Source organism: Delphinapterus leucas, chromosome 5 (genome assembly GCF_059928025.1).
Source record: "Delphinapterus leucas isolate spDelLeu-1000000601 "Yukka" chromosome 5, BTC_Dleu_Yukka2, whole genome shotgun sequence".
NCBI lineage: Eukaryota > Metazoa > Chordata > Mammalia > Artiodactyla > Monodontidae > Delphinapterus > Delphinapterus leucas.
In genome coordinates, this window is record NC_143133.1 from 52,025,729 (window position 1) to 52,151,667 (window position 125,939).

Consider the following 125,939-nt stretch of genomic DNA (forward strand, 5'->3'; position numbering starts at 1 on the left):
CACAATACCCAAATAAAATTAAATTTTAAATAAACAACAAGTGGGCTTCCCTGGTGATGCAATGATTAAGAATCCACCTGCCAGTTCAGGGGACATGGGTTCGAGCCCTGCTCCAGGAAGATCCCATAAGCCGCGGAGCAACTAAGTCCGTGTGTCACAACTACTGAGCCTGCGCACCACAACTACTGGAGCCCGAGCGCGTAAAGCCCGTGCTCTGCAACAAGAGAAGCCACTGCAATGAGAAGCCCGCACACCGCAAGGAAGAGTAGCCCCCACTCGCCGCAACTAGAGAAAGCCTGTGCGCAGCAACAAAGACCTAATACTGTCAAAAATAAAATAAATAAGTAAAAAAATTTTTTAAAGCCATATAAATATATACTTAAAAAAAAGATGAACAACAAGTAATTTTTTTAGTATACATATGTCCCATGTGATATTTAGGACATACTTATATTAAAATACCTATATTTCACCGTTTACGTGAAATTCAAATTTAACTTGGTGTCTTTTATTTTATCTGGCAACACTAAATTAGGAAGTGTACTACTAACTTTTTAAGGAACTCCCAAGCTTTGTTTCTGAAGTGATTGTATCATTTTACATTCCCATGAGCAGTAAATGAGAGTTTCATTTGCTTCATGTCCTTGTCAACACTTAGGATAATCAGTCTTTTGAATTTTAGCCATTCTAGTGAATATGCAGTCATATTACAATGTGGTTTTAATTTGCCTTTCTATAATGACTAATGATGTTGAGTATATTTTCAGTGTGCTTATTTGCCATCCCTATAGCCAGCTTGATGAGGAGGTTATTTTGTTCAGTTTGTTTCCCCTTTTTTTGTATTGTGTTTCTGGTCTTCTATTATTGAGTTACAAGAGTTCATTACATACGCTATATTAAAGTCCTCTGTCATTACATTTTTTGCAGATATAGTCTCCCAGTTTGTGGCTTGCCTTTTCATTTTTGTAACAGTGTCTTTTGAAGAGCAAGAGTTTCTCACTTTGATCAAGTCCAATTTACTGATATTTTTATTTATAATTCATGTTTTTTGTGTCCTACATAAAAAAATCTTTGCCAAATTCAAGGATATTGGTATTTTCTTCTACAAGTCTTATAATTTTAGTCTGTACATTTGGACCTAGGACCCATTTTGAACTAATTTTTATATATGGTGTGAGGGAAGGATTAGGTTAATTTTTTATTTTTTTGCTTTTGGCTATCAAGTTGTTTTATGAAAAGATCTTTTTTTCTCTAAGGCAGATACATTTTTTGGCAAATTTGTTGAAAATCAATTGACCATATACATGTGGGAATTTCTGGAATCTCTATTCTTTCCCATTATTTGTCTATTTTTATGGCAATACCACACTCACTGTCTTAATAACTGTAGCTTTATAATAAGCCTTAAAATCAAGTAGTGTAATTCCTCCAGTTTTGTTCCTTTTTTTAAAACACTGCTTTAGCTATTCTAGGTCCTTTGCATTTCCATATAAATTTTAGAATCAGCTTGGCAATTTCTACCAAAATATCCTGCTGAGATTTTGATTGTTATTGCATTAAATCTGTAAGTCAATTTGAAGAGGATCAACATTTTGAAAATATTGTCTTTTGATCCATGAACATGGTATATATCTCCATTTTATTTAGGCTTTGCTTAATTTTTCTCAGTAATGCTCTTAGTTTTCAGAATACAGATCTCATAATTTTTTTGTTAAATTCACCCCTGGGTATTTTATATTATCTGAGACTGTGTGTTGTTTTTCACTCCATCCATCCACCATATCCATTCTCCAACTGATGGACATTCAGGCTGCTCCATCTCCTTGCTGTCTCAAATAATGCTGTGAGAAATATCCTCCCTCATATTAGACCTGTGCAGTTTGTGGAGCCCATACTCAGGAGGGCTTGCTGAGTCATAGATAATTTCACCATTACTGCCATATTACTCACCAGTTCGCCCTGCCAGTGGCTAGGCATGGGAGTAACTATTTCCCCATATCCTCAGGGTATTACGTGTCTTTCTCATTTTTACAAAAATGATGGATATGAAGTTATAACTTTTGATTTTAATTCATATTTCTTTGACTTCAAGCCAGGTTGAGCAGCTCTTTATCTATTTGTAAGTCATTAAATTTTCTCCATTCATGAATTACCTGATCACAGGTTTTGAATATTTTTTCTACTGGGTTTTCTGTTTGTTGTCATGGTTGATTAGCATGCATTCCTAGTACATTTTGGATATTGATCCTTTGTGGTGTTGGATGTTGCAAATGCCTTCTTCCAGTCTGTCACCAATCCACCAAATTTGACTGTGGTAGATTTTTTTTGAATAAAAATCCTTCATTTTTGAAGAGGGGAAACCTATATATTGTTTTAAAAAGCCTTTTCTCATTCAAAATGTGTAAAATATTCTCCTACTATTTCCCCTACCAGCCTTGCAGTTCTACTTTTCACAGTTAAATCTTTAATTTCTTTGGGATTTTAAAAATAAAGGACATGAGGTACAGTTTCAGTCTTATTTTTCTGCATATGATTGGCCAATTTCCTAACTCTACTTATTTTTTTTTTTAATTTACTTATTTATTTTTGGCTGCATTGGGTCTTTGTTGCTGCACATGGGCTTTCTCTAGTTGAGGAGAATGGGGGCTAGTCCCCGTTGCAGTGCATGGGCTTCTCATTGTGGTGGCTTCTCTGGTTGTGGAGCGTGGGCTCTAAGTGCACGGGCTTCAGTAGTTGTGGCACGCAGGCTCAGTAGTTGTGGCTCACGGGCTTTAGAGTGCAGGCTCAGTAGTTGTGGCACACGGGCTTAGTTGCTCCGTGACATGTGGAATCTTCCCAGACCAGGGCTCGAACCCGTGTCCTCTGCATTGGCAGGCGGATTTTTAACCATTGCGCCACCAGGGAAGTCCTCTACATACTTTAAATTAAAATTTTTTCATGGTAAAATCAAGTGAATTCATTGTTAGGTTAATTACTAGACTTTTTATAACTGTATTACTATTGGAAATGAAATAATTTAATTTACAATATTTACTATTTTATTAAATATTTGTTTTTAACAAATATAATTCTTTAATATTTTATCTTTTAGTTACTGTTGGTGTAGGAAAATACTATTTTTTTCCCCTTTTTTTTTTGGCTGTGCCACGTGGCTTGCAGGATCCTAGTTCCCTGAACAGGGATCAATCCCGCGCCCTTGGCAGTGAAAGCACGGAGTCCTAACCACTAAACCACCAGGGAATTCCCGAAAATACTATTTTTTAATTGACATTTTTGGGCACTTTATTGGGACTTCAAATGACTCACAACTTGGCATTTTCCTCTATCAGAGAGTGGAAAGAAAGACCATTTCCCCAGTTCCCTGGGGCTTTACAGTGACTAAGCAGTAGATGAATCTGGGGGTCTCTCTCAAACTTGCCAAAATAAAGTCATTATGAATGAAGAGAAGCAAGTCCAAAGCATGGATACTAAATTCAAATACCTACGTGGGCTAAGTTTAAACAGCAGGGAATAGTGGAGACTGGGGCAAAGCAGAAAGCACAAGTTCTGTCTAAAAGGAGCCGACCTACTTAGCTTCAGCTAATTCTTACCATGCAGCAATGAAAGCCCAGTTTTTTCACATCTGTAGATTTTTCTAGGAAAAGCCTCAAATCATTGATTTTAAGATAACAACTTAATCAAAGTTTTAAAAATCTTGGCTGGACCAAAGCGATCACATCTGTGTGCTAGCTCTGTTTCACATCTACAGGGCTGCACCCTCTGGTCTAAGAATGTCCCAAGGGCAGGGGACAATAGGGAAGTAACTGAATATCATCTCTGGACCCCATCCTCCCATTCCTTTTTTCCTCCCCCACCCCTACCCCATTGTCTTCACTGTGCAGGGTTCTATTCCAGCTAGCTTGGACATCAGCCTTGTGGGAACTGAGTTTAGAACTTGAGGAGAGAAGATGGAGGTTGAGGCTGGGCCCACATCATACTGCCTGAGAACTCCCAAGAGAACAGGAGCCTAAGCTGGGACAGGACTTGATAGGTGACCTACCGGCTTCACCTGAAGTGGTTTGGCACTGAAACCACACGGCTCTTTCCAGCATCAGCTGGGGTGAGAATGTTTGGGCAATTGTCTCAGATCAAAATGGCTCCCACAAGTCCACATTCTGGACCTGAACCAGCCTTCCCTGGTGTTTTAGGTTGGTATTATGGGCTGAATTGTGTCCTCCCAAAATGCATATACTTAAGTCCTAACCCCCAGTACCACAGAATGCAGAATGTGACTGTATTTGGAGGCAGGGCCTTTAAAGAGATCATTAAGGTAAAATGAGGTCACTAGGATGGGCCCTGATCCAACAGGACTGGTGTCACAAGAGGAGGAGATTAGGACCCAGACACACACACAAGGGAAGACTGTATAAAGATACTGGGAGAAGACAGACATCTACAAGCCAAGGGAGAGGCCTCAGAAGAAACCAGCCTGCTGACACCTTGATCTTGGACTTCCATTCTCCATACTGCGGGGAAATGAATTCTGTTGTTTAAGCCACCCAGTCTGTGCTCTTCTGATATGACAGCTCTAGCAGACTAATATAGTTGTTCTTGTAAACAGATTCTAAGTGCAGGGCTGTGTGTGAAGGTTTACAGGAGCAATGTCAGGAAATCCCGTGTGAAAACAAGGGAGGCGGAATTGGGCAGAGGGAGAAATTGAGCTATAATGAACGTGCCACCAAGGTGGTGTCCTGGAGCTGGGATGGCCCTTCAAGGACTGTTCCAAATCGAGGAAAGGGGCCTTTGTTTTCCTACATCAGTCATTGTCAAGGTGAAGGAGGGGTGGTTATTTTGCCCCCCCAAAGAACATTGGGTAATGTCTGGAGACAGTTTTGGCTAACACACCAGGGGATTGGGTGTGTGCATGGACACTGGGGGAGCGGGTGCATGCACTACTGGCGTCTAGTGGGTAGAGACCAATGATGTTGCTGCCATACAACCTAATGCCCAAGACAGCGCCCACCCCCCACCCCCGTCACCCCGCAACAAAGAGCCACCTGGCCCTGAATGTCAATAGTGCTGAGATTGAAAAAGCCTCCTGACACCAGCAAGTGCTGAGCTGCTCTGGCCAGGATTTAACCTTGGGCAGACCCCCTGCTGCTGACGGCAGTTCCCAGTGAGGGGTGCAGCTGTGAACTTGCAGCAGCCTCTGCTCCCAGCAGCTGGGGAATGGGTGTGTTTGCCATGAAGAGGATCTAGGCAGACCAAAGGGCACTTGATCTGGCCCCTCAACTTCTCTCTCTAATAACGGTAACAACCAACCACGTTCAGGGCACTGGCCTGTGAGTTTTACATATGTTATCCTCTTAAGCCTCACGAAAAGCCCAAGAGGTGGATTTTATGGCCCCTGTTTTGTAAAACAGTAATCCAAGACTCAGAGAGGTTAATCACTCACCCAAGATTACTGAGCTAGTAAGCTACCGAACCAGAATTTGAATCCGGGGCTGTCCGACTCCAAAGTCTGGCTCTTTCGCAAGTAGGAAGGACAACCTTTCCTAAAACAAGAGCAGTACACATAGCATACAGAGGAGAAAGAGGATGGAGAGAAAGAGACTTAACCCAGAACTGATAGAAATCCAGCCTTACAACAGCCAGAACCCTGAAACGAAGGCTGATACTGTGCAAACATTTCAGGGGCCAGACCCTGAGCTCGGGCTTCTGGGAGAGAGGCCTCCTGCCACCTCTCTATCCAGAAACGTTAATGGTTACCAGAATTAATCCCTCTGATGAGGGGACATTTTTTGCCTCCTTCAAGAAAATGCATGGACCTTAGGACTTTGTGTGATGACAAAAGTAACTATGAAAAAGGAAACAGTAATTATGAAAAAGGAAATAAAGACACTTCCCAGGAGACAATGGTATAAAAATAATTTTTATTTGCTACTGTAAATAAAGTAGTGCAAAGAGTAGTTTGGACCCACAGTATTGCAATTTATTTACTACCTTAGCAGCAGACAGCGTAGACAGTCTGCTCTTCCCTTTCCTCCCTCTCTGTCCGTCCCCCCCCCCGACACACACACACACACACACACACACACACACACACACACACACACACACACGCCCCTATGCAGACGCAGGCAGGCATAAAGGGCGGGGAATGAGACTATAAGCTAAAGGCTTGTTTCCTGCGTATTCCACTGCTGCCAGTCTATTCTAATGGGCAATTCATGGAAAAGACTAGACCTAAATACTAAGAATTTTCTAAATGTTATTTCACGGATTGCAATTGAAAGGTAAACGATATCCAACAGTGTCATTAAATGATTCGGAAGCACTACAGCCCTAGAAAAATTCAAGGAGAAAAATGTAAACCCAATTTACAAAGCCATCACCTTCCCTGTATTTCCAGCGTTAACCCATTTATTTCAAGGTGCCTTAGAAGTGCTGGGTCTTGGATGTCACATGGAAATCTGTCCATGGGACTGCGAGGGGTAGGGCAGTGGCAAACACACACACCAAATATTATCTAACTGGTAGAGAAGTCACAATCTTCTGTTTTTTAATAATAGGGGATGAACAAGGGGCTAAGATTCTTAAAATCCATCTCAGTGTATAAGGATTCGGATACGCCACAAGGCACACTCTGACTCCCCCATACACACAGTCATTAGAAATGGACATCCGCAGTGACCCACTTAACCTCCCCGACATGTCCCTGTGATCAGGATGCTCCTTGTATTTGTTTGATAACCTTTGGTATAACCACTGTCTGCTCTGGGTATTTCTTTGATTTAAAAAAAAAAAAGACACCAAGTGCAAAATTCACATCCAGTTGACAAGACATTTAAGGTGTATAATGCCCCAGCCCCAGCTATCCAATACCAGCTGTTGAAAGGATTCTCTCTCATCTGGAGAGACATGGAGTGCACAGTTCACCCACATGGCTCCGGGTTATTGGTGACGGTGGGCTGGTCCTGAGCAGAGGCGTCTGCAGCTGGAGTCACAGCTGGACTTGCAGCAGGGGCAGTAGGGTCTCGGGGGGCCCGGGCTGGTGTCGGATGGGAACCGCTGGCTGCAGAGACACATGCACAACAAGTGCTGAATATTCAAAGCAGTACGTGCAGGACACACAACCACACCTAGACCCTTGCAAGCCAGGAGAGATGCTTCTAGACCAGTGGTCCTGGCACTAACTGGATGAGCAACTTTGGACCCATTATATAGGTTCTTTGGACTTTGGTGTCCCCTCCTATAAAATGGCAGGTTGAAACAGATGTGCAAAGATCTCTGGGATTCTAAGTCCTGAATTTATTCTGTGACTTTACAGGGGTGTGTAAATATTAAGAAAGAGAGAAAGAAAGAAAGAAAGGAAAGAAAGAAAGGAAGGAAGGAAGGAAGGAAGGAAAGAAAGAAAGAAAGAGAAAGAAAGAAAGAAAGAAAGAAAGAAAGAAAGAAAGAAAGAAAAGAAAGGCGGGGGAGAGGAAGGGAGGGAGGGAGGAAGGAAGGAAAGAAGAAGGAACTCCTTGGTCTATGTTTCCTATGGTCATATCTTTTTTTCACCTAGTATTGATGCAATGCAAGCTCTGGATTACACCAATCAATCAGAAAGAGTGTTGGTTTTATTCACATTTTGATTCCATTTGGATGATATGCCAAATTTGATTTAAATTGAATTCTTTAAGTAAATGTGTATACATTTTGGAAAACATAATTACTAGGTTTAATTGTTTTCCAACCTACCTTTAGTAAGGAGGTTGAACCACAATAAAGGTTAGGGAAGCTTATAAAGTTTTATACTTTATGGCACTAGCTTTCAAGTGGGGGTAATTTCGACTCCCGGGGACAGTTGGCAATGTCGGTAGACATTTTTGGTTGTCACAGCCGGAGGATGGGGTGCTACTGGCATTTAGTGGGTAGAAGCCAGGGATGCTGCTAAGCATCCTAAAATGCCTGGGCCAGCCCCCCTCCCGAACAAAGAATGATCCAGCTCCAAATATCACTAGTGCTGAGGCCCGCACACCTGCTTTATGTACTAAGGCTGTAAAGTATCCTGTCCATAAGATTGTGGGCTCTGGGACCCGGCTGTTCTGCCCTTTATCCGTTATGTGACCTTGGACAAGTTACTTACTCTCCTTCTGCCTCTAAAAAATGGAGAAAATAAGAATATCTGTACCTTATTTTGCTCTTATAAGGATTAGATGAGTTAACGTATATAGGGTTTTTAGAACAGTGTCTGGCTCGCCTAGGTACTCAACAGATGTTAGCTCTTACTACTAGTGACCTGGTTTACCACGGAAATGTGTTGATTTATCAATTTCTGGGGCTGCGCTTGCAGGACTGATGAAAAAGTTGGAGTGTTTGTTTCTGGGATGCTTTATAGTCCACTTTTAGACCCCAGTAGCCTATGAAAATAGCCAAAACTTTGAAGCCAGAAAGCCCAGAGTCACATGGTCCTTACAGTTACCAGCTGAGTGAACTTGAGCAAGTTACTTAACCTCTCTGAGCGTCAGTTTCTCTGTCTGTAAAGTGGTGGAACCAGCTTGCAGGGGTGTGTGACATACAGCTAGCACAGTGGCCATGGTTTGTGCGGACAATTGCCTTTAAGCAGTGCTCTTAAGCCCAGCAGTCCTTGAGTCTCATACAATTTTCAGTAGGTGGGACTATTCTTAAAGGTTCCCAAATGTCCATCCTGAAATGTATCGACTTATAGAAGATGCCATCACTTGTTGACCATCTGACTTCTAGATAAGCTCTTCAAGATTTCCACCTGCAAGAGGCTATACCAGGAAATTCCGGAACGGGCTCCAAAGCCTCCGACCTTTTTGAATATGTAAAGGAATTCTCCAAGGAACCCCTTCCAATAGCTACAGAAAACCTTGTGAATCCAGAGACTGTTCTGAAAGAACAGGATAGTGGTGGCGGTGCGGAGGGGGCCCAGGTGTTGCATAATGATGTGACGCTTCTAGGTCAAAGCCATCACTCTGGCAGGTGATCTAACCGCGGCAGGGACCATGAGACCCAGTGATGCGGCACAAAGACCATTTGCTGGAGTCAGGAGACCTGTTCTGGGCAAGTCTCATTTATCTACCACTAATAGGTGACTTAGGGGTAGATACAGAATGGCAGACATTTCAGTCCTAAAATGCTTGAATCTCATAGGCTTTGGTTTCCTCATCTGTGAATCGAGGGGCTTGGATTAAATGGTGTCCAAGATTTCTTGGGTCCTAACAGTTATCTTTCTGATGATTCTCTGAGGAAGTTAATGAAGTACTAAGGCACGTATTTTTCCTTTTCAAGCTCAGGGACATGTTTAAATCACCATGGTAACAAGATAAATCAGCAATCAGTTTTCTGATTAAAACAAAAAAAGTGCCACTGTGTAAATGTAGAAGGAATGCATAATTAGCATCTCCACCACTGAAATCTTCTTGTCAGAGCATAACAAAAATGCTCGATGTTTCGGCAGTAAGTTTGTTATTATCCACGTGAGAACGCTCCCATTTCCAGCAGCAGTTTGCAATCACTGGACAAACCCCCCAACAGCCCGTCATAATTTTAAAGTGGCCTCTTTGTCTCCGATCACCTGGAATCTGTCCTAATTTGATTACCGGATTAGAATCAAGGTAATGAGGAAAATCAGTGTGCTGCTTCAAAAATTACGGAGTCTATTCCTGAGTCAAAAGCGATTTTTGGATTATTCGCTGCTTGAGGGACCATTTCCTGTACATTAGTGAGAATAATAAAGAGCTGGCCCTGAGCTGGCAGACTGCAGCCCATGGGCCTCAGGTGGCTCGCTGCCTGTTTCTGTATGGCTTGCAATCTAAGCATGGTTTTTGCATTTTGAAATGGTTGAATAAAAATCAAGAGAAGAGTACTATTTCGTGACATGTGAGAAACACGTGAGATTCACATCTTCGTGTCCACGGTAACGTTTTATTGGAGACCAGCCATATCATTTGTTTTCCTGCATTGTCAATGGCTGTTTTTGCACTCTAATGAGAGTTGACTAGTTGTGACAGAGATGGCCCTCAAAGCCCCAAATGTCTATTATCTGGCCCTTTACAGAAAAAAATTGGCCAACCTCTGCTGTGGACCACTGCAGGAGAAATATCCGCTTACCAGTTGACCAGATGGGAGCATAAAAGAAAGACGAATAGGAGAGAATATATTGGGTGAACCCAGAGATAGTAGACTATTTACAAAGATGAAGCGGGGGGGAGGGGGTGGGTAAGGAGGTGAGGGGGGAAGCTCTGGAAATCATATACTATGAATAAGATCTAATCTACTTCATTTGGGCCTCCGGATCCAGCAGGGACCAGTCCACGTATAAGATCCATGTCATTTAAACATTTCTTATGAGTAAAGATACCGGGAGGGCAGCAAGGGTAATGAGATAGGAGAAAAGTAAAATCTCACCATTAAATCACTCTGACTTTAAGGCTGCTGCTTTTTGCATGAGTACCACTTTGTGACATTTTACTGTAATCTTAGTACCTCATTAACTGGAAATGTAGAGGACAGGAAAAGAGTAGGAAAAGGTTTAATTGATCTTGTTCGTATCATCTTACTCTTTTTAAAAGACCACTTGGCTAACCACTTAGGCAAAAAGGATGAGTTGGCTTAAATTATGAATGTTTTGAATAGGCTGACATTGGTTTAAAAGGTGAGCACGTCATGCCCAGAGCTGGTAGTTCTGCAGATCTTGCTCTATACTGTGTATTCTATTTAGACACAAAGTTTACAATAACACGAGGAAGGCAGGACTCTCTCTGAAGCGGTCTTTTACATTTTCTCCCTCTATTCTTCCCTTTACCTTCCGCCAGGCAGCCAGCCACGCTCCATGTCTTTTCAGTCTCAGGGGAGATTTGTGGCAGGGACAGAAATGGAGATGGTTCTAGACATACTTTACTTTGGGATTTTTTGTTTTTCCCAAAGCCTGGGTCCATTAAAGCAATTATGCTTGGCATCCTTGACAGGGAGGGGGAGAGGGAAAGTGCTTTAGAGATGCAATGAGGCAGGGAAAGGAGGTGTCTAGAGTGTGGGAAAGTGGCTGAGACTGGCTGTGGGTGTACCTCAGCGGAGCCCTCACCTTGCCCTTCAGCAATCTGAGAAAGGAAGACCTGGCAGAAAAAAAAAGGCTAAGGTGCTCAGCTTTGGCAAAGACAATGGGACTTGTAGGTGACCCAGAAGCTGCGAAGCCGACGGACCTGGAAGGATGGCGTAGGCCCAGGGCAATGTGTATTCTGCTATCAGACTGGTGACCATCTGAGTAGTTAGTGCTACCAAAAACCCAGGGACCTTTGCACGTCCCTGGGAGGCATCAGCTTCAAGAAAGACTGAGCTGCTTGGTAGTATGCAAGCTAAGAATCAAAATCAAGTTCCCTCAAAGGAAATAAAAGATTTTTTTGCATACGTAATATTTTTTGTGGACTTGTTTTGGTACGCTAGCTAGACTAGTCAGTATTTTTGTTTAGCTGTTTTTTAAAAAAGAGCTTTATGTTTTAGAAAGAGTCTAATAGCATAGAAAAGCATGCTAGTCTCTGGTAGGGGGGTCTGCTACTTACTGAGGTAAACCAAGCTCTTTAAGTGTAGGCGCTACCTGGTGTCAGCGTACTTTAATTGCAAGTAAAATGCCCTAGAGGGCATTACTCCTTAGGAGATGCCGGGCTAACATGTCTTGAGTTCTAAATACTTTGCTCAGCGTTCTCTCACTGGGTTCTCTCAACTACAATACGACATGGGTGTACTACGAATTCTGCTGTTTCAGAGAACAGGAAACTAAGGCACAGAGAAGGTCCCTCCCTTGCCCAAGGTCACACAGCTAGTGACAGGCCAGCATCTTAGCAGTCTGTGCTGTTAGCTACTGTCCCACACCGCTAGCCTTCTGAACGCAGGACAGTTTACTGTGGCAAGTGTGGGGAAGTGCTGACTATATATCACAAAGCGTATAAACTCAGGAGGAAAATGAAGGTAGTTGGAGCTGAACGCAAAATGGATGGACAGCTCAATTTAAAGGTTTGGCCATAAATCATTAGTTTTTAGAAACAACTGACTGGAAAAGGTGCAAATCACAAAATGACAGAGATCCCTAACTTAGAGCACACTCCTCCTACCCAGCACCTTAAGGGAGGCTCTTAACTCTCAAATCCTGTCCCTCTCCGCTCTGGCAGTCAGCACCTAGGCTGCGTTCCTGTGCCGGCTTAACCACGGCCAGGGTTACCACCAACATCTACTACATCCGTCACCTTCCCACGGGGTGGCTCATGGACCTCAGGCATCAGCTCCTCGGAGAGATGCCCGCAGTAGAAACTCTGCCCGCTGAGGGACCCCTGCAGTGCTTCTCTGCTGCTTTTCTATGCTTCCATCCCCCTTGCCCCATTGTCCAGCCACTGATGGAGTACCCTCTTATTTCAAAGTCATTGACAAATTTGCACTTATATGGAGGACTTTAAAAATAGGAAAATAATTTACTACATATTTTAATTCAACACTAGTCCTAACAGGGCTGGTATGTACCACTGTAGGGGCACATTTTGGAAATATGTGGAGACTCCTTTTTTTTAAACTTCTATGCCCTTACGACTCTAAGTGTGTGGAACAGCATCGTGAATGTAACCTGAAACCTTGTGAGAAATGCAGGATCTCAGAGGCCACCCACAGACCGACTGACTTAGAATCTGCATTTAACCAGATCCCTGTGTGATTCCTGTGCACACTGAAATTAAGAAGTGCGGGGCTAGAATTTACATATTGAAATACATATTATTTTATTATAATTACTTTCTTTTTATTTCTCCTTTATATTGCTGTTTAGGGCATTATTTTTAAAACTAAGTGTGTAGGCAGATTACTTGTCATTCATTTCAAGGTACCAAAAAAATGTCTTAAAAAATACATCTTATGTAAGGGGACAGTGGGTCAGAGGCAGATGGTAGCCACTGTTTTAGAGTATCATAAGTGTGAAAAAGTTCAGAAGCCTGCTGCCCTACATCCTTTCATGGACTCTATTTTGTGATTTTGGGCAGAACACGGCATTCCTTTAGCCCCATTTCTTCATCTGTAAGATGAAGGACATAGAATTAAATTATTTTTAAGATCCTTCCAGACTTCTCCAATGCTCACTGAAGGGAAGAGGTATGTACAGGAAGAAACAAGTGAAAGAGTTTGAAAAAAATGAAAAACAAATGAGTGAAAGAGCAAAGGATACACAGGAAGGGGAAAGTATATCAAAAGGCAGGAGGGACAGGGAGATGGGAATGTGGAAGGACTGATAATGAAGCTATGGAAAAAGGAAAAAACAACGACTTCTGATAAACGCCATTCCACCAGCCCATGAATTTTCATGGCTACCAGCTGGCATAAAATGAGAAAGACAATTTTCAGCTCCTCTAACGGAATTGCATTTGTAATAATCATAACAATATTTCTACAGAGTAAAAAAGACAGAAAACACTGACAAGATGCAAAATAAATGCATTATACCTGGGAACAAATTTAGGGATGGGACAGAATTTGCATGAGGAAAACTTATCAGCTGGCGTGCTACAGGGCATCAAACCTGGAAGGGCTTTTTAAATTTTATTAATTATTTATTTATTTATTTTGCGGTACGGGGGCCTCTCACTGTTGTGGCCTCTCCCATTGCGGAGCACAGGCTCCGGATGCGCAGGCTCAGTGGCCATGGCACACGGCATGTGGGATCTTCCCGGACCAGGGCACAAATCCGTGTCCCCTGCATCGGCAGGCGGACTCTCAACCACTGCGCCACCAGGGAAGCCCTGGAAGGGCTTTTGGTGGTTCCTTGTTAACCTCCTCAGATAAATGGGGGAAAATGACTCCGTATTAGCCTCTCGGAACGGTGGCTTCTGTCTCACCATCAAATCTGTGCTGAAATGAACTTCTTTTGCTTTTCATTATCTGCTACACAAATAATGGCTATGCCGATGCTCAAATGCCACGTCCAGCCCTAATGTATCCATCTGTAAATGTCCCTGTTGGTCTTTGTGAGTGATTCTGTCCTTCTGTAGCTTCCAAGATGGTTGGGAATTGGAATTCTCCCCTGAGAGATGTTTGCAAATTTCAGTACCTACTAAGTGTGAGATCATAAATGATGGGACCAAGGCCTTCCTCTGACTCAGCTTATGGTCTCATAGGGAAGATAAACATGACGGTTAACATTATTGAGAGGGTTTTATATGCCAAATAAATACAACAGCTAACATTTTGGTGTCGTGTGTATTTTTTTCACTGAACTCTCCTAACAACCCTGAGAAGTAGCTACTATTATAACTTCATTTTATTGATGATAAATTGGGGGATCAGGAAAGTGAAATAACTGGCCATAAGTCACACAGCTAATGAAGAGCTAAGCCTGGACTCTAAGCCTAGCTAGAAAGGACTGGGGTGCCTATCTCCTTAACTACTGCCCTACACTAGCTCAGAAAAGAAACAGTGACTGGTAGAATCCACACTAGACTAAGGGCTGGCTCTATTGTCCCCCTCGGCCCCTCCCTCTGAATCTAAGTGGCTGGGTATTTTTACTCATCACAAGTGCTTGTTTATTATCTTACACATTTGATTCCTCGACTGGGATAAATAGGAAGACTTCGTGCTAGAGGGGGCCTCAGAACTGGGTTTTAAGACACACAAGGTATAGTTTTGATAGCAGGTGTACTTTGAATTGGAGAAGACATTTTTGTTCAATTTCTTAAGCACCTTATTTTAAAAAATCCTTGCTTACTTTGAAAAATGTAACAATAATTGGAGCCTTCCATCAGCCAGAGATTACGAGACAGCCCTAGGGGTAACCACCATGTGAATGATCCTCCTAACGAAAGGAAGTAGAATGGCTAAGGAGGGAGAGTGTCATTTTTCTAGTAAGGAAAAAGAATCCCTATATATTTTTTTAAAGATTTTTTAAAATTAGTTAATTAATTTATTTAGTTCTGGCTGCACTGGGTGTTTGTTGCTGCGTGCGGGCTTTCTGTAGTTATGAAGAGCAGGGGCTACTCTTTTTTGCGGTGTGTAGGCTTCTCATTGCGGTGGCTTCTCTTGCTACAGAGCACGGGCTCTAGGCGCATGGGCTTCAGCACTTGCAGCACGCGGGCTCAGTAGTTGTGGTGCACGGGCTTAGTTGCTCCTCAGCATGTAGGATCTTCCCGGACCAGGGCTCGAACCCATATCCCCTGCATTGGCAGGAGGATTCTTAACCACTACGTCACCAGGGAAGTCCCTCCTACATTTTTTATATTGCCCTGGCTTTTTATAAATCTTTACCTGAGACAGACTGGCAATACTGCACGGTCCAGGCGATCAATGCAGACAGCAGGAAGGTTCCCAGAAAGTAAATCTGCAAACATCCAAAGCACATGTCAGATGACTGACAAAGGGTGGGGACCATGAGGACAGAGCTGAGGGGAGACAGTTCCTACCAGGGCAGAGTGCAGGGTGGCACCCCAGATAAGCCGGAGGTTAAGGTAAAGCCAGGCCAGGGAGCAGGGGCTGAAGGACTCCTCGCTGCTGTGGCTCCAGCACCTGCAGACAAAAAGCACAGTGTTGCCAAACGTTGGTAGCATTACTTACGACCGATATTTGCAGATCCTCAAACCCACATCCTTCTGCTTTGGGTCAAATGAGCACATGTAAAATGAGAGAAAAAAGAAATAAAACCAGTTCTGAGGGGTGTGAGCCTGTGCTGAAATTCTAGGACCCTGGCAAAAATCTCAGAAAAAGGTCAGTCTTGTCCTTCATAAAAAGGTCAAGGAGGCCCTTGTAGCACAGGAGCTGCCAAGGAACACTTTTATGTGAGTGTCTGTGTCCAAAGTCCAGACACTGGGATGCCTCCCTATCTTGCAGAAAAGCATCATCTTATTGGACACTTTATTTTTTCCACTCTCGTGGAAAAACTTCGTCAGCATTTTAACTTCAAATCAAGCACATTCTATATCTTAATCCTCAGATACTAGAAAAGGGAATTAAGTTTGGGTCCAGCTGAGTGTTCTCTAATCAGAACAAATCCTGAGCCCTTTATAACCACTGACATTAGAAAATAAGACTAAGGAGCTTCCCTGGTGGCGCAGTGGTTGAGAGGCCGCCTGCCGATGCAGGGGACACGGGTTCGTGCCCCAGTCTGGGAGGATCCCACGTGCCGCGGAGCGGCTGGGCCCGTGAGCCATGGCCGCTGAGCCTGCGCGTCCGGAGCCTGTGCTCCGCAACGGGAGAGGCCACAACAGCGAGAGGCCTGCGTATCGGGGAAAAATAATAATAAGAAGAAAATAAGACCAAGGCTAACTTTAACCGAGAAGCAAACACCACCCACTTGGGTTCCTCCAGCTGCTACAGTATTAAAGAGGCTCTGAACTCACCTTTCGTACAGTTCTTGGAGGATGGAGATGTTATTAGAATGGATGGTTGGGTCAATTTCCAAGAAATCCAAAATATGATGTGGGATGATAGCACCTTCCTCAATTAGCAGGGCCAGGTTAAAAAATCCCTGAAAACAAGCCACAAACCAAACTCATTCACTCCTTATAATAAAGCCTAGATGGACACTTCATCAGAATGTAAACTTTTACAACCTCTAGATTTTTTTTTTTTCAGTCCCTAGAGCCAGATGGTTTTGTCATCTTCACTGATGAATTGTTTCCCTAAATATATGCATCGGAGGAACTTATTTGCAGAAGAACCAGGAGGCTTTCAGAGGACGCTGTGTCCCATCTGCTCAGAAGCCAGCCACCAGGGGAATCTGTCCTTTCCTGTTCATTCTCTCAAAACAGAACTCGCTGGAAAACGTGCCCTTGTATCATCAACAAACCCAGAATATCGACTCAAAGGCAGTGTCCGTCGCTTACAGACTATACCCTGGGTCACCATCGGTATGTCAGAATTCTAACAAATGTGGCTGTGGGTGCGCTCGGGGCTGACATTCTAAGAGGAGAGGACCTCTGATGCGCACGGTAATGTGCAGGTGTTTGTCCGATCTTTCCTAAGGCAGCGAGGAAAACCTCCTCACCTGATTCCTCTTGGTACAGACCCTCCACTCTGGTACGCTTCCCCACCTCCCTCTCATTATATATCTTGTTCTTGACCCACAGAGGTAGGACCTGTCTCACTGGGCTGTGCAGGTCCAGTAAAATAACACAGTTAAGAGCCTGATGGTCGAAGTGCTTCATAGAGGATGGAAACTATTATAGGACCTGGAGGAGATGCACTGTCCATCATGAGCTGAGCACGTGGCCAGACCAAGAAATAAACAAAACGTGATGTGTCACTTATTATTACGGCTTTACAAATTCCACTGAATTGTTGCCCTTCAAAGAATTCATAGTCATGCTTTAATGACTTATATCCTCCCTTTCCTTTCATTTAGTGGATTCTAAATAAAAATCACCATCCCCCAGGTTGTAAAATTGCAGGAGTCTCACAAGCAGGCTATGTGATGATCATGAGAAAAATAACAGCAGCTGGAATTTTCTGAGTGATGCTATATATGAGGCTTTCTTCTGTTTTATATATATATTCACTTAATCCTCACAACAACAAATTGAGATAGATTCTGTTATCCTCTATACTATTATTACTAGGAAGCTGAGGCACAGAGAAGTTAAGGAATTTGCCCTAGGTCATACAGTTGGAAAGGGGATTCAAATGTAAACAGACGGGATTCAGAGCCTCAAATCTTAAGTTCCACCTTGCTGCTAAATAACCTCTAAATAGATACAAGTGTTAGGTGTCTTAAAATTTCACACACACACAAGCAGAAAATAGACTGTTTCTCCACTTTTTGAAAGAAAGGCACTCTTAAAACTCGAGGTATTAGAAGAAAAGAAGAAAATGACTTTATAAAATTTTAAAGTCTCTGAACAATGGAAAAATAACAAGATTAAAATAAATTGGAAAATGGACTAGGGGGATATTTGTATGCATTGTAATAGCTTAAGGTTCATTATCTACTGGGCAAATGTATAAAGAACTAATTATAATTTAAATTAAAAAATATCAAAACTCCAATAGATAAGCAGACAAAGAGTAAGAATAGAGAATTCACGTAAGAAAATATAAAGGGTAAATTATCATAGATGAGTATATGTAAAAGTGTCCATCCCCAGTAGTAGTCAAATACATACAATTTGAAACAATAAGGAAGGATCAACTTATAATCATTCAATTACCAAATTAGGTCACGAAAACATCCAGTGCTGACAAGATTTCAGTGATCCTTTTATACTAAGCACTGCTTGGTGATACATTAATTGGGAAACAGTTTCAGAAAGTAAATCGGCAATATACTATTATTATGTAACCATGAAACCATTTAGACTGTTTGACTTAGCAATGCCATCCCTCAGATTATAAAGAGATTATTCAAACGGAGGTAAAAGATGGAAATATGAGAATGTTCATTGTAGCACTTGCTATAATTCCAACACAATAGGAAATGACCTTCACGTCTTCCTTAACGGACTATAAATCCCATGAAGGCAAAAATATTGTCTATCTTTTAATCTTGTGTCCCCACCACTAAGCAGTGTCTAAGACATGGCAGGACTACATAAACATGTGTCAAATCAATCAATAAATTAGCAAACAAGACAATAAATGTCCATTAAAAGATAAAACTTAATAAATTACAGTCTATCAGCTCAGCAGGATATGGCGCAGCAGTTAAGAGTAGTAATTACAGAGACCATGCAATAGAATGCACCCATTCCTACAATACGTGAGAAGAAGCAGATTTTTCAAGTGGCCCGTGTGCTCTAGTTACCATTAAAGAGACCCACTGGCCTGTGGCTGGGACTAGAAAGGGACATGAAGACTGAAGGAATTTTAAAAAAAAGAAAGAAAATCCAAAGTAATAAAGCCCCTGACATGGAACTGTGGGTGCATTCTTTGATTTGTTTTCTCTTTAAAAATTATTCTTGGGCTTCCCTGGTGGCGCAGTGGTTAGGAATCCGCCTGCCAATGCAGGGGACATGGGTTCGAGCCCTGGTCCGGGAAGATCCCACATGCCGCGGAGCAACTAAGCCTGTGCGTCACAACTACTGAGCCTGTGCTCTAGAGCCCACGAGCCACAGCTACTGAGCCTGCGTGCTGCAACTATTGAAGCCCGCGTGCCTAGAGCCTGTGCTCCGCAACAAGAGAAGCCACCACAATGAGAAGCCCACACACCACAACGAAGAGTAGCCCCCGCTCGCCTCAATTAGAGAAAGCTTGTGCGCAGCAACAAAGACCCAACACAGTCAAAAATAAATAAATAAAATAAATAAGTTTATTTTAAAAAAATTATTCTTTAACGTTTTTATAACATCTTGTGAAAAAATTAAAAATCAGAACTGAAAAAAAAAAAAATTAGGTCCAGGCCTAATTTTGAGTAACAACATAAATCATCTAGGGGAGTTTGGCTCACCAAAAAATCCTTTTAGTACCAACTCCTATTTCATTCCAGAAGAAATAATAATAAAAAGATAGATCATATCCACTAAGCATACTCAGTGCTGGCCTTGGCACTTTACGTCCAACATCTCATTTAATCCTTGTAACCTATGAGGTGGATGTTATTATTATCCCCAGTTCACAAATGAGAAAACAAAGAGTCAGTGATTGAGTGGCTTGCCATATACAAATAGCTGTGAAGACACAAAGATGTGGAGTAAGAGCAAAAGTAGTACCTCCTTTAAAAAAAAAGACTAAGATAGGGATGAGTTTCCAACTTTGGCTTTGTGATCAGATCACAAATCACACAAGAAACCTGTGGCATAAGAGGGTAACAACTATTCCAGCTTCCATCACGAAACAGCCCTGAGATCCTCACAAGAGAAGTCCAATTAGCAAATGTAGGAGGAAGGAGAGAAACAGAAAATCATCATTGGCACACTACAGTTAGCTGTTGCAGGCAAGATTTACTGAAGGATACTGAAATCAGTGGGCAGAAGTTGGAGGAGAAATCAAATATTTGCATCATTGCAAGTTATCTCCCCAAGATATCTACAAATTAGAAAGAGAAAAATATTAACTTTACATGGGAGAAACCTAGTAGAAACCACCTTCACCGAGTGATTGAGATCAGCCTCACCAATGATAAGACATACTGACACTATGTACGCCACATATGATACGCTGAGAAGGACATATAACATCTGGGCTATCCTTGCCCCAAATGCATAATCTCAGTCTATTCACGAGAAAACCGAAGACAGGTCCAAATCAAGGGACATTCTACAAAATATCTGACCGGTATTCTTCAAAGGTATCAACGTCATGAAAGACAAGCAAAGACAGAAACCGTCCCAGATTGAAGAGGACTCAAGAAATATGACAACTAAATGCCATGTGGGATCCTGGAACAGAAAAATAATGTTAGTGGAAAAACTAGTGAAATACAAATAAAGTCTGAAATGTAGTTAATGGTACTGAACCAACACTGATTTCTCAGTTTGATAATGATATTGTGGCTATGCAACTTTTCTATAACTCTACAAATATTCCAAAATAAGAAGTCTCCCCCACCCAAAAAAAAAAGATCACTGAGAGCAAAGTCCTATCACTAAAGTATTGGCTCAGCTATGCAAGCAAACTACTTCCCATTTTGACCACTTCCAATTTCTTGAGTTCCTTCCTACCTGGTGAGCTAGTTTGATGGAATCTGGTAGAAAGACTCCTGGGTTTGGAGCCAGGAGACCTGGCTTTAGGCTCTGACTGCTTCACCTACTACCTGCTTGTCTGGCCTTGAGCAACTTATCACCTTGTCACAATCTTGATGTTCTTTACTACACTATAAAATAGGCCTAATTATCCCCACTCCCACGAGGTTGCTGTGAGAATGGCAGGGGAAACATAGTAAGTGCTCAATAAAGGTTCGCCATTCTGGCTAGTGTTCTCAGAGAGGTTTTGTGAGGGGCTCGCGAACACGGATGAGAAGTGACTTTGCAATCTCACAAAGAAGCATCACCAGGGGCTCATTTCTGTTGCCGTTTACCTGTGAGTCTCCATCCAGCGCTGCTTGGGCATACATCTGCACAGACAACTCAAGGTCTTGTGATTGGTTTTGGTGACCATAGTAGTAAAGGTCTCCCATTTTCAAATATGCTGCAGGACAAAAAGGACAAGTAGTTTTATTTCAGACCGACCTTTTAAATGATTGGCCCATTTGCATGACTGCGAGTTTTTCCCACCAGAATCTGGATACGGGTACATCTTGAGGCTTCCTTGACGTGGGGAGGGAAAAAAAGATTATTGCACTGAGCACTCCCATTTCTAGACACATTTTCTTGCTTCACTGGGTAGCTCTCCTAAATGGGTCTGTTTGTGAGAATCATAGTCTGCAACATCACAGCCTCAACAGCCAAGGTTGTTTGGGGCACCGAGATTTTGCTGCCTGGGTTTGATGACTGATGTGTATTTCTTTACTCTGTTTAAGCCATATATGTTATCTTTCCTCTGAGGAAAAAGTTTTGTGTGAGTGTATGTATCACCCAACGTCCAATCAGAATAGAATCTTCTTCAGGTAGTTCAAAAAAGGGATTTTAACACTGGGAACTGGTTACCAGGGTGTTGGAAGAGTTGAAAGGGCAAATGCGGAACAGTGGGCAAATGAGGAACAGTAGGCAACCCAGAGATTAGCAATGTAGGAAGCCACTACCTTCCTAGGCCTGGGGGCCAGCTGAGACCACAGAGGATGGACGGCCAGACAGGAGTTGGAACCATGGAAATGCAGCCATTGCCAGAGACACAGCCCAAAGCAGAGAGAAGGGGAGAAATACTTGGGCTTCTCACCTCCTCCCACCCTGCAATTTCCTGCCAGCGCCTCCCATTGGCTGAAAATAATCAGATGTCACTGGGCAAAGGAGTCTGGGAACTGTAGTTACTGAAGGTCAGCCCTCTATCACACAGGGCAGAGCCAGGAAGACAGGGAATCCATCTGAGGGCAAAAAGGCAAAAGGCTGGTGCAGAGAATCTCTCCCGAATAGCTTTTTCTTTTGAATTCTCGCTGATTCCTTAGAAATGATGGGTCCAAGCATTCGATAGACAATGGATGAAGAGAAATGTATTGCTTGAGATTGAGAGCAGAGTTTAGGGAAGATCTTAATAGCCGAGATTTTTCACTCTGTTTCTTAATTGTTTAGAAATATTACACCACACAAAGCTGTTAGATGTTCCCTGTTACTAAAGATTAAAAGCCTCCAATGCTTCAAGTTAGCACCCATTTCTCTATACATACCAAATGAAGGAGCATCGATTTGAAAAACAGAGAAATTATAGTATCTCCAAACACAATTAACATCCAAGTACCTCTTGGCCAGGTCCTAAGGGGATGAAGGGGGAGAAAAAGTTAACTCATTAATATTTCTGCCAAGTGATTAATTTTGCCTCCATAAAACCCAATTCATTATCCTTAACCTTAGAGCTTCTAGTCTGAGGAGAATACATTTACTTACTGGCCTCTCCTCACAGATGTGAGCTAAATTTGTCTGTGACACTTCAATTCCAGTTTCTGCTGCTAAAACATAATACAGCAAAGCTTCGTGCCTAAAAATAGATGATTAATAATAAATTTCATAGAGTGGCTCTTACTAATACTCACAGAGAGCTTTATATTCACACGTAAGAGGGCACAAAATAAGCAGTTTTTTTAAAACCACAAAATCATGAGGTTTTTTTTTTTTTTTTTTAAATAAATACTGTTGTTAAAAATACTGCATGCACTGATTTATTTTCTGTCTTAAAAGGCTGAACTCACAGATAAGGTTGGGGAGCTAGTTGATACAACAGCTACCTCTACTGGCCGAATGGTACGTCGCGTGCTGGCTGGGGAGCTGTCTATTAGCTTTGGGTCCTTGAAATCCTTCCATCTTCCATCCTCGCTTAGAGGAGGTAAGTGGTATTAAGAAAAAGCTCTGCACTTTTGGGTCCTGTTTTGCGAAGGGCTTTATGGGGCTTACGACTCTGAACAAGCTTAATTAAAGCTGAGCTTCTGTGGTACATTAGAAGTTTGGCAAAGGAGAGGAAGTTTGCAAGGGGCTTGATACCAATGGCCAAAAACACATCTGAAAAAAGTAAATATTCGACACCACTGGTAATTGAATAATTGCGAGACAATGAGACCACTTTTCATTTGTTGAGACTGGCAACTGATTCATAATACAGATAACGGCAAGAGCTTGGGGAAAACTGGACCTATTCCTACAACCACTGTTAGTGGGAAGCCAATTAACGTGATAGCTAAATGTGAGGACTCTTACGAATGTACATACCACCTGGCCCAACAGTTCTGCCTCATGAGGGTTTATTCTAAGAAACAATCAGAAACATGTGCAAAGATTCTGTGGCAACAGAGGTCATGGCAGAGCTGTTTCTATGAATTGGGGGAAAAAAAAGAAACAAATATCTGAAAACCAGTGACTAGTTCAATTAACCCATGGTACAGCCCACTTTCAGACGAGGCCATTAAAAATGATGTTGAAGAAGAGTATTCAAAGACGTAGAAAAATGTCTATGCCAAAGTTTCCACTGTGTAAAAAAAACCAAAAAAAAAACCAGGATAAAAAACAGTGCAATTTCATTTTCGTAAAACAAAAATAAAACTGAATCCACACATGTACACACACACGCGAATACATACATGCAGGAAAAAAAAATCTACCAAAATGCTAACGGTACTTATCTCTAGGTGGTGAGAAGGCAAGTGATTTTTATTTTCTTTTTACTTCTCTGATTTCCTCCATTTTAACCATAAATTGTTGTTTCTAAAGCTTATTTTCATTTTCCGTAGCTAATATTAAGAGCTATTTCTTAATTTTAGCTCCATCTAGGAGATGGTTTAAGAAAGGGTGGGGGGAGGTTGGGTTGGGGGAATAAGTAAGCAGATACAAACGTCATCTTTTCTACAAGGCTAAAGCATCTCCTGGCAGGCCGTCCCGTGGGGACAGAGGGAGGTGACTGGGGGGGTCACATCAGGGCAGGCAGACCTTCAATCAGACATACTGCAGGTCACGGCCATGTGGCTGCTGAGTGTGCTGTTTCCTGGCCTCCGAGATACCCAAGGCAGCCGACCGATTAGGCATGACTCATGCTAAAGAGACAAGGCTGGCTAAGCAGCTTCCCCTGCGAGGACAAGTCACATCAGAGAACCACAACTGCAACGGCAACAACACAAAAGACCCCCAGACATTTTCTTACATAGCTTGCAAGTATCGTGTTTGGTGACAAGAATCCTCGGAGCGGACCCCAAATGGGGGAACTAAATTTGAGGGAAGTTCGGCAGAAAGACTCCATCATTCTACAATTAGGTCCCGTTCCAAAGGTCTTATAATCTCAAACACTCAGGTTTGCCCCAGTGCCTCAGTTTCCCCCACTGGATGGATGAGGGAAGGAGATGGTGTAGACTTGCCGGCCCAAGGTCAAATATCAGGTCGGCTCTCTCTGCTGCCATAACTGGATGAAATGGGGTTCATATAACTGCAATGTAATCAAATGAGGTTTTCTTAGATAGCAGTTGGGCAGACTGTTAGAATTTTGGAGTGGAGGACACAAGGTTGACACTTCCTGTAAGAACAGTCACTACGATAAATTTTATAAAGACAATACCTTGCCTCTAAAGTTACTTGGAAGATGGGGGAGAGAAGGGAGGAACACATTTTATAGGAAGACTTCAATTGACCAATTATTGTACAAGCCGGGAGGAAATCTCACAGAATTCTCAAGTATTTCCTTTGAGGAAGCACTGAAATCACCAAAGAGATGTCTAAAAATATTGATGTCAATAGAAACACTGAACAGAAATCCACCTCTGTCTTCCATCTTGCAGAAGCCATCAGCAGAGGCCGTAGACTCCAAAACCACCACCATCTGTTTTCATATATTTAAGTGTGAACTCTAGGCAAGGGTCAGAACACTGAGGAACAGACTTTCTCACCATAAGACTTCGGAGACATGACACTTCTGCAGAAACCCTATCTGCACTTAGCCTCCTAGCACTTTGCTCTTACTTGTGTCTCAACTGAGTCTGCCTGAAAATATTAATTACAGATATTTCTATCCTTATATTCATGGAATAAACATTTGCTCAGTATGTGCTCTGTGCAGGAGGACCAAAGCCACAAAACGGTACTGTTCTTCTGTGAATTTCCTCAAGGTTTAGGAAGCTACCAGAGGTCAGCTTTATTTCCGATGCACTGAAGTGAAATAGTCCCCAGTCAGTCATTCTGATGTGGGGTGGGGGGCTGGGCAGGGATGCAGAGAGGAGGGGATTTAGAGTAAAGGATGTGTGTAGGGGCACACTTGCTACCCTCCCACTTCAGACTCGGCACATCCAATTTATAGAACTTTTATAATGATACTTCTTAATAATCAATCCTTTGGCTGCTTTCTGTGAATTGTGAATTTGAGTAACTCTGAGCAGTTTCTCAAACAATTCTATTGTTTTCTCTGGGTTCTTTTCTGCCAATGTCTAAAGCAGCCCAAACTGGAAGGATAAAAAAAGAATCCTGGGGTCTCAGTGGAATTTAGGACCCTGCTCTAAGGCAAAAAGATGAATCTCTTTCAAGTGGAATCTTGCATGCCTGCTTGCCTCAAGCTTACTAGAATCTGGCTAACCTCCGGGGTTAATTAAGTATTTGGGGTATATTTAAGACAAAGGACAGTAAAACACTTAGCTCACAGATGAAACACAAAGAGGGGTAAGACAGAGAGAAATGAAACACGACAGGCGACCTCTCCTTATCGGACTTCTCCTGGTGTCAGAGGATAGCCTCGGGCATGATAACATTATCTTCAGTATTTTGCCTAAACAGCAAAATGCCCTTTTTTTTCATTCACGCTCCTCTTTCAAACTATCCCGCATAAATCTTGGAACAACACCAAGCTCATCAAACTGACACATGTAATTTGAAAATAACATCCAGAATAAATTCACTCACAGAAAATGAAAAAAGGGGATGGACTTGGGACATTGATGGATGACTTAGTTCTATTATAACAAAATAGATGGGACCCAAAAAATTCCACGTTGTGGTGTGGGGAAATCAACGCTCATATATTTCCAATTTAACCCCTGAGGCATCTGAAGGCACCGAGAGAAGGAAGAGAGAAAAGCACTTTGTCTCAAATGTATTTTGACAAAGATAGTCCCACTATAATGGATACTAAGTGTTTCTTCCTGTTGATAGGAAATGGTCTCAAGTCCAGATTAAGACATATCTTTAACAATACTTAGCATCAGCATCAAAATTGGCAAGGATATGAAGAAACATATTTATATGCGGTTGATAGGACCGTACATTGGTAAAATATTTTGGAAAACAGTTGGAATTATCTTGTAAAGTTGAACATATGGTTAGCCTGTGACCCCACTCCTAAGTTCATATTTTAGAGAAACTTTTCCTATTTGTGGCAGGATATGCATAAAAAATGTTCATGGCCACATTGTCCTTAAAAAAAGATGGGAAACAATCCAAATGCAAGTTATTATGAGAATTGGTAAATAAATTGTGGTATATGACAGCAGTGAAAATGAATGACCTACAGGTACATGTATCAAAAGATACGAATCTCAGAAACATCAGGTGAAGTAAACAATAACAAAAGAAAGCAGTGAAGAATTATATATAATATGATTCTAATGATATGAAGCTCAGAAACAAGTCCAATCTATTGCTTAGGAATATATTTATATATAGCAAAACTATAAGGAAAGCAAGGGGCGGAGCAACCGTAAGATTCAGGACAATGGTTAGTTCTGGATATTGGTGCCACGGGTGGGTTTAATATGGGAGGAACATGCAGGGGGCTTCGACAGTTCATTTTCTTAAATAGGCTGGTAGGGCTATAGGTGTTCATTTTATTGTTCATTTATGCTCTGGAACTTACATACATATCACCCACTATTTGGTATGTATAAATTACCGTGTGATAAAAGAAGGGAAAACAACTTACCTGGCTCAGGCCACAGCTCCAGCTCAAAAGCTCAGCTCCTTTAACCTGGATTCTGAACTAGCTCCCCCTTTGAGGTTCTCCCTTCTCTTCACCATCATTCACAGAGGTTTGGTTAGGAGTCTCAGAACCCAGCTCTGTCATGTCACTACCCTCTCCCAAAGCCATCAGGGGCTCCCCACTGCTCCAGAAGCTAAGTAAAAAGTATATGACCTGCTATTTAAAGTTCCATAATGCAGCACCTCTTTCGTCTTGTCATATAGCACTCCCTTTTACAAATTTTACCCTCAAGGTAAACTGGTGACTTAAAAATTTCTAGACATACCCTGAATTTTCCTATTTCTTTGTTTTTGTTCCTGCGATTCCCTTCACTAGAAGTGCTGTTCTCTACATGACTAAGTGGAAATTCCACCCACCCCCAAGGCCATATCATCTGTTACCTCCATTATAAAGGCTGACATAAGTCCCCCAAACCAGGTAGCATCTCTCCTTCCTCCAAATCCCTGATGCTCTTTATATACTGCTCATGGCTCTTGAGTTACAGTTCTGTCTATTTGCCTTAATTCATTCTCTCAGTAGTTTTTGAGTACTTCCCAGTTGCCATTAAGTGCTGGGCACTGGGATACACATCACAGGGCAATCAACAAGTAAACAGCCATCATGACCCATCCAAGGACAAAAGAGAGTAAGGAGTTAAGCAGAATTTCTGGGCAGAGGGAACAGCAAGTGCAAAGGCCCAGAGGTCAGAGAGAATATGAGCCATCTGAGAAACTGCAGGTAGTTTAGTACCAGGAAGAGATGAGGCAGCAGGCTTCCCCAGCCCTACTTGTGGCATCCCCTGCAGCTATGGCAAGGCACCCTGCATTTAAATGTACCCACTAAAATCTGCTGAACTCAACCCAAACTCACCAACAGTGTAGAACACATGTAATCCTTAGCTCCCCCTCCCCCCAAATCAATCATGTGATGTGGCTGAATATTCTAAGAAAGACAGCAGGCCATGAAATCTTAATTCCTCTTGACCTTCACAGCAAATTTTTAAATGTACTCCCTGAAGTGCTTTGTGATTTTAAATTCAAAAGTCGGCAAGAAAGATAAGCTATTAGCAGATACTCTCTTTGTGGGAAAGTGTCAGACATCTTGGTGTGTGTGTGTGTGTGTGTGTGTGTGTGTGTGTGTGTTGGGGGGTGTTTACAGATATGCTCTCCCTTTGGGAAAACCCCACATATAAACATTTTGATATTTGAATGCTTAGTTTCCCCTAAGAAGTTGTGGGGAGTAAAGGGTGGGAAATTTGGAGGATGAGAAGTAGAAATGGGCAAAAGTCAAATTTGGGAAAAGTTCAAATTTCATGAACTGAAGCTTACTTGGGAAACAAATAAAACAGCCCACAAATTGTAAGGTGTATCAATTGGAAAATGATCATTTCCTTAAAAAAGTTCTTTCTGATTATGCAAAGCAAGGCCACAGATGATAAACTGTTAAAGGATGATGATAATAAACATTGTTATTCAGTGCTGTTTTCCCTGGGCTCATTTTCCCTGAATTCCCTAATTTGAGATTCTCATTCACTGAGGTGCTATCTGTTGATTACGTGGGCACCCATGGACCAGAGAAGAAAATGGCACTCTCTTGGACTTATATTTTAATTTTTAATTGAGGTTCGGATCCGAGTAGGATCAGTGATAGGTGTGCTCTAATGTCTTTGAGGCAGTGGACCGATGGGATATGTGCTGATTTGCATATCCTTTTTAGTTATTATGGAAATACCCAGATCATTTAGGCAATAAACGAGCCAAGAAAATATGGCCCAAGGAAAAGTAAGACAGAATTCGAGGGCTTACAGAAGAAAACAGAAAGACGGACTCAGGTAGAGCTTGGAGAAGTGCGCCCTTATTTGTAAAATCAAGTAACTGCAAATAGGGGGCATTTACAAGTCCTCATGTGCGGGGTCTCATCCCATTCAGCACAGGATGAAATCTGCTAACTCCATCAGAAGAAGCTTAGAAAGAGTGAGTCTGTTTGGCTGTGACACTGGAGGTCTGGTGAGTGACTTCCAGAAATCCTAGGGAAGATGTGATAAAATATCTACCGGAAGATGTAGCCTGAGCCCTAAACACGCTGCTTTCGCTCCTTCCCACAAACAAGGTGGAAATCCTGGACTTTCTGTGGCCTGCCAGTGAGAGGCAGAGGGTCAGCTAGGATCCCCTGTGCTGTCTCCAGACTCTGAAAGCAAGAAGAGCAAGCTTGAAGGGAAGAGGAGTCAACGTATTCATGTGTCTCTCAATGTGATGAATGCGTATGCTCCCTCTAGAGGACTAATTTTTGTGTGTAATTAAACATGGAAATGCTATGTTTTCTAATCAACAGCCAATCAGTCGGTGATACTCTGAATATCATTACCGGGAGGCTGTGATTTCCCTGCAAATTGCTTTTTCGGTTTCATTTTAAGACTCCATCTCATAAGACTACACTGACAGATTGAAAGGTAAGGACTGAGAAAGTTCAATCTAACTTACCACAAGCCCTCCAGGTAGGCGTTGAGGCCTTTGCGAATGACGTGGCCCAAGTAGCCATTTTTCTCGGCTACATGCTTTGTCCATCTGAAAAGGAAACAGAAGACAACATATCCAAACTATGGCAAATTAAATAATTGCTTTTTACTTTGTATGACTTCAATAAATCCCACTTGGGGAATATTTTGCTTCTTAGAATTTTTATGGAGCAACAAACCAGGACTGAATGTTAAGAAGATAAAGAAAGATACATTTTGAGAGCCTTGCATTCAGTGCCGTTTGTAATGAATGCTTAGGAGTTGTCATTTTGGGGAAAAAAAGATGTGAAAAGTACCTAATGAAAAATGTCTACTAACATGGAAAAAGATAATCTTTATTAAGAGTTCTAGCAAGTTGATTTCAGAAGGACAGCTCTTCCTAAACAAAGACTCCAAAGAGAGACATTGCCAAAAAGATTAAATCAATAGAGTACCTGATGGGTGTAGACATACCGAGAGGAGATTTAGACGATGGAAGGAGAATGTGGAGATCGAGTACATAGAAATGATAAATACACAGAGAGAGCTAAGCAGATAAATAACAATAAAAAATAATTATTATTCCATAGAAAACAAAAAGTTATGCAAGAAAGAAAGAGTAGTCACAGTATACTACATGGCTCAGCTATGAATAGCGTTAAATTGTCATAATAATGTAAACACTGATACCAATCCAACCAAACCAGTGATATATTTATGGGGAAGATGGGAGAGGGCAGGAAGCATGGGCATGCAGGGTAGCAATAGGTGGCAGAGTGAAAAAACTATATCTCTTTATCTTTCCCAGTGAGACATCATTAGACAATGCCTATAATGAGTATAACAAGAAATAGTAGTTTAAGCATGTTATTTAGACATAGAGGCAAATAAAAAAATAGTTAAAGGACGAAAAGTGATTTATTCCAGGGAGCAGGAAATGGAGTGTGTGGAAGGGAGGCAGAGATTCCCTGTTTTTTCTTGTCAAATTATTACTTTTTTAAATTAAATTTTTGTCTTTTCAAACGACTTGGCTTTTCATGTGCATGAGTAACTGATAAAAATAAAGATGAATTTTTTAAAATGCAAGAAAGGGCTTCCCTGCTGGCGCAGTGGTTAAGAATCCGCCTGCCAATGCAGGGGACACAGGTTCGAGCCCTGGTCAAGGAAGATCCCACATGCCGCGGAGCAACTAAGCCCGTGTGCCACAACTGCTGAGCCCACGTGCCACAACTACTGAAGCTCACCCGCTCTAGGGCCTGCATGCTGCAACTACTGAGCCCGCATGCCACAACTACTGAGCCCGCATGCCACAACTACTCAGCCCACGTGCCGCAACTACTAAAGCCCGCACACCTAGAGCCCGTGCTCCGCAACAAGAGAAGCCACCGCAATGAGAAGCCCGTGCACCGCAACGAAGAGTAGCCCCCGCTTGCCGCAAATAGAGAAAGCCCGCGCGCAGCAATGAAAACACAGCACAGCCTAAAATAAAAAAAAAATTTTTTTAATGTGGAAAAAAAGAATAAAAGAAAACTCTATTTTCTCAGGCATGGTGAATATAGTAATGAATATATGGCTTTCCCTTCATATGCAATATCTGGCAGGTTCTTACACAACAGCCTTCTCGGGATCTCGAGGGAACGTCTCCAGGTTGCCTGTGATATAGTAGAGAGAACACCACAAGGTTCCTTCTATGTGTCCGCCTTGTGCAGCCTTATGGAAATATTCACCAGCTAACGTCTGTAAAGAGATGAGCAAACATCGGTCTCATTAGTGAGAAGTCCTCCTGGGCCGGTTTCATCAGAACTAAGGTCCTGAGGCACTTAACGCCTGATATCATCACAGGTTTATAACTTCTAACATCTTTAAGAAAACAAAGTCAAGTTCCGGGAAGGCAGCCAATCACAGAAGCTGGCCTCTCTACATGATAACCTTGACTGCAGCTATTCTGTTAAGTTTACCCAATAAATAAGATAACAAGACACTATGAATATCATTATCACCTTATCAGATCCTCACATAACCCCTGCCAGCCAGCCAGAAGACAGCATCAAAAGTCGCACCAGGTGAAACTTCAGGCATTTGCTTCCCTAACCTTGCTTAATACCTTTTTTCAAACTCAGACACAAAAACTTCATTTCCAGTAGGAAGGTGAGAATTAGAATATGACAATAAAAAATCCATTCTGGCAGATGTGTGGGAGGACTAAAAGACATTTGCAATGCATAAAATATACAGCTTCCTAGTAGTCAGAGAGAGGAGGAGGGAAAAAAGAAAACAAACACTTAGACGGGTATACATTCCACTGATTACTATTATTTTTCCCAGGCAGTTAACTGCCATTTTTAAGTATGGGCTTTGGAGTCAGACAGGCCTGGGTTCAAATCCCAGCTCTGCTCCTTACTAGCTGCGTGACCTTGGGCATGTTAGTTAATCTCTCCAACTAAAAGAATAACTCAATTTCTGCAACTGAAAAATGTGGCTTCTGACAGTAGCTAGCATGAAAGTATGGTGTGAGGATTAAATGAGATAACGTGTGTTCAAGGCTTGGCATGGTGCGTCACAAAAAATAATTTTTTTCTGATTCCCGACCCCCAACTCTGACGCTAGAGCTTGCCCATCCCATTAAATGCTACCTTTTCTTCCAATCTCAATAAATGCCGAACACTCAGGGGTCATCCTGACTCCTCTCCCTGCCTCACACCTCACGTCCAATCATTGTCAAATCCTAATGCCTTGACCTTCAAAATATACCCAGAATCTAGTCACATCTCAGTGCCTCTTCTGATACTGCCCATCCTTTCTCACTTGGATTCAATGCATTAACCCCCTTGCTCTTGCTCTTGTCTCCTCCAAGCCCAGTCTCCACCAGGATCCAAGAGGAACCTGTTAAAACACAGCGTCTCCCCGCCCTGTTCAGAGCTATCCCATCTTGCTCAGCGTAGCTGCCTCCTTGACGTGATTTTCCACCTCTTCGCACCTTCCTTGCTCTCTGGTCCTGCCAGTTCAGCCTCCCTGCTATTCCTCAAGCACACCAAACCTGCTTTCTTCTCTGGGCTTTTGCCCTGGCTGTTCCCTCTTTCTGGGTTGTTCTCCCAGACATTCACAAGACTCCTTTAGGAGTTTTTACACTGTCACATTACCAGAGAGACCTTCTCTGATCTCCCTTATAAAATAGCATCCCCCAATCTCTAGCCTCTCGGTCCTCCTTATCCTGCTTTATTTCTCCCTATAACGCTTATCCCACCTGCCCTCATACTATATATTTGTTTGTTTATTATCTTTCTGCTCCACTGGAATGTAAACTTCCCCAAAGGAGGGACTGTTTTGTCTGCTGCTGTATCCCCACTGCCTGGAAGAGTGCCTGGCATAGGGTGGGCAATTCAATTAATTTGTTGAATGTAATGGTACTCAGATTATTATTACCATCATCAATATTATTATTAATAACAAGGGGTTTCCATTTCACATGGGGACCAGGTCTTGACTCCACTTAAGTGTATGACTCTAAGTTATGAAACCTTTCAGAGCCTCGGTTGCTTACTCTGTTAAATGGATGTAGTAACAGTAACTATCCCAGAGGGCAGTTAGGATGACATGGGATGGCACACAGGAAGTGTCTGTGAGTGTCTGACCTAGAGGAAGTGTTCGGCAAACATTGAAGATTGTAATTGTTATTTACGTTATTATTAAATCTGGTCTCATACCAGGCAACCCTATTTGGACCCAGCTTTCTTTGCTTCCAGTAAGATCAGTCATCAATCTCCGCACCATCTCTCTCATTGTCACCTTGCATCATCTCCCTCTCCTCTCCCCAGCTTAGGCTTCCTCCTCCATGAAGCCTTCCTGACTGCTTTGGCCTTCACTATTTCCCCTTTCCAGAACTGTTTGGGTCACAGCAATTAGCACACACTTGGCGTTGGGCTAATGCCAGCCTTTGCTCTTCACCATCTTGTCTTCCTAACTGGGCACTTGAGTTCCTCAAGATCACGGTCTGCGTCTTGGGTGGTGTCTGCACCACCCATGGGGCCTTGTCTGGGCTGGGCATACAGCACACCTGCTTCATGGCTAAGTGACTGACCAGCTGCACAGCTGGTCTCAAGTCTTACTCACTTGATTCCTTCCAGGAACTCCTGGGAAAATGCCATCCAAGTACAGGACTCCAAGATTGTATGATGCATCTGGGTTCCCCATTTCTTCTGCTTTTAACCAGTACTTAGCCGCTTTGGCATAATTTTTCTTGAATTTGTGGTAATACCATCCCAGGCCATTGACTGCCTGATGCAATCCCTGGATTTTAGAACAAGAAGAAAGGAATTCCTTTTTTTTTAAAACAAAAACAAAAAAACCCCAAACCCAGAGAGAATCAACTGTTATGAAAGCATTCTGCCTGAGTCTGAGAAAAACCTTTCCTGCCTCTTTTCTGGGGGCAGATGGCATTAAAGAAAAGCTAAGTGTTGGAAAACATGAGGCTGCCTCAGCGCCTTCCCAGGAGGATTTCACCCGGCTGCTGCTGGGATTTCTGCCTTCCAGCTCAGCAGTGATGCTGGCCCCCAAATCATCTCTCAGCCCCTATGGGCTCCTACGCAATTCCCTCGTCTACAGAAGGCCTCTTACTGTCCTGCAGTATCAACAATGCCCTTGAAATTCATGACCACTCAACTGTGACAGGAGGCCGGAAACCTGCCCTGGCTGGGATGATTTCTAGGTGACCTGCCTGCCTATCTTTTGATTACTCTGCCCTGAACACCAACAAACCCTCTGTGGGAAGCAGCCGCAATGGCCTACTTGTAAAGCACAGGTGCTGTGGGACTGCTTGGCATCCCAGCTCCGACAGGTAGGGTCTGGTTGGGGCTGAGGCAGATGGGAGGGGGGTGGTCTCAGAACTGTGTCTAAATTGGGACGGTACCACAGAAGGCCTGGTTCATGTGAGTCTAGTCTTAAGCCTCCTTGTTCTTGCTGATTCATGCTCTCAGGGCCCTGCCTCTGCTCTTCCCAGATGCTCCCACCCGCTCCAGCCTGGTTGTTGAAGGCTCAGGAGCCCTGCAGGGGTGTAAGTGTGCAAACCTGGGCATTCGGTGCTCTCACTCCTCCTTTCCTGCCTGATCCACAAGACCATGGACAAGCAGGGGAGAAAAGGACTGGAGAAGCAAACAGTGAGTGCCCTTGCATCTGTCAGACAGGTTAAGTTAGGGTCCAAGTGTGGAACCAAATCTCTTTTGCCTGCCCTTTCAGAAGTGAAGGACAGGTATCCCTCAGTAATGGATGCCAAGATACCAGCCTGCAGCCTTTTCAGTCTGCAACGACTCCTAAAATGCTCTACCTCCTACTTCTCACGTTGGACTCCAGGTGCCAGGAAGACCAGGAGAAAGAAACTGACAAGGCCCATTAGAACAGATGCTCCATGAGGGCAGGGATCTTTGTTTTGTATTCCAAGCACCTATGTTAGTACTTGGCGTAGAGTAAGTGCTCAATAAATACTTGACAAACGAATGAAAGCCATCCTTTGAATGCTGATGACACACAAAACAGAATCCAAATCCTACACCCTGAGGATCAAGAGTAGGGTTCAGGGCTTCCCTGGTGGCGCAGTGGTTGGGAGTCCCCCTGCCGACGCAGGGAACGCGGGTTCGTGCCCCGTTCCCAGAGGATCCCACATGCCGCGGAGCGGCTGGGCCCATGAGCCATGGTCGCTGGGCCTGCACGTCCGGAGCCTGTGCTCCGCAGCGGGAGAGGCCGCAACAGTGAGAGGCCCGCGTACCACAGAAAAAAAAAAAAAGAGTAGGGTTCAGATTCGTAGGCCCTCAAGATAGTCAACACTTGGGATGGTGTCAGTGCCAAGGATCAGTTATAGAGGCATTCTTCTTGAGCTTTGCACGGTACCAGATGCAAGGCAGCCTCCTGAGAATTTGCAGGATGAGTGCATTTCCATGAAGTAATAGACCACATCATATATAGTGGCAAGAACCAGCTTTGGGATAAGCTTATGGAATGCATATCAAAGTGACTTGTGCAATGCTCACCTCCAGACACACAGGTTTATTCAAAGGTACCTGTCATCACTCAAAACATTCCCAGAATGTCCTTTAGACATTGTATTTGGACCCAGATCAGGAGCCCCACAAGAAATCTTGTTTTATTTCTTAATGCTCACACCTTATTCTGGACATTTCCAGCTGTACCCATGTGACTTTTAGCTAATTCCAAAAATCAAACTCTGTGCTTCACCACAGTCCCTGACAAAGAGGAAGGGCTTAGTAACTCCCTGCAGAATGAATGGGTGAGAATCATGTAACACTTTTAAGAATGCGAGTACTCCAGGCCGTAAAACTGCATTTCCTCCAATATTCATCTCAGCTCTGCCAAAACTACATTCAGAATAAAGCACCTTAGACAACAATTCAGCACTAGCATGCTAAAGAGATGCAAATTTCACACCTGCCAGGAAGCCCCATTACTTCCCCATTTTAGGATGCTCTGGAACCATGCCCTCAATGACCACCATTAAGCTGCTTTTCTATTTCTGCCCTATAGTCTGTGTCAGGGTCAGGAGCTGGCGTGCGCTTCAGTGGTTCCCTTCTCCTGGGTCATGTGTCCTCTAGAAACCACACAGGTGGAGAAAAAGCCTCTTGGCATTCTTACTCCATGCTCCAACTTCCTGTTCTACAGAAAAAAAGACACTCCAAGCTCCCTAAAGAAAGGGAATTGAGGAAGAAAAATCGGCATGGTTACTTCAGGAGTCTTTGTTGATAGGGCAAATATTATCAGTCTCGGGGAGGGAGGCACATTCAGGAGCCTGAAGGGCTATAAAGGGCCCTGTCAAGGTTGTAAAATTACAAGGTTGTAAAATTACAACGGTTTCTACCAATCCGTTTATTTGCAAATCTGTATGCAAGCACATGTGAGTGTGCACGTGTGGATGTGCATGCATTGGGGGTTTGCACACAGGGATACGTATGCATGCATGCCTGTGTGCATGCGTGTGCGTGCGTGTGTGTGTGTGTCCCCTCACAGGTGATATCATAACCTCCATTCTGTAGTGCAATATTTAAACTAGTTGGCTTGAAGATAACTTTGCAGAGTAAATAGTGACAAAAGGAAAATAATTCCTAAACTCGGCAATAAACTTGATAAACAGCCCCTTTGTTAAAGCACGGAGAAGCAAATGAGCATTGGACACAACAGGGTTAACCTTAGAGGATTCAGGCTTTAGGTTTTCCTAATTCAATGGCATTTATACCCATTCAATTGCAAAGAGCCCCCCTGCTGCTGCCTGTTATTAGGGCAGCCCTTGATTATAATTTTAGCCTTCAAACAAAATCAGTCTGAATTCTGACTGGAAAGTGAGTTCAGCTTTCGAATTTTGCCGTCCTCATTGTGCAGGTTTCTGTATATGTTGTAGCTCAAAAATGACTAATCACTGCAATGTCAGCGACCCCTCCCTCCCCACTGCATTTCTACCTTCTTCAGAAGGCTGGCCATTCACTCTCCTCGACTTGTAAGAGCATGGGTGTGTGTGGCGGAAATGTTTCCCTCTGACAATATGCACAAGTGTTACCTTGGAAGCTGCCTTCTTCATCAGCTCTAAGGCAAGCCGTCTGTTCTTTTTTACTCCTTGACCCTAAACAACGATAAACAGCAATGATCACGAAGAAAATAAACGCAGAGCTGCATGCAAAACCATCACACCAATCTGTCAGTGTTCAATAGAAGATACTAAAGCCCAAGCCTTCTCAATTAAAAATCTAATCTTGAAGATTTCTATGTACAGAGCTGTTACATCACCATCATCATCATTATTTTGCATATATGTGTAGAAGAGAGGCTATAAACCTCACCCTCCCAGCTTAGCATCCATAAGAATTCCCCATTGATGGTCCAGTGAATCACATTCCCGTCAATCCACAGGTGCTGTTGGGAGAAGCCATGAATAAGGTTAAATGAGTCTGGTCATCCTGGTTGTGTTTCTCTGGGGATTGCCTAATATGCGAGCAGACAGAGCACTTTATCTATGTCGGACAGTCAAGAGTTATTAGGCTGTCATTTGCAACCTTCCAGCGTCCTCGTGGGAGTCCCCAAGGTGAAGCACTGTGGCTTCAGAAACAGCTTGAGAGCCAGTGGTGAGGGAGACAGGACCCCTTAGAATCTGTTCCCTCAGACGCTGCCAAACTGACAAGCTTCCTCCAGCAAAATCAAGTTTTTCCAGCAGAGGTGGTTTGTGCATCACAGAGAGAGAGAGATGTGGCTTTGGAGTCCTTGTTATAAGAGCAGAACTCCGTGGGACCATGCTGGGGTGTGTCTGCAGGACAATGTGGGAAAATGGTGGGTCTGAGGGTGGAGCGGGGGCGGGGGGGCGGTCCCTGAGGGCTCTCTCAACATAGCCCTGACCATGCACATGGCAGGTGAGAGGAGCCGGATGAAAACCCTGATGCTTCCAAGCTCACTTAGAGTCTGTTATTGACCTACACAGCCCATGCAGTCCTCCCGGTCTCAGACTCAGGGATTGACAGGGTCACATGTGATATAATGTTAGAGGCTTTGCAATGAATACAGCTATTAACTCTATTTAAATTCTTAGCTCTACAGTAAATGAAGAGAGCGCTAGCAAACATTCCTGTGTTAATTAACGTGGGCCAAGAACTCTCCTGCCATATCAAATCCTCCCAACCCCAGCCGGGGTGCTGCTATCATTCTCACCAGAGAAACTTGCCCAGAAGCACACAGTGAGCAAGGAGTAGAGGCAGGATTTGAACCCAGGCTCCAGAGTCCAAGTTTATAACGGCCATGCTGTATTTTCTCCTATGTATTTTAATTCCCATGCTGAGAAAGTATAATGATCCGTAACCTCCTTACAGGATACAGAAAACATGCTGCAGAATCTGTCTTTGTAGTTTTCCAGGACCCAAAATAAAACTGTGAACCCAAATAAAGGTTAAATTACATACAATGAGTTTCTACTCGATTTTAATGTACCTATTTCATAAAACCGATGAGCTGAAGCAAAGTGGAAGATGAAAATATTTTTCAGAAGTGCACCATTACTCCGTTTAATTAGAGAGGGGGAGGAAAGACAAAAGGACATGAAGGCTGTTTGTAGTAACTGGATGGAAGCAATAAGACAAGCTTTTTGGATTTTGGGGAAAGCAACAGAACGACCAGGATGACGAAATGTCAGAACCTGGTTGCACTCAAAGTTTTTCTCCAACTTCTTTGTTTTCAAGGAGTAAAACTGGGGCCCAGAGGGGTTGACTTACCCCAAACCTCACAGTTAGATCTGCAACCAGAACTCAGATACTCTGAGTTCTAGGCCAGGGATTTTCCAGTGTAATTATATAATCAGAAGTGGGGTGAGTTCTTGCACAAAGACTATATACTATGCACAAGTCTGAGTAGTACTGGAAGTTGGAAAGTGAGAGAAGTGTAAAGTCGTGATGCATAGCAAGTGCTCAATAACTTCATCCACTGAATGAATCCATGGAGGACAGTTGCTGCAGTGAAAGCCCAAGCTCCATCCTCATGTGGATGTGAAATGGGATGTATCTGACCGTCTTGGACAAGCTATAGCTGTCATCATGGCGCCATCTTTGAATACAATAAGCCGAATGTCCACACGAGACAACAAGCCGAGAGCACATTGCCGTTCTTCATGTTTGGAAAGTTCATTTTTTTGTATGGGTTTTTTTTACATTGAAAGTACTTAAAGACACCTTTGGCCAGAGGTAAAAATCTGCCTTGAGATGTAGATAAAGGGCTTCCTTCCTCCCACTCAGAGATAACTTAGAATGCAGGAAAACCAAAAAAGCTTTAAGGTTTGGGAAATCAGACCCTGAAGAAACATCCCGTCACCTCCCGTATCATTTATTTATGTCTTTCGCTTTCCCTCTAGATTTCAAGCTCCTGGTGGGCAGAAGTAATGTCTGAGTCGTGCCTTTTCTTCTCTGTACTTTGGGCCGTGGCCAGCCCCAACTCTGGTGGACTGGTGCCTCTCCTCCGTGCCTGTCTCAGTCTTCTGTCTTGCCCACAAGTATCTGAGACCCCTGAGGTCAGGGATGAGGTTCATGCAACCATAAGTCCCTCCATCTAGCACAGAGTCTGGCATTTTGTCAGCCCAGAGTGGGTGTTTATTATATAAATATACGAATGCATTGGCATATAGCTAAGAGTCAAACCATTTCTATGTTGATTTAACGACTACAAAGAAAAAGTCTGGGCTCTAAACTTGGAAACCGTAACAACCAATAGGTTTTAAGACTTGGAGGGCCAGAAAGGTAGCAAGAGTCATGGTTGTTAATCAGTGAGCGGACACAGCTGTGGTTCTGGAGATGAGCCCAGCCACGTGCATCCACATCCTTGCTTGAAGACACTCGCTCTTTGTGGGCAGCTGCCTCCTTTGGGTCTGGACATAGGGACCAAGGGTTTCCTTACTAGAGCCAACAGCTCTTCCAAGATTGGTGAATTGATGTCTCTGCATTCAGGGGTGAAGAGGATCCCAGTCCCAGGTCTGAAACACACCAGTTGTTCAACCTTGGGCAAGTTACAAACCCTTTCTGAGCCTCTGTCACCACACATATAAACAGCTATCATAATACACTGTGATACCTACCTTGCAAAGTTGTCTCGAGGATTGAATGTGTTAATACATGTACATCAGATAATAAGCACTGCATCAATCAATGTGAAATAGTATTATTCCGTAAAGCATTTTACAGTTCTTGGAGCCCCTTCCTTAGGTTATTTCACTCCATCTGTGGTCATTGCCAGTGTCTCATGAGATCGGATAAGTCCAAGGATGCAGCTAATCGTTGCAGAGGAGAGATTTGAACTCCATCCTCTATCTCCTGGGCTAATGCTCTTCCCATCCGTCCCACTGCTCTCCTGTTGGCTTAAAACCAAGGTCTTTGTATCGATCAACGGGACTGTTGGGATCCAGCCCAAACACGCACTTGGTCTTAGCTATAATTCAATGATAACTCTGCCTGATAGAGAACTTGCAGCACCTTTGGGGTTGCTGGCCGTGTACCAATCTGGAAAATATGGGTGCCTCCTCCAGAATGCCAGTTCTTGCAAAAGCAGAGAGAATCCAGGCGTCAAACCTAAGACAAATGATTAAAAACGAGACCAGGGAACTGCGTGTGACTTTGCCTTTTCAGCAAATACCCCTTTCCATCCAGACTGACAGAAGCATGTCCGAAGGTTCTTTAGTTACAGGCTCCCTGATTGCACGCCTCCAGGAAACCACTTGGGAAGTCTGATAGAAATTGTGCAATTTCAGCACAAATTGAGTGATCCTTACCTTAAATAACACGATGGCATAGTCGTATATTAACGCGGGGTCCTCAGTCTCCAGGGCACCCTTGGCGTACCACTGAATAGCCGCTTCCGGGTTCTTGGCCACGCCTTGCTGGCCCCAGAACAGCATCTGGGCCAACCGTTGCTTCAAGACAATAGCAATTTAGAATAATGACTTTCCTGTGTTATGCTTAATAAACAAGACTTTAAAAAGGGGGGAAGGCAAACCTAGTTTAAAAGGTTTTTATATTGAGAACCAAGATTTAAGTAGACACATGTTATCTTCCTCCTGGGGACAAGAGCCCTGAAGATGAGCTGGGGTAAATACAAGTCATTAACGCAAGTTGGAAATTGTGTCTGTGTGTGTGTGTGTGTGTGTGTGTGTGTGTGTGTGTGTGTGTGGACAGGGTGTGTGTGTGTGTGTGGACAGGGTGTGTGTATGTGTGTGTGTGTGTGGACAGGGTGTGTGTGTGGGGGGGTGTGTGTGTGGGGGGGGTGTGTGTGTGGGGTGTGTGTGTGTGTGTGTGGTGTGTGGACAGGGTGTGTGTGTGTGTGTGTGTGTGGACAGGGTGTGTGTGTGTGTGGACAGGGTGTGTGTATGTGGACAGGGTGTGTGTGTGTGTGGGGTGTGTGTGTGTGTGTGTGTATGTGGACAGGGTGTGTGTGTGTGTGTGTGGACAGGGTGTGTGTGTGTGTGTGGTGTGTGTGTGGGGTGTGTGTGTGTGTGGGGTGTGTGTGTGTGTGTGGGGTGTGTGTGTGGACAGGGTGTGTGTATGTGTGTGTGTGGTGTGTGTGTGTGTGTGGACAGGGTGTGTGTGTGTGTGTGTGGACAGGGTGTGTGTGTGGACAGGGTGTGTGTGTGTGTGTGGACAGGGTGTGTGTGTGTGTGTGTGGACAGGGTGTGTGTGTGTGTGGACAGGGTGTGTGTGTATGTGGACAGGGTGTGTGTGTGGACAGGGTGTGTGTGTGTGTGTGTGGACAGGGTGTGTGTGTGTGTGTGTGTGGACAGGGTGTGTGTGTGTATGTGGACAGGGTGTGTGTGTGTGTGGACAGGGTGTGTGTGTATGTGGACAGGGTGTGTGTGTGTATGTGTGGGGGGGTATGTGTGTGTGGGGTGTGTGTGTGTGGTGTATGTGGGTGGTGTGTGTGTGTGTATGTGGGTGGGGTGGGGTGGGTGTGTGAGTGTATGTGTGTGGGGTGTGTGTGTGTGTGTATGTGGGTGGGGTGTTTGTAAGTGTATATGGGTGGGTGTGTGAGTGGGGTGTGTGTGTGTATGTGTGTGTGTGGGGTGTGTGTGTGTATGTGGGTGGGGTGTTTGTAAGTGTATATGGGTGGGGTGTGTGTGTGGGGTGGCGGTGGGGCTGTGTGGGGTGTGTATGTGTGTGTGTGGGGTGTGTGTGTGTTTATGTGGGTGGGATGTGTGTGTGTATATGTGTGTGGGGTGTACATGTGTGTGTGTGTGTATGTGGGTGGTGTGTGTGTGTGTGTGTGTGTATGTGAAAGAATCTATTGCGCCCAGGCCAGAGCTGATGGATCAACAACCACAGTTTCCTCTCGTGAAATGCCCTCTCCTTGGGAGGTACTGTGCGTCCTCTTGGCCCAGTGAACAGCATGGAGGCCTGTGCACATCCATATCAGGGCATCTCCCTACAGCACTATCCCAGCATCTGTCTACATGGCTGGCTCCACCATTAGACTCAATCGAGGCTGGGGGTCTTTGGTGGTAGGGATCTCAAGACGTTATTTGTCTGCCCTTGTGCCCCCAGCTCCCACCCAGCAGAACTCAACAGAAACTCAAAGAAGCAACGCAACAAAGATTTGCTGAATGAAGGAGGGAAGAAGCGTCTTTGTTAGGAATGTTCACGCAAGCTCTGGAGCACCCTTGAAATCTGGCAGCAGCATTTCCTGAACTATGCACTGGAATTCCTTCCTGGACTAGAAAGACTGCAGGCTGGGACAGAGCCCAAGACAGAGCCACAGGCAACACTGTTATTCTGGTCACTTGGGGGCCTTGATTTTCTTTCCTTCTTTCTACTTCTCCTCTCATCTCCTTCTCTTCCATCCTCCACCCCCCAAAAGAAAACCTTATCTCGGAATGCATCTTCTGAGATGCTAGGAAGACCTCTAAGGAGGGGTGGGAGACCCGTTACTACAGGGTCTCTGAAGTGTTTGTCAATGCGTTCTTTGGTTTTCTTTCTCTTTCCCATCTCTGGTCTTCTGCCTGCTTAGCAGACCCAGAGCAGAGGCTCTTCCTGACACTGTGCTCACTGGGAACACAAAGCAAAAGCTAAATCCATCCTTAGGGAAGGAGGTTTCCTTCCTCCAGTGCAATCAGCCTTAGCTGGCTCCCATAAGGACTTTTCTTCATAGTGAAATCAGGGCAAGAAGTAGATGGGGTGGGGGGGTCCTCCCAGCCCTCTGCCCTTTCTTGTACCTCTTACAGGTCTATCCAAAAGACAAAACATGTTCAAGAGACAAGGTCGATCCTTTTGGTCTTACACGCAACACAGATTTTCTATTATTCTCCTAGCTGATTTTGTGGCCTTCTTCTCGATGCCCACCTAATCTCTCCTGCACTCCAAGATGCTTCTTTTTCTTTCTATCTGATGCACTAAAATGTCTGATGGTAGTCTTAGGACTGATCATAAATACTGTGGCTCTCTCTCCTCTGGGTCTGGTTGGACTACATTTCTGGCTCACTCAGGTCAAGAGTGACCAGCTGACTTCCTTTGGCCGACGAAATGTGAGAAATGACTCGTGCCCCTTCTGAGCAGAAGCGATAGGACTCAGCCTGTGATGTGTCGCGGCGTCATCCTGCGGCAGTGGCTTTGGAAGCATGTTTTGGTGAAGCCTCTGTTAGCTTGGGCTCCTAGGGGACTATAAGAGCACAGCCCACGCCACCCCCACTGGACATGTAGTGAGGACAGAGAACAACAATACACTGGTGTCGTCTTAAGCCACTAGGTTTGGGAAACTTTATTATCATGGTGTAGCCTGGTCTGTCGTGGCTGAGGCACTTTCCAAAACGGTGGAACGCATTTTTACCTGAGCTGCCGCATTGCCTCGAGTAGCTTCATGCTTCAGCCACATGAAGACGTCTCCGTCTTCTTTGGTTTGTACCTTGAGAATTTCATCATCTTTTAGTCTAATTGTCTCAACGTATGCCTAAAAGGGAAGGAAGGAAGAAAAGAAGGAGGGAAGGAAGGGAGGGAGGGAGGAAAGGAGAGGAGAAGAAGGGAGAATGAAAATATCCAAATTGTACGGGCATGCAAAAGACGTGACATTATTCCTAACGCAGCAACTGCTCAAGTAAAAACGATATGACTAATTGAGATATGAGGTGTGTCCACAGAGCCATGAGATCAAATTCTTTTTTAAATGAACGGATCACACGTCCTATATCTAAATGGGTACTTTTGTTCCTATCTAAGTGTTTTCCTTGGGAGGACAAAATTTATTCCACTTCCTCTTCCATCGCTCAAGCTAGTTCAGAAGTCCACCTCTGTGCTGCTGATTGCAGAGCCAGAATACACGGCATCCCAAAAAGTAAATCAATATTTTCTAAGTATAACCTTATTATTTTTTTATTCCAAAGTGTCATTATCCTGCATGACTCAACCCTTTTTATTTAGCAGGCTCAGCCTCCGATATCTTTCGGCTATTTCAAAATGAAATCTACACTGAAAAGAAGAGGGTATATTAACTCCGAGGATGTGGACAAGAATGTGCCAGAGGCTCTAAAGAGGAACCCAAGGGAAAGTTCACAAAATGCTTTGAATTTGCACACAGCCTCCCAGGTATCTGCCTCCTTTGAAGAAAATAAGACTCATTTTTATATATAAATTTTGGCTGTTTATCCAAAAACTGGGCTTGTTGTTTGACAGTCTCCCCTTCTATATGATGAACGCTATCTAACGGTACCAGGAGCGCCTGGGAAGGGCTTCAAGGCCACAAGCAGATGGTGAAAAAAATGGATCTGGATGAGTTGGGGAAGAAGCCTTAGAGAACAAGGAACCAGGCCTGATTTCCCTTCTGACCCTTTCTGTTTGTCAGTGAAGAAAATGACTTAGATTCACGAGCACTAGCCTGTAGCCCATTCCTGAGAGGGTCACCCAGCTTTGGCCATGTGGAGCCAAAGGTCCCTCTCCGGGGCAATAGCGGGCAGGCTTGGGGACAGAGCTAGGAACCCAGTGGTATCAATTCCTGCTGGATGTCTAACCTTGAGACGCCTCCCAGCAAACAGCAACAATTGGAATAAGGATGCCCACCACCTTTGACTGAAACCAAGTATGTGCGGGGTGTTTAACAAATGTTTTTCTCACTTAATCCTCACAGCAGGGCTGTGGCCCAAATATCAGTGTCTTCAATTTATTTGTAAAGAAACTGAAGCTCACAAGGTGAAACCATGAACTCAAGGTCACACTGTAGAGCTAGCCCTGGAAGCCAGGTTGGTCTGACTCCAAAGACAGGCTCTGATGGGCTCCCCCATGATGTCGCCCTCTAGCGGGAAGGCCCTGGAATCCTGGGCTGAAGCTCAGGCTACTAGAACAATAGAGTTCTCAGCTAGAAGTTTTTCGTTCAACTGGAGAGTTTGAGTGTTTTGATTTGGGGTTAATTTCCTTCTTTTCCTTATTTTGTTTCTTCCTCCTTAACTTTGTCATGGGACTTGAATGAAACACAGAACACATGAAGCCAGAGTTTCTATCCTGCAAGGATTTATACTCTTTGGTGTTTCTGCTACTCTCTGGCCGTGGTAATATCATAATCACCAGCAAGAACTGTGTGCGGCGACCAATTGTTGGCCAGAATGACTCACTGAATCTTTGCAACCTTACAAGACAGATAACATCAATATCCCCATTTCACAGATGTGGAAACTGAGGCCCAGAAAGGTTAAGTAACTTACCTACGTTCTTCAAACTTTGGAATCAAACCCAGGCTGGCTGGCTGTGGGGGCCCATAGTCCTCACCTAGCTGCACCACCCTGTGAATGACTCATGCATCTGGGAGATGGGGGCTGTTTCATTGCCTCCCCTTATACATAATGAACTCCATCTAACAGTGTCGTGAGAGGGGTCTTGGCAAAGGCCACGTTTGCAGGTGACCTGGGCAACCATGCATCACTCTGAAGAAGGAACTCTTTTGTCTTTTATATCATTGTCTCCTGACCTAGCCCCTTGCTGCTTCCCTGGGTAGTACCGCTGAGCTTTGCAGTAGGGCCGGGCCATTAAGAGCACAACTTTTCACATCAGATCCAGTGGACATGAATTCTAACTCACCACTAACTACCTGGGGGCCTTGGGCCCCTGACTTTATTTATTTGAGCCTTAGTTTCTATATCCATAAAAATGAAGCTTAGAGTGGTATCTGCTACATCAAAAGCACTCCACCTATTAGCCATTATTTTTTATAGTGTGAAGAGTTAGTAACATCCAGGTTCAAATCTAGGCTCCACTACTCATTTGCTGTGTGACTTTGGGCAAGTTCTTTGGCTTCCCTGAGTCTCAGTTGCCCCATCTGTATAATGGGAACAATACTTGTACTGACCTCATAGAGTTGCATGAGGATTAAATGAGATTGTTTGCGAAGATCTTAGCAGAGCATCTGGCATATGGGAAGCTCTCAGGAATGGTAACTCGTCATTTTTTAGGTCTTTAGTTCATTCTATCACGTAAAGAGCTGATAGCAGTTTAGAATGTTAGCCCTCCTATTGGTATTTGCAGTTTTGTACAGCTCAAAGCCTTACATTGGGGGGATGAAGATCTATCTAAGAGAATTCGGTGCTTTTGAAGATGGAAGGGACAGATTTGAGGAGGGAGTGCTGGGGAAAAAGCTGTGCAGAGACAGACGAGTGAGTGGGATTATCCAAGATTTTATACCCGGTGAATGCAGACCTGGGACCTGAACCAGGCAAACTGGCCCTGGAGCCACACCACAGCTGCCTGCCACACCTGGGCCGGTGGTTGTGTCTTCACAGCTCCGGGGTCCCCAGAGTGGCATCCAGCACCGGTCAGAGCCACACGTCCCAGGCCTTCCGTGAAAGCCAACCATCTACAAAGACATCTGATGCAGGAACAACCCCTAAAAGGGAGCGGTGTTGGGTTGTTCATCATCAAACATTTTGAGACTAGGGAATGATGCCTCACATGGGAAAGTGACCAATCCCAGAAGAAGCTTTGGTGTGGAGAAGGAATGGTGGGGACCATGGTGGGGGGCAGAGCTGGGGAGAAGCTGACAGGGACTCAAGAGTCCCAGACTGACCAGTTCTGGAATCTTCTGTGCCTTCCCGGGGAGCTGGATTGTTTTTGTTGCTGTGTTGTAAAATCAACGTCTCTAGAATGAGCAGTTCATAGCCTATACGGTAGGGTTAAAACCAGCTGACCAGGTTAGAGGAGGTCCAATGTCCAGAGACTCTACAGTCCTCAGATGCCCCTGGACCCAGTGTCAGAGAAGGCATCACACTGTCCTACAGACACTGACTCTTCATACGCTTTACTTCCTTTCTCTCTGCTCAGCCTATAGGCTGCAAGGGCAGAGTTCACATCATATCAGCTGTCTGCAATCAATCACAGGAAAGGCAGGATGGAGCGCAGAGCAGGGAGGGAGTAGGGAGGGCGAAGGATGTGGCGGAATTTGGACCTGGAGAGAAAAGGCTGTCAGCAGCCCCCCATTTTCTGGAGCGTCTGCATTCTCTGAAGTCGTGAACTATAACACTCCAGCCAGTGTTCCTGGGAACTCAGGAGCAGGGCAGTTTCAGAGCCTACACTTAAACCGCTCCTTCCTTCAGGGCCTGTAGACACCACCATGTGGAACCTGCCTCTTAGGGTGTTTAAAATCAGCTATAGGGCTTCCCTGGTGGCGCAGTGGTTGAGAGTCCGCCTGCCGATGCAGGGGACACGGGTTCGTGCCCCGGTCCGGGAAGATCCCACATGCCGCGGAGCATCTGGGCCCGTGAGCCATGGCCGCTGAGCCTGCGCGTCCAGAGCCTGTGCTCAGCAATGGGAGAGGCCACAACAGTGAGAGGCCCGCGTACCGCAAAAAAAAAAAAAAAAAATCAGCTATAATGTTTGGCTCCCAGTGGGGGGTTGTAAGTTTTCTTTGTTGAAATTTAACATTTTAGGTATTTTAAAGTAAGAATGGAGGAATATCAGGTGTAATGATGGAGAGACAGGGAAGCAAGTACCCAAGATTCCCCAAACGGGGTGTTCCTCACACAAAGGCGGTGCTGAATGCAAGAGGGGCAGAGTTGAATGCACTGGTTGCATCAAAAGGCACCAGAGAATCAACGGGACGTGATCGCTTTGTGTTCATCACTGGATACACGGCCCTCTCGTGCTGTCCACCATCCCATCAGTAAACAGCGAGTGCCAACTACATGTCAAGCACACGGCTGGGCACTGGGGTCACCAACGTGAACAGACAAGGTGCCTGTCTCGGGGAGCTCACAGTCTACTGGGAGAGCTGGCTCCGAGACCTGTACACAGCACCCGTCATAGAGCAATGGCGGGGATGTGCCCGGGTGCCATGGCGGCGCAGCAAAGGGAAGATCCAAGCAGGTGGTGGTGTCTGAGCCCAGCATCCTAGTTGCGGGGGGGGGGCGGTCAGGAGGCAGGAAAAGGGGGGTGGGAGTGGATAAAGCAAACCAGACAGAGGAGATTGCGCAGGGCCAGGAATTGTGGACAGCATGGTGTGACCAAAAGCTTGGCATTGCCAGGGTGGGCAGGCCAAACGAGGAATCGCTGAGAGCTGAGGTTGCGGAAGCAGAGAGAAACCAGATCAAGGAACATCTCCTATGCCAAGTGATGAGCTGGACTTAGTGCTTCCGGGTCAGTACATCTCAACACTGACTGCACGTTACGCCCATCTGAGGAGCTATTTAAATATACGCATGCACATAGACATATATACGCCTATTATATGCCTGGACCCTCCCTCTGTCACTTCAATAAGACTGTGGGTGGAGCCTGTGCAGAGGTATTTTCTGAGTGCCCACGTGATTCTGATGCGCAGTCAGGTTGAGAACCTCCACTGGAGGCCTTCTTTGGCCTCCGTGGGAAGAAAATGGGAAGGGACAAGACTGACAACAGAAAGGCCAGTTAGGAGGTGAATTCATTTGCCAGGACTCTGCCGTAACAAAACGCCACGGACTGCGGGGCTTAAACCACAGAAGTTAATTTTCTCACACTTCTGGAGGCTGGAAGTCCAAGATCAAGATGCTTGCAGGTTTAGTTTCTTCTGAGGCCCCTCTCCTTAGCTTGCGTCCTCACATGGCTGTCTCCCTGTTTCATCTACGTCCCAATCTCCTCTTCTTGTAAGAACACCAGTCATACTGGAGTAGGGCCACTAATGACCGCATTTAACTTAATCCTCTCTTCAAAGGTCCTAGCTCCAAATGCAGTGTCCCATTCTGAGGTACTGGGGGTGAGGGCTTCAACATATGAATGTAGGGGTCAATTCATTCCATAACTCAGAGTAGAACAGGAGGCTGTCAGAGTCACTCAGGGGAGAAATGATGGAGAGCTGCATGTAACGCTGTTGGGGATTAGAGCTGGTAGGATGATGGGCAGATCAAAGGTGACTCCCCCGTTGCTGGCATGGACAACAGTGCCATTGGTTGAGGTGTCTGTGGGGAACAGAGAGGAGGAGGTGGTGTGTTCCCTTTGTGGTATGTTACGATTGCAGATGGGGGTTTTAAGAAAGACCTCAGCCTGAGAATAAGATGTGCATGTCATCCGTATGTGGAGGGCAGTTGAAACCAGGGATGTTGATGAGACCCCCTGCCCTCTAGAAGGTGTAGACAGAGAAGGCTGAGGACCAAACCTTTCAGAAGAGCAAACTCTGAGATGTGAAGAGAATGAAAGGAATCCACTTGTGATTAAGCCACAAAAACAAAACAAAAATAAAAAAAAAACCCCTATCATCTTCTTTCTCTTGAACCCGAAGCAGAGTCCCCCTAAATCATAAAGAAGTGACATGAAGCAAGATTATGAATAAAGAAGATAAAGTTGATGGGAACCACGAGTTACATAAAAGAGAAAATGAAACAAGAATCAAGAAAGAAGTTACTGACGGATCCTTGGTTTGTTAATTAGGGATCTGGCTTTCCACATCTCCTCATTTGTTATGTGCTGCTGGTGAATTAATGGATCTCTCAACAAAAGGACATTTCAATCAATGTATGACACCTGCTTACATTCTCAAGAAACCATTAATTACACATTCTTAAGAAAATGAGCTATGATACAACTCTTCTAACTGTATAATTCCTATCTATGATTCTTAATCACACGACTTTCCAGCTGCAGGACGGATCTTCTCTATTCATCTTCTCTGGTTCTGACCAATTAAACATTTTCTTTCATAATCATAACACTTCATGGGCCAAATCTTCAAAAGAAAAGGAGCTTGTTAGCAACATACCATCTCCCCTTGCTAAATTATGCTGAATTAGAATTCCTAAAAGTATAATATATACATACAGGGCTTTATTAACACATTCAGGTTTAGCAGAACAATGGCAATACTATTTTGTGGCTTGATTTTGTTCGAATGTGTTTTCAGAAGAGTTCTTTAAAAAAAAAAAACCTTTATCAATTAATAAATAAATTCCTGTCAGACTGAGGTCAGATTTTGCACACAGCCTATATATGCTGAGAGAATACAGATGACAATGATAAGAGTGTGTAAGTTTATTCAGAAGAAATCATTATTTTCTAAAAGAATTAGAATGTCTATACAGACAGCCTTTGGGCATTTTATAGCTTGATTCATGTTTAATGTTCACTGACAACATGTATCTTTGAGTCGTTTATTTCATAACTGTACAGTGGCCACTGTAGGTTTCTTTTCCAGAAACCATTCATTTCCAATGATCAAAGCACAAGTTTCCTCCACTGGGGGTTTCTGACTGCAATACAGGAGCAGCACAGGGAAGAGTGAACGGTCTGGTTCCCAGTTAGCTGCTCTGCCTAAAATTCCACCATCCTGCTATCCATCCAGACTCACCGAGCATAAGGGAGAAAATTAAGGGTTTATGGCCTAAACCAGGGCCAAATCTGACCATGCAGTAACCTCCTGTCTATGGCGGCACAAACCCAGGCACCCCATCGCTTTATATATTGTCTTCGGCAGAGTTGAGTGGTTGCAATAGTGACTGTAAAAGCAGAGCCTAAGATACTTACTATCTGGTCTTTTGCGGAAAAAAATTGCCACCTCCTGGTACAGACTACTTGCACTCAACTACCTCAACTGCCGTGACCATCAAAACATCTTAAAACCATTCTGAAGAAAGAGATACAGAAAAATACATGCCAAGAAGCCAACCACGTCATAATCTACTCCTGCTGGATGCAAATCTACGTCATCTAAAGGCAGCTTTCTTTTTATTCTTACACTATCACCTTTATACACCCTTCTATTCATGATCCCCCAAACAAACCATCAGTTGGTCCAATGTAACATGTTGTTTTTTGGGCAGATGTGAACCACTGATTTCTTTGCCTAATGAGTCAATAAGACGTGGGAACCTGCAAAATTAGGGGCTGGAGTTAGTGCGCTTCATCCAGTCCTTAATCCAGGATGGGGCAGGATCTTCAAACATCGCCTGCTGTCCATCACCTGTGAGCACTAAGGCTCATGTGATGGGCAGACGCTTCTCAAGGTGTCCGGCAGCGGGAACACAGCTAGGGATGGAGCTTCTTCGTTATGTAGACCTTGCTTGCTTGTGACGTATTGAGGAGCCCTTGGCTTACTGCCCTCGCTTAATTTGACTAACATCTCCAGACCCCACCACTTTCACGTGGTTTTGGAACAAAGACAAAATGCCTATGTTTCTGGTATACATTTTTTTCAAAATCAAAATCTGTCCAGGGCTGTTATCTACCCTCCCCATACCGGTCCTCTCACTCATGAAAAGCTTTTCACGCTTTTCACGCATAGATATAGGGTGGTCCTTGCATTCAGCCTGAGAACACACTGAGGAAATGTGAATTGGAGAATGCAAGAAAGCTTTTCTCTCCATTGGATTATGCCTGTACTCTACAGGCCAGCGAATAAACCAGCCACAGGTGCAGACGCTTAATAAAACTGTTCAGGAAGCTCTAGTAAGCAGGGCCATAACCGTTTCCACCCACTTCTGCCTCGTACCTGATCTCCTTGTAGCGTGTGCTGGTCAAGGGGTGTCTTGGTGGCAATGTTGCTGTAGTAGGCGTAGGACAACTCCCAGTCCAGGGGGTAGTGATCAATACCCTGGTAGTGTTTGTACCCAAGGTTCATCGAAGACAGCCTCTCACTGCCCTGGCCTCCAACCAAACTATACAACATGCCCTGTTAAGAAGAAATGGACAGTGTTCACAAGATTATAGAAAAGGGTCATAAAACCCTCAACATAGAAAGGTCATCTGGCCTCACCTCTACATATGAGCCTAGTCATTCCAGAAACCAGTTAACATGCCTTTTTTTTTTTTTTTTTTTTGCAGTACACGGCCCTCTCGCTGTTGTGGCCTCTCCCATTGCGGAGTACAGGCTCCGGACGCGCAGGCCCAGCGGCCATGGCTCACGGGCCCAGCCGCTCCGCGGCATGTGGGATCTTCCCGGACCAGGGCACGAACCTGTGTCCCCTGCATCGGCAGGCGGACTCTTAACCACTGTGCCACCAGGGAAGCCCCTAACATGCCTTTTTAAAAAACGTTAGAAAAGAAGACCCAAGAGCTTTCTAATGGCTATCTGTCCTTCTCAATGTCTAACAGCTGAAAATTCCTTTGTCCTTCTCTCAGTAAAGATTGGGAGTCCTCCCCTGACTTATCTCACAGCATCTCTTTGTGTATCTGACAACTGTTCTAAGGACCTTGGTCCACTTCAGCTATGTCACCTTCGGTCAGATGATCTGAACAGTGGGCCACGTCCCAACCTCACACTCTCAGAACGCTAGTGTTGGGAAGGGTCTTTAGAGATCGACTGGTCCAACCATCTCATTTCAGAGTTGAGGAAACAGAGGCTCAGCAAGTTGAAGTCATATGTCCTTGGTCAGCCAGCTATTTTGTGACAGAAACGGGGCTAGAATCTTCTACCCTCTTCCACCTCGGCGGGGACTGCCTCAGGGACTTGGGAAAGCATGCCATCAATCATGAGCTTCTACAGCCAGAGACACACACAAAGAAGTCAAGTGAAAGGAACACAGAGCCACCTGGGAAGGTCTGAACAGTCTGAGTCTCTTCAAATCCAGGATGAACAATCCCCTGTGCACAAACAAAACGCTAAAAGTGATCAGGGGCCGTTTAGCAGCACTTATAAAAATGCGATTCCAAATGTTAGGCAAGTTGCATAATAAATTTGGATTTGATACCACAAAACCATCTAGTATGACATTTATTTTAATGACAGGAGGTTGGATGTGACAATACTTTGCTTAGAGGTCCAAATGATTTCACTTAGCTAAAACGTCGTACGGGATGGTGGACCCACAGCCAGGATAGTTACAAGAATTGGGTAAGAGGCACCTGTTCTTGAATGGCTGGGATTCTGGTAAGCCTTGCCCAAACTATTCCTTAGACAGTATACCAATCATATCCCCTGCTGTGTCTAGAAATGGATAAAGTGCCCTTTTTCACTCACTGACGGCGGGAGATCCTGTATTTAACACAGCCTTAGGCTGTTTTTCTTGAGTGTAAAGTTTTTTGTTTGTTTGTTTGTTTGTTTGTTTTGCGGTACGCGGGCCTCTCACGGTTGTGGCCTCTCCCGTTGCGGAGCACAGGCTCCGGACGCGCAGGCTCAGCGGCCATGGCTCACGGGCCCAGCCGCTCCGCGGCATGTGGGATCTTCCCGGACCGGGGCACGAACCCGTGTCCCCTGCACCGGCAGGCGGACTCTCAACCACTGCGCCACCAGGGAAGCCCAGAGTGTAAAGTTTTTAAAGGACTCCAGGGAAAATGAACATGCCCAGTTCCACCCGGGGCATGAGAGCCTTACTCTGCAAATATAAGGCAGGTCACTGATGTTCCTGGAGCCTGTGAAATACTGTACCTGCAGCTGATCCCGAGGTACATTTAATCCAGTTTCATAAAAGACTGCGAGGTAGTAGGATGCTTTATGGTATCCACAGCAGCTGGCATCCATCAGAAAGGGGACGACAGAGCTAATTTGGTGAAGACCATCAACAAAGGAAAGTCTCTTTACAGCCTTCTCGAATATCCGCCCACCAATTTCTAATACGGATTCACTTTGGTTCCTCAGCACTGTAAAGAACACAATTCACAGAACACACAATTAACTACCATGGGGTCGACAAAATAAGTGGGAACAGCCAACTAAATCACCTGAGTTATTAATATGGTTGGTCCTGCAGTGACTTGATATATACCAGCTTCTGGGGAGGTAAATCAAACCCCTTGCGGGTGTCATTCTGTAAACAGCTTTTCCTTTGGCACTAAATGACAGCCTAGTATCCTGGAGGAAAGGATGTGCCTTCTATAGCTGAGACAGCACCTCAAGAGAGTAATTTACTCAGTGTAACTCACCGCCAAGTCAGGACCACCCTAACTGCCAGAGAGATTTTTTTTTCCCCTCTAAGACTCTGAAGGAGGGTGTGTTTTATCTCAGAAATAGTTCCTAGGTGCTGCTGTAAAAAGTTGAGCACAAGAAACTTTCTTATCATCTTTTGCTTCCGGTTTTCCTTGTGGGTTTCTAAATACAATAAAAAGAATGAGTCAACTTTTATTGAGGGCCTATAAAATGCCAAATACTGGGTTGAGTGTCTTATGCAAATTATGTCATGTAATCCAAACATATTTTAAGAGGTAAGTACTATTCTTGGCGTCCTCATTTTTCAGATGAGGAGACTGAAGCCTGGAGAAGTCGACTAACTTGTCCGAAGCTACCAAAGCTGGCAAACGGCTGAGCCAAGCTTAGAATCCAGCTTGGTAGGTCACAAAAGCAAGATCCCTACTCTGCTCCACCTACCTCCTGATTAACCGGCAGCCAGTTGTCTTAATAGGTACCTTGCCACCACGGGTAGAGACCTCTTTTACGCAACTGCTTTAAGCTATGATACTTCCTTTTACCTAATTCTCCCATAAACTGTTAAACTCTTAAGTCCAAATGGGCAAGTTATATGGTCCTATAATCTGTTACAGTCTTTTAAAGTCCGTCTACATTATTCATCTCTCGTTTTATTAATTCAGCCAATGAACGTTTACAATTCTATTCTGTGCATCTACTAGGTCTATGTTACAAACAGCTATATAGGATCGCATAGGTACAATTTCCATTTAAAAGATGTGGTCAATTTATTTAAAACTAAAATTTTCTCCCCCCTAAGAATTATACTCAACATTTTTCTTTGATTTTCGTCATTCCATCCCAAATTAAAATGTTACTAACAACCTCCAGGAGGCAACAAGAGACTCACTCTATCAGCGCTCCATCAAGGAATGAACAGAGATGAGTTTCCAATGCGGGAAAACTCTCAGTGAGAGGATTTGAGATTGAATTTAAGGGCAATTCCTCAGCAGAGGTTGATGCCTCTTCCGAGGCATCAACACAGAAGCCAGTGGGATCCACGGATGAAACTGTGAAACCCAAACCATTGATTATGTGCTAATGCCTATCCCTTTGGGCACACAGGCAGGCTGGCTGCCCCTGGTAGGGGGGCACATGCCTTCACTTGCTGAGCTGTGGAAAAGGAGCCCACCTACCCCCTCACCCAGAGCTAAGGCAGTCCCATCTCCTGGCTCCTGGAACCCCACACCTCCGCCCTCTCCAGGTTTCTGAGAGGCAGCAGCTTGGATCTGCTTTTACTTACTCTCCATCCCAAGAGGTAGGTGCTAAAAACAACACCTTAACTAAACACATGGAGTTTGCTCCTCTGTTTTGTTTTTAAGCCCTAAAGAAATAACTGCTTGTTGTAAAAAAAAAAAAAAAATCAAATAATATAGATTTGTATAAAACAAAAACAGAAGTCCTCTCTCTCCCAAACCTTCTTTAATAGTGAAGATAAACTGTTGAAAGATTGGTGTATATACTTCCAGACTTTTCCTCGGCACAGACGATAATTCATTACACCTCTATCTGCCTATATACATATACATTTTCTTTCCAAAAAGCCCCTATAGGTTTGGACTCTCAACTTTTTTTCCCTTATGAGTGTAATTTTTTTATCAAACTATGTTCGATTTACAATATTGTGTTAGTTTCGGGTGTAGAGCAAAATGACGCATATATACATATTCTTTCTCAGATTCTTTTCCTTTATAGGTTATTACAAGATACTGAGTATAGTTCCCTATGCTAGACAGTAAATCGTTGTTGTTTGTCAACTTTCTTTTTTAAATTAACCACATACCACGAATACCTGTCCACAGCAGTCAGAAGCTCATTCTTCCTAAAGTTTCAATAGTATTGCATTCTATAGCAGTGCCGTTCTTCCAACCGGTTCTCTATTTTTAGACTTGGGTTGCTTCCACTGCTTTTGCTATAACCAGCAACACAGCAATGAACATCCTCGAGCATTTCCCTCTGCTCATCTGTTGGGATGTATCTGAATAATCACCCTCTTTTCCACCAGGAGGCCGGGGATCTCCTTTTGGATTCTCCCTTTGCATAGCTGAGAAAAAAATTCCATCCTACCCAACCATTAGACAGGATAAGAACCTTCTCTGCTAGATTTGGTGTGTACTGCAGTACTCAGACGGAGTTGCAAAGTAAATCCTACTCCTACTTATTCATATATTTACTTTTAAATACATACTCATCTCCGATACCCCTCTGTGCACACTCTGAGCAAAGCAACAGTTTGTTAACGATTCATTCCAGCCTTACCTGCTCTGCCAGATTCATTTTGCTGTGCAGTAGGAGCTAACACAACATTGTAAAGCAACTATACTCCAATAAAAAATAATTTTAAAAAAAGAGCCATTTCACACAAAAAATAAAATAAAATAGGCATTTAAAAAAATATCTAATATGATGAGTTTTGCCTGAGTACCCACAGACATGGGCTTTGGGGGCTCAGAGGAGAAAAGAGACTCCAAGCCAAATGGAGGTCTAAATGAAACACTTGCCCTGCTGACCTCTGGCACAGAATCCCAGCAATCATTACTGTGATCGCCCAGGTAGGAGGGCGATCCTTTACAAAGTTCAAATCCTTAGCAAACACACAAAAACACTTTGCAGACTGAAACGGAGGCAGGTTGAAAAACCTTCATTATTTCTTTTACCTATGAAAATTCTTAACTCCCCCCAGACATTACCAATCAGTATTTTCTCTGCAAGAGAATCTAGACAATTTTCTGCACTAGTGAGTATAATAATAAAATAATAATAATTCTAAAGGAAAACCACTCGTTTTGCACATTCTTTAAAGTTTGAATTCCAAATGTGGCACAAAATCAAAGCTCTGATGTCACTGGTGGTATTGTAAAACGGGCAATTTAAAAATCCATTTAATTAAACTGTTAATTTCACCCAACTGGTTTAGCATATGCATTTTTTCTAGTAGATCTATAACTAAAAAACATGTCTTATTTATGGAGATTAATGGAGTAATGAAAACCAAACAAACAAAATAGACGTAGGAGCCATTTTCCCGTTTTTCTTTCTTCCTACACCAGAAGCTAAGGAAACAAAGGCACCACCACCATTAACTCTTAATCTCCCCGAGTAGCACAGCGTTGTTTATTTTGCTCTTTTTTCCTTTTTCCAGCAATACCACAAGGTCACCATTTGTGCGCTCATCATTGGTTTTTGTTTGTTTGTTTTGTTTTTTTTAATTTTTGGCTGCATTGGGTTTTCGTTGCTGAGAGAGGGCTTTCTCTAGTTGCGGCGAGCGGTGGCTACTCTTTGCTGTGGTGTGCGAGCTTCTTATTGTGGTGGCTTCTTTTGTTGTGGAGCACGGTCTCTAGGCTCACAGGCTTCAGTAGCTGTGGCACGCAGGCTCAGTAGTTGTGGTGTACAGGCTTAGTTGCTCCACCGCATGTGGGATCTTCCCGGACCAGGGCTCGAACCCGTGTGCCCTGCATTGGCAGGCGGATTCTTAACCACTGCGCCACCAGGGAAGCCCACACTCATCATTAAAAGAGGCAAAAAGCAGAAAATGAGAAGGTAGTCACCTACTGAAGGAACCAGAGCTGCCTCTGATGGAGAATTTGGGAGAAGAAAGGCAGACTTATTCCTTATAAGGGGAACGAGACAACAACAGGAAAGTTATTTTTAGTTTCAAGCTTCCAAAAGGTGTAATGCATCTAGGGAAGAGGTTTGAAAAGGGAAAAAAATGTGAAAGGAGAAAATATCATTTACCCAGAAAAGGAAAGATCTTCACCAAGTTTACTGATTTAAAAAAACATAGCACATCCTTCACTTGCATTCTCATTTGATGAGCTCCACTGGGTTCCCAAGACTCAAAGAAGTGGCTCATTTCTCTCTCAGAAGTAAACTACTTGTACTTTTCTGTCCTGTGCACATTGTCTGGTTTTATACATGTAACTTCTCTCCCTCCCTCCCCCTCGTCCCCTCCCTCCTTCCCTCTCCCTCTTTCTCTCTCTCCGTGGATTTTTTTTAAAAACTACAAAGATGCTTTCTTGAATTAAAAAAAATAAGATAAAGGTCCTTTAATGAACAACAGTGAACATAGCTCTTAAAGGACACAGGATCCTGGCGTTACTAAATAACCCCATTGTGTTTCTACCATTTCCATGCTCTGCGTTTTAGTCTCCAAATAAACATTGCAATTGTTGGCAAAAATAAGAAGAGTTAGAAATGTGGTATAGACACACAATGGAATATTATTCAACCTTAAAGAGGAAGGAGATTCTGACAGATGCTATAACATGGATGAACCTTGAAGACCTTACACTAAGTGAGATAAGCCAGTCGTGCAAAGACAAATACTGTATGATTGCACTCATATCAGGTATCTAGAAGAGTCAAGTTCATAGACACAGAAAGTAGAATGGTGGTCACTAGGGACTGGGGGTGGGGGCAGGGTGGGGAGTTGTGGTTTAATGAGTACAGAGTTTCAGTTTTGCAAGATAAGGAAGTTCTAGAATCTGTTGTGCAACAATGTGAACGTACTTAATGCTCCTGAAGGGTACACCTAAAAATGGTGATGATGGAGAATTTTAAATTATGTGCATTTTACCACAAATTTTTTTTTTAATTACAGTCCTTAAAGAGGGAGGGTGTAAATATTTGGGGATTCTCTTTTGCAGTAGAAAAATAGAGCTCAGTCTTTTGGGAACAACTAGAAGGTGGTGACCACTCCTGAACTCACTGGGCAGAATGCAGAGGACACTCCTACTGGTCGTAAGCTTCCGACTCTGCGCTCCCTGCACCGTTCTCATGGCTCCTTTGAAGTACGTCGTTGGCTCAGAGGGAGAGCAGATGATCCATCTAAAATCACACAGTGTCAGGGGAAAACGCTGCCGTCTGAAGCGTGCATGTGCAGCAGCCTAGCAGTAGAGTTGGCTGTACATGTGAGGAGAGGCTGCCAAGAAAGGGGTGAGTCTGTCGCAAAGAACCAGAAATTACAGGCCATTGTCTCATGCTGTCATATATATATTTTTTAATGCCAGGAAAAGAATAATTCCACCAATTAATTCCCTTTGTGGGAGCTATGGGAGCTGACGTTTTTCTTTGCATTTAACCTAAGTCACTCTCATTCAAAACATGGCCCCCATCTTTGTCCTATCCTGGGCCACTTGGTCAATACTTGTCTAGTGAATGAATGAATGGAAGGTTGTGATACGAGTGACTTAAGTTACTCACACGGTTTCATTCCTTATCTCTGTTACTGCACCTACTCGGTTCCTACAGCAAGAATTCTAAGCGGCCAACATCTGATTCTTGAGTCTGTTCTTGTAGCTTATCTCAGGTACAAGGAATGTAACATGATGAGGATGTTCTAGTAAAGTCTGCTGGTCAACAGGACCAAACAGCTCAGGCCAGCAGCAGAAAACATGATGCAAACATAGTTCCTAGTGTAGAGTTGTCCAAAGCACTCCAAAGCCAGCTAGACACTCACAGCAGGATAAACTTGGATCAAAAGTTATGTGAGGAACCAGGAATACATACATAGTCACACCAGTCTGACTACTCTTCTTTTTATAGGAGACCAGAGTAAAGATATGTAAATAATGTAATTTTTTTTTTGTCCCTCAATTTACAAAATCAAATTTTCTGCACTTCTCTCAGGATTGTTAGAAACTGGGCACAATGTCTGACACAAATCTCTCTCCAGGGTTCGCCACAGAGATTATCTAGTTAACTATGATGGCCCCAAGCAAGGGCAGTGTGCCAGGTAGAGATGAATTTTAATGGGTGTAAGCCCTACCCCTGCAGGAGGCCCCCAGTCCCTATGGATGGGACAACGTGAACTAGAAAAATAGGGGGTGAAGGTAGAATGGGAGCCTGAGGTTGGTTCTGGAGATTTGCCTACCCTGCCTACCCTCCCTCCCCACCTGCTTCTGGGCCCCAGGAAATGGCAGGGAGAGGCAGAATGCAGGTGGCTGCATGCCCAGGGAGATAGGGGCCCCTCCAGGTATGCTCCCTGGCACTGATCTAAGCCGACTTGGCACCAGAAGGACCTGACCGGCTGCTTGGGCACCAGCAGTGGGCCCTAAAGTGGCAAATCCGGCTTTGTGCCCCCTCTCCCCCCAGGCATGGGCCCCGGAAGCCTGACCGAGGGCAGCTGGACGCGTGTCTATGCTGCAGTGTGACAACTCCCCAGCACTGCGGCCCATCAAGTGTCAAAGTTTGGGGGCTCATGATCTGGGTTAATTAGCTCCCTTTCTAGGCCTCCACAGATAATAAAATCATTCTGCATTCTTTAAAAGAAACTTCTGAGCAGTAAAAATAACACAAAAACATTCTTTATTGAGAGTATTTGCTTGAAAAAGAATGTTTTGTGAAAATGATTCACTCCTTTTCCTAATCAGTAAAACTATATTTAAATATATCTGAAATCTCATAAAGCCAGTTTTGGGGTGATGTGGTCTTCGTCCGTTTAGCCTACACTTTCCAACAGGCATCGCCCTCTTCCGTTCACCTGTCTCAGGGGGCAGTTCCACCACCTCCCAGAAGACCCACGAAAACCCAGCAATTGTCTCTTGCCTGGTAGTAATAGTGTAACACTTACACAGCAGTGATTCTCCACCGGGGGCGATTTGACCTCCCTGGCGACACTTGGCAATATCTGAAGGCAATTTTATTTTATTTTTTTTGCGGTACGCGGGCCTCTCACTGTTGTGGCCTCTCCCGTTGCAGAGCACAGGCTCCAGATGCGCAGGCTCAGTGGCCATGGCTCACGGGCCCAGCCACTCCACAGCATGTGGGATCTTCCCGGACCGGGGCACGAACCCGCGTCCCCTGCATCGGCAGGCGGACTCTCAACCACTGCGCCACCAGGGAAGCCCTGGAGACATTTTTAGTTGTCACCCTTGGGTGGAGGTTAATGGGAGGGGACAGAGTGCTCCTGGTATCTAGTGGGTAGAGAGCAGAAACGCAGCTAAACATCCTACAATACACAGGACAGATCCTTCACAACAACGAATTATCCAAAATGTCAGTAGTGCCAAGATTGAGAAACGCTGATTTACATAGAGTTTACTAAGTGCCCATACTCTTCTAAGTGTCAATTCCTTAACCCAACACTACAAGAGAGGGACTATTGTCATCCCCATTTTGCAGATGAGGAAACTGAGGCTCAGTGAAATGAAGTGGCTTGCCCAAGATCACACAGCTAGTAAGTGCTAAGTTAATATCAGAATCAGGTCACTTGGCTGCAGAGGCTATGCTGACACCTGACTCCACATGGCCTCCCTTTCCCGGATCCAGGCAGTGATGAAGTCCCTCAGAGCCAACCCCTTATATCTTTTGGCTCCGTCTACATCACTCTGTCCCATTCAGGCCTCCATCCTCTCCTCCCTGGGCCATGCAGTGCCCACCCTGCTTCCAGCTCCACAGCACTCTAGTTTACCTCCCTCAGTCTCCCACTGCTGACAAGAGTGACCTCAGAAACCCAGATCTGATCACGCCTCTAGCCCCTGCTTGAAACCCTTCAACAGGTCCCTGTCACCTACAAGGTAAAGCTCAAACTTGTCAGGATGGAGTCTGAGCTCTAGTAAGGAGCCCTGCCATGTTGTTGGTGGGAAGGTAAATTGGTGCAGCCACTATGAGAACAGTATGGAGGGTCCTTAAAAACTAAAAATAGAACTACCATATGGTCCTGCAACCCCACTCCTGGACATATATCTGGAGAAAACCATAATTCAAAAAGATACATGCACCCCAATGTTCACTGCAGCACTACTTACAATAGCCAAGACATGGAAGCAACCTAAATGTCCATCGACAGATGAATGGATAAAGAAGATGTGGTATCTATACACACTGGAATACTACTCAGCCATAAAAAAAGAACAAAATAATGCCGTTTGCAGCCACATGGATGGACCTAGAGATTATCATACCAAGTGAAGTAAGCCAGACAGAGAAAGACAAACATATGATATCACTTATATGTGGAATCTTAAAAAAAAGATACAAATGAACTTATTTACAAAACAGAAATAGACCCACAGACATAGAAAATAAACCTAGGGTTACCAAAGGGGAAAGGAAGGGGGTGGGATAAATTAGGAGTTTGGGATTAACATATACACACTACTATAAGTAAAATAGATAACCAACAAGGACCTACCGTATAGCACAGAGAACTATATTCAATATCTTGTAATAAACTATAACAGAAAAGAATCTGAAAAAAAAATATATATATATAACTGAATCACTGTGCTGTATACCTGAAACTAACACAACATTGTAGATCAATTTTACTTCAATAAACAAATAATTTAAAAAAAAGAATAATCACTCTCCAGGCCTTCTCCAGCTTCCCAAATTCCTTGCACGTCATTAAAAATGACATGCTGTTCCCATCTCTCTGCCTCTACTCTGCCTGCAATACCTACCCCCACCTTGCTTATCTGGCAAACATCAATTGACCCTTCAAGAATCAATCCCAGTGTCACCTCCTCCAGGAAGCCTTCCTGGAGCCCCCTAGACTTCCAAGTAGAACTGACCACTCCCTTCTTTGTGCCTTTGCCAGTTACTCCCATAGCTTTTATTTTTAAAAATGCATTACCATTTTTCTTTGCTTTCAAGTCGGTCCCTCAAGGGCAGAGACCTTGTACTATTTTACTTACCTCTGAAGTCCAGCCAAGTAACTGAGCAGTCGCTCAGCAAATATCAAATGAACCAAAGATGAAATATCTTGTATGGTTTGAATTCCTTCAAGATGGGGTGAGGGTGAATCACTATTTGCAAGGAGAGTCTATTCCACTGGACACTGCCATTTTTAGGAAGTTCTTATACGCAGCAGCAGTCAGTTTCTGCATTGCCTTGGTCCAAGGGTTTGGTCATATGCCCAGGAATACCGTGGGCTGCCGCTGACCGTTGAGATAGTTCTCATTACCCTCCTCATTCCCTTCCCCAGGCTGAACACCTCCAGCTTCTCTTCTCTTCCTAACAGACACTGTTTCAAGATTCCTTGGAGTCTTACAGTATGTACTTAATTACTATGCAAACCTAAATCACAATGGACTTCAGCTGGACACATTTGCAAAATATACACAGATTCCTGAGACGCTGCTTAAAATGTACTTCAAATCAAAGGTCTCAAGTTCAAGGGCCCGAGGGCCCGGGCAGGTAAGATCCATGACTGAAGTCGGCAGGAGGTGCTCAACCGGAGGCAGGAAGGGTTGTGGATGGACAGAGCCTGCCTGTCCCAACCACACACCTCTGGGATTGCTGCCACTCAGGAATGGAGGCCCGGCGTCGCCAGATCTTTGGATCTTCTGAGAAAAGCTAGAAATTTGCATTTTCATAGAAGTTTTTAGATCCCTGTAACTAATTTTTTTAAAATTGAAAACAGTGTGTATGCCAAAGCAGCCACATTTGGGGGCCGGCTCTGGCTGTCAGCTGCTTGGTTGTGGCCTCGGTTTTAAATAAAGAATTGCTCAAGTGATTCCTAAATTTAAGTTTTTGTATTTAGGGTTGAAAAGGTGCACAGATACATTGAGTGGTGGACACATTAAGGGCAGAATTTAAATTTGAAATTAAGCTAGAACACTAGGGTTAAAAATAACTTCAAGGCATATATCACTAAAGAGGGTGAGGGAAAGCAGAAAAACAGGGACCCTCCTAACCAGCGTCCAAAGGCGAGCGAGGCACAGACTCAATTACCTGTCACCAAACCCATCTCCAGCAAGGCCTGGAACAAGCTTCGGTGCTTGGCTTTCAGCTCCTTCTCCCAGAGGAGGGCTCTGCACGTCGAGGGCCGCCCGTACCTGAGCTTCAGATCCAGGTAGGAATTCCGGAGGTCGCCTACAGGAAAGAGAAGCACAGGGTACCATTAGAGGGAAGCCTTGCCTCTCTAACTCCCTTCCTCTATGGGGAACTAGAAATAAGAGGTCAGTCAGACTTAGCATTACTGGATGTTGGTTTGGGTGCGTCAGGGATTTGAAATTGGCTACGATGCCTCTGCCTCGAGGTCACAGATTCAAAGCCAAGTCCAAGGGAAATGTGCCAAAGTTGCTGATGGCTGTTGAATAATTCTACAGAATGAGCAGATGGCCTCGGACTGGTCCCCAGGAGGGCAATATCTAGGCCATTTTGTTGGCAGTGTGAGTCAACAAAGCACAGGGACCCCCCAGGGAGGAAAGGCAGTAGAAGATGTTAGGAGAATCTTCCCAATGCCACCAAACAGATCAGCATGTAAGACCGGCCTTCTGACTCTGGGTATCTCTCCTGAAATTACATCAGCTATCAAAATCAGTTTCTTTCCTGTTTGGGATATTACTATTCCTATATATCTTCCCCTCTTCTGACTGCATCATATTTTCTGGATGATTCAGCGGTGAGAGCAGCAGCTGGGAGACTAGTATAGCCTATTCTTAAATTAAATTGCAGAAGTGCTGCCTTTCTACACTTACCTATCACCATCTCTAATCACTTCCTATGACCATTTTATGTGAACCCTATCAGAATGGGGTATGTTCAACATATATCCATTCCTCCATGGTCTGAAATGGCAAGCTCGGCTCTGGAGATGTTGAGATTATTTAGGCAGGACTGAAATACTCAATTTACTTTTGCTGATGGCAAAGGCCCCACAGGAATTTCTCTTCCAGAAAGAACATATGTGACTAACTCTAGTGCCACCATATCATGCAAGAAGATCTATAGCCAGAGAAATTTATAAGTGCTGGAACATTGGAAGACAAGACGGGATGAGTTTTATAACAGACACAAACTCCGTATGAATGAAAGGATGTCTGTAAATACGGGCAGGCACGGAAGCAGTCTATTTGAAATTCATTCCTTCCGTTGAAAAGTTACCAATGTCTCCCAGAATGAGTCAATTTCAAAGATTTAAAAAATAAAACCCAGCCCCAAACACCAAAGCCATTGTTCAACATTTCTGAAGGCTTATATTCAGACATTAATGGTCCAAGACAGAAGTGCACCGATGGGGAAACATTTCTAATGATTAATTTATTTTCCAATTCATTTTTATTCTCTTAGACTGGCCTAAGATCCCATTATGGATGGGAAGAATGCAATTTGAGGCTCAAAACACTCTCATTTGTATTCTTAAACTAAATTACAGCTAGTTGAAGGCACGAGGCAGGTTTGGGTTCTTGCTGGCTGTTGGTCTTGGTGGGATCTAGGTGGAAGGCACACTATCATTTGCGTCCATCTGGGGAGGTCATACTTGCCCCCATTGGTCAAGTCACATATGTTCTATTTCCACCCCCTTGTGAAAGAAGCCAAGTGTGTTGCTACAAATGCCTGGAGCTAAAAATCGCTCTCCTGCAGTTCGATACTTACATGCTTCTTGTCTCCTGTCCCCCTGCCGTACTGTGGATGTGTACTCAGATACTATTTCTTGAACCTCTGCACACCTTTCATAATATAACTTGATATGTTCAGCAAGTTGCTTCTCAAGTAGGGGATTGAAAATCTACAAGAAGGCAAGAAAACAGAATGAACAACAATTGTCATCAAACACCCATGGGTACCCATGAGGCTACGTTCAGGTGGATTTCCTTCTCCCACTGACAGCACCAGGTGGCTTGTTTGTACACAGGTCATCTGCTTTGGATTCTCAAAGGAAGGGTGTTACTAGTAATTCAAGGACACGCCAGCTCTGACTGCTTCCCTCTAGCTTCTTTTTGTGGCATCTTCTCCTCTGCAGAGCTTCTTAAGTGTTAGGACTTCCCAGAGACCAGGCCTTCATCGTCTTCCCTTCCCCGCCGCTATGTGCTATCCCCAGAAAATGACATTCATCTCCCCTGAGTTCCCAAAGGACCCCAAGTCTACCAGTACTGCACCTGCTGCCTGGAAGCCTCCTCTCCTTGTCTTCTGTTTAGAAGGCTCCTACTCAACCTCCAAGAGTCAGATCCAAGGTCATCCCTTCAGGGCAGCCTCCCTAACAGCCTACCCCACCCTCATACATGTACCGATGCAGAGGACCGCACCTCGGCACTGCCAAACACAGTGCTCACATCTTTATTAAAGCATGTACCCCATTCTTTCATGACTTATCTGTTTAAGACCCAGCAAGGAGCTCCTCAAGATCAGAGACCTTATCTCAACTCAGTGGTTTTCAAAATACGGGTTATGACCCATTGGAGGGTTGTGAAATTATTTCAGTGGTTTGTAACCAGCAGTGATTTTGTTTTTTATAGAGCAGAACACAAAATACCAGAGTACACTGAACATGGCAAGAATCTGTATCGTTAGTAAAATTCTTATTTCAGTTTTGTGTTTTATATATATATATATCTCATATATATATGTATATATTATGTGTGTATGTATGTATATGTGCATTATATATGCTTACGTATGTACTGCTCATGCTATTAAATAGAGTTCTTATTGTGGACCACCTTCAAAAAAAAGTTTGAAAGCCACCACCTTAATTCATCTTGGATGCCTCAGCATCTTGCACAGAGCCTGGCACATAGTAGGTACTTAATAAGTAGTGGCTGCACATAGTAGGTGCTTAATAAGTATGGCTGCACGTATGAATAAAAGAATTTCATTTTTTTCCTCTTATACAGGTATCTCAACAGGGGCTCTAAGATGACCTACAGGTGATAAGGTGCCCCATTTTTCTGAATTGACTTTGCCTAGTGACTCCTGCTTTTCCCAGAACAAATCCCACAAGGTCACAGGAATGAAAGAACGTTCCTTTTTTAGGTATCTGGTGATCTCCTTACCAAGGCACAAAAAGCAACCAGGGTGAAGGTTCCCTCAGGGGGCAGCCCCCCTCTAATAGCCGCCAGCCCTGCTGGAGCTGGCCTGGAGCCTCCGACAATTCCATTCCATTTGTGGGTGGGTTTTGGACTTGAGAATTCAGTGCTGTCTACAAAGCCCTCTATGATCTCCACCACCGCAGCCCACCCACCCAGTGTGAGCCAAAGGCCCACGTTTCTGGAGAGAGCGGTAAGCAGAGCCAAGAGTCCTATTTGCTGGACTGTCTCCTCTTTGATACTTTAAATAATAGCATATAAAAGAAGCTTTACCAAACAGCTAAGACTCTCTCCTTTCATTAGCTTAATCGCTGGATAGGCAACAGCCGGATAAAAATCGACTCTATAATTAAGCTACTAGTTATTAAAACAGAGGAAGTAAATGGTTTCCATTTTATGAGTACTAAATGAACCAAACGTTAACAAAAATCTATTATGTTTGCAGGGTGGAGGGGGAAGCCTCAATATTAATGATGTTTGGTGACAGAGCCGATGCGAGGTCCGGCTTAGATAAATCTTTTGTTTACACTGGACTGGTTCCACAGCCCTGAGCCACACGCCCATTACCCATAAGCATTCAAAAACTCCTTGGTCCCCTGGGCTCACCTGTGCAGGGTGCAGAGCATGGAGGCGATAGTACTTCAGGGGTCCAAAAAACCCTTCAATGCCGGCCACATACCTGCTCCCTCCAATAATGAAGTACCCAGCAGTGTCATTATAATGGAAATCCTCTTGGAAGCTAGAGAAGAACAAAGGGTTAAAAGAGTTCTGGGTTTGAACAGATTTTTTTTTTTAAAGACTCTTTCTCCTTGACTTACAACTCCAAATTTCTGCAAACCCTTCACTCTAGTTCTAGAAGATAAGACCATGGTGGGGTCAGGCAGACTTGGGCTTGGATCCCAACCCTGCTATTTACCAGCTGTGTGACTTTGGACCAGTTGCTTAACCTCTCTGAGACTGAGTCTTCTCATTAGTAAAATGATAATTCCTTTCTTACTGGATTGATAAGAGGTTTAAGTAAAGACGTACAGCATCTAGCAGCACCTGGCCCACCATAAGTACCTTTTTTTCCTTTTCATTTATTTTTTATTTGACTTTTTATTTTATATCGGAGTATAGTTGACTAACAATGTTGTGTTAGTTTCAGGTGTACAACAAAGTGATTCAGTTATACATATACATGTATCTATTCTTTTTCAAATTCTTCTCCCGGTTGTTACAGAATATTGAGCAGAGGTCCCTGTGTTATATAGTAGGTCCTTGTTGTTATCCATTTTAAAGATAGCAGTGTGTACATGTCAATCCCAAACTCCCTAACTACCTCCTTACCCTTCCCCTCTGGTAATCCTAAATTCCACCATAAGTACTTAATATGTGCCACCTATTGATATTGGTGAAATTGTTTAGCATCATTGGAATTATTTGGAATTGCTGATTTTAATTGGAAGTATTTTGCTCTAAAAGGAAAAAAAGAAAACTTGTTGCGTAGATAGAAGGTGGATGCGGAGGAAAATAAAAACATACCCTATTAGATAAGAACTGAGGTCAAATTCAGAGTTAGGAGAAGGAGGCCACAGCAAGGTCAAAGGGCTTGGCCAAAGATAAGCGGTCAGCACAGGTGATTTGTTGGAAGTCCACTTTGTCCTGAAAGACTTAAAGGATCAGGAAGGAAAATGGAGGGAAAAAATGGGTCAGCATGAATAAAATGCACAAGTTGTTCCTGGCAGCATTATTTACATCCACCAAAGACTGAAAAAGTTTAGGTGTCTGTCAGTGAGGACTGGTACCCACATCCATCCAATGGGCCCTGGACATCTATACAGCTTAAAAAAGGACAAAGGGCTCTGTGTACTGACCTGGAATAATCTCTAAAATACATTGTTCAGTGAAAAAATAAAAATGAAAGAGCAGAACAATAAACATATTTTTATCCAAGAAAGAGGAGAATGGATTTTTTTTTTTGTATTTGCGTTAAAAAAAACTCTGGAGGTATATATAAGAAACTAATAAAAGTCTTTCCACATGACGTGGGGGTTAGGGGATGGAGTGGATGGAGGCAGAGCTGGAAGCAAGACATCTAACTGTAGACCTTTTCACATTGTTTTGGTTTTTTATACGATGTGCATTTATTACCTATTTAGAAAGTAAAATAGGAATGGGTGGACAAGGTGCCATCAGAGCATATGTGAACAGCAAGGGCAGATCAAGGTAGGCATCAAGTGAGAAGCCAGGCAAAGACAAAAAGAGCCAGGGAGCACAGAGGGCAGATGGCAGCAGAAGGGAAGAACACAGCATGTCAGGCAGGCCGCCAGGAGCCCGGCAGCCTCAAGAGCGATGGACCAGGGTGACATGGATGGGACAGAGCAGCCACCAGTGGTTGGGTCGGAGAAACCAGGCAACCGGGGGTCATCCCAGGAGAGAGGATGGGCTGTTAGGCAGAAACCCAACCCTGGGCAGGTGCTCCCGGCTGGAAGGAAGACAAAAAGGTGAAGAAATGGACACTCTGACAACATCAACCGATGGCGGCAAGAGGGAACACTTAGAAATCAGCTTTCTACAAAGGCAACTAACATGGAAAAGAAATGCTTTATTTCCTGCTATTTCTTTTTCTGGAATCTCAGGCTTGAAGGGCACTAAGACGACGGTCTCTTCTCTTTTTTTTTTTACGTGGGACCACAAAGTAATTATCTCTGAGAGCTGTGAATTGATTAAATTTTTCAAGACCTTCGAAAGATTTGAACATTCCAACTACCCTCATGAGGTATTACCCAGCACTCAGGGGACACAAAGCAATGCTTCTGCAGTAGAAGCTCTCATAATAGAACTCTGCTCAATCAACTCACCAGCTCACCTCACGGCTCATCCCTACAACACGCTGGATGCTTGCCAGCTGGAGGTTCCTCTCTGGAGGCTTCTTCTCATTTTTTTTTTTTTTATTTGAAAAAAATGTTTTTTTACTTTTTGGCTGCACCGTCTGGCTTGTGGGATCTTAGTTCCTCGACCAGGGATCGAACCCGGGCCCCTTGCAGTGGCAGCACGGAGTCTTAACCACTGGACCGACAGGGAAATTCCCTGTCTTCTCATTTTTAAATGGAGATAAAAATAGTACCTATCTACAGGGCTGTTGGGGAAATTTATTTAATATTTAAACAAAGCATTTAGAACAGTGCCTGGCACATAGTAGGCACCATAGCAGGCACCATAGCTGTTAACTACAGTTATTATTATTAACCTAGTCCAACTTGGACTTTTGCTGCCATTTTTAAAAATTAAATTTATTTATTTATTTTTGGCTGCGTTGGGTATTCGTTGTAGCATGCGGGCTTCTCATCGTGGTGGCTTCTCTTGTTGCTGAGCATGGGCTCTAGGCACGTGGGCTTCAGTAGTTGTGGTGCATGGGCTTAGTTGCTGTGTGGCATGTGGGATCTTCCTGGACCAGGGATCGAACCTGTGTCCCCTGTATTGGCAGGCGGATTCTTAACCACTGTGCCACCAGAGAAGTCCCTGCTGCCATTTTTTGAGTTGCATGCTTACGGAAGATGTGTTTGCTCCCAAACCTGTCAATTGCCAACTGTATGGTCATTGTAACCACACAATGTAATTCAATCTTATGTGATCCAATAAAATAGGGATGGAGAAGAAAGAGATGTTCATTCTTTAAAAATTAAGTTGAATATTTTCGGTAGACTCAGTAAAGAATGGTTACTAAAAACACTGTTGTGGAATTAGGACAGCTGGAAAAAGACTGAAGAAATCTAGATGGATTTTGGGCTCTGATAGTTTCGCCAGTGTCTTTGTTTTCTTTTCATTTGGGAGAAACAGAAATTGGGTACCGTTTATGCAAGAAAGATCACAGGGAACTCCAATCAGTAGACCCATACTCAAAGACAAGGCTCTAGCTAGACAGATTGGCAAATTAATGTACATTTCCATATTTTAAATTAAAATAAAATATTTACACACTTTTTTTTATAGATCTTTGCTTTAACTGAATTCTCAACTAATCAATAAATTACTTGGTCCCTATGGTACTAGATTGCAATTTTTTATCGTCATTATAATACAACTAACATCTCTCCAGCTCGGTCTCCCTCCACATCAGTGCCTCCACATTTTTCTCCTCTAAAATTCTCAGTGGCTGCACCAAGACTGCAAGAGATTCCTTGCACTGTGCGTTGTTTGATGGTCATCAATTTTGCTGACATAAGAGCTGAGCTAGACAGTTCAAAAGCCCAAGCCGGTCCCTTCCGCAAGCCTCAGACAAGCTGGCAAACTATCTTTACTCTTATCTGGATGTGGGAGAGTGCCCCGGTTTATTACTGTGGAGGACCCAGCAGCGGGGAAGGATTGCCTGCCTCTGTCTTTAACTAGGCCTCACTCAGAATTTAGGGAACAGTTTTGGCTCATGGGTTCTTTTTTTTTTTGGCCACACCACATGGCAGGGACATGTGGGATCTTAGTTCCCTGACCAGGAACCAAACCCGGGCCCCCTGCAGTGGAAGCGCGGAGTCTTAACCCCTGGACCGCCAGGAAAGTCCCTGCTCATGGGTTCTTCAGCAGGGGAATTTAAAGCCTCAAAACAGCTGTCCCTCCCACCCCTTAAAGTAATTCTCATCTTAAGTGTCACTCCCTCAGGGCCTGGTCTAAATTCTGGCTCCTTTGGGATCCTCTCAAGCCAACCTATTTATTTCCTTCCCTGCCTTCATCACAATCTGTAATTTTAAATTTATTTGTGAATGTATTTGTTTAAGATCTTTCTTCCCCCCACTAGATTTTTTAGTTCCATGAAGGCAGGGATGGACTGTATTCTTGTTTTTCATCGTTTTATTCCCAGAGTCCAGCACTGTGTCAGGCATGTGGTAAATGTGTTGGGTGAATGAATATATACTGGATGGATGGATGGACGGACAGATGAATGAATTCGACACTAGACAAGTCTGCAGTTGTTACTGCAGCCTTTCATGCGGTGCAGCACTGAACTTCTGAGCGCTTAATTACTGATCTTCGTACACCGCTTTTGCGGGATAACAGCTATCATTATGTTTACTTTACAAGAACAAATAAATAGGAGGAGTAAGAGGCTTTCCTTGGAACACCTATAACCATCTACAATATTTGATGCTTAGTTTACTACCTTGGCCCATTCTGAAATCTCTCTGGTGAATGAGATTCCTAATAGCTAACCACTGGAATCCCAGGTGGGCCCAACATTAATTCTTTAGTTGTTCTATTGATGGAGGGGGTCCCAGGAGTAGGGGAAGGGCAGCTGAGGCGGTGGTAAGGGGAAGTCTTGCGCCTGGGGACTGCTCGTATTACCAGGTAAGGAATCATTTCAAAGCCTTCACCAGGATGTTGAATTGGTATATGCCTGAAAATCAGTCCTGAATTCTGGAATCTTAATGATCATACTGACTCCATCTTTACTTAAAATTTTGTAATTTTGTTCATCATGGATTCTTTACATTAATCTTGATTTTTAAAAATACTGTATTAAATGTTATTTATCATGACTATCGTGATGAGCTGAACTGTGTGTCCCCCCCCCCAAATTCATTTGTGTAAGTCTGAACCCCCAGTACCTCAGAATGTGACCTTATTTGGATATAGGGTCATTGCTGATATAATTAGTTAAGATGAGATCATACTGGAATAGGGTGGGCCCTTAACTCAATATGACTGGTATCCTTATAAAAAGGGGAAATTTGGACAAAGACAGACACTCACACAGGGAAAATGCCACGTGAAGTTTGGAAGCCAAGGAACTATTAGAAGCTGGAGAGAAGCTTAGAACAGATCTTTCCCTAGAGCCTTCAGAGGGAGCATAGCTCTGCTGACACCTTGCTCTCGGACCTCTAGCCTCTAGAATTGCGAGGCAATACATTTCTGTTGTTTAAGTCACTCAGTTTGTGGTACTGTGTTCCAGCAGCCTTGGCAAACTCATAGAATTACTAAGTTTTGTTGGTGTCTCCTTACATTTTATGCGGAAGGTGCCTCCCTTGCCTCACCTATTCCCAGCCCTGGATCTTACTGTGATTCACTCCGCTCATGTCAGCATCTACACTTCTGGGATTTAAGAGGAAAGGAAGCCCTTACATAGAAAATGAAAAAAAAAGCTTATGAAATTCAATTGGTTGTCAAAAGTGTCTGAGGTTGCATGTGGGTGTCAGGGGAGAAAGGGCAGGTATTATTTTAGACCTCACATCCTGAAATGCAAACCCTTAATTTCTGGGGCAGAACAGGGCACTCGAAGAGATTTCTAAAGGGGCCACACATCAGCTGTTTCTCCAGAGCAAACTCCCAGGCCTTTCCTATTCTCAAACTCTTCATAGAAGATCCCATGGCCGCTGGTTATATAACAAAACGCATATCTGTTGAATTCTTCCTCACTGGTCTAAATCCACCTGGTGCACTTAAGACTTCTAAGGCCTCAGCCTCCGTGCTTCAATATAGCTATCAAGTCACCCCCTGACTTTCTCTTTGCAGGCTAAGGAATAACACTGCTTTAGCCTTTCGCTATAACTCTAATCCTTTAATCCAGTCATGAAAATAAGAATTGTTCTATGTGCCCAGAGCCTAAAAGAAATTGTTTGACTTCAATGTAAACAGAAATGGTGGGGAAAAAAAAAAGTAGAGTGTATGTCCCCTACTCTGCTGTCATCACCCCTCTTTGCTTTCCTTTCTTTAATAATCGGTTTCCAAGAAAATCGGGATTGTGTGGAGACTGAGTGAATGGAGCCTGCTTGGAGAGACGGTTTTTGGCTAAGCGTAGTGAAATGACTAAAGGATGAAGGAATGAACCTCCCCCCCATCCCCCAGCCGAAGTGCCCAACAGTCCTGATACATTTTTTTTTTATACTTTTTTGTTTTGGGCCGCACCGTGCAGCATGCGGGGTCTTAGTTCCCCGGCCAGGAATTGATCCCGTGCCCCCTGCACTGGATGTGTGGAGTCCTAACCACTGGACTGCCAGGGAAGTCCCCTGATATATTTTTTTAAATTATACATATGAAGCTGTTAATTTTTGTTTCTGTTCTTTACTTATTCTTAAGCATTTGAATTTACACATATACATATACATTATATATATTGATATATATATAAAATCTGGCTATGGTGAGATATCCCGAGTTCCTAAAGGAGAGCTCATGCCCCATGTTTCTGACACTATATGACCCACTCTTAAACAGGGATGTAGAAGCAAATTAAAAATATATGACAAATGAGGAAAAAGACCCAATTCTCAGTTTCTGTAACTCTTGTAGAGAATCATTATATAAGATTGAAAAGTTATCCCAATATCAATAGTTGCATACGTTTCAAATTTACGTTATAAACATAAATATGAAGGCTGTCTCCTTTTATGTTTTATACTAGGCCAAACTTACCAAACCCTCTCAATAAGCAACATTAATACTTTTGTTTTTCCGAATCCTTTGTAGAAGATAATTTTCAAAGAAAACAAATTATAAAGTGTCATGAAAGGAAGAATTTACAGTGAGATCTGGAGAGAGAACTAGTTTCTCTTGCTTGGAAAAAAAAAAAGGTTGTGGGGAAAACAAGGAGAGTTTTTGTACACTTAAAAAGGAAAAAAATAGTACAAAGCTTAGCTACAGGGCAGACTAGCCACAGTCCATGCTTGAAAAAACTGAATCAGACAGGGTGGGAATAACTTCAGGGTTGAGGGCTAACATATGAAGGCTCCTTAACCCTCATCCAGCAAATTTTGAATCAAAAGAAAAATCACACTTACCTAATGGTCTGATTATGGTAGTCTTTCAAATCCTGTCCAGTGCTGGTGGTTACTACTATCTATGTTGGGAGAGATACACAAGGATCAGTTATGCCTCAAGACCCCACATCATAAATACAGTCCTGGATATGAGTTACTCGTAAAATAGGCTTCATAGTCTTTCACCTGATCAGTTTCTGCAAAAAATAAAAGGAGCAGTTTACTAGCCCTGTGTATATTTCGAGACTTAAGACACTTAATTTCTCTAAATGACTTTTTAAAAAATAAATTTATTGATTTATTTTGGGCTGAATTGGGTCTTCATTGCTGAGTGGGCTTTATCTAGTTGTGGCGAGCAGTGGTTTCTCTTGCTGTGGAGCATGGGCCCTAGGCGTGCGGGCTTCAGTAGTTGTGGCACGGGGGCTCAGTAGTTGTGGCACGTGGGCTCTAGAGTGCAGGCTCAGTAGTTGTGGCGCACAGGCTTAGTTGCTCCGCGGCATGTGGGATCTTCCCAGACCAGGGCTCGAACCCGTGTCCCCGGCATTGGCAGGAGGATTCTTAACCACTGCACCACAAGGGAAGTCCTGACTTTTTTTTAAAGAAGTATTTCGGTCATTTTATTTTTATTTATTTATTTAAAAGAATTTTTTTGGCCACACTGTACGGCATAAGGAATCCTAGTTCCCGACCAGGGATCGAACCCATGCCCCCTGCAGTGGAAGCTCTGAGTCTTAACCACTGGTCCACCAGGAAAGTCCCTCCAAATGACTGAATGTGATAAAAATATCTATAATGCAGTTTTCCCCAGTGGGTTGTAGACACTTCCACACTACCAGCCAAAGGTTCATTTGGTGTATTCGTGCTTGAAAGCTTGTTGCATAAAAAGACAAGGAAATGTGTAAGATACTACAAGGAGTTCTTGGAATTTGTCTCTGATTCCAGGAGAGCCTTAGGGGGAAAAACAAGACAGGAGATGAATGTTCTTCATGCACTGTGGCTTCCCAACCTCTCTCCCTCAGCACTGAGAACTGTCGCTGTCATTTCAATGGTGACAATGTTTTCGTCGCAAATGTTGTTAGCTGCCGTGTATTCTTCTCGTGTCTGGGACTACAACATAAGCCCCTGGGGTTAAGGGGCTCCATTTATTCCCCCCAGTGCTAGCACAGAGCAAGTGTTCAGAAAACACATTCTGACTCAACTAGATTGTCAAAGATGTGGCTCCAACACCATGTCTATGAAAGAAAAGCTAACCCATAAAATCCAACCCAATTCAGCCGTATAGAGCATGTTGGTTCAGCGAAGAAAATGACTCAGACCAGTTGTTTCTCTAAACCAACCATTTACTTTAAGCCAATGTGTCCATTTAGTCAAAGCAATGAATATAGTAGTCTCACCACAGAGCTGGATTTTGTGTAGAAAAACAATAAGTACTATTCTGGAACCTATGTGATCAGAGACCAGATGGGATGGAAAGACGAAAGGGCAAGTGGCAAAAGTTTACTAAAAAAAATCTACTTCTTTTTTCTTTCCGCTGCATCTGGTCTTCCTAATTCTTCTCTCCTGTTTTACCCGATCATGTACTCTGCCATTTAATTCATCTCTTTAATTAAAGAACTACTTTGATTTACTCTTCTGCTCCGAAAGCTTCGATGGTGCTGTGCTGTCTTGCAACTAGAAATTTAAATTCCGTGATATTCAAGATTCTCCACATTCTAGCCCTAAAGACATTTTTTTCTTCTATTAGCGTTCTATAGGCAGCGAATTTCTACTCCAAACTGGTTTATCTGCCAACCTCCAGTGATGTGCTAAAGTACCCCCTCCTTGCTTCTCCATTTAAACTCTGCCCATTCGTAGGAACCTTCTTTATGAAACCTCCCCTGAGCACCCCAGGGTGAAGTGCTGTCTCTCTTCCGTGAATCAATACGAACCATTTGGCAATTAAGCTTGCCTTATGACACCCCTCACCTGCTTAATACGACTTCCATAAATAGTCTGTAAGCTCCTTGAGCACAGTGCCTTGTATACAGCTGGTGCAAAATAAGATCTGTGATTTGCTCTCATGATTTGATACCTAAGTGACACGTGGTACTGAGCTGACCTTAAGAGAAAGCTATGCCACCATAATCCTCATGCAAATGAGAAGCTATAACATGGACCACAGCGATGTCACCTAACAGCATTAAGGAAACAAACATACAAAAACTTCCAGCTAACATCTTACAGACTCTCCTCAGGAAAGCGACAAGGACTGACTTGATTTCTTTTCTCTTCAGAAAAAGGAAATGTGATAGACCTAACCGCCAAGGGAAGTCTGTGTATTATCTAACACACAAGACAAGCAAAATGTCTTTTCCAGTTTTGTTATCGGAAAGTTACACATCAATAAGGAAAGCTGATGAGAAAATAAAGTAACCAGAAGAAAGTAGCATACTGACATCGTATATATGAAGAAATGGAATTATCTTCAATTATAGCAATGTCACTATGTCACTAATTAACAATGATCACAGAACATGTGTCATACCAGAGAGTTTTTCTATCATACACAATGCATTAGTGGCTGCAGGAATCTTCCTCCAAGAGCTACCGTCAGAAGCCAATCTCTCAAACACCCACATTGCTGGTGCCATAATCCATAAAATCTGCGTTATGAAAGCTTGAAGCTATTATGTGCAGTGTCTTATAGTACAAAGTAGTTAAAGAACCTCCATCTCACCGGAATTATCACTTAGGTTTGTTGGTTGTTATTTGTCGGTTTAATGCCAAGCATAAGCAATTGTTTTAACTGCCCAAAACAGTCAAACCATTTCTTGGCTGAACTAACCAACACATTTCCTGTAAAAAAGTTGTAGATTTGATAACACTACATAAATATGGCCAAGGCTGTCTTAACATTTATCTCCCCAAAGCCTATCTCGCTAGGAGAAAAGGCTTCAATTGCTCAGATAATTGTGGTTATGTAGCTGCCTATATTATTTACTCATTCACAACAGAGTCGAAAGAAGCACTTTAAAAGTTAATTAAATGGGATAGAATTCTTATGATTTAAATTTCCAACGATAAAAATTTGATTTAAAAAGTGTTATGGTTGTAAAAGTTTATCAGATACCACAAATTTGTGTTTGCAGGTTTCCTAGCTCCCTGACTTTACAGCAATGCTTAAAGTTAAGTGATGATGTTGATATGAATCACGGTGGAGCGAGCTTTCAGTACCTGACCACCATTAAAAGAGATATCCAGGCGAAACCACTCCTTCAAGGGTATGGTGAATTTTGTTTTTACAGCAAGGTCTTCTCCTTTGACAAGATGCATTTGAATATGCAAGTGGCCTAAAAGGAAAATGAAAGCTTGTGAAAATGACAGAAAATACGTAGGAGTGAATGAAGTGGCTATATCTTTTCGACGACTGTCCTAAAAAGCTATAAGACTAGATCAAATTCCTTCTTCCTTTAAATAAAAGCAAAGCAAAGCAAAACAAACAAAACACATATGTGCATTCATCTGTATATGTTTGTTTTAATCTTCCAGAAAACAAGTTTAACTTGAATCCCATATTTGGAAACCATCATTCTCATTGAATTGCCACGTTGACAACATTCCTTATTCTAGACAGACGTATCTGCCAGTAGACAGAGCATAAGAAAGCTACACTATCGTTGTAAAGGTTCTGTTTCATACTTACCCTCTTCAGTAAGAAATACAGAAGGTGTGCCGTACATCTCGTTAGAATCAACAAAATACAGAATCCCACAGAGATTGGCCTTGCAATAATGGAGTAAATAAAGCCACAGTGAAACAGTAAACCTATAAGAGTGAGGAGAAAAAAAATTCTGCAGATTGATATCATCCAAGAGCAGGTAATTACATTTAACAATGACGGAGCAAATCGCTTTCTTTCCAATGAAGGGATGAATTTGCCTTCGTGTTCATCATGGGAGATCAGCTTGCAAAGCTTGATTTTTGAGACAAAGGAGGTAGTTACAGTAACTGCAAAAGACAGGAGTTAAGCGTCGCTGTGCAAAACTAGCAGACATTGTACCTTGCGCCAAAAACCCTTCCTGTGCCTTTCTGAGCTTCGCACAGGCCCACCATTTGAATCCTTGATTAAGGCTTATAAAGCCAGACACAGAATAAAAATCTGGATTTTCATAAGAGGTGACTTGATAAGAAGCTGTTCTAATTTCAATGATTTGAAAAAAAACATAATTAGGGCCTTTTGAGCAATTTTGTTTCTTTCAAAGATAAAAGCTCTAAGGCAGAAAAATGCCATAATTTGCAAATGGCATCACTATATGCTAATCAGGACACACAGATACAATTTTAATGCCCATATTAGGTTATTCAGTATCACAGTTCTGGCTGACCAATGTGGAACAACTACTCTAATTGTTCCATTTCTGGACTAGGGCTATTTTAGTGGAAAAAATATTGTCCATCTGTGATCTGTGGAGTGAGGATAAAATAACAGCGGTCAACTTAACTAGGACACATTTAGCCAAGCTACGTGATCCACCAATCATTCAGCAAATATTTGCTGTCAGAACATTTGCTTGATGCCACACATTGTGCTAGTGACCAGCAGTTCAAAGATAAGCTGGGAGTAATGTTTTTTGCATGTGAAACATGAATCAAGGCCAAAACCTGTACAGAGAATGCTCTCCATTACCCCAGTAACCAATTCACAGTTTGGGTTAAAGTGGCAGCGGCCCCAGGTTCTTTGGGGACTCATCCCAACAAGACCTTTAGAATATTCTGGGCTTTATAAACTGGCCTTCAAATCGGTGGTAAGATACACAAACAGATGGTACCACACAGCTCCCTCCTGACCCACCCAGCTGAGCAAAAGCTCATGAAGATAAGTTATCACAAGGAAGCTTAGCAAGAACATACGCTTAGTAAAGTGACTCAAGATCTTTCTACAGCCAGCAGCCTGGGAAGAATTAAATCACTCTGCTGAATCCATCCAGTCTGAGGTAAACCACGAACAATTTTCAGCATCTTCAATTCAGCAGAATGAAAAAAATATATCTGGGTTTTGCTGAAATCAGTGGAGGAGATCAGAAGCTGTGAGATTTCAAGCAGCTCATCCAATCTTCCAAGACAGAAAAGGCAAAGTGAAGGCTGCAATCTGGCAGGGCTGTGGCTGGCTGCACCTGACACCTTGCAAAGCCTCAGGCTCCAACACCTGACTCACCTACTTGGGTCATTCCCAGGACCAACATACAAGGTCAAGCGAGGATTGATTGCCAAGCGCAAGAATAATTTCAGAATGCTTTGAGGTTCTCAGGTCCACAAATTCTACCTAAGCTATGTAGATCTCATCATTTTTCCAAAGCATATTACAAAGGTAGGTCTTCCTAACTGGCTCCACTAGCCTGCTCTGGTCCTCAGATAAAAAGAGTACTACCGCCCCACTGGCCCCCATCACCGGCCTCTTCTTACACTGGGTAATCTTTCCGCTGGCGTCGGGTGGCCTCTAGCTCTCGATTCCGAAATCTCGGGAACTTCTTCACAATGCCTGTGTTTTCTCCACTGGAGGCAAAGAGAAAGCCCAGGAGGGTGACCACATCTGTAAACAGCAAGATGGCTGCCTTTTAATTATTTCCAGAAAAACACTGCTTCCCACATCACATTCTTCCTGGAACCCACTGCCTAGCTCCCATCAAACATTTAAATGAAGAGTCTGAAAATATTAGCAAACATTTATTGCACACTGAATATACACCAGCCACCTGAGAAGCACTTTACAGAGCTATCTCAATTTGTGTTCATAGCAACCCTATAAAGGAGATTCTTTCTTAGTCCCATTCTACAGATGAAAAGCCCGAGGTATAGAGAGGTAAAATTACTTGCCTAAGGTAACAGAGCTAATAAGTAGTAGAGCGAAATTTCAAGTTTCCAGCTCAGGGTCTATGTGCTTAACCATCTTACATCCTGCCCTTCTAATGCTAAGAAAAGCGTTTTGAATTTATGTAATAATAATAACAGTTAACACTTCAGTAGCATTCACTATGGTCCACACTACTGTATAAAAATATATGCATATATATTTATATATAAATTCATTTAATCCTCATTATTATCCCCCGTCTATAGATGAGGAAATAGATGCACAGCTGCTAAAATACTAACATTTATTTAACACTTAGAATATGCCAGGCAACATGCTAAGCACATTTCAGGAATAATCTTGCTTAATTTCACAATTTATGAGATAGATTCTATTATTGTCCCTCTTTAAACTGAGCCTTAGAGAAGGTTGAATAATAAGAGGTAGAGCTGGGATTCAAACTCGAGCAGTCTAGTTTCAGACTCTATGCACTTAAAATTGCACAGTTTTTTTTTTCGTCCGTGCAGACTTTCCACATAACCTCAACATGTTACCCTATGCAAATATTACTAACCATACTCCTTAAAACTAGGGAGGCTTCCACTTTATTTTGCAAATGTGTGAGAATTCTGTGGTTCTAGAAAAGAGGAGCATCCATAACAAATCTGAAAGGGAAAACTGTGTTGTTTCATCTATATTTAATACCTACAAGGCTAATATGGATTTTTTAATTTCCAATACCCCATCCCCCTTCAAAGAAAAAAATTCACCAATACAACCTAGAAATAAAGATCACTTTTCTCTTTCTTAAAATGTTCCTTGGTTTAAATATCCATAATTAAATGGTGGAAATAATCCATTGTCCTGGGCTTCTTAGAGTTGACTTCTGCCCAAGTTACCGAATGCCAATATTGGAGGAAATTACAGGAGCCTCAGCCTGGGATATTGGACACCCCAGCTCTCATTCCTCAATGGAGAAAAATGTTTTATTACATAAAGAGGTACCTCTGGTTCATTACAGCTTGGAAATCATAAGAGCAATGTTTTCAAAGTCTCAGAGATGCATTTGGAAATCCAAAAGGGTGGAGTTATCAATTCCAACAAAAATACTTCAAAGCTTATTTCTTTGCAACTTGAGCTCAATTTGCGCACACCGGACTTGCTGGTTAGTTATGGGAGTGGAGAGAGGGGATTAGAAATGGAAGTGCTGCAAGGGTGTCTTCAGAATCCAAGGAAAAAATTCACCAAGAGGTTGGTATCAGCCAACCTTGGTTGGCTTCCACCATGTTGAGTGGAACGTAAGAGACCAGACGGTCATGTTAGCCCCCTGGGAAGCCTTCTGCTAGTGATTGCTGTTGAGTTATCTAGTGTATAGTAGAAACATTTATCAAAATGAACAGGATTTGATTCTGCCCAACCTGACTCCAGTAAAAGGAGGCTTCATAATGGAGGTTTCCAAAGTGAAGGGAGTTAAAAGTGAATGTTGATGAGCCATTCCTTTATCCAGTGATCAAAGAAAAGCTGGCTGAATAGGTGAACTTGCAGCAAAAGACTATGGAGGGAAAATCTAAGACGCAAAGATCTAAAATAATTTTTATAAACACATATCTTTTGTATTCAACTAAACCAAAGTGATGGTGGTTCTCTTGTAAAATCAGTAGCTTTAGTAGTTCTTTGATTTGGAGTTCTATTACAATTTTCCCTCAGTATAATATTGTCTTTCCATTTCATTAGAAATAACTAATATGAATGAAATTTTGGTGCAGGGAAGGACTTTAGAATTCATCTAGCCCAGGATAACATTTTCCAGTAACTGATTGGCTGCTTGGAGTGCTATAACGGATTAGTGATGGCTGTCATAGGCACAAGAATGGGGAGTAACAGTACCAGTGCCATGCCCCATTAAAGAATTTACAGGTAGGAACACTTAAGTCCAGAACTTGGGCCCAAACAGATTAAATGGCTCAACTTACATAGAATGTAAGCTCCAAGAGAGCATGCACTTTACTTCATTCATTATTCCATCCTCAGAGCCAGAATAGTGGCCAACACTTGATAGAGGCTCCATAAATATTTAGGGAGTGAATGAATGAATGGATGAATGATCAAATGAACATAGTTGTGGCCAAGTCAGAATTTGAACCTGTCTTTCACCCAACGCGTTCCATAATTTTATAATGTGCCCCATGCTGCCCAAGCCAAAAATTAAGTCTCTCTTTTTTCAGGTCCTTCCCCCAGATCCATTTCTTTGGCTAATCTTGAACGAGGAAGTTAGGTAGGGAAAAGGCATCATTATGACGTAAACACAAAATGCCAGGAAAACAGTTCAGGTTTGGAACCTACCCCCTTGGTCATTTTGCTTGTTTTATTTCCTCAGATTCTAGAGCAAAAAGAGGCATTAGATATAACGTGGTGCAAACTCCTTCATTTGGCGACAAGAAAAGGGTTAGTGTTTTGTTGAAGGTTGTATAACTAATAAGGTTGTATGACTCAAACCTGGTCTGCCACTGCAAAACAATGAGCTTTTTATTAAACCACATCACGTCTCACAAGTCCTCATTGAGAGAGCTAGGACTGGTGTTCAGCTGGCATGCCCCTGAGCGGCTGTACTAGTTGTTAAAGTACTGAAACATGTCAGTGTATTGGTTAGATGACTGGTGTTGCCTTGAACCTCCAAAGCCCCCACCCACTACCCACCCACCCTGGCTTCTCCTTCAGAGTAGAACCTGGCTCAGCAAGGATCTCCAGCACCATCCTGTTTCAGCACCAGGGCCAGCGCCCGGGGGAGCCTGACTGGGGCCCCCAGCTCATACTATTTGTTAAGTATTTTGAGTATCATCCTGAGTGCAGTGGCTGGGGGGCTTACATAGCCCATTCTCCAGTTCAGCATAGTGATCAGAGCCCTGACAGGACACCTGCTCTGAGGAAGGGCCCGTTTCTACATAACAAAGCCCTATTCAGGATGAGCTTCAAATACATCACAATGATGCAGCTGAGACCCTCAGTCCCTTTGTGTGGAAGTTAGAGACAGTCTTGAGGCAAGGAATAACTGTGGCTAAAAGTTTGTAAGGGGAGCCTGGAGGAAAAGAAGCTAAGATTTTCCCACCCAGAGAAGTGAAGTTAGAATGTCGATAACTCAATCTGCTTTCCAAATGCAGGACGCTAAACAGGCAGCGGCGGTCAGGAGTTTTATTTTCCTCAAAGCCAAAGCCTGAGAGCAAAAACTCTACCTTCTAGCAAGTATGGTTTAGGTCAGAACTTCCACCCCAAAGGATACTAGGCAGTGAAGTGAGTGCCTAAGGAAGTCTGTAACATACTCAATACTAGGAGTCTTAAGAGTAAATAAATTCCACTCCCAGTAATTTATCCTCCAAAAATATTTATTTGTGTGTACAAAGATACATGTACAAGGATGCTTGGAGAAACCTTGTTGTTAATGGTAAAAGACTAGAAATGACCTGCATGACCATCAGCAGGGGACAGGGTACATCAATTATGGAGTGTCAGGCAACGCAATGCTAAGGAGCTATTGAAAAGAATGGGGTCGTGTAGCAAGTACTGACCTAGAAAAATCTCTGCCGTATTGTTAATGAGCGCAGGGCCGAGTCTATAGTGTCCTCCAACGTGTGTATGAAGAGAAGGGGTTATCAACCTAATGCTTATATGGGCAGAGAGCACTTCTGGAAGCAGACACAGAAACTAGTGTTACTGAGTTTGCTTCTAGAAATAGGACCAAAAGAATAGGGTGGGTGGGAATTTACTCTTCCCCCAAACCCTTTTATGCTCTCTGAACTTTCCACCAGGTACATACATGTATTACTTTTTTGGCTACAAGGGAAGAGAACAACACCTCTGAGCATTTCCATGCAAGCGGGGAGGAGCCAGCCTCATGCAGAGGTCTCCCCGCGCTGGGCGCTGTGGTGGTTCAATCCCCTTCAAAGAGGCAAAGTCCAGTGGGTGAGGAAAACAGGGTGATCCGTGTCAGTGAAAATTCACCTTATAAAAAAGTGTATTCCTTCTAATTTAGAACCTGGGTTAGGACTGTATTAGCATATTTCAGAGAGGTGGCTTAGCAAAGTTGAAAGAATAAAGAACTGGGACTCCATTAACAAATTCCCTGAGCTTCAGTGTTGCCCTCTGTAAGGAGAGAATGAAGGTACTGTCATTCCCTGGGGCTACTAAAGGTTAAATGAGACATTCTGCATCGGAAGAGTGGTTCAAAGATCATAAAGGGCAATGCAGATGCTAGGTACTCATTAGCACTATTACTGAAAAATCCAGTCTACAGTGATTAACTGGGGGAAAGAAAGAACTGTGTCTTTTTTTCCCAGAAGTATCAAATGTGTAGTTCTTACAGTTACAGAAAGTATCATCATGTCATTAACTTGAATTGTCTCACTGAATAAGCTGATATTTTCACAGAGACACGTAAAGTCTGTCTCCGAAATGTGACTTAGTCTATGATTTTGTTGTAAAGGAATTTTGTTATAAGAAATTCCACTTCCAATCTATTGGACCTGAAAATGAGAATGAATTGTTAGTGAAAAGAGAGTGGAGAAGAAGGAAACTTCCAGGTCCCCCAGTTTCTGACTTAAGAGGGAAGGTCAGAAAAATGTTCATATAGGTAGAAGTAGGACAGAATGCTTACTGCACCTGACCCCGGCATTTAAGAACCTCCAAAGTGCGGCTCCAACCTGCCTTCCCAGTCTTATCTCCTGAATTGCCTATCTCACACTTGAGACTCTACCTGAACAAATAATAGCTCAAGGGCTGCTACTCCACACTTCACCTGTGGCAGACATTGGTAATCAATCCACATGGCACCCTTTCTCACTAAGCACAGACTCGGCTTCAGAATCCCTCTCAGCACTGTGCTCTAGGTAGCCACTCCCATCGCTCTGAGCTGGCGTGCAAGGTGAAACTCATTTGCCATCCCTCACACCAAGGGATGTAGGCTCGTCCCCACTCCCCCATCAGTCTGCATTGCCTCCTCTTTTTTTCCCTTCTGCCTGGATGCCTTTCTTTTATTCCTTTTCTGACAGTGAAAACTCTACTCATCCTTCAAGTTTCTGTTCAAATGGCACTTCCTCTGTGAAGAACCCTAGCAAAGTGCCTAACACATAGGCTGCTCAGTAACTTTTTTCAATGAATAAGTGACTTAAATAAGTGAATAGCTTCATGATGTCATCTGGCAGTATAGCTTAATGGTTAAGCATGGTGTTTGGGAACCAAACGACCTGGGTTCAAGTCCTAGCTCCATTATTAGCTGTGTGACCTTAGACAAATTACTCTACCTCTCTGAGTCAGTTTCCTCCTCTGTAAATAACGACAGTAGACCACTGGGCGGATTAAATTAGATACTCGCACAAAGCACTTAGCCCAGTTCCTGGCACGTAGCGAGTGCTCAGTAAGGGAAAGTAGCTGTTACGATCGGTAGCTGTGTTTACTTCCTGTAAAACCACCTTAAAGAGAGGGACCATGTCTGCATCTTTGAGCCTCCAGACTTAGTAAAGAAATTGGTACGTGATAGGTGTTCAATCAATCTTTATTGAATTGAACATGATACACATCATAAGGGGGTGATGGGTACCAACAGAGAACAAGGGGAGGCTGGAGGGTAGAAAGTTAATTTCTGATGTGGGAATCAATAGAAAAGAAAAGTGCTTTGGGGGAAGGAGGGAAAATTTGAGCTGGCTACTGAAATATGAGTATAATTTTGCCAGGAAGACATGGAAGACGGCACTGGGGGTGGGGGAGTGTTGGGGGGCGGCCAGGGACGGCAGCTGCCTGTAAAAGAAGCTTCTTTAGCCAAGGTACAGGGGTGGGAGATGACAGACTCAAACTAGAGGGCATGTGCAGGGTGCAGGTGAGCTCATGTGTGGTTGCAAAGGAGAATCACTGCAGCTTTAACCAGCTCAGCCCAAATGGGCTCCACCGGGGAAGCCTCAGTGTGCTGGCCCTAGGGAAGGCTCGGGGCTGCCGCCCAACCCCACACGCTGCCTACGTAGCCGTGTGAGGGTGCTGTCACAGTGTGATGGTCACACATCAGCTAAGAGAGAAAGGGTCCTTGCCCCTTGGCTGACAGCATTCATCACTCAATCAACAAACAGTCACCGCGAGCCTGCTGTGTGCAGGGCATCGCACTGGAACCAGACAAAGCGGGACTTATGGAGCCTGTGTTCTAGTATGGAGACACTCAACAGGCAAATAAGCCATTACATATATTTAATTACAAGGTCCAGCGGTGCCAAGGCTGTGAAGGAAATAAAAGGTGGATATCGATGGGACGGGAGTAGCAGGGGTGGGGCTGCCGCCTTAGATAAGGTGGTCAAGGAAGCTGTCCCGGATGAGATGACATTTGTGTAGAGGTAGGAATGGGATAAGAGAGCAAGCCATGTAGTGATCCAGGGGAGCAGCATCTTAGGCGGAGGGGACAGTAATGCAGACGTCCGAAAATGGGAGCGAACTTGGTACATCAACGGAGAAGCAAGCAGGTCTGCGTGGCTGGGACAGGTGGGCAAGGGTGAGCGTGGCAGGAGATGAGGCCAGCAAGGGGACAGGGACAGATTCCACAGGCCACGCTAAGGGGCATGGCTGACTTTTCCTGGTGTGATGGGAGGAGCCGCCTGCAGGGGGTGCGGTGAGCTGCTTGCACCGGCTGCCGTGTGAGGAACGAGGGCAAGTGGGGAGGCCATTTGCAGCCTACGGACGGAGTCCAGACAGGGACAATGGTGGCTTAGACTAGGATGACAGCAAACACTGGTGAGAAGCAACTGAATATGCAGTGACGGGCCGAAGATAGAGGCAGCAAGGCTAGCTGACCTGTCAAAATAGTACGTCAAGTCCAGGTGCGCCCCTAGAGCTACCGGCCTGTGTGGTTGATTTCTTTCCCTGGGTGAGTCAGGCACGCGTGTGGCTGGGGAGGGGCAGCAGCTGATGGCCGGTGCCCTCCCCCAAGGTAATGGACAATAAGTGGCCTCAGGCAGGGTGGACCTAGCCGCCAATGGCCCACACGCCCAGGATGCAGCAGGAACACGTGCATCAGAAGGGCACGTGGCTGAGCCTTGGCACACACGTGTCCTGAAAGGCTGCCGGCTTCTGATCTGGGGTAGGTTTACTCAGCGGGGCGGGACAGAAGCCGGCTGCACCTCCACCGACAATCAGCCCACCGGCCCAGCCTGGCACAGTCCCAGTCCAGGAAGTAAGCTGCAGAGTGTCTGGGCGCACACAGCTCAGGCCCTGGGAGCCGAAGCTAAGGCTTTGATGGAGGGGCACTGCGACCACACTCACAGACCATCGGTGCGTGGGGACTGGGCTCTCTCTTTTTAAAGAAAAAAAGAAAAGGCAAGCGAGTCAGGGGGTACTTAGTTCAGACGCAGACCTCCTGTATGACATCAGGCACCTGACACAGAAAATGTCTCCCTCCACCCCACACCAGGGCTGGCTGCAGACTGTAACAAGGCCAGGCCTGAAAGCTCCCCCGTGGCGCCCTGATGCCACCTTGTTGTTCCCACTAGACTCTTGTTCTTCAAGAGCCGAATAAAGAAGCCCCTGCTGGGAAAAAGCCAGAGGCCTGGCCCCCTTCCATCGCGCAGACAATAACAAGAACAAAGGTCGTGGACACTTTGACAGGGCTGCTGCAGACACCCTTTTGATTTGTCTTTTTAAGAGAGGGAGAGGAAGTGCTCGCCTTTTCTTAGCCGTACAAACAGTTGGTTTTGAGGGTGGAGGAAGCTCCCCACACCTATTTCCAGTGACTTTGACTCTTAGAAAAGGTTTTCCTCTGCATTATTAGACTGGTTCTCACCCCAAAAGTACTGGTCTGAAGGAGGCTGGGAGAAAAAAATCCCTCTGTGCTGTTCCTGAGCCCTGTGAATAGGGGAAGGAACAACAAAAGAAAAGAAAAGCCGTTTCACAGTTTAAGGGTACGTTCAGGAGCCCTAAGTACTCAACCGGTTCGTAAATGACTTCATTTGAAAACTTCCAGATTGCAATTCCGTCATTCTTCAATGAGAAATATGTGATTTGCCAAACATGAAATGGAATCATTAAGCCCTGACAAAATCAATCGGAGGCAAAGCAAAACTGTGGCTGCGTGTGCCCCATGCTTCCTTCTCCTTAACAAATTAGATACCCCTGTGGAAGGCATTCCAGACGGATACTAGCATAGGGCTCTGCCTGGAAGAGGGAGGCACACGGATCATCAAAACGCATGCAGCTCGACGATTTCAGAGGCTTAACTGCCCACCCCACCCTACCCCCAATGTGCAGACACACACACAGAAAGGGAATTTGTCTTCTTCTTCTAGATATTTCTGTATTTAAAGCACTGCACAAACATAAGCCAGACACAGAAGAGGGCTATTAAGATAAAATGTAGGATGAAATTGTCTAGAACTACGCACACACAAAAATGCACGTAAAAACCAGGGTAAGCTGAATAAGGTCTGCAGTCTAGTTAAGAGTATTAGATCAACGTCAGTTTCCTGGTTTTGACATTGTACTGTAGTTATGGAAGACGTCACAATTAGGGGGAGCTGGGGGAAGGATACAGGGGACTCTCTCCCATTTTTACAACTTCTTACAAATCTCTAATTATTTCAAAATAAAGAGGTTTTTTTTTTTTTTTTTTTTAATGCCAAATGTGTTGGTTCTACAGCAAGTGGGCTCTGGCCCTTTCGGTTTTCATTATATGCAGGGGTGTTTGGGGGTAGCCCCAGGAAATACTCACTGCCAGTGTCCTCACTGTGTCCTGAAGTCACCTTGCTCCAAACCATTCCTCTTGGAGACTAAGAGGTGTCAGGCACGTCCCTGGGTCTGCTGTCACAGGCCTGTGGATTTCCTCCACCCACCACGCCTGCCTGGGAGTCCAGCCTCTGCAACTCAAAGTCCCACCAGCTCTATCCCTGCTCTAGAGGTTCTCAAGCTTTAAGGTGCATCAGAGTCATGGGAATGTATTTAAAATGTGGATTCTAGGGCCCTTCGCCCCACAGATCCTGGCTTAGCAGGAAATAGATGAGGACCAGAAATCTGCATTTGCAACAAGAGCCCTGGTGATTCTGTTGCAGGTGGTCTTAGGCTCCCACTTTAGGAAACACTGCCCGACTCCAGGTGGGTGCCTGGGAGCATGGCTGCATAAGCTTTCCATTGCAGGATATGGAGAGGAGCTGGCAGGCGCTCAGCATCCATACAGCAAGGTGCCCGTGCAACAATGGAGAGAACTTCAGCCCCCTTCTTCTAAATGCACGCAGCCAGAGAGCTCCAACCCCAGTGCTTCAAAGAGGCTGAGAAAGGGCACGGGAGCCTCCTCTATTGATCCTTCAGTGGCTGTGACCCTGTGACGTTTAGGATAAAATACAGAGTTTGCATTCTATCATCACTATGGCTACTAATTTTTACTGAGTGCTGATTACTATGCTGAGCACATTTCATTTAATTCTCACAATACTGCCCTGAGGGAATTGTTATTTATTACCCCCATTTTACAGATGAGAAAACTGAGACTCTGCAAGTTACACTGGCAGAAAGTGGCAGAGCCAGGAGTTGAACCCGGGTAGGCTTGGCTGAAAAGCCAATGCTGCACAAAAACTGACACATGTGGGATTTTTGAGGGAGACGGGGAGGAAGATTCTCTTCATCCTCATTTCAGTGGCACTAAAGCTCCTTTCCAATGTAAAGCAGATCCAAGCCTCTCAAGGTACCCCTTCCATGGCTCTTTGTCCCTCTCTCAACTCCCTGTTCAATCCTATTCTCTGCTACTCTGTCTCTTCTCAACACCTTTTCACTTTTCCTCTTTTGTCCCCAAAGTCCAAAATTACAGATTCCATTTGCTTTGTCCCCCACCACTAATACAAGAATTTTCCCCTGCCCTCCTCTTATGAGCCAAGCTGTCTGAAAAAAAAATGAGAATTAGGTTCCTAGCAAGGCAAACGACCTACCATTCTCGAGAGGACACTGGGGAATCTTGTTTGCTCGAAGGTTCCAAATATAACCCATGTTCCACTCAAGGCACACCTGATGATCTTTGAAAGGGCGTTCAAAAGGTGGGATGGTCTTCAGCAGGGTATAATTCTTCGCTACAGCATGTAGCAAGTTTTCCTCCCATTTAACATTCAAGTCTCCACCGCTATATCGGTGAGTAATCCAGGCGCGTAGTATCACCACAGATACCGAAATGGAGTGTCTGATGAAATAATCATCTCTATAAACCATGATGCTTGGAAATTTCACATGTACTATTTGTGTCCTGCTGGTGTGAAGATGTTTCTCATTCTTCCACCTTTTTTTGTACACGGGAATGCTACTTCTGAACTCAGATGAAACCACTGCTTCCAAATTGACAACACAAGGCTGAGAGCATAAATACTCCACCGAGACTTCAGAAACGTTGCGAACATTTCCTTCAAAGACAGTGAAATAAATAAAGTCTTTGTAAGCCACGCTCTGCTCAGCTCTGGGTATCACCGACGTCGTCAGGGAAGTCTGCCTACCCAAAGATGGTACAAAATTCTGAAAAGAAAAAAGAAGATAGAGAAAGCTTAAAAATGATCATATTAACAGATACGTGAATCATTGTTTTCCTGGAAGAAAAAAATATCCATTTACATAATGCAATGAAAGTGGAAGATAAAAGATGTCGAAAGCACTACCGAATAATTGGAGAAAAACCAACATACACACAAATGAAGATTAGGCCACATTAAACTCTCTCTCCAGACTCAGTAGCATCTGCTCATCAAGATGGGACTTTCAAATCTACGTGGCAAACATTCCAGAGTTGGTTTCCAAATGATGGAGCTAGTTCACGACAAATCCAGGAGCAGTGAACGTGCCTTAAAGTGAAAAAGAGGCAATCCAGCTCCAGACATTTCCAAACTATTGTCCTGACTTCAAATGGTGGTCAAATGCACCCAAATCAAAGGAGGGGAGAAGAGTTCAAAGTGCACCGGAGAGAACACATATCAGGGATGCCAGCTGGGGCGCTTTTTCTCCATAAGTTCTGAGCTAGGACAAGCATGCATGATGAATGGGCCAGCAAGAGGTTTCTATTGCTCCAAATCACACACAGGCAGGCTTGGACCACAAACTGTGTTGTCTGATTCTTTCACCGTGGATGGCGCCACAGGTGCCAAGAGAGATTTTAGCTGCAGGTTTACTTATCTAGTTCTTCATTTTTTAATTTTTATTTTATATTGAAGTATAGTTGATTTACAATGTTGTGTTAGTTATCTAGTTCTTTAGATGATGAAGGCCTCTCAGTGTGGACTTTCCTTCCAGAATAAATCTGGAAAGTTTGGTCCTGAAATTAAGGCAATGTTTTGATCATGAGGCACGGATGGATGGATGCTAAGAGCTGTTCTAAATGTGACTTTGAGATTTAGACATCCATAACACAATAGCAAAAAGGTTACTTTGGACCAATTTACACCCATTAGAATGGCTACTATTTAAAAAAAGAAAACCACAAGTGTTAGAGAGGATGCAGAGAAATTTGGAACCCTTGTGTATCGCTGGTGGGAATGTAAAATGGTGCAGCCACTGTGGAAGGCAGTACTGCAGTTCCTAAAAAATTAAGCACAGAATTGTTATATGACCCAGCAATTCCACTTCTGGGTCTATATCTAAGTTGAAAGCAGGGCTTGGAAGAGATATGTTCATAGACTTACACCAGGTTCACAGCAGCATTATTCATAATAGTTAAAAAGTGGAGGGCTTCCCTGGTGGCGCAGTGGTCGAGAGTCTGCCCGCCAATGCAGGGGACACGGGTTCGTGCCCCGGCCCGGGAAGATCCCACATGCCGCGGAGCGGCTGGGCCCGTGAGCCATGGCCGCTGAGCCTGCGCGTCCGGAGCCTGTGCTCCGCAACGGGAGAGGCCACAACAGTGAAAGGCCCGCGTACCGCAAAAAAAAAAAAAAAAAAAAAAAAAAAAAAAAAATGGCTAAAGTGGTAAATGTTATGCTATGAATATTTTAACCACAAGTTTAAAGAAAAAGGTCACTGTGGTCTTCTCCAAAGAAGGAAGAAATAGGGACCTCTTTCTTCAATTCTGGCTTAGGGCTGTAGGAGGGGCAAAGGTGAGTAACATGCGAAGTCTGGAGTCAGAGAATCATGTTTACAAATAGCAGATACTTGGCAGAACATGGCCTGCACTCCAGTCAAACTAAATGCAAACCCTAAGGGAACACAGCACCAAATGACAGTAATTCTGACGGGGGCTCTGGGAAAGGCTTTATGGAGGAAATGGCATTTCAGTTGGGCTTCGATGGATGAAGAGAAGTTCTTTAGGTAGAGAGGCAAAGGGAGGACACTGCAAGTGGTGTGAACAGCTTAAGCAGAGACATGAAAGGAGGGGCAGGCAGCTGTCCTGGGGGTCTAGCAAGCAGCCGGGTTTGGCCAGAGGGCACAAGGTTTGTAAATAAAGACACAAAAGGACATGGGAATATGAGGGTCACAAGCCCTTGGTGATAAGCCAGCCCACCCCGGTTTTCAGACAAGGACATGGCAACCCCGAGGGGATGTTCTCCGACATCCCGCAGCTGCGGGCTTAGCAGAGGCCGGCCCGGCTCCTTTTCCTCATGCCCACTCCGACATTCTCCACCCCACAGCACACACCATGAAACCAAAGATTTGCCGTTCCATGGCTGCCTGGGAACTCCAGGCTGATTCTGCTTTCATATGAAGAGAGATACAGCCAGCATTTGTCCACAAGCGATGGTTTACTCATTTGGCCAGATGTGCCGAGACGTGGCCGCCTCCTCAAGATTCAAATCGAGCTATTAAGCCCATAGCAGCGTTTAGCCGAAGCCAGAGACTGCTGGTGCTGATGGGAGCTGGACCAGAGTGGTGCCCATGGGTGACCTGCGCTCCTCAGTCCAAAAGCCCCCAAGGCTTCCCTTTCTCAGCTCCCCGGAAGGAGACATTTGCTTATTTAGTGAGACAATAGGGAACAGAGTCCAGGATATGCTGTGGTATATTAAATATCACATTGTGTCCCTTCTCAAAGAATGACTTAAAACCTCTTCCTTGTTCTTTTCATGTATACCTTAATACCCCACCCAGGCCCCGTTCTCCCACTTCAATTTTTTTTAATCACATTTTTATTGCTGATGCTAGGAACTCCAGTGAAAACCTCTTTTAAACAGAGCTGTTTGGTTTCCTTAAATTTCACTGGAAAGTGCAGTTAATTCATTTACATCTTATTGCTAAAAATGCCCCAGCCCACTTTTCCACGTTAATAAGCACAGCATCATGCTAAATATAGTTTCACTTTTGCTTGGTGACCCACAGATTTCCAGACCCCAGGCTCATCATTGTGGAGATGGGTGGTGACAGATGAGAATGAAGAAGGTATGGGACACCTGACAGTGTAGTCTCTCCAGCACCTTCTCTTGAAATTCTGTTTTTAAGGAAATCTCCATATACTCATATGAAGATAATTTTGTTTTCACTGGCTTCAGAGTCTCAAGTAAAAGTAAATTCCAGGTTGACGGGTCCTAGATGTATGCTATCCGATATGGTGACCAGAAGTCATACTAAGCACTTAACCCGAGATGTGCTGTAAGTGTAAAAGATACAATGGATTTCAAAGACTGAACACAAAAAAACTCATTAATAATTTTTATACTGATTACATGTTGAAATGATAAGGTTAAGATACAGTGAGTTCAATAAAATGCATTACTAAAATTAATTTTACCTGTTTCTGTTTACTTGTTTAGGGTGGCTACTAGAAAATGTGAAATTACATATGTGGCTTGAATTCGTGGCTCACATATTTCTATCCAATGGCGCTATTCTAGATCTGAGGTCAGAGACTTTTCCTGTAAAAAAGGGCCAGATGGTAATTATTTGGGGTTTTTCAGCTGCTGATGTCCATCTAGTGTGGTATCAAGAAAGCAGACATTGACAACACACAAGCCAGTGAGCATGGCTGTGGTCCAGTGCAACCTTGTTTACAGAAAAATGTAGCTGGCCGGATTGGCCCGGGGGCCGTAGTTTGCAGATCACTGTTACAGACTATCGAGCTTTTATTCTAGATAGAGTTTTTGTATTATTAGATATTAGTTATTTTGTCATTTTTATGAAAAGGTGTTCTCGTCATTATTTTGAATTACAGCCGTTTGGAAAGATGACGAGATCATATAATAATCAGCTGAATTAGAAGACCACTTAAAGTGCTACAGTTTTAAAGAACACGGAGTGACAAAAGATATACTTTTTAAAGGAATGATCACATAGGAGAAATAAGATGAATAACCCAATCAGGCATCATTTCCTATACATGTGGTTGATGGGGCTTGATATGCTATTTTGCCAAGGGTCCCTCATGGGTATGTTGACACCTTGCTAATGTTTCTTTCAATAAAGATCTAAGTAGGATGAGAAGTTGGAGCTAGGCTAGGAAAAGAGGTCGAATTTCATGGTCTGACGGGTCTTCCCTGGCGGTCCAGTGGTTAAGACTCCGCGCTTCCACTGCAGGGAGCACAGATTCCATCCCTGGTGGGGGAACTAAGATCCTGCAAGCCACTCGGCACAGCCAAAAAACAACAACAACAGCAACGAGAATTTCATGGACTGAAATAGATGTTTAAAGAAGTGAGAGAAACATTAGTGACGGCTGGGGAGCAAGAGAAGAGCAACTTCAGGGATAGGGCGATGTTATTAATATGATGGGGGTATGCCAGCCCCAAAGAGGACCTCAGAGTTACTGTATGTGATTTGAGGAGCATGGTCTAAATCCCTCAGGAAGGCTTTGCAATCTTCCTTCTCGTGGGCACCTATGTAACATAGGAAGCTGGCATCTCGTGGGTTGGAGCAGACCCAGCAGGCAGCTGCTACGCCATGAGTCGTGGCTACCTCTGTTATGTACAAAACCAACACAGATTAGAGACACATCACATTCTAAATATTGATTAAGCTGAAGCTGATTTCCTGGCTCAAGTTATGTGTGTGTTATGAGCTATTTCCTGCCAGGAAAATAAGGCAATTAACTTGAAGAGTTTCAGCTACGGGCATGACACGTGTCCAACCTTCATAGGTATTTTCACATGCCAGGTTGCATTAACATAAGCTAAAAATTACCCAAACGTTCCTTTGTTTAGAAATTATAAAGTCAGAGTCCATGTCTTGTTCACTGTTACGTCCCCGGCTTATAAGATAGAGCTCGGCACATTGTAGAGTTTGGCTAAGGGTTTTTTGCTGAAATAAGTACCAGGCGTGGGCATTTCTGCCAGATGCCTCGGTGGCCCAACTCAGATCAACTGCCCCACAGCACTGGGGGCACCTGCATATAAACCAAAGCACTCGATCCAATCTTGAGTCGCCACCAAACTTTCCTGACATTCACAAGTTCTTTGGGGCGGGTGGGGGGATGGGGGTTGGCACTCCTCTCTTTTTCATCCAGCCTCATTAATCTCCTTCCAAAGAACATTTCACTGGGCCCCTGGGGGTCAGAGTTGACCCGGGGGACTGTGAGGTCAGAGAAGGTGGCACTCGCACCCACCTTGTCCCTTTAGGGTGGACTTCTCCCTTTCAGACAACTGCCCTACATTCTAGAACTTTTCCATTTCCCCACACCAAAAAATATAAATTAAAACTTTTAAATTTCCTGCCCCTCCACCCCGTTGGACACGTGCTCATCTGGCGAGTTCACCCATGTTAATGTGATAATGAAAAACACGGTGGTAATGTCATATACGTGCATTTCTAGGCCAGCCTGGTGGAGATAATGCCTTAAAAACAAAGGCCAAATGTACTGCAGCTGTAAGCGAGATAGTTGCGGTGTAAAGGGCACCTCTGTGCCCCTCCAATTATGCCATTTAGGCAACCACATAGATGTTTCACCTCGGAAGCTGCTGATCTGCTCCGCACACAATGGAGCTGGGCTCTGAAAGATGCCTGAGCCCTCAAACATCTGTTTATACCAGAATGAAGCCCTAATCAAAGTCAAATTTGACAACATCCCACACAGTCACAAAACATAGATTTCTTTGTCTTTGTGTATGTTTTATCATTTTTTTTAAAAAAAGACAGAAATGGGTCATTTCATGTGTGTTCCTGATAAAAGACCCAAAATTGAAACTCTAAATGCATTCCGTTCAGCCTGGGAATCAAGAAACAGATGAACTTAATGTATCTTCTGGATGGAAAAAATAATCTATCAAAACCACCTGAACTTTTTTTTAGGATGAGTCCATCTCATTCCTTTAAAAATCAGTAAGAGGAAACTCTCTTCAAATAACCTTCCCTTGTTCCAAAGACGGGAGAAAACTTGGCTCTTTTCTCTATATGATCCACTTATTATTTAAGGAAACAGAGACATTAGAAAATCTTAACTCATGTCACTTGTCTCTCTAAGGGAGGTCCATTTACACTTACATGTGCATGTGGGTATGTCTGATTGCAAACAATAATTGACTATTTTTCTCATCCTTATCCATTCTGCCCCACAGTCACCTAAGAAAACCTTGCCTTTTGAGCACCCTCTCTCCAAACCGGCTGGATCAAACTTTCCATAGGTCAAAAGGTAATTGTCTTGGCTTAAGAGGCCTACGTTTCCGATTTCTGCCAACTAGAAATAAGCAAAAATTCTGTTTATGTCAACAAAGCATGCAATTAAGCAGAATGAGCGATGACATCAATATGGACTTCGAGGTCAAGATGAGCCTTGGGAAACATTTCCCAGCCAACCCGTGTGCCTTCCCAAACCTGAGAGCTGGCTAGAGAAACGCCATTGCAATAATGATCAACACTCCTTGCTGTGTTGGATCCTCTCCCCCTTTTAATACTGTTTGATATGCTATTTCTTGCTAACACAAATTATGAGACGGTAACCAAGTTTGGTGCAGTTTAATTTCATTGAGTACCTACTATGTGCTAGGCATGGGGACAAACGCAGTAAGTCTTCTCATTCACTTCTAACCTCATCCTCTCACAATGAATTTCATAGAACTTCTCCCCTCTAACCTCACAACAGCTCTCTGAGGGACACAGCATTCCAGTTAACGGCTGAGGAAATGAAATGGATTCAGAGAGGGTGAGTAACTTGCGCAAGATCACCCAGCTACTAAAAAGCAGAACCAAAATTCAAATCCATAGCTGCTGACTCCAAAGCTGGCGATGGTGTGCCTGCTGCCTTCCAGAAACACCCAAAATGATGCCCTCAACTCATCCACTTCTACACCCGTCACCACCTTCTGGTTACAGGTGGGGGAATCTTGGGACTTTGCTCACTCCCGTCTTGAAAGTGTGGGGTGAGGGGCTAAAATCACATCAGATCACCATGCATTACGTCTGGGGAGGGTAGATGTTATCTTACAAGCACACACGCTGCATTGAGCCGACTCCCCAGCTTGGTTCAGCCCTTCTTCGGGTGAGGCTGGGAAGCAAATGACAAGCCACCAAAGCAGAAGCTCCTCAGAAATTCCTCACATGCCGCACATCCTCGTGCCCCCTCCGTTCCTTTCTCCGGGGGATGGGATGAGCCAATAAACAGGGTAACTGAACTCACTTCAGGCTATTTATGGTCTACTCCAGTCTATCCAACTTCTCCGTGAATTGCCTGGCCTCTTTACGCCTTCTCTTCTACCTGCCCTCCAGCTGCTCCATTCAGCCAATTGGTGGCTCCCACAGTTTTGCCAACAGGCAGCTGGAAAGAAGAGAAGGCAAGAGGCAAACACCGCCAGTTGGGAGATTTTAGGGACCCTGGTTGGAATGAATGTGGAAGCTATTGGCTGATGTGAAGTTAGAGGATGGGTCTCTGTATTTCAAATATCCATAATCATTCTTGCACAAACTGGATAATTGAAGGTCTCTATACCTCGTTTTGAAGTTCCTAGGTCCTGTGTTACACAAAGCAAGGAGTTAATGAACACTTCTGGAGGGACAACTGATGGTCTGTGGTCGCTTACAGAGAATTCTGTACAAGACTCTGTCACAGCCACTGCCTGCCAATGAGCCCCACATACATCTGTGCCGCTAACGCCCTCTTGTTTCTTTGTCTTCTGGTTGTCTCACAAGTGCAAATGTCCACTCGGAATATTTCAGCTCTACAGCTGACACCAATACCAGCCATTGTGAGATTTGTTTTCTCATTTTAGGAAAAAATTATACTTCGAGACCAGAGTTCCAAAGAGACAGAATTGCCTTCTCCAAGTGCCATTGTCACAAATGGGGCTGGGCAGTCTCAGGCTGTTCTAGCCAAGTCTGGTGGAAGGTAAGAGTTAATGATGGACGAGAATGGCTAGGGGGTCTCTGAGGCAAAGAAAGACCATCATGGACCCCAGCAGTCAGCACCCGTAACCTCAGTGGAAGCGGTTTCCGTGACCTTTTGCTTTCAAGGCGCCATCCTCTCTGAGGAGGCTCTCTGCACCTTGACCTTTGGTGACCTCAGAATTTGGGGGGCAGCTGCTGGAACCAGGGATCATCTTTTCAGAAATCTGCTTGGCATCGTTCCGTGACTTATCTTTCAGGCCTCATCACAATTATTCATGCTTTGGCAGTGTCCTAGCTATAGTCACAGTACTGTTCTTGGGCTGCTACTGAAGGTTATTCTGTCCCAGCCAATGGAGAAGGAATGTGCTCATCACCTCAGGACCCTGCTCTCCATCAGGGTGGCAGGGGCTTGAAGGCATCTGTCTAGAAGGCCTCTCTCAACCTCCAGCCCTTGCGAACCAGCAAATAGGTAGGGATAACACAAAACAGGAGTCAGTCCCCAAATCACAGACAATTTGTCTTTGTAATACATTCCAAGGCACACTTGGCTATACTCTTGGACACATGTTCATACAAACTCAAGTGCTAAACTCTGCCAGCTGCCTCTGGATTATACAAGGACCCCATCCTTTGCCTCTCCATTGTGATGGCAAACATCTTCTGGCTTTACTTTTTTTTTTTTCCCCTCTTTAACATCCTGCTTCTACTCTGTGGCCTGGGCTTCCTGCTTTGTATATTTTAGGCTACTTTAGACATGACCTCACATCCTGGTCAATTTCACAGAAGCTGCTAATTTTGAGAACTTTGCTAATGGCCCATACATCAATGCATAAGGGGAATGGGTTACAAGCAGCAAAATCCAGAAGGCAATGAATGGCTAGAACTGGGGCTCTGGAAGGAGATGGACTTGGGTTTCAAACCTGGGCTACCTGTGTGGCCTAGTACAACTAACTTAACCTCTCTGAGCCTCAGTTAACTCATCTGAATGGGGATCATACTAGCTCCTACCTCACAAGGTTATTGTTAAGATTAATATTGGATAATGCATATAAATAACCTAACACAATGCAAACTATTACTACTACTACTACTATTATTATTTAGGCTTCCAAATTATGGGATAGCTTTCTTCCTCTAGTGTCTACCTATTCCTGAGGTCCTGCTTAGCTATTCTGCTCAACTTCCACCCTCCACCTGTCCACCCCCCTGCCCTGACCAAGCACTTTCTCTAGGAAGTATTCCTTGATGTAAAAGACACACACTCATGCATTTTTCTCAGTAGTTTATGTTTTTCATGTGTTCATCCATTTTCCCCAATTTGCAACTGAATTTCTCCAAGGTCAAGAAGGCTTACCTTTCAGCAGTTTCTCTGGTAGCACATACCTCTCGAACAAAATCCCTACCAATGGCTAGACCTTTAGAACAAAGGGTGAAGCTCACCTTCCAAGCCACACTTTTGCTTCCCTGGGTTTTGCAAAACTTTCTCATTCAGTTGAAAAATGGTTTTCTTGTTTATTCAAGCTTTTTTTTTTTTTAACAGTAGCATATCCGAAGCCCATATGAAGGAAACACACATACTCAGGAAGCACTGACATTTCCCTCTCCATGGTAGTTCTAAAATCCATCCTTCCTTGTCTGCCAAGACATTCATCCATGCTCTAGTTATTTTCCACATTACAGTATTTTCTATAATCTCTCTTTTTGGAGCCCTACCTCACCACTTCACTAACTCACCATAGTCTGTCCATAGCATCATTTTTCTCCTCTCTGTGATCTGTTGTCTCAAATCCCCCTTGGTCCATACAGAAATGTTGTAAATTTTTTTTAAAATTTTATTTAGTTTACTTTTGACTGCGTTGGGTCCTCATTGCTGCGCGCAGGCTCTCTCCAGTTGCAGTGAGTGGGAACTACTTTTCGCTGCAGTGCTCGGGCTTCTCACTGCGGTGGCTTCTCTCGTTGCGGAGCATGGGCTCTAGGCGCGCGGGCTTCAGTAGTTGTGGCACGTGGGCTCTAGAGCGCAGGCTCAGCAGCTGTGGCTCACCGGCCCAGTTGCTCCGCGGCATGTGAGATCCTCCCGGACTAGGGCTCAAATCCGCGTTCCCTGCATTGGCAGGCGGATTTTTAACCACTGCGCGACCAGGGAAACCCCATACAGCACTTTTATACTTGCTCCATCATCTGTCTTTGCTCCTGTGGACGACTTAGGCCTTTATTGCTCTTGTTTCTCTGATTTCTTGTAACAGTCAAGAAGCAGGCTCTGCTTGCCAGGTCTTGGTATTCCCACATGGAACTTTCCTGACCACTTGTACATTAATGTTTCACACACTGCTCTACTGCATCATTTCTGCCTCTGTGGGTAACCAGTGCATTGTGGATGGGAATCATCTGTTTAAACTGCAACCCTGTCACCTGTTACGGCAGTTTTATTTATGAGCCTGTGTGCTGTAACCCTGTGCCATAAATGTTAAATAATAATATCTCCTGGGTGAAAAAAACCATTCATGTTAACTGACAACTTCTTATAAAAATATGAACTAAAGCCAACCACAAAATATGGTACTGGCTTATTTTACAATATGAGGAAAAGCATGGATTGCTCAACAGGTAGATGAAGAGGCAGAATTACAATTTGCGTTTTTACATCCTCTTGCTTCAAGAAATGAAACATTCAACAAGTAAAGGGTATCAAAAGAAACTTGGGCTGAGCAGCAACTTTCTTTGGAATCAAATTCTAAATCCTGCCAATGTCTCCTAAGCAGTTTTTTGCCTCCAAGAAGAAAGTCTCCAAATAATGGCAATGCCACATAAATGAAAAGAATTCTGGACAATGACACTACTCAATTTTTTTTCTTTTCTTTTCTTTTTCAGCATTCTGTGAATTTCCTATTACATCAGTTTCATGATTCAGCATTTTCCATTTCATTTATTTACAGTAATATATGGCGAGATAACCCAAGGTTTCTGCAGGATCCTGGAACATAAGGTAGGCTGGACAGAAATGGTGTCACCTCCTGTAAATTTACTGTTGTCTAGGAGAATTCAAAGCAGAAGAGAGCAAGCGAGCAAAGGAATTGGGGAATATTCCCCCACCTTGTTCCGAGGGTCTAAATTACTCTGGTATTTTAAATGAGTTGGTTTTGAAAAACAGATTACTGCCATTTAGTTGATGACTAAAACAAAAGCCAGGAAGTGTGCAAATTGTAAACGGACACGCATGAGCCAAACGTGTTCTCTGAAATGACAATGTTCAAGACGCAGCTAAAGTCCCCACTCTGGCGGTAAGCGTGTTACAAAGAACTAGATTTCTTGCTGGCAGCCGCAACTTGGCTGGAGTGACCATGGAGGAGTTGAAGAGCGCTGGAAATACGAGGTTCATCGCCGGGTGCGTCCGCACAAAACGGTCCGGGCCATGAGGACCGGGTGGAAACTAAGAGGAGGGGCGAGGCGGGTGGCATTCGCAGAGAGAAAGAGGCGAAGTTGGGCACGGGAAGGAAAGGAACCTCGAGAAGATTGTGAGGGACGCCCAGGACCGGCAGGGAGGGAGCTGGAGAGCCGTGCGCAGCGGGGAGGGAGGAAACGCGGGGTGGCGAGGCTCTCAGGTGGAGTGGGGAACAGGACTGGGTGTCATGGGGAACCTGACCCGGGTCTGGAACGGGTCTCGGAGGGAGAGGAAGGGACCCCGGCGAGAGCGCAGCGCCGCAACTCCGGTCCACGCACCGCTCTCCGCGCCCCGGGTACCCGTCCCAGGTGCCGGGAGCGCCCAGGGTGCGGCGGCGAGGAAGAGACAAAACTAGCCGTGCCGCACCCGCCCGCGAGGTAGAGGTCCCCGGCCGCCCCCACCCGCGTCCCCGGGGCCCCGCGCGGAGGGGAGGACCCGGGCAGGGTCCGGCGCTCACCAGGTAGCAGAGCAGAAGCAGCGCGCAGGCAGAGCGCCCGCCGAGGCCCGGGGGGACGCCGCCACTCGGGGGGGCCATGGCTGCGGCCCGGGGGCCGGCCGCGAGCGGCAGGGGTTGTTGCTGCTGCTGCCGCCGTGGCCACTCGAGCCCCGCGCCGCGCCGCTGCATGCCGAGGCCGCCCGGATCCGGGCCGGAACAGGTCACCTGGTGCAGGGACCGGCCCCCGCCCGAGGCGCCACCTTCCCGCCCGCCCACGGCCGGGCCGGCCGCTGCGCGCGGGGCCACCTGCCGCCGCCGCCGCCGCCGCCGCCGGACCCGCCGCCGCCTCCACTGCCGCTCCCGCCGTCGCCGCCCCCGCAGCCCCGGCCGAGCGCCAGCTCCTCCCAGCCTCCCAGTCCCCGTCCCCTCCTCCCCTCCGCTCCCGGCCAGCCCGCCTCCCGGCCGCTCCCTCCGGCCCCCAGGCTTCCACCCCGGCGGGCAGCAGGCGCCCACGCAGGTGGGGACTGACCCGGGCCCCGCCCCCTGGCCACCGCCCCCCCTTCCCGCTCCCGGCCAGACCCTCTTTCCCTTTCTTTCCTTTCCTTCTCCTTCCCCACCCCCCCTTCCGCGCTCTTTCTCTCCGCGATCCCTCTCCCCGCCCTCCGCTTCCCTTTTTTCCTTCTCTACAATTCTCTCACTCTCACCTCTCTTCCTGACCCCCTCTTTTTTCTTTTTTCACTTGCTTCCTTCTCTCTCAATCCGTTTCCTCTCTCCACTCCCTCCTCTTCTCATTCTATTCCTCTCTTGCGCATCCTCTCTCTCCCACCCACTCCTTTGGCGGGTCCTGCAGCCTAGTTCCCGCCCGTGCAATGGGTTTTTGTTTGGTTGCTTTTTTGGCAAGGGCGCCATTCCCGCCGGGCGCAGTGCTAGTGTGCCCCCGTGGAGTCGCGCCACGCAGTGGCCCAGCTTCCAGTCTTTAAGGGTGGATTTTGACCCCTACCAACCTCCACCTGTCCACCTGCAGGCGCGGGGCCTCCTCCCTGCGGGCACCGTTTTAGCCCGAGGTGCGCCGCACCCTGCCGGCTGGTTCGCGGCACGTTCTGGATGCTTCCCGAGCGTTTTGTGCCGGGCCGGCGCCACTGCCGCCGAGCTCTTTGTTTTAATTGTCCAGAGTATCGGCGCCCAAATCGCGTTTGTATCTGATTTGCACCCCTGTGCCCCGGCTTCCACTTTGGACCGAAAAGAAAATGAATTAATTAGGCCAATTCAGTTGTGCTCAAGCCCCAAATGAAAGGGGTGAGGTTCTTGAAGTGTACAAACAGCTTTAAAAAAAAAAAAAAAAATTCAGGCACATCCTCGGCCTTGGGGACACAGGTTGGAACTGGCTGCTCGGCGACCCAAATTCTGCCGCCAGGCCGAGGGGCCCGGCTGGACAGAGGGATCCCCAGCTCGCGCCACCCCTGGCGCTCTAGAAAGAGAGTGGCTGTGTCTAGCGACTCTGATAATTGCTTGGGCCCGCGGCTGCTCTGAAACAGTTAACCCACCTTCGAAAGTTCTCAGAAGCTTCCCTTTGGCAATGGTGGATTTGTGCGGATTGGGACTAATAAAAGATTGGGAGTCTGAGAGGATACAGCCCTTTCCCAGTGGAGGTGCCACCATAGCAGGTCAAGTCCCGACAGGCGTCAGGAGAGGCTGGTGATGAAGATAGGATGCCCAGGGTGGGGTTAGAACAGCTTTGGAATCGCCCGTGCCTGGATATGCCCTCAGCCATCTCAGTACAGCCCTGGCCACACTCAGCACCTCAGCTGAGTCATCCCTTACTTTTTCTAGGTCACCTAAGGACTGTGGCCCTGGGTCAGGCTCCTGGCTCCAAGTCACTTACTGCAAAGTCATGACTTATGTCAACTGTTCTCAAACTTCAGCGTGCATCCCAGTCACCAGGAAGGCATGTTAAAACACACGTTGCTGGGCTAGAATTGCAGCTTCAGTTGGTCCTGGGTGGGGCTTGAGAAGCTGCCTTGCTAACAAGCTGGGAGGTGATGCTGCTGCCAATCCAGAGACCCCATTTCCAGAGCCACTGGCTGATAAGAAAGGGTCACTCTGCTCCTCTCTCATCCACAGGCCACCACATTAAAGAATTTGAGGGTTTCTTTGACAATGCCTCGTCCCACTTCCACAAACCCGACGCTCTTAAAATTCTCCTGTGTGATATAGAAAACCATTCCATTTATTCTACTGAGTGTCCAAGGGGATAAAAGATTTGGTGGCTTTGTCCTAGATCATGTCCATATTTTTTCTATCAGTATGGTAGACTATACTTTTTAATGTGTGTGAAAGAAAAACTGTTCCAGTTCAGGAGAACAGGACTTCACAGTGTTTCTGGGGTTTCCCTACCTGTCTTCCTGGGCCTTCCTCTGGATTTTCTCTCCTCCTTCACTGCACCCGGTTTGGGCTGGTCTTCAGAGAACTGAGTCCCTCAGGTTGTTGGTATTCAGGATTTATGGAATTGGAGTTTTCAAACCTGTGAGCTTTAAGGGTTTGAATTTACCTAACTATAGTCAATGTGGAGGCACCCACTAGGGGCCTGGGCTCTTTTTAACCTGGTATAGCCAATGTCTCACTTATTCATCTTCTACTGTGTACCTACTGTGTGTCTGGCACCACCCCAGGCCCTGGGAATCCTAAGGAGCATCAGTCATGCAGAAAACTCACCAAAACACAATTCCATCCTTTAAAAGTGACTTTCACCTTGCTCTGTGGCCCAGGGCAGGGGGTGATGGGATTGACTAATTCTGTATTGCAGAGGGGTAGAGGAAGAGAAGGTCAGAATTTCTACTCACAGTGGAGTGTGAAATTTTTATCCAGAAGACAGAATCCGTTATTGCCCTTGCCTTCTCTCTAGATGTTTGTGTGGGTAATTTGAAGGATGTGGTCTGATTTCAGAGGACCTTTTTTATTTCAAAACAGCCCCCTTTTCCATTGTCCTGTGGAAGGGCTTAAAATTCCACTATTACAATTCATTGGTTTGAATTAAGTTTTAATACTTCACTGAAATGTGAAGGCCCCTGGGGAGAGTGTATTAATCTGGTATTGCTCATTACTGCTGAAGTATGTCAGTTCATCACGTGCCCTCTAAAGAGACAGTGAAAGGTAAATGACGCCACACCTGAACACGGGAAAGGACAAAGGCAACGGAGTCTGGAAGGAGGATGGCAGCCTCGCTTATCCAAGATCCGTGGATGAGCATCCAGGACCTGGAGGGAAAGGGGCTGGGGAGAGTCTGCTTGCCTGGCTGGGCGCTGAATAACCATCCAGTAGCTCTCAGACTCTGAAATGGTTAGAGAGCAGAAAAATCTCAGGGACCAATGCAGTTGGCCAACTATTAACTTGCCAAGTAAAAATATTGAAGCCATACCAACCAACGAAAAACAACCTCCCAATACACAATCTTCTATCAACATTATTTCATTAAAAAGACAGGGCATTTTTACCAGCAAAAAGTTAGGAAAGACCTAATATCATAATAAAAGACAGTCCTTTAAATTGAGTATCATTTGCTTGTGAAAAACTCCTAACTTGTCTTGGTCTTATTTCGCTGTGGATGAGTAGCAACTTACCTTCACATCAGTGCGGCCCTTTGCTGGGAGCTTGGAAACCACATTTCTAAATATTAAGGATGTGTAGGGTCAAGAGATCTGCTCTTACAGAGAGAGCTGACCTAGGGGTTACAGAGGTGGCGGAGAGGCCCTGCAGGAGGCCCTGCACAAACCTAGGGCCCCCAGCTCCAGGGAGCTCCCCTCATGACCTCAATTACAAACTTCAATATCTTGTAATAATCTTTAATGAAAAATAATCTGGAAAAAAAAATATATATATATATAACTGAATCACTTTGCTGTACACCTGAAATGAACACAATACTGTAAATCAACTATACTTCAATTTTAAAAAGCCACTAAATAGAACTATATACATATGAAAAAGAAAAACTCAATTGGTCGTTTCTCTCTGTCCCACCAAGCATTGCCTGTAGCCGTCTAATCCTGCTTTATTTATTTTGTAGCTGGTTTGCTGGCCAGTTCTCCTCCTCAGATAGACTATAAGCTCCTTGCAAACAGGGGTTGTTTCTTAATCAGCTCTGTGTAATGCCTTCATGCCTTGTATAGAAAGTTCCTAGACAAATTCGTTAAATAAAACTGAACCCCTCATCTTCCTCTTTCAATTTTTCTTCCATCCTCCCTTTCCTGTCCCTTTTTATCTTCCTTCCTCCTTTTCCTTTCTTATTCATTACTCTTCCCCCGATCTTCTTCCAGTAGAACACAGTTTTTCCCCACAATCAGGGGTCTCTGGAACCCTGCAGCCTCTCCTCTCTTCCATCCCCAACTTCCTTCCTGCAATTTCTGATATTCAGAATATAGACTGAACTGTGACATTTGCCTTTTACATCAAAATAGAAGAGAAGAAAACAAAAATAGAAGGCAACATACTCCCATTCTGATTGGAAGACCATGGCTTTTTTTTCTGTCGAGGGTGACCTTCAAGATTCAGCTAAATCCTGCACACCGTTTTGGTTTTTTTTGTTTTGTTTTGTTGTTGCTGTTGTTGTTGCTGTTTTTTAAATTTTTGGCCACACCGCGAGACACGTGGGATCTTAATTCCTCGACCAGGGGTTGAACCCACGCCCCCTGCATTGGAAACTGGAGTCTTAACCACTGGACTGCCGGGGAAGTCCACTGCACACTGTTCTTAATGTTCAGTACTTCTGTTTTTCTCATAACACCTATTCTTTACCTTCCCTACATCCCTTTTCTATCTCTGTTCTTCCTGTTGTTTTTTTTTTGTGGTGTGCGGGCCTCTTACTGCTGTGGCCTCTCCCGTTGTGGAGCACAGGCTCCAGACGCGCAGGCTCAGCGGCCATGGCTCATGGGCCCAGTCGCTCTGCGGCATGTGGGATCTTCCCGGACCGGGGCACGAACCCGTGTCCGCTGCATCGGCAGGCGGACTCTCAACCACTGCGCCACCAGGGAAGCCCGTGTTCTTCCTGTTTTGCAATCTCCATATTGATCAATTACTTCCTACTTCTTCCTTCCTTAGAACATTCCACCAGATAGCATCCTCATGTCCTGGTCCCCAGACCTTGTCTTTTGAACCTCAGGTCTTTGACTCTGCAGACTCTCTTCCTATGGGCCCCAGAGCCCTCACTCTGAGAAGCTGTAGTGAAGAGGGGATGGTAGTTTGTGTGTCACCTCAGAATTTTTCTGTGGGAATTTGAAGGTGTATTTCTATGGGGATGGTGAAGGTCTTGGAATCGCTCGGTCTGTAGCTCTGAAATGAGCTCTATTTCTGGGCCTGTCAGATGAAATGCTGTTGCTCCTAGTTATTTTTGGCTCTTTGCCCTTCTGAATAGGTGCATATTCAGCTCAATATTCCCCCAACCCTGAGCTAGGAAAAACAGGCAGCTTCCCTTAGCCAAGCCTCCTCCCTCCTGGGTCGGGAACACTTGTCCCCTTAAGCAGCAGCTGTCGTCTACTCTCTGGACTGCGCCCAGGATGTCTGTGCAGTGTCCAGGTGGGCAGTAGGGAAATCCACTCTCTGGCCACTGATGAAGAGCTGTGTGAGCCAAACATCCCTAGGCAGGTGCAGCCAAGTGTCCAGAGCCTCCTCACTCATACATAGGTCTGCATCCTGCCCTGTGTGGTATGGCTGCAAATCTTCTCCAGCATATCCCTGGGGGAACCTGGGGCGGAGTGGACATTTCAGGCTCAGTGAGCACAGAAATATTTGTACACTGGGGGTCTGAGGAAGGAAGGTGCCCTGGGATGCAGAAGGTCCATAGGTACAAGGATGTCTTCGGCTGAGTGTGTTGAGAAGAACATGTGTGTGGAAAGCAGCAGAGTGGAGAGAAGCCGGGTGTGAATGTGCAGATCTGCTTGGGATGGAGAGTGAAAGGAGAGAGCCACTGGGCACCAAAGGAGAGAATGTCAGTGTAAATAACTGCAGAGGGAAAGTGAGTGCACACTAAAGCTTGGGGAAAACAGCTTGTGTCGACAAGTCCTGACAATATTTTATAATTACATCTTGCAGCTGAAATCGTGATAGTCAGGCAATAACATTGACTTAGGGCTTTTAGTCTATCCGATAATATGCAATATCCAGCAAAGTAAAATGTCAACATCAGCTGGGGCGCTTAGTATGGTCCATATAAAATCAAGAAAAGCATAAAGAAGAGAAAACTAGACCAGAGTCCTCTTAATAACTACTTATCTCTACAGCTTTTCACTGAGAGATTTCTTTTTAAAGTTCTTATCAAGTATGACTTTGATGCATTAATTCATTTAATCCTCACGACAACCCTGAGAGGGAATAAGCACCAGTGTCATCAACAACCTCATTTTACAGATGGAGAAGCTGAGTCGTCTGAAAGATCCCAGCTCCACAGCTAGGAAGCAGCAGAGCCAGTTTGGATTCAGTTTTGCTCAAGGACTCATGCTCTCACCACTGCACTAAATTCCTGCTGGGAATGGGTGACGGAGAGGCAAGCAGGTGTTGTGCAGCGTGTTGGGGAGTCACACCTGAGTTTTAGGCTTAGGGCTCTGTCTGAGCTTCACCCAGTGCTTGAGGACATAGATTGACATCTCAGACACCACTGTCCAGCTGCGCTGTCCCGCCACTTCCAGCTGTGTGATGTTGGGCAAATCACTAATCGTTTTTGATACCATCTCCACATCTGTAAAAATAAGGATAAAGTCACTGGATCTGCCCATTTACATGGTGTCGTGAAGGCCAGGTAATATAGCACAGGTGGGTGCATTGTCAATTATCAAGTCCTAGACCAGAGTAAAGCATCACATAGATATTATTCATGCTCACCTACTTCAAAAAAAAAAAAAAGGCTCGCAGAGAAAGATACATCCCTGATAAGACCATGAAAAATAATAAAAGGTTAATAAATAGCTGTGGTAACATGTCTCCAAAGGTGACCCTACCCAGGGACCACATCTCCCATTATAACCTTGCAGGGGAGGAATAAATCCCCCCAGTATGACCTCTGGGGGAAGCCAGTGGCCATGTGTGAACTACGACCACTGGCATGATGTGAGAAAGCCCAAGCTAGCCATCTGGAGGGAGACAGCCAGCCTCCAGCCATTCCGGCCCTCTCAGCCCAAGTGATACACCTGTGAATGAGCAAACCGTCTTGCATGCTTACCCCAGTTGAGCTTTTAGATTACTCCAACTCCAGCCACCATCAGGCTGAAACTGCATAAGCATCTCCAAGCAAGAGCTGCCCAGCTGAGTCCTGTCAACTCACTGAACCGTGAAAGATAAAAATAGTTTTGAGTCACTAAGTTTGGGGGCCGTTTGTTCACAGCAATAGATAACTAAAGCAGTGCCCTAGGCTAATTCTAATGTTTTAACTGAACAGTAGAGTTGGCTTTGAGCTTCCTGGCATTCAAAGCAAAAAGGGAGCAGGGTGGATTATACGCACTTCTTATTGTCTTGAGGTACTATGATTTACTTGAATGGATAGTTCATCTGACCCATCTCCTTGCAGTCAAATCATAATGAAAATTAAACTATCTTCCTTACATGAGAATCTCTCCTACCTGTACCAAAATTACAGTTGCGCAAATTCTATGATCTGCCTTGCTAGAGCAGACAGAAGAATTGCAATTGTCATTAACGAAAAAATGTCCCTTGCATCTGGCCCCAATCTTTCCGAATGGAACTCAAGCCCATTTTCTCCTGGTTGATTCTCAGTGCATCTTCTGCCTCCTGCCTCATTCCCATCCCAAATTAAGTCACAAACGGGATTGGTGACTCCGGGGTCCTAAGCAGCCAAAATTAATGATTAAAATAGAAATGCTGAAAATAGTTGAAACTGAAGAAGATTATATGATTTATTCAAACCTTCAGGAAAAATTACTATTCAGCCCAGAATTGGAATTTAGATTTGTGGTTCCTAATCAGCTAGAATGCGGTGCTTCCCTGGCGCTAACCCTCCAAAAAGGGCAGGAAAAAAAAAAGAAAACGTAAAATACATACACGTGCTTGTGCCTTGTGTCCTTTAGAACCTGTGCTCTGAATAGTGCAATGTTTAATGCCTTACTGGTGCTTATTAGAGCTTTTCTTCATTGAGTGACCTTCCAAGTCTATGATAATAAAAGACCTGAGATGAGTGTGAATCAGTGATTTCCATTCTCTCCAGTGTGGACTTGACAAATGGGACCAGCAGGCAATCAATGCCCGGAACATTCTGGGAAGTCTGGGTTAGCAGGTGGGGTATTTGAAGTGACCTCACTCACTTGGGACCTGAGCTAGGCCCAGGCAGCCCTGTAAGGTAGTGAATCTTGTCTTTTGGGCCCTTGACCTCGTTTTCTATACTCTTCCCCTTCATTTGTCTTCACAGTTGGATTTCAGCGTCCTTATGTTGAAACTCTTTGTGGATGGCCTAATGGTTGGGAGAAGGGGCCAGACTCAAATCACAGCTGAGGTCCTTATCCTACATTTGCATATACACTTTCTAATCATTAAGACATTTCATACATGTGTTTCAGTTCATTGCGTCAACAATCCTGTGGAGTAAGTGGTTATGGGTTGAACTGTGTCCTCTGAAAAGACAGGCTGGAGTCCTAATCCCTGGTACTTGCCGATATGAGTTTATTTGAAAATAAGGTCTTTGCAGATATAATCAAGTTAAGGTGAGATCATAGGATGGGCCCTAATCCAACATGACAGCTGTCTTTACAAGAAGATGGAAATTTGGACATAGCCATGCACAGAGGGATGACAACGTGAAGACACAGAGGGAAGATGGCCATGTGAAGACAGAGGCAGAGATTGGAGTTTTTCTGCCATGAGCAAAGGAAGGGCTGGGACTACCAGAAACTGGAAGAGGCAAGGAAAGACCCTTGTCTAGAGGCTTCAGAGGGAGCATGGCTTTGCCAGTACCCCGATTTTGGACTTCTACCTTTTGGAACAGTAAGACAATAAATGTCTGTTGTTTCAAGCCACCCACTTTGTGACATGTTCCGGCAGCCCTAGAAAACTAACATACAGGTGTTATCATTTTTCTTATTTTTTTAGTCCAATGTCATTGGGTCCCTACTGTGAACCAGGCTCTGTGCTGAGCTCTGGAACCCAGACACAAGGCTATAGGTTAATACAGAGCAAATCAGAGCCCTCGAGACGTCTGATGAATCCCCATGCGCGTTCCCGTGTGTCTCAGGCTCTCTCAGCCACCCCCCACCCACATGGTGTGTGCCTGTTCCCACAGCTGGCTGAGAGGTAGACAGTGCTGGCACTGGAAGTGACTTGGGAGATCTCCTGATCCATCTTCCTGGTTTTCCAGGTGTGCCCGCTAAGGTTCAGAGGGGTCTTGCCACCGGCAGAAAGGCAGCCTTGGACTCCACCACATCTTTGCATTCCCCGACTCTGATTAATTCATGTTGTGAACAACTTCAACAAACAACTAATGTTTGTCGAATGAACGCTAAATTATTAATGACTGGTAAAGAGAATGCGTTATACTTCCCAGAGGTATTTGAATGTGGAACAATGCCTTCACCCAGAGAAGGGAATTTCTGAGCGTGAAATGTGGGATGGGGGCGGTTGTAGGCCAAGCAGGGCGGGGAGATTTGAGGGCAAGGGCAGAGTCCAAGGGCAGAGTCTTTTGCCGATCCTTTATCTTATATCCCTAAAGCAACTTCTGTGTCTGCTCAGGATAAGGCTGGCTGCCTTGGAGATTTCTGGAAGTGGGCTGAGGAACAGCTGGGTCTCCTCCGTACTTTGAGAGGCCGTGCGGTGCTGTGACCAGTGCCCTCCTGGATGCAGAAGGAAGCACCGGCCTCATTACACGCATGTACCACGACTGCTGTCTTAAACTCCAATACTGCTGAACAATTCAGAAATAGATCCATTATAGGTCTGTTTTAGCCCCAGGGCTTTAACACAGGTCACTAGAAAATCCAAGATTGCACAGTAATTCCAACTGTCGAGAGGGATAGAAAAAAATTCTCTTCAGCACTTCCTCTCCCACCACCCCGCAGCATAACAGAGAGCACCTCTTCATTTCTGTAGTGCTTTGGAATAAAGAGCTCTTACATTGAACTTGAAATCTAAATTTTTCTTCATCTATTAATTGATAAGAGAGCTCATTTTACCTCTCGTGCTCTGAAGTAAGATTACACTGTAAATAAACTGGGTCAGGTTTAGCAGGATGGATGTGAACTGTTCCCTAATTCCTTTTAATCTCTGGTAAAAGAATAACTAGGATTTGGACATCAACATTCAATAAGCAGTTATGTCGCCCCCTCAGACCCCATCTAAATTAGTCCATTGTTCCCTCAAAGAGAATCCAACTAACTGCCAAACTGTGCTCTTAAATTGCAATCTCCTCGTTTTGCTCTAGTCCCTGAGAGGAGCAGAGGCTGTAGGAGGGATTTGATTTGATTTATATTAATTTTTAGAGTATCAGGGATCTCTTGTTTTACTTGAAACGGATCAGGGAAAGGGGGTCAGTAAACAAGGTTTTCTCGAATACTGATCGCCGCGCCGTGCACAGCACTTCAGGAGGCTGGTTTCTCATTTTCACAGTGCCTTAGAATCATTATCTAATTATTAATCTCACCCTAGAGTTCTGAGGAGCTTATGACTCCCGCTGAAGTTAACGAAGGCTTTTACCTATAGATCAGGCGCTAAATCATTGTGATTGACTTGAGTGCCCACAAAATCTCGTAGGCACTGATAGAACTGGCAGAAGGGAAAAAGAATTAAACAGAAGGAAATTAAGAAGAGGAGAAAGAGAAGGTGCCGGGAAGGAGGAGGGTCAAGAAACCAAACCCAGACTGGAAATTCAAAATACCTCATTAGAAAAATGGGGCAGTTAAGGAAGAACTCACCAAGTAATCTGCTTAAACTTTAATTATTCATTTATATATATTTATGTGGCACACTTTCTCTAGGGAACCCAATGTGCTTTGCAAACACATTAAATAATTAACTCTCTCAAATCTGAGTGAAGTGGAGAGACAGCAAAATTACTCCAGGAAAGACCAAGCAGGTTGGTGAGTGATGGCCAGATGTCTCGCTTTGAAAAGGCAAATCCACGTGGTACTCAGCAGAGGCCACAGAACACAAGACTTCTTCTGGGGGCTGTTACTCTGGTGGTCTGTCCTAGCACCTTCCAGATTAAGCAGCTTTTGTTTATGTAGATAAATGATGCTAGAAGGACAGACAGACAGGCAGACACATAAATAGACATAAATTACTATAGAAATCCAGTATATTTTGGGAGAGGCTGTTATTAGAAGAAAGTCAAATGGAGAACATTAAAAAAAATACTGCTTTCAAAACGAAAATAAAAGGAAGTATTTCAAATCAAGAACATCGAATATGGCATTAAATAAAATGAAACTGCAAAGGCTGAACACCAAATGATGAGCCATAACATTTACTAGGTTGTGTTTAAACATATTTTGAGTTCCTAAAATTGCATCCTCACTGTACTGTTGACAGGACACACATTAAAAAATATACCTCTAGGGCTTCCCTGGTGGCGCAGTGGTTGAGAGACCGCCTGCCGATGCAGGGGACACGGGTTCGTGCCCCGGTCTGGGAGGATCCCACATGCCGCGGAGCGGCTGGGCCCGTGAGCCATGGCCGCTGAGCCTGCGCGTCCAGAGAAGTAAAAATGTATTCGCCAAATCAGTGGAGGGCAAAAACAAACAAAAAACTTAGGAAATTAAAGAAAAACAAACAAAACTGAGAAGTGCAAGTGGCAGCTGGGTGGATGCAATGAGCATGACTGCAGAGTGAATAGGGCAGACACATGCCTTCGTGGGCTAAGACCTCTTGGTCAATTACAGGAACAGATTCTGTTCACCGCATCTTAAAACTGGTAAATTGGAATCCACACACATAGGAGGACAGGCATGGTCTTTGGAGAGATCATGGTGATTAAAATCACAACATGTAATTATCCACTTAACTACCGCCGGGCGACACAGTGCCTAGCAGCTAATGTTGAGATTTGGCCGGCTAACCTACAGGAAGTTTCAGTGTGGAGGAGATAGATGGTGATGAACAAGACAGGTTTTCATACCTTCTTTTTTTTAAAATTTATTTATTTATTTTTGGCTGCGTTGGGTCTTCGTTGCTGCACGTGGGCTTTCTCTAGTTGCGGCGAGCGGGGGCTACTCTTTGTTGCGGTGCGCAGGTTTCTCATTGTGGTGGCTTCTCTTGTTGCAGAGCACGGGCTCTAGGTGCGCGGGCTCAGTAGTTGCGGCGCATGGGCTTAGTTTCTCCGCTGCATGTGGGATCTTCCTGGACCAGGGCTCGAACCCGTGTCCCCTGAATTGGCAGGTGGATTCTTAACCCCTGTGCCACCAGGGAAGTCCCTTCATACCTTCTTAAAATGAAAGATGACCTTACCCCAAGCCCACTAGCAGGAATTTAAAATAAAAAAAGAGTAGCGTGTTGAGTTGGAAGGGAAGAAACGTTTTAAAAAACAAAGACAACCATCCTCTTGATCCCCAACTCCACCTGGAATCCTGACTGCTTTCAATTTTTATTTTATTTTACCTTTTTTACAAAGGGGATTTATTTTCCTTGGTGTGTGGGATAGAATTTGTTCTCCCCCAATTCCCAGCCAAGGACCTTTGAGCAAGTCCCTTCGCCCTTCTGAACAGGCTTTATTCATTGAAAATGATGCCAGGCGCTCTCAGGATTGTTCTGAGGGGTAAATGAAATGGTGGCTGAGAAGTGCTTTGCAAACTACACAAATGTGGGGTTATTTGTATCATTTTGGACAGAGATGAAGTCTACTGTTCAGGGCACACACTTCTGAGCGTCAGGAATAAAAACTTCCCAGGTCTCTCCCTCCCACCCTCTTCCTTAGACCAACATCCCATGCTGCTGCCCCTGGCATGTTCCAACATCATGCTCCGGTTTCAAAGATGTTGGTCTCACTTTTTTCGTTTTTAAAAATTTTATTTTATTATGTATTTACGGCTGCGTTGGGTCTTCGTTGCTGCGCACGGGCTTTCTCTAGTTGCGGCGAGCAGGGGCTACTCATTGTTGCAGTGCGCGGCCTTCTCACTGCGGTGGCTTCTCTTGTTGCGGAGCACCAGCTCTAGGCACATGGGCTTCAGTAGTTGTGGCACACGGGCTCAATAGTTGTGGCTCGCGGGCTTTAGAGCGCAGGCTCATTAGCTGTGGAGCACGGGCTTAGTTGCTCCGCGGCATGTGGGATCTTCCCGGACCAGGGCTCGAACCCGTGTGCCCTGCATTGGCAGGCGGATTCATAACCACTGTGCCACCAGAGAAGTCCCAATGTTGGTCTCATTTTTATGACTTGCTTTCCCCCTGGACTCACCCTAGTTTATGTGGTGAATTTCAACCTCAGGGAGCAGTCTTCAGCCTTTACATAAATGGACCAACATCTTCCTGCCTGACCCTCCTCCTTCCAGCAGCACAGGCCACAGAACCAAACCAAACAAGCCCTGTCTCTGTATTCTTTCAGGGGCTGTAGATAAATTCTTCTTCCCCAAGGTAAACACGAAGCCTGCCTGGGGTGACTTTTGTCTAGGGCTTTCTGATGTTCAGACCAACTAAGTTTTACTAACTCTAGTCACATTTTCAGTAGATGTACCTTATAACTCCTAAAGTACCAAAAGCCTTTTCAAATCATGTAAGCCATTAAGGTATAATTAAGATGTATTATTAAGGCATTATTAATATTTCAGGTAATATTTTATTATCATTTACACTAGGAATCTATTCAAGGATATTTGCTATGTACATAATACAGTTTGAATCTATTTTGTATATTACATATAGAAAACAAACAACTATATATTAGAGACAAATTTAAACTTCTTTCGTATATATGTTTATATAATCTATGTATTTTATAAATACATGAAATAAGTTTATATTTGTCTATATCTAATCTCAACTCACCAGATTTAAATTTCGGGCGGTTGACAGGTACTTCCATGACATTTCTAAATCCTGCATCTCCAGTTATATAAAAGGAACATCTGCCTACATAACCAATTTAACAAAAATAGGCAAAACAAGGGGAAAGCCCGGGCAGCATCAAGGTGGGAAGTAACATTCCTTAAATGATAATGCCAGATCCCCCAACTGTGATCTCATTAAAGCTCACAACACTGGGATGAGGAATTCAGTCACTGCTTTTATTTTTATTCTCGGAAAAAGGACAGTGGCGATCCAAGGAGATTTAGCCAATTTTCAAGGTCACTCACGTACAGCATGGTAAAGAGGCTGAAAGGCAAACATCTTCAGTCTTCCTGGTTGCAGCAGTCCCAGCTGGACCGTGATGTCTGTTCCAGCAAAGGACGGGGAGCGCTGCACCCCTGTCAGGGCACTTCACTCTCTTGGGAAATTTTACAAAGGTTTTCCAGTTCCTCCAGACTGTGGGTAAACATCCAAATGATGGTATCACAGCTTTTAATATTCTCCCATCTCCCACCAAAACTGAGATGGGGAGAAATAGTTAAAGTTTCAAGAGCACAGAAAGTGAACAACTGGTTCTTTTTTGTTGTTGTTTTTCCTCTACAAAGGAAGAAATGGCACAGGTGTTTTTGTACTCCCGACTTAAAATTAAAAAGTGGACTTGCAGAATCAAAAGCTCAGCTTCCCTCAGTGAATGGAAAGGCGTTTGCCCCTTAGCTGGGAGTTTCAAGTACAGTCATTTTCATATACGTGCTATGTGTCTAAATTGTTTGAGAAGTAAAACTGATTTCACGTTGAAAATCTTCTGGCCACAGTCTATAGAAAAGTGTAAACATTGTTATATGAAAAAATCTTCAGATTATTGGCAATGAATATTCTTATCTCACAAAAGCCTCTATACCAGTGTATTAATTATGGGTCCTCTAGTAGAGTGGTTCAAAAGTGGGGACGGTGGGTGGACTTTACCTCCCAGGGGACATATGGCAGTGTCTGGAGACAGCTTAGCTTACCACAACCCGGGACTGGGGGATGTTTTGCTGTTGGCATCTAGTGGGTGGAGGCCAGGGATGCTAGCAAACATGTGACAGTGCACAGGACAGCCCCACAGCAAAGTGTGATCCAGCCCCAAATGTCAACGGCGCCGAGGTTGAGAAACTCTGCTTTTTGACAATCACATTCAACATTCAGGAAGTAGGTGCCCCTCCCCTTTCTTCCCCCGCCCAGAATTCTGCCTGAATTCTTATTGTTATTATGGTGTCTTAGCATGCTCTGCTTTAGAATACTTTTCCAGATCTTTTGCTTCTCCAAATGTCGAATACTGGAGTCTGAAAATGCCATTTATGATGTAAATTATGACTAGCGTTATAAATGGGGTCAAGAACGGTTATACTTTGAATTTGTCTACATTTAATCTCAGTTGTAAATGGAAGCTTCAGCACACAAAGACCACACATTACCTTTCAGGGGAGAGATTATATCAGTTGGTTGGGTGCCTCGTGTTCTATTCAAGTTGAAACTGGGCTTCCCTGTCAGACTGTTACAGCTCAACAGGTTCCGATCTTCCAGCAGTAAGCACAGGCTTCCTGCCCAAATGGCTCCTTGTGCGTAGAGGGAGCAGATCCGGACCACTGGAGCATGGCCCTCCACCACCCCTGAGCATCCTCCCTATTATCCGCTCAGACCTGGGAGACCAGCCTGCCCGACAGCTAACAGCTGTCAGGGGACACCTGCAATTGAGTCAAGTTGATGCCCAGGGACTGTGTAAGGCAAGAACAAGAAGTTCAAAAACCCTCTTTCTCGCACGCCTCTGAGTCCCACAACTCACACTGTGAAATCGAATCTCTTCCTGTCCTCCGCCTATTCTTCTCCATGTGTCAACTTTGCTCTTAAGATAAGGACAAAGGGGACTTCCCTGGTGGTGCAGTGGTTAAGAATCCGCCTGCCAATGCAGGGGACATGGGTTCGAGCCTTGGTCCGGGAAGATCCCACATGCTGCGGAGCAACAAAGCCCGTGAGCCACAACTACTGAGCCTGCGCTCTAGAGCCCACAAGCCACAACTACTGAAGTCTGCGTGCCACAACTACTGAAGCCCACGCGCCTAGAGCCAGTGCTCTGCAACAAGAGAAACCACCGCCATGAGAAGTCTGTGCACCGCAACAAAGAGTAGCCCCTGCTTGCCGCAACTAGAGAAAGCCCGCACGCAGCAACGAAGACACAACGCAGACAAAAATTAATTAATTAATTAACGGATTTTTTTAAAAAGGTAAGGACAAAACTCCTTTAGAGCCCACAAGGTCCTACCCACACCCTTTGCTCTCTCCACTCCTGCCACACTGGCCTTCATTCTAATCCTCACATAAGGCGTACTGTCCCACCACAGGGCCTTTGCACAAGGTGTTCTCATTTCCTCAAGCTCCCCTCCACTCCCCCCTCTTTACTTAGTTAATTTACTTGCTCCTTTAACCGACATCAGCTCAGCCTATCACTCTGTAAGAACTCTTCCCGGACCTCCGTAAGTCAAATCCCTCTAACACACATTTCCACCGTACCTTGCTCTTCCTTCAGAGTACTCACTGTTGCAGTTTTACAACTCTTTGTGTAATTATTTGAATAATGTCTGGCTAGGACACATCATTGTGCTCTGAGCACCAAGCACAACACTTGGCATATCATAGATGCTGGGGAAGTATTTGCTGCCTGACTATTTAATTAAACAAATGGACAAATGAGTGAAACGACAAATGGATGAATGAATGAGACTATCCTAAAATGTACGATCAGCAGCAAAGCCATGGGTGTGAAACTATGTGTGTGCTTAGGTCCAGGTAACCACCTGGATTGTCAGTATTTGGTATTTAGGTTATTGCAAGAAGCAGAAGAGAAAACTTGCCTACAAAACAACTGAGAAAAAATTGTATACCTCACTTAGAGCGTCATTGAGTTAGAGAACAACTCCCACACTGTGCTTTAAAATGAAGCCAACATCTAGATTCTCATTGCAAAGTTGGCTCCCCTGGAACTCTCCTCTTCTCTTCCCTGATTCTGCTGCTTCTTAAAAGTGAAATATCCATAGCTGCACCTTTTTTTTTTTTTTGCTTTGTTAACCTTCCTTCTTCAGTTGTATGTTGTGCAATACCCAAGAGGCCAACAGTACCATGTGAGATATTTAAACACAACTTTGAGAAATGAGTCTGTCTTAGATATAAAAGCCTACAGTCACCATGATGAATATGACTGCAACGTTTAAAATCCCTAAATAAAGAGATGCAGGACTTTCTGCATATTCATTGCTGAAATGAATATTATATATGATTCCTGATTTTGTAAGCATTCAAACAAGGCAGGAGAAGGGAATGTGGATTTACTTATTTTTATCAATGAAAAGAAACGGCACTTGACCAAAGAAAGAATTGTTTCCTCTAGGATAGAGAGTGAGGTGTACGTGGAAGGCAGTTCTGTGTATTAGTCTCTGAGCAAAGCTTTATTTTTAAATTATTGTGTCATTTTATGCACAGTCCCCAAATGCCTTGTCAGTGACAGCCACTCATTAAATCACTTAAACTATCATATAAAAATAAAGATGGAATTTAAGCTACACTGAGCCAGGCAGTCCATTAACAAATCCTGACTGCTCCCCATGGGGTCCCAAGAATTCTTGCAGGTAATGGCGGTATATATTAAGGAAGTATATGGTCCGTTTCCTTGAAAGGACTTAGAGGCGAATCTAAGTGACAAATAGATGAATGTGTGATCAAAATAAGATTATTCAGATAAGTACTGTCTTGGAAAAATAAACTAAAGGTCAGCAGTGGATCCTCTTCACTGACAGAGGAGGGAAGCTGGTCCCTGAATATGAAACAGTTTGGTGAAAGGCTAGAAGCTCACGACTCTGGATAAAGAATCTCCAAGAGGTCAGCTTGGTTGAGCTCCTCCACTTTGGGACAGGTGAAGCCACAGAATTAACTTGGTACATCTCCCGGAAGGGTCATTTTCCCTTTTTGGCAAAAAAGGTATAACATTTTTCAACATGGAAACAAACATGGCTATATCATGAGGCATAATTTTTTTAAAAAAACCTATGGAAATGTGGAGTCACAAGAACCCTCACAGACTGAAGGTGGGCGTACAGATGGGTTCAGTCACTCTGGAAAACTGTTTGGGAGTATTGACTAAGTTGAAATATGCAAAACTCACCAACCAGAAGTCCATTTCTAGATACATACAATCCCAAATTCGTGCTCAGGTGCACCAACAGATATTTACAAGAATGTTCACGGAAGTATTAGTCATAATAACCAAGCTATCAACGATGGCATATATAGATGCGTTGTGGAATACTCACATAACGCACACATGGCAATGAAAGTCCGTGAACTAGAACTACACAGAGCATCGTAGATGAATCTCACGTTGAGTGAAAAAGCCATATATAAAGGAATAAATAGCGTTCGATTCCATTTACATAAAATCCCCAAATAGGCAGAACCAACAATAGTAGTTGGTTTCCTTTGGGGCGAAGACAGTGAGGCACAAAGGGGTAGGGGGGCTTCTGGGGGCATTTGTTTACCTGGTGGTCATACACCTTGTGATACCTCATGAAGCTGTCTATTTATGTTTTGTGTACTTTCTGGAATGCATGTTATACATATTTAATTTAATCGTATTCCAACGATTAAAACTTCTTTCTTAAAGCCTGTGACCCTTTGAAAATAAAAACACTAGCTTTCAGAGAAATATATTGCTTGTGGGTGGGACTACCTCCCACCCCCAGGGCCTCCAATTTGCTGAAGTATGTGTTCATCCTTTGTGATTAAGTTCAAGAGGTATTAGCAAGGGAGAGGGGTTATCGTAGAAGACCTGGGAGCTGGAAGGTAGGTGGGAGTTGGCCAGGTTCTGTTTCCTAGCCTTAGGGGGAAGCCCAGCAGGGACACTGTCACCTGGCGACTGCCAAATGTAAACACTAGACCAGGGTTACCTGAAGAGAGTGGAAACAGATTAATCCACAATGCAAGAAGAATTGGGCTTAAGTATAGAAGTCAGAGGGTAGAGCCAGATAAATGGCACCAAATGACAGATATAACAAATGAGACAGTGAAGAGGAAACAACTGGAGAGAAGTTGCTGAGGAGTTTAGGTGAGATCAGAAAATAGAAAGGTGGGTTAACAGCTGGGACCTGGGGGACTAGGGCTGGCTCTCCCATGCTGCCATGTTCCAGCATTAAGACTCTGAGGACTCAGAGAATCTGAATTTGACTCTAGGCTTCTAGGTGGTGTTAAGGTAGGAAGATAGAACATATTTTGTCTAGAAGCTTGTTAGACTGATTTATAACTTCTAAATATTTGGATATATGGTATGCTGGTCTTCATTTGTACTCTCACCCCAGGACCCTGGAATGTTAGGGGTGGACCCTTAGGAGCCTCACATTTCTCCCTTAGGAGAGCACATTTTGGTCACTGCTCTAGCTTATCAAGAATTTTTTTGGACCAGTGATGCCAGCATATCGATGCCAGTTATTAGCTCTTCCCCATCCCCCAGCTACGGGCAAGCTTCACATTGATAACATGGCTTCTGATTTATTCGTGCCAGTAAAAATGCTGAGCAGGACAGGAGTTGGGTCCGAAGTCTTGTGTGTACTTGTTAGAGATCTCCACGATTGATGTCAGCCTTTTCATCTGTGTGTTTTGGGGGTCACTGTTTGACCATCAACATAACCACCTAATCAGTTCTGCCCTATCTATAAGGACATGGTGGGAGGTTTTTGAACTCTGATTCAATCAACATACTGAGCAGGCTGCTGATCTCATACTCGGGGACTCCTGATGAGAAGACATGGAGTGGTTTGACCAGACTTGCCTGGTTCCTGGTGCTCAGTGTTTGGCTGCCTCTTTTGTATGTGACTCTCCACTCTGTTTCCTGCTACTGACTTGAAGAGCACAGTCAAACTTGGCCACTTGATAAAGGCGGAGGTAAGCAGTACACAAGGTAATGAGGCAAACCTTCACGGTGATCTCTGAAGTTTCTGGTCTGATGGGAAATTTGGCAAAGTCTTTGGAGAACCAAAGGGCAGGGGTCAGCACACTTTTTCGGTAAAGCACCAAGTCATGAATATTTCAGACCTTGCAAATCATACAGTCTCTGTTGCAACTACTCAACTCTGCTTTGAAATCAGCCATAGTGGGGAAACAGCCATAGAGAGCACTGAATGAAATGACGAGGCTGTGTTCTAATAAAACTTTATTTACAAAAGCAGGTGGCGGGCCACATATGGCCGGTGGGCCATAGTTTGTAGACCCCTGTTCTAGGGTATAAACACCCCCCTGGGAAAAAAAAAGGACTTTAGGAAGTGGATTAATTTTCTGAATCAGTGAAGGAAACAACACCGTGTATCACCTTAAGGCAGATCTCAATGAGAGGCTCTGCTCTGCAGATCAAAGGCCATCAGAAGAAACCATCTAAAACACCAATCTGGGGCTTCCCTGGTGGCGCAGTGGTTGGGAGTCCACCTGCCGATGCGGGGGATGCGGGTTCGTGCCCCGGTCTGGGAAGATCCCACATGCCGAGGAGCGGCTAGGCCCGTGAGCCATGGCCGCTGAGCCTGCGTGTCCGGAGGCTGTGCTCTGCGACGGGAGAGGCCGCAGCGTGAGAGGCCCTCGTACCGCAAAAAAACAACAAAAAAAACCACCAATCTGTTTGTGCCTTTCTCAGCCTGAAAATCTTCAGGGCTCATATTCACACAGAGCCTGGCCCAGCCGCCCTGCCTTCTTTTCCAGCTTCATCCTTCATCATTTTCACATACACCACGCCGTCCAGCCATGGAGACCTCTTTCCTGATCCCTCATTAGCTGGGCAGAGTCACATCCCCCAACCTTTGCCCATGCTGTTACTCTGTGGAGAAGACTTCCCGTGCCATTTGCAAACTCTTATTCATCCTTCAAGACACGGTTCAAATGTCTCTGTCTTGACATTTCCCCAGCCCCCCTAGGTTGGGTTAATTTCCACCTCTTCTATGTTCCCGGCACACTCTATACATAATCTATTCTTCAGTGCAACTTCAGAGTGATCCCTTCTAATTGATTTCTAATGGCTTAACCTTGTCTTGTATAGTATTTTTAAAATCTGTTTGCTTCTTCCCCACTAGGTTGTGAACACTTTCAGACACGGTATTGCCTTGTGAAACTTCCTTCACCTGGAGTTAGGAGTGGATCTGCCATGCAAAGGAAGGTGAGTTCGTGTTTGCACAACTGTTTAACTCAGTGCAAAATCCAGTCTGGGCCACCAGGGGTTCGTGAAATGATTCACAGTTTAGATTGTATTTTTATACTTTCAGTGGCTTAATAAGCAACTCTTTTTGACAAGGCACTTGGGAACTGTTCATAAATGACAGAATGACATGAAAATCAAGTCAGGTTCAGAGGTAAATATACGAATCTCTCCTCCACCTACATTATACACTCCCTTCAAATCAGGAAAGATGATTGAGTTTATACAGCTGTTGTGTGTTTCTGCACATGCATTTTTCTCTTTGAAAGACATCTCATGAAAATCTCATTCTCGTATTAGATATGGGACCATGTTGCGTTTTTTCTTCTTCTTCTTTTTTTTTTTTTGCGGTACACGGGCCTCTCCCGTTGCAGAGCACAGGCTCCGGACGTGCAGGATCAGCGACCATGGCTCACGGGCCCAGCCGCTCCGCGGCATGTGGGATCCTCCCGGATCGGGACACGAACCCGTGTCCCCTGCATCGGCAGGCAGACTCTCAAGCACTGCGCCACCAGGGAAGCCCAGCATTTTTTCTTCTTTTAATGGATTTCCTAGACCTTGTTGATTTGCTCTCCAGTTCCATTTAGAACACTAAAATGATCATTTATTCAGGGGAATCCTAGCAGCTCAAAGTGTGGCTGCAATTTCTCAAAGGGCCTCCTGCATGATCCCTCATAGGGTTAAATCCAGGGGAGAAGAGAGCCCATAAAATGCCAGGTGTCCCCAGGCCTACTGTTACATTATTTGTCCAAGGGAAAGACAAATTGGTATTTGAGATGGACACGCATTAAGTACTTAGTTGAACCCTGCCACGTCATCAGGTTTTCTGCAGCACCCACTTTCCAGATGCTGCTTTTTCTGCAAATTAATGAATAGGGCACACAGGACTGGGGGTGGAGGTAGGGCAGTTGTACAGGTGTGTTCTGCCCCCAGTTCTCATCCAAGAGGGCAAGTGGGAGGCTATTCACGATGCCCTGACATTAGTCCTAGCCTTGGGCTGCCCAGGGTGGGGGGCCAGGGGCAGGGGGTCATCTTTTCATAACTTACACACAGGCACCTTATGGACCAGGACTGGCCCCAAGGAAAACCAAGGCAAAGATTCCAAAGACTGAGCACACCCCAAACCTCAATAAACCCTCACTTCCCGTAAAACTTCAGACAGCCTCACATTTTTCCACTTATCTGCCCCAAGAATTCTTAGGGAAACAGGAGGTCTATGAGAATCCCCGCAGCTGACAAGGTTGACTTGGTCCTGCCCCCGGTTAGGCGGTGGCATCCTCACCTCTCTCCCTTCATCCCAGTCTCTCCCTCACCAGCCGCTCTGGCTGCAGTGAAGAATCCACCCTGCCTGGAGCGCCACAGCAGCCTGAAGCCCGCGCAGGCCAGCTCTGCAAGGTTACAGAGGCCACGAAACGAGAGAGAGGAAAAGGAAAAGTGGTGGAAATCAGTTTCTTTTCGACGTGCCTGATTGCCTCTGGGCTCTGAGTTTGGCAGAGCGTAAATAGATGATCAAAGATTTTTACTTTCCCAAGTTGGAATTATATAATCAGAGACTGCTGCTCCCTTTGTTTTTCTGAAACTTCACTGGGAGGAAATTCCCCTTGCGTCTCGATCACACTGAGCATTTCCCCTCTGCTTTCACTTGGACATCTTCAAGTCAACAGCCTCTGAAGCTCATCAGACAATTCTGGGTAAATTAATGCACACACTGGAGTTTTAAAAATATATCCTTTATGATCCTTTGGAGTGTGTGTGTGTGTGTGTGTGTGTGTGAGAGAGAGAGAGAGAGAGAGAGAGAGAGAGAAGAGATATCATATACCGACATGGATAACCCATTTCAAAAATAGCCTTGATTCCTTTTCCCAGACCCACTGAACCCAGGAACTTGGCCACACTCCCCTCCAGCCCAGAGCTTCAAAGATGCATAAGTGCTGTGTCCCCGCTCCCATTCTGAGAACCTCTAACTCCTTTTGACAGAAGAAATAATTTCTTCCCTTAATGCATGGATTCTGACTCTCTGA

The 125,939-nt window shown here is 44.4% G+C and overlaps 1 protein-coding gene across 1 annotated transcript; it reads right to left on the minus strand.

The window, feature by feature from the left end:
* Positions 1 to 6,049: 6,049 nt before the first annotated feature.
* SEL1L3 (SEL1L family member 3) lies at positions 6,050 to 102,989 on the minus strand. Its single transcript, XM_022566507.2, has 24 exons — positions 102,702 to 102,989; positions 90,531 to 91,101; positions 80,205 to 80,331; positions 78,445 to 78,566; positions 77,976 to 78,091; positions 74,784 to 74,842; positions 67,642 to 67,774; positions 65,606 to 65,738; positions 63,959 to 64,099; positions 53,747 to 53,958; positions 51,872 to 52,051; positions 43,772 to 43,891; positions 40,731 to 40,871; positions 36,996 to 37,058; positions 33,551 to 33,727; positions 31,050 to 31,177; positions 29,427 to 29,510; positions 22,416 to 22,506; positions 22,199 to 22,283; positions 20,957 to 21,066; positions 16,347 to 16,474; positions 15,414 to 15,516; positions 15,259 to 15,331; positions 6,050 to 7,054 (listed from the first exon to the last, which is right to left on the minus strand). The coding sequence occupies exons 1-24, from the start codon at positions 102,867 to 102,869 to the stop codon at positions 6,915 to 6,917; spliced, it is 3,405 nt and encodes a 1,134-aa protein (XP_022422215.1). The 5' UTR covers positions 102,870 to 102,989; the 3' UTR covers positions 6,050 to 6,914.
* Between the last annotated feature and the right edge of the window lie 22,950 nt (positions 102,990 to 125,939).

Coding starts and splice junctions, on each gene's coding strand:
- SEL1L3 (XM_022566507.2), bottom strand. CDS start 102,869: ATGCAGCGGCGCGGCGCGGGGCTCGAGTGGCCACGGCGGCAGCAGCAG. Junction 80,332..90,530: donor CCAGTGTCCTCTCGAGAATG/GTAGGTCGTTTG, acceptor TGCTGTTTACAG/ATGTGGTCACCCTCCTGGGC. Junction 7,055..15,258: donor GTATTGCCAGTCTGTCTCAG/GTAAAGATTTAT, acceptor GTGTCTCTGCAG/CCAGCGGTTCCCATCCGACA.